At 41.3% G+C, this 144,179-nt stretch overlaps 1 protein-coding gene and 1 long non-coding RNA gene across 2 annotated transcripts; both read left to right on the plus strand.

Annotated features, from left to right (window-relative positions):
• The first annotated feature begins 34,151 nt into the window (after positions 1–34,151).
• SDHAF3 (succinate dehydrogenase complex assembly factor 3) lies at positions 34,152–115,184 on the plus strand. Its single transcript, XM_030550630.1, has 2 exons — positions 34,152–34,485; positions 114,517–115,184. Exons 1-2 carry the CDS (start codon positions 34,303–34,305, stop codon positions 114,718–114,720), a joined length of 387 nt encoding a protein of 128 aa, XP_030406490.1. The 5' UTR covers positions 34,152–34,302; the 3' UTR covers positions 114,721–115,184.
• On the plus strand, positions 41,099–44,143 carry LOC115645667. Its single transcript, XR_003998796.1, has 2 exons — positions 41,099–41,135; positions 42,743–44,143. It is a non-coding gene; the product is annotated as an uncharacterized LOC115645667 (long non-coding RNA).
• Positions 115,185–144,179: the final 28,995 nt, after the last annotated feature.

Genomic DNA, 144,179 nt, shown 5'->3' on the forward strand with positions numbered 1-144,179 from the left:
TATTGAGATGCTCAGGATAGACATGAAGGAGAGCCACTCATGTTAAACATTTAACATTTAATCTTTGCCCAATATCATTTCACAAACCAACGGAGTGTTAAAAAAGAGTGATGGTCACAGATTCCTGCACACCCTTGTTTTTACAATTATGACATGATAACGGTGCTTATTTATCCTACCTAAGCATAAGCATCTACGCAAATTTACAACGTATACTTAAATTCATTGTCTGCAAAACAACCTTTACACACCACAGATGAAAACACTTCAGGCTTATTTGAATAGAAAATAAAAGGGATTGCATTATTCTACTCCTTTGCAAATTGGAAAAAAAGAGGCATAAACCCCTTCAAAGTTCAGATTTCATTTTCTTCTAATCAAGTTTTGGCAGTTATGTTTACAAAACCTCTATTCTTTGCACAGATCTATAAATATTCCAGATTTTTTTAAAACAAAACCCTTATAGTGAGTTAAAAAGAAAATAATAGGCTGACAAAAATTCAAACTGAAGGTCCCAATTTAGCAAAAAAATGGCAAGAATGAAATTTGAGCAGTCTCTAATAACACTATAACTCTGGCCTAGATCACTTTAAATTGTTAAATTCATCTCCCCAAAGCTATTTCATTTTATATATAACAAAACTGAATATGAAGTGGAGAAGAAATGTGTATAAATCACTTGGATTTATAGAAAATATACCTGAGTAATAAGCCAATATACATAACCTATCTTATAGGCATGTGTCAAGGTTCCTCCCCTACTCTGAACTTTAGGGTACAGATGTGGGGACCTGCATAAACACTTCTAAGCTTAACTATCAGCTTAGATCTTGTTTCTCTGCCACCATCCAGATTCCTCAATCTGGAACATCCCCTTTCCTCCCAAAACTTAGACTCATAGACTCATAGACTGGAAGGGACCTCGAGAGGTCATTGAGTCCAGTCCCCTGCCCTCATGGCAGGACCAAATACTGTCTAGACCATCCCTGATAGACATTTATCTAACCTACTCTTAAATATCTCCAGCGATGGAGATTCCACAACTTCCCTAGGCAATCTATTCCAGTGTTTAACTACCCTGACAGTTAGGAACTTTTTCCTAATGTCCAACCTAAATCTCCCTTGCTGCAGTTTAAGCCCATTGCTTCTTGTTCTATCATTGGAGGCTAAGGTGAACAAGTTTTCTCCCTCCTCCTGATGACACCCTTTTTAGATACCTCCCTGGGTAGCCTTGAGAGACTTTTTCACCAAGTTCCTGGTGAACACTGATCCAACAGCTTGGATCTAACACAAGGAGAATTTAACCATCCTCCTTCCTTTCCCCCACCAATTCCTGGTGAGTCCAGATCCAATCCCCTTGGATCTTAAAACAAGGAAAAATCAATCAAGTTCTTAAAAAGAAAGTTTTTAATTAAAGAAAGAAAGGTAAAAATCATCTCTGTAAAATCAGGATGGAAAATACTTTACAGGGTAATCAGATTCATGTAGCCCAGAGGAACCCCCTCTAGCCTTAGGTTCAAAGTTACAACAAACAGAGGTTAAATCCTCTCAGCAAAAGGGAACATTTACAAGTTGAGAAAACAAAGATAAAACTAACACGTCTTGCTTGGCTGTTACTTACAAGTTTGAAATATGAGAGACTGGTTCAGAAAGATTTGGAGAGCCTGGATTGATGTCTGGTCCATCTTAGTCCCAAGAGTGAACAACCCCCAAAACAAAGAGCACAAACAAAAGACTTCCCCCCACCAAGATTTGAAAGTATCTTGTCCCCTTATTGGTCCTTTGGGTCAGGTGTCAGTCAGGTTTCCTGAGCTTCTTAACCCTTTACAGGTAAAAGGATTTTGGTGTCTCTGGCCATGAGGGATTTTATAGTATTGTACACAGGAGGGCTGTTCCATTCCCTTTATAGTTATGACAGCATGTATACAGATTTATGGTTTGTTTTGCAATTTGGCATTTTTTTCAGCCTTCCATGATTTTGTCATTTTAGTACATTAAAATAAACAGCACAGAAACACAAAATACTTCTTCCACAGCTGTGTTTACTACTTTTTTTTTTCTTCTCAACCAGGCAACCAGTCTGGAGATAAGAGGTTTTCCTGCTGTGCAACACAGTGTAATCAGTTGCACACACAGTACTCACCTGGAGTGTTCCAATGTGCAAGAGTAGATTGAAATTAAAGCATTAGAATGGAAAAGTCAATAGCTTTTCCAGCGAGGCATGTTTGAAACAGCAATAGACTCATTCCCTTTTTAACCATATACATATATAAAAAGGCACTTGTAGTATTTGCTCACAGTGTAAGTCTCGATTATACAGGAAATAAACAAAAGGGAACTCAATTTTTTTAATCAAAACTTTATTTTAAAGGCTTTCCAAAATATTTCTATATTATCTGTTTTTTACTGGTAAGCATGATCTGACTAGTTATTTTATAGTGTTGTTAATACTTTTTGACATAGATTTGGCATTTGTGAATGTGAAAACCTAATGGACAGAGATCCAATGCAAATTAATTTATTTCACCACAATTCTGAATTTTTGAAAATTTTCAACAAGTCTGTATAAGATGGTCAACCCCCCCCAACCAAACTAAAACATTGCTGAATTCTTTTACAAAATATTTTTGAAAATGTTCATAAACAGTTTTGACCAGCTCTAATATCTACCTTTGAAATGAAATGTACATGTCTATGGCACCGTTTCTACCCCAGGAAAAATAGTAGACCTGGTGTAGAGAAAAATACTCTCTCATCTTAGATCAATAATGCTGCTTTCTACTCTTCATCCATTAGTGACAGGCAATAACATTTTCTAAAGCACCTATATGACTTAGGAATTTAAGTGCCATTTTCAAAAGTGTCTTTGGTACTAGGGAGCCTAAGTCACATTTGTGACAGATATGGTGATTTCCTGCAATATCCTGGACATATTTTATTGAATTACATTAACCTTATTCAATTAAATTTATGTATCACTGTGGGCCAGGGATTGGTTGTAATTCCGTGGGGGAGGGTGACCATAGCTCTCCAGGAAATAAGAACAGTGGCGGGTGGTTAGGCAAATTCACTCAGGTTGTAATACCTCCAGCGAGCTACCTCCACTGAGGGAAAGATTCACATATGCTGGTTCAGACTGGATTTTCCAGGGACCAACAGACAAAGAAAAGATTTCTGGTTAAATAGGTTGAGTTTAAATTGACCCCGGGCCTTCTTTCTAATCCAACAACTGGATTGGACCTTCAATAGGGCCCGCATCCTTCCTGGAAGGGTTGGAAGGACTTGGCCCAGTCTGGGGCCTTGTTCTGAGCTAACAGCTGTTATGAACTGGTGATCACAGGAAAACCCCTGGGTGGGATTTGAAAGTCTGCTCACTGGACAGAGCTCTTGTTGGAATGGGGGTGATCTCTGCTAAGCTTATTAGCATGCATGTAGGTTCCTTTTATTATTTTTACTATGTTTTCTCTGTAATGCATTTACCTTAAGAATAAATGTGCTTGCTTATAAAGAACTGCTGGTAAGTTAACTTGGCAATTACACAGTTAAATTTCTGAGGAGAAATGTAAAGAAGGCCTGCTTAGGCAGCTTGATTTGTAGGCTTATTTTTCAGGTTTTTGTTATGTTATGTGACTCCCTCTGTTATAACAGGTTAATGTAATGATGTTTGTATGCTGCTTATGCACATTTATGGTTTTGGATGCAATCTTGTTGGCATTGCCATATTTTATAGGGCTAAACAATAGCCCTTCTCTACAGAACTTTTACGCCATAGAGGTTATATATATAAGGACACTGTGTCCAGCAACGATGGCTGTCTGCCATAGAGGCAGCCCGTGAACCCATCACTTTGCGTGGATTTCGAGAATCAACATTGTCAGCATCACTTACCTGCAAACCATCCAGGAGAATCCTGAGCATGTGCGAGCCGTACCATTTGCTCCATCTCAGCCAGGTTCCTGCTGTGAACTCCATCTTGAGGCAGTGGAAGGTCCGGACCCCAGTAGCCGCTATAGGGACTAGGTTCCCGGTCAGCTGTCTGCTGTCCACTTGCCAGTCACCACCATCACTCGGCAAGGATAAAAAGGACTCTAATTAGGGATAGCCATAGTTTGCTAAGGGTTATTTGGGAGCCGGGCTTCAGGCCCAACTGGTTCCAACCACTGTGCTGTTTTGCTCTGTTCATTGTTTCTCCCCCTAAACTGTGTTCACTTTCCCCAAATAAATAATACTTTGTTTGCACCTTAGGCTTGGGTTAAGTGTTACTTACCTATGGAATGGGGTGGGGTCTGAGGGATTTTATTTTCCCAGGTGATAGTTACTGGATGCTGGGGCCAAATCGCAATCTTCTAATTTAGTTTAACTGTTGTCATAAGTTCTCCAGTACAACAGACTTTGCTGGGGAATTCACAATGTAAGCTGAGGGCTGTGCCACCTGGAAATTCCCTGGTCAGGAGGGCGAGAGACATGGGTATCATCTCAAGAGAAGTGATGGCTGAGGAGCTGGGAGCTTAGAGTCAGTGCCCTTGCTGGACCATGAAAGGGAATACAGGTGCAGTTGCCCTGAGCTGTGACACTATTCCATTGACTTTCACTGAACTACATGCTGCTAAGTGCCTAGGGCCCAGATTTTAAAAGGTATTAAGGCATCACTGTGTTCTACATTTCAATACCTAAGTCTTATTTTAAAAAGTGATTTAGGCACTTAGGAACCTTAATCTCATTGTCAATGGAGATTTTGGCCCTTAAGTGCCTTAATCCCTTTTGAAATGAGGTGTATGCTCCTAAATCAATTAGACTTGCAACACTGAGTGCAACAATGCCTAAATACCTTTAAAAATCTGGACCTAAGTCTCTTTTTTGAAAATGGGACTTAGGTTCCTTAGTCAATTAGGCACTTCTGAAAAATTGTCTCATAGGCTGGGATTTTAGGCAAATTTGGGTGTTTAACTCCCTTAGTCTCCTTTGAAGATCCCAGCCATACAATTAAGTTCTGTTTCCCTATAAATTGATCATTTTTGAAAACTGTCACTTGATAAAAGAGTATTGTTTTCTCCCATGTTCAGAAGATATGGTGATTTTGAAAGGCACACAGTAGGACCATAGTGCTTTATAAAAATTTCCAATATTTTTTAGCATGCACATAGAGATACTAGATAAAGGATACAAATTGACATCTTTAGAGGAGGCTCACTAATATATTCCCTTTTCTATCTGCTGTATCTATCTGGTAAATCTCTTAGAGTATCGAGAAGAAACTCAGTGCAAATCCTGAAAATATAGAAAATACTTGAAAGCAGATCGAACAGAAGTTTGACCTCTTTCCAATCCTAGAAAAAGCAAGAGAAAGATAATGATTGCTTCTGAGGAAGGAACCAAGGAAGTTGTATAAGTACATACCAAGACTACTACTCATACCAAGGATACAGGCTAAATAAAGTAACACATTTATAGTGGCACCGGCTGCAGTGTAGGACAGCTACCAAACTTGCTTGTCAAGATGAATGACCCCATTATCTCTCCTGTAACATGGCGTGTCTGTTCGGAATTGTAGCTATACACGATCCACTAGAAGTATAGAGCATCAACATGTCAAGGCAGTTCTGTGTTGTATAAACTTTCAGTTGCATCCAGAAATGAAGAGAGGAGCTTTCTATAACTGTGGGTTATATCTTTTCGTTCTTCAAGGGTCATATAAACAAATTAAAAAAACAGGCCATGTCTTTCCCCCAAAACCATATGGATTAATAGATTAATCCCAGGACAAAAAGCTATGAGGTCCTATATTCTAGCCAATGGTTGGAAGCTGAAATCAGAGAGTTTGAACTAGAAACAAGCTACAAATTTTTAGCAGTGAGAATAATTAATCATTAGGACAACTTACCAAGGAACATGATAAATTCTCTATCACTTGGGGACGTCAAATCAAGACTGGATGTCTTTGTAGGGTGGGATTTTCAGAAGCATCCAACATTAACCCTAATCTGCTCCTGTTGAAGTCAGTGGGGGCTTATTATAGATTTCAGTAGAAGCAAAGTTAGGCCAGTGTTGATCCTTTTTGAAAATCCCACTCATGGATGATTTTCACTAGTTCAACTCCGAGTTGTTAAGCTAGATGCAGGAATCTCTGGGCAAAATTCTTTGGCCTGTATTATGCTGGAGGCAATAGTTCTAGCCTTAAACATATAGGGCACCTGTTACAGCTGCTACATGCATTTCCATCTCTGCTACTGCCTGGCCTTAAAATATTTTGCATTTATCTAGCAATATAATAATTGAGCCTCATTTCCCCATACTAATATGGGGTAATGATGCTGACCTGCTTCATAACTAAAAATGTCTATAAAGTGCTTGTATAAGTGCAGAATATTAAAACCTGAGAGCTGCATTTTTTCTGAGTTACTAACCATTTTCCTTTCCAGTATCTCCTTTGTAACAGCTTCCTGCAAATGTTTATGCACAAGAGTGATTTTATGTTTGGTCCTGGTTCCCCTGAATTCACTTGGACTACTCACGTGCATATGGGTTTGCAGGAATGGGGCCTGTACATTTATAACGCATCTCATCAAAATTCTCTTACAAAACGTCAGATAATGCAGGAATTCCTGCATTGTGGTGTAATCTATAAATGAACACTTGCAATACCAAGATTTTTCCTCAAAGTGGGTCAGCTTTTCTAAGGATTTACAAACACTATTAAGTAGAAAAATAGATATTTGTAGACATAGACTGATCACATCCACAATGCCTATGCATTCCTTTCCTTCAGGATTGTTAACTATTATATCCCTATGAAAGACACTTTCAGTGTTGGTGTCCATAGAGTATAACTGAATGAGGAGTGTTTTCCTTCTCATAGTTTTGAAAGAAAGGTGATAATCTAATTAAATGAGTAATGGGCCTTCAAATTAAATATTGAAAAAGAAACAAAGACGTGATTCTTAAAAATGTGAACAGATTAAAAAGAAACAGCCCACATTCTGTGCCCAAAGATCTCCATGCAGGGAAATTAATGGACAATCTTGAGAAATCCATTGGATACAAAGCTATTTTACTGCCATGTGCCAGTTTCCTTTTTACGTTGTTTCAGCATTTCTGTCATAACAAACATTGCCCAAAACTGTGGCATCCGTCTCTCTTACCATTTTTCGAGTGGTAGTGGAGCACACATTGATCTGATTTCTTTCATTTTTGACATCGTTATGTCATCTCTATCCATTTACTCTGACAGCATTTCATTTTGACATCGATATGTCATCTCAACTGACTTTGCATTGAGAACACCACGAGAGTGTTGTGATGATACTATACTAAGTGTAGTTTGAATAAATAGGGTCCTATCATGACTGCAGAAAAAAAAATTATATCAGAAGTGATTGTTGTGCGTGCTCAGTAACAGAGTTTCAAACTCAAATATTTCAGCTATTTCAAAGCCTTTTCTTTAAAAAATGATGAAAAGACTTTATACTACATGCTATGGGCAACATTTAGTCCAAGTGTAAGCAGGTGCAACTCCAGTAAAGTTTATATTCCTGTTACATTAAAAAAAGATGTTAAAACAATGTTGTTTATATTGCAAAATCAAGCACTTGGTAGTTAAGAAATGCCAGAATTTAGAATGCCATGCAACCTTAATTCTTCGGCCTTGTGTATATGCATTATGATAAAGTCTTTAATTACATGCTCACATAATATATTGTTTTAGAGGATCCTTGCCTCATTCAGTTCAGAGGATGGAAGGTGCTCAGGGAATTAGATTGTTCAATATTTTTTATCATCATCATTACATTAGTGGTCCCTAACTTATTTACTGCACATCACGCAGTGAACACTTCAGTCTTTATTTCATAGTCTCTTCTAGGACTCTCATGCTGGGTACATCCAAACTTAGGTTAAAATGTTCATTATCAGTTATTATTTTAGCAGGCTGCCAATATTTTGTTGCTGCTCCAAGTAACAGAAAGGAAACGATGATTTTCAGAAATTTGTATCTCAGTCAAACCTGAACTGAACACCTTGGGAAAAAGAAAAGGCACTTCTCTGGCCCCAGGGCTTTGTCCCAATTGACTTGCAAAGGCATGGTACAAAGAATGGAATTGTTCGTACTACTCACTAAAGGTCAAAATAATCTTTTATAATGAAAAGTATTAGGCAGCCTAAATCTAAGGATTTCTGCCAGGTCCTTCCATAATAATTGCCACAGAATTCTTTCCTCCAAAAAACAATAGACCTATTTCTGATCTCACTTTAGATCAAAGCAAATCAGGTGTAACTTAAGTTTTTACTAGGGCAAATCAGTTATAATTTACTGGAATCAAAGAATTTATAGTTAGTGTGAGATTAAATTCATCCTCTATGAGAGGAAGCATGGCCCAGTGCATAAGGGTACTGGAGTGAGACTTACAAAATGTGGCTTCTATTCATGACCCTTCTGCTGATTTTCTGAATGGCCTTAGACAGAGCACTTTACCTCTTTGTGCCTATCTCTCTTCTTCTACCACTTGTTTATTTAGACTGTAAGCTCTTCAAGGTAGGGAAACTCTCTTATTAAGTGTTTGTACAAGGTCTCTCTGAAGGGGCCCTGATATCAATTTAGGGCTCTATGCACTACTGCAATACAAACAATAATATATGGCTCTCTCAGCTCTAAATTATGTTTTTGCTTCTTCATAACTTAGGGTACGTCCACACTACCCGCCGGATCGGCTAGTAGCGATCGATCTATTGGAGATCGATTTATCGTGTCTTGTCTAGATGCGATAAATCGATCCCCGAATGCACTCCCCGTCGACTCCAGAACTCCACCAGGGTGAGAGGCGGAAGCGGAGTCAATGGGGGTGCCGCGGCCCTTGATCCTGCGCTCTGAGGAAGGGATGTAAGTCAATCTAACATATGATATGTCGACTTCAGCTATGCTATTCTCATAGCTGAAGCTGTGCATCTTAGATTTTGATTCCCCCTCCCTCCCACCCCAGCGTAGACCAGGCCTTAGTGATGATGTTACTAATTATACTATTTTGGACATAAAATGTTCATGAATTATTAAGTTTAGAAAAATTACCTTTATAGAATTAAGCTTGGTATCAGCATTAACATATGCTACCAATCATTTTTGGCTTTTTTGTCTGAAGATAACAATACACGCTATGCTGTATACATCAATACAGGGGGTCAGATGAGATGCCCTCTTGAGGGCCCTTCCAGCTCTACAGTTCTCCAATTCTATATAGATATGGATTTTTTTTTCTTCTGCTTGGGCAAAAATTGCTCTCTTTTATTATTTTTATATACTTCTATAGCTGTACATGGTGCTTTTCTGTCAAATAGAAACATGGGGGTGGATTTTGTTCTCGCTTACACAGATGTAAACAGTATAATATACTAGAGTAGTGTCATTGCAGTTAATGTGTGACTAGAAGCAAAATAAAAGTCCATTCCATGAGGAGTTTGCAATCAATTAAATCCAGGACAATACAACATGACAATAGGCCATTGTGGACAGGGACATGGGACTGAGGCAGGGAAGGAAGACAGTAGGATAATTAAGATCTTGGGGAGCATGGCTCTCCAATGAAAAATATATAATATATGTTGCTTATTTAATATCTATTGATTAGGTACTTTCAACCTGAAAAATGACTTGCGACTGAATCCCACTTGCCTTATTCATATGAATAGTCCCAGTGAAGTTGGGAGTGCAGGGGGCTGAGACTGTTTTTGTCTAAATAACACAACAGTGTACTTTATATGTCTAGGACAGCAGATAATGGCAGGTGAGTATTTATGACACAGATATGTCATGGTACGAGGGACTTGGGTCTGATTCCTGTGGTTTGGCTTGGAGATTGGAGTTGGCTTCAGATGCTCTCCTGTTGCTGGCAAGGAGGGGAGGGTTACATATTGAGTTATTATCCACAACATATACTGCACTGTTGATGATTGCTGTGTGAGCTTTCTATTGGCAGGGAAGTGTGGTAATAAAACAGTGGGTGAGATTCTGGGCTGCAACTCTTGCAGGCCCAGGAAAAGGGACAGCTTTAAGCCACCTTTGCACTTTTCTGATCCTAGGCTCTTCCAGGGGGTTAGGACCACCCCCCCACCATAATTAAGACAACCTAAGGGAAGCTATGACAGACTCTGCTGCTGTGTGGGCCCCAGATGCTTGGAATATCTCTGCAGTGCTGTGTGCTATGGCCCCCTCCCCAATAACTCCACCCACCCACAGAGCCAGCTACCCCTCCCCGCCATGTCCCATACACCCAGGCTTTTAAGGGGATCCAGAAAGCAGCCATATAGTGTCTCCAGGGTGCCTGCACACAAGGAATTCTTCACTGGCCAGAAAAAGGCATTTTAGAGCCTTTTAATCTGCTTCGGCCCTTTTACCCAGTGCAAAGGGGACACACAGAGAGAGAGGGTGAAGGTCTGACCCAGTGTCCCTATCTGGGTCCTCATGGTGCCTGCACATCTAGGGTAGCCATTGTGCATTGGTTATCCCACCTAAAGGGTAGAATATTTTTTATACTGTACATGACCTCATTTCAGCCAGATTCGAACTAGTAGGAGTTGAAATAGAATTTGTTGAGGTAAAATGCTCCTGATAAGTCAAAGAGCACTGCCTTTTTCAGATACTTTGGCCCCAACAGAGGTGTGTGGGGCACATTCAATGGAAAACCTATCTGTGGCCTATTCCAGAGCCAACTGAAGTCAACAGAAAGATTCCCATACACTTCAGCAGGCTTTGCAGCAGGCCCTTGGAGCATAAATCATCTTGTAAAGGGCTACTTGAAACTGAGACAAAGGGCAACATTCTCTACTGGCCCAATTAATGCAGCCCAGCTGAAGTCAATGGCTTTGCACCAGTTTACATAAGTAAAGCATTTAGGCCAATGTGTCATTTCTGAGACTCATCAAATGAGAAGATTTCACTCTCACTTTGTATTGCTTTTATTTTCAAACTCAAGCTCCATGTTCAGAATTTCCATTTCAGAAAATGAACTATAGTTCAGAGCAAAGATTTTTTTTAAAAATATCAAACCTTATTAAAATAACTAGTTAAGTTTTTAAAAAGCTGTTTTCAAAAAAAGCTTAAAATGAAGTTTCTTGAGTTTCTGTTGATCAAAACCCTTCAGTTTCTTGCAAAGTTTAAATCTGGGATTACTGCCAAGTGTTTGCTTCTCTATTGCTACCATATTTTGACCTCAAATGGAACTCTCTAACTACATTACAAATATTATTATATCATGCAAATTAGGAAATGTTTAACATAAAGCCTGAGATAAAATAGTTGCCACTGCTACTTTCCGCTATTTTATGAAGTGGGAAAGCTGTAAAGTATTTTAAGTACTCAATCCTGTCACTTAAAATGTTGAAGAATAAATTACTCTGCAGAGGAGTGTCTCACAGAAGTTTGCAGAGCCATGATACAGATCTTTGTCTTCTTCCCTTGTCACTTTCAGTGATAGTTCTTTAACAGTGCTTTCTGTCCCAGTAAGAGTTATGTTTACTATATATCGTAGGTACCATATTACATTAATCCAAGGGTATTCTGGCCAGTTAGTCTCACATTCCTTAAACTTAATTTTCATCGTTTTTATAATAAAGATCTTAATTTTTAACATATACTTTGTTGGAGGGGGAAAAAATCACAGAACAATTAACAGTATTGTTTACAAGACTGGGTTCTTCATTCGCAGCCAGATGAATATGATTAATATGCTGTTGGTGTGGAACAAGAGTGACACCTAGTGTTCAGTTAGAGTGCTCTTAGGAGTGTTGTCACTACTAATATATGTCATATGTGACATGTAGTTACCAGATTTTCTGTTCTTGTGCAGGGGCAGCTGATGGTACGATAAGCTAAACACGAAGAACATAAACTGTTGTTTTAATAAGATTTGCATTATATGGAGAAATTAGCTGGCAATCTGATAGAAATGATAAAACAAATCAAGTATTTTACAATTGTACTGTTATTACTATTTGAATATAAAAATAATGGGCTAGCTCCTCAGCTGGTGAAACTGGTGTATCACCATTGAATTCAATGGCATTTTTAGTTATATTTTAAAACTATAGAGATAGTGGAGCTATGCTGATTTATAACATCTGTGGATCTGGCCAAAGAAAAACTAAAAGCAGAGGCAGGAAGTGCACAATAAATCAAGCATCTACTCTTCTCTTTAAAAAGAGATATACACAAATAAAGGCTTCCAACATTTAAAATAATAGTCATCACTTGTGTGCCACATTGCTAACGCTATTTGCCAGTTTTCTATTAGAATAATACAAACTCTGTAAACTTCATGCGAAATATTGCACACAATCCCAAAGAGATACATGGTATTCCAACAAAGGCTTTACAATGTAATTCATATACCCTGGTCTTTACAAATCAGTAAAATAGGCAATCAAAACAAGTATGTTTCGGAATATGTGGAAGGTAAGTAAATTTCACACCAGCTAAGTTCAAAAAGTATCATTTTGAAGTGCCCTGCCTTTCATCAACTCTACTCCTATAATTTTTAGTTCTGCTGCTTCACCAAGATGATGCAGTGCTGCAGAACCAGCACTATAGAAAATCATCATATTCTCCTTCTAAAAATGCTAGATTGTACCAATTTACTGCGTGAGTGGCACTGGCTTGGAAATGTAACACAGCTAGTGCCAGCATATCATCCAGAGGAGGAATACTGAGCTTCGAAAGAAGGTTCTGACTCAAGGCCCATGAAAGCAAATCAATCCAGAGTTAAGTGCAACGAAGGCCTTGACTCGTTTCACTAGACTGGACCCAGATCGGGATTACCTGGGGTTCCCAGTTGAAAGGCCCCCAGCAGCAGAACGTCTGTTGAGGCAGCAGAAAATAGCCTGCAGGCAGTGAGTACTGCTCAAAGAATGGCCAGTACTGGGCAGGGAGAGTATAGCCTGGGGAATGATTCAAATGTATAGATTAAGAGTTAAGGCCCTGATTCAGCAAACAACTTGAGCATGTACTTAACTTCAAGCAGGTGCTAGTCCCATTGACTTCAGTGGGACTTAGCATGGTGCTTAATGTTAAGCATGTACTTAAGTGTTTTACTAAATTGGGGTCTTACCATGCAACAGAGCAGCTGAAATCCCCAGTACAATTTTGAATGTATTTTTTGACTTACCTTTGCTACAATGATGTGCTCACTGGACAGCAGGAGGAGGAGGCTGGAGAACAGAATAAAAGGGGATGAGGGAACTACCTCTCATGTCACAGCCTTACTACCCAGCAATGAGATTTTCACAAGGCAGTAGCAAAAAGAAGAGGAGGAAGAGAGAACGGAGAGAAGGGAGGAGAAAAGGCACAAAGTGGGAAAGGAACAGAAAAATCAGAAAGGCAGAGCAGCACTTGTTATGCTAGCAGTGATATTTATTTGTTGTAGTAATAAAACAGAAATCTATGATGACAATGGTCAGATGTTTGAAATACCACAGAAAACTCTAGGAAACCTTATGCAATATATAGGACTTCAGTCTCCTGGTGTGCACTCCAGGCTTAGAATTTGTCTTCAGGTCTTCCTTGCGGTAATCCTAGCAACTGGAAAATTGTGAACTGAATTCCCCCTTCAAATGCCATCAGAATGTAGCATTTGAGCCCTGACTTGCAGCATTCAGGATGCAGGACAAAACAGGCATGCATGTATGTGTTAAGCTGCTTGTTTGAATATGACATCCTGGCTTTCAGTTTCGAAGGGGTAGATTGTATATTGAAAAAAATCAAGATCAGGAAAACATTTTCCATTTTTTCTGATACATGTGAGTTCTTTTAAAAGAAATGTCATGAGATGTGAACTTTCATGTTAAACACAGTGACCTCTAATAACAAAAAAAGAATAAATCAGATGTAGATTTCCAGGCTGCTCTCCCAAGTTACTAAATTACTCCCAAGTCACTAATAGAGATCAGTCTAGATCAGCTGATAAACTGGGCATAAGCAAACAATATGTGTTTTATCATGGCTAAATGAAAATGTATAAATCTAGGAACAAAGAATGTCGGCCATACCTACAAGATGGTGGAATCAGTAGGAAGCAGTGACTTTGAAAACAGATTTGTGAGTGGGGTGGATAATCAGCTGAAAATGAGCTCCCAGTGCGACACTGGCCAAAGGGCTAATGCAATCCCTGGATGTCTAAGCAGGAGTGTCTCGAATAGGAGGAGAAAGATTACTTCATCTCTGTATTTGGCACTGGTGTGACTGCTGCTGGAATATTGTGTCAGGTAGTTCTGATGTGCACAATTCAAAATGATGTTGAACAGCTGGAGAGGATTCTGGGAGGAGCCACGATAATGATTATAAGATTAGAAACCCTGTTTTATAGTGACAGACTCAGGAGCTCAGACTATTTAGCTGAACAGAGAGGATAAGGGATGACTTGACTACAGTGTATAAGTAGCTACATGAGGAACATATATTTAATAATGGGCTCTTTGGTGTAGCAGAGAAAGTTTTAGCATGGTCCAATGACTAGAAGTTGAAGCTAGACAAATTCAGACTAGAAAATAAGTTGTAAATCGGCAACGGTGAGGATAATTAACCATTGGAGCAATTTACCAAGGGTTGTGGTTGATTCTCCCTCACTGACCACTTTTAAATCAAGATTGGATGTTTTTCTAAAAGATCTGCTCTAGGAATTATTTTGGGGAAGTTCTAAGTTCTGTGTTATGCAGGCAGTCAGACTAGATGATAACAATGGTGCCTTCTGTCCTTGGAATCTATTAATCTATACTGTGAGAATCAGAAACCATTTAGACTCTCTTTTAGAATTCTTTGTTCTATTTTTATTTAAATTCCCTTCAGAGTCAGTTACATGCATTTTTTGTATATATAAAAAACGTTTGTTAAGAAAGATAATAAGGGGGTTTTCTTTTAACCAAACAAAAAAAAATCTCTTGAACAGTAAGAAGACAGTTGATTGTAACCACCAGTATCCCACTGAAAAACATAGGCTTGCTTAGGCTATTTGTCTAAAGGGACATTGTGTTGTCAGACTGGAACCTACTTTTAGGATATATAAATACAAGTTTTAATATTTTCATACTGAAATTTTCAATGGAAACAGGGGATTTTTCTTTCCTACTAATAAACCTCTCCCTATAAGGTTTGCAGCTCAAACATTACAGCAGGGGTGGGCAAACTATGTCCCATGGGACCGTCTTGCCTGGCCCCCAAGCTCCTGGACCGGGAGGCTAGCCCCTGACTCCTTCCCCATTGTTCCCCCTCGCCTGCAGCCTCAGCTCGCTCACTCTGCCACCAGCACAACACTCTGGGCAGAGGGTCTGTGAGCTCCTGGGGCAGCGCAGCTGCAGAGCCCGGCCTGACCCAGTGCTCTGTGCTGTGTGGTGGCAGCGGAGGCAGAGGCAGCGGCAGCATGGCCTGGCTCCAGGCAGTGCGATAAAGGGGCAGGGAGTGGTGGGGGTTGGATAGCCGGGCCCGACTCCCTCCCCTAACTGGCCCTCCACACAATTTACGAAACCCAATGCGGCCTCAGGCCAAAAAGTTTGCCTACCGCTGCATTACAGCCTTGCACTTGTGCATAAGAGCCAGAGAGTGAAACTGACTAGAAATTAATTACATACAACTGAAACTAATTTGTCCATTTTCCCTGTACAAATTGAGAGACGTGTGAAAACACAAACAAGCAGCTAAATGGTGTAAAATAAATCAGGTCTTTGCAATGATATAAGGTGTTATTAGTGAAAGAGTTCAGAACATTGGTTTTTAAAAAATATATATGGGACAAAGTCCTTAGCTGTGCCATAGATCTGCTCCTAAGGAGGCTGTTAAGCCACTTTGTGCTGCCTCGATCTTTTGAGCAGTTGGGGCAGTTCTGCTTCTTTCTGGAATAATCATTTAAATTCAGATACCCATCCATGGTGACCATCTAATCCAAAGAAATCAGACTGCATACGTCTCAAGTGAGGTACTTTCTTATGTGTAGCATGTCCTCTTATAGGCATGTTTTGGCCTAGACCAACTTCACCCATAGCAAAGTAAACAATGTTTGATGTGTCAGAAGCTCGTGTGTTAGTTGCCTGATTTTCAGTAATCCGGTCTGCTTACAGCGTGTGTGTATAATGATGCACCGACTTTGCATATCCACCACTGTGTATGTATATGTGAATTAGGGACTTCTGCACACACATGGCTAGATAGACTATAATGGCCTAAATGTTCACCAGCTATTTTGGGTGCCTCAACTTGAGACATCTGAAAAGGCTCTGATTTTCAGGGACACTTTGGTATACTTCTGAGCTGTGTCTTGCCATCTGAAAATCAGGCTCCATTAAGATGTCTTAAGTTGGCACTCAAAACACTGGTCACTTTGGATAATTGAGGGCTTATAATATATAACTATCACAGACATTATCAACCAAACCCATCAAACTGCAAATTTCTTGTCTAACCCTAGGACTGCAAGAGGTCATTCATGTTAATCTGCCAAATGAGAAACTCTTCTCTTCATCCTGAGGGACGTCCAAAAGATGGACATGTAGGCTATCTGGGTTGGAGAGACGAGCAAAGAGCTGGAAGTGAGGATGGTCTGAGTTCTAAATCTGGCTCTGCCCCTTACTTGCTACAGGGTCTTGGGCAAGTCATTTCATCACAGTCTCAATTTTCCCACTGGTAAAATGCTGGTTCAGTACTTACCTATCGCACAAGGGTGTTGTAAGTATTAATCGTTAGTGGCTGTACAACCTTGGGAACATGCAACACTCTACATATGCTAATTATTATAACGAGCTTAGAGTCTTCCTCCTCCTTACATGTTTTCCCTTTGTGGGCATGGTCAGCCTCCCTCCTCTGATCATGGAATGTACCACACTGGCTGAGACGTACCTTTCCATCACCATGGGTCAAAACAGTCATAATGTTAAGGGTTTTTTTTTTAACCCGAACACTACAGCCAGCCAGTGCTGACACAGGTATCCCTCCTTCTCTCCCCTCTCTCATTTTAGAGACTAAACAAAGACAAGATTAAGATGCGTTTAAAGTCTTCTCAGATCTACAAGCATTCTCTTATTAGATGGTGTTCAAACTATTTCTGAATGTTTCAGCATATCTTTACTTTTCTTTGATTCTTCTGAGGTTATATGGGTGGTTACTGGCAGAACTATACAAATACAGTGTTCACAGCTCAGCAATCCTTGGATCCAGATTTGGAGTTCAATGTGGGTGGCATGTGAGTAAATGCCAATAAGGAGGCTACGACAGGGTTGTTCCTTACAGAAACTAAATGACTCAGTACAGAGCCTTTGCAAGCTGCAATTTAAGGGCCAGAAGTATTTTTTTGTAACTACTCAAATGCAAGTAGCAAAGCTTAAATTTTGCAGTGATGTTATTTATATGTTTATGTACATTTTTAATCTTGTCCGAAGGCATCTTTCTGCTAGCCAGTGTCAAGAGACAATCAATGTCCTACAGCACTATTGCTGCTAAGGACATTTGCAACTCTCTGTGCTGCTGGAACATAATTCAGTTCATTTTAGGTTAAGACTTGAAACCTCAATAAATGTATGTTCCCTCTGAGACATCTAAATAATCTATATATAGATTTCCTTAGCACACCCTGTACTTTTCACTGGTTTCGTGGATAATTTATCTCATGATGAGAAAACATTGCCCAAACTACTTTTCAGAAAATCCATCATATAGATATATTGCAGACTAATACAAATCTGTGCAAACCATAGAGGAAACAGGGTCTAGTGGACAAAGCATGGGTTTGAGAGTCAGGAATGATGGCAATATAATCCCAACTCGGCCACTGACTCAATGTGTGGGTGGGTTTGGGGGATATCACAACCTCCCAGATTCTCTATCTGTAAAATGGTAATGCTAGCACTTTCTAAGGTGTTTTGAAGTCTAGTTGGATTAAATTTGTACAGTGTTTTGAAATGCAAAGCAATATGTAAGTGGAAAGTATGTGTAACTATATTTACATCATAAGACACGCAAACACACAATAGCCAGGTGGGAATCTGGAACAATATCAATGACAGCAAGAAAATAGACTTTCAATTTATGCAAATACTAAGTATTTTATCCATATGTGTGATCTCATCCACATAATGAATATATATATAAAATTAAAATTGGTGATATATATATAAATTGCAACTGATGGTTACCTATGGAGAACATCCCTTGCTGGGCTCTGCTGTTTGTCACCCAGGGTACGTCTACACTATAGCTGAGCATGCCATCTTTTTAATGCTTCTGTAGGGTCCCTCTGTCTGGACTAACTTTGAACATGTCTATGTTTATCCTCAGATTGAAGTTCTTCTGTCTGCACTATGTTTCTTTGCAGAAGATTCCACAGTCTTTGATATTTTCATAAATGTATTTAATCAGTCCATTCGCTATGGAAAACTCACTTGTTATCAGTTTTCTAAATCTTAGTTTGGTCCAACACTAGGAGGATGGAACAGCTGTACAATCATCATTATCTTCTTATCAGTACAATCATCATTCTTTCTTATATCCGATGTGACTTGTGTACTGTGATAATTTTGTTGTATTTCTGAGCTGGGTCTTGATGTGTTTCTAGTAAGCAATAGATCTGAAATATTTCAAAACTGATCCTTGGTATTGTTCAGTAGGTGAGCTTGGGGTGATGCATGCTATATGTTTCAAGAGGTTCAGAACCTTAGATTTCCCCAAGATCTATAACAAAATAATTATAAGAAACTGAAATTGTTATAAACATTCATTTTAGGGTTGCTGAATCTTAGCAATCCCTTAACCAAACATTCCCAATTTGCACCATGATCTGCACCACAATTCCTGTTGTGGAATACAGTTTCAAGACAATTGCCTTATGAATGTGCATTATTCCAGCAATTTGCATATTAAAAGCAGCTTCTTACTGGGGGAAGCAGGGAAAGGGCTCCATCTGAGGAACTCTTGGATCAAATGACTCTACATTTACACAACCAATTCTACTCCTGTTCCTGTTCAGATATAGAAATTTTCAAAACAACCAGGGTACGCCTGTGGACTTTACAGCTGATAAGGTTAAGATTAGTGTAGTGTTTAACTATAATGGTGCAATTACCCCGGTATGATACACTTTGCTTAGATATGCCCTGAAGGCCCAATTTTCATTGATTTTCCAACATGTGAATTAGGTGTTTCATCCAGTCATTAATATAAAATAGATATTTTCCACTTTTGTTCAATGATCAACATTTTTATTTAAAATAGGAGAATATATGTTACCAGAACACATTATTCATAGCCTCTTAAAAGCAGAATTTCCTCAAAGTGAGCATTCTAACTTCAAGAGGTCACTGTCCAGAATACTTTCTACAGTGTTATAGCGAAATGTAATAATTTTCTATATATTAATTTGATTCCCTGTAAAACTGGCATGTTATTTCCATAAAGTCTCAACATATTGCTGTGTCAAATATGATAACAGTAAACCATCACTTAATATTTCACTGTAAACTGAAAGGTAAAAAGCAAATGCCTTTCACAAATTAACTGGGAGTTTGTAGTTAGTAATCTTGCTTTTTCCAATTCTGAAAACTAGTTTTATGTGGCACATAGAAAATATCTTCTATTTGCCATATCAGGGGTTCAAGTCTATGAGCCACAGAGCTAATTAACTATGTAACTATAATTAATATTAAAATCCATATTTCAAACATGTCATCTTCTCAGTGATGAGAGACACAGCACTTCTTTTAGATTATTATTAGCCCTGCCTTCAGATGTTTTTTGAAATGCAGCCATGGCATTGTAATCTCCAATTTGGCCAAGGAACTTTCAGTATTTATATGCAGAACTATACTTTTCCATGTGGTGCCAGATTTTAATCTGGAACACTGACACCTGGTGTCATACAAAGAATCCACAAACGGAACATATTTAGAAGAAAATCCCTGTCAAGGCATCAAAAAACAAATTTGCAGATCAAATGAACAGAGAGTGAATAAACAGCCACTCTGATGCCCTCAGGCTGTAATCTAGTACTGATTTTTCCAACTAAGGAATGCCATAAACAGAATAGAGTGGTTACAGTACTGCACATTGTTTCATGTTGGGTTTATATTTGTCCTATGATTGCAACCTCTGAAATTGGTTTGAGAGAGGAGACTCATATCCAACAGTCTAGGGAAAAGCAAAGTATTTTAATAGACAGCCAATAGGTTAAACTTCCCTGGACAAGTAGGGTGCAATCAGAGAGCATCTAAGGGGATAGCAATGTAGTTTACTGGTAGAATATTGTTTATGACAAAAGATGAGTGCCAGAAGATTATGTATATTTTGTTTTACCAATAGAAAATTATTTGGATTCTTTAAATGCCAACTCATTTTAAAAACAAAGCCTTGTATCTGAAATCCCCAAACTGTGATGAAATGGATCCACATCTGAACTTTGTGGCTTTGTGCGGAATCAAAATGATGAACACCCTCAAAGTATGGAAAAGTTCAAATTTCAATTAAACTTTTGCAGTTCAGGCTCCAGCTGTGTTTTAAAGTCTGCAGCATGTTTTGGCTTGTTTTTCACAATTACATCTCCCACTACCAAAACATTGAACACCTGCATTGTTCCTACGGTGGTTGGGTATAGTAGAGTGTATACCGGTGTAAACTGTCACAACATTTAACAAAGCTCATGCTTCATTACTTTCATGTGTTTTTTCTCATCCCTATGTCTTGGCATGTTGCAAAAGTAGAGGAATTATAACTGACTTGTGACTAGACAATTTGGAAAAAAAGATATGTTCTTCTCAACGCCTTTGCCACGAGTACTGCTGCCAAAACTGAAGCAGCCACATAGAGTGCTGAGGAAACTTAAAAAACTTACTTAGGGGGAGACAGGCAAACAAAACAATGCTGTAGTGTATTTACTTAGAGCTGCAAGATCACCAGGGAAACCACATAGCTTGAACTTATATGCTTCTCATATAAAACATATTTAACTAAAACAGGAGATGGGACTACAAGCTTACATCTAAATTCATTTCAATACATGTTCATTGTGTTCAGATTCCCTTTGGGTTAATGTAAAGTTGATCTGAAAGCTTTAAAGCAATGTAAAGCAATCAGTTTTTTCCCTAGGGCCTTGGGGGCCCTATCCTGTGAGATTTGGAGTGCCCTTAATTCCCATTAGTCAGTGGAAGCTGCAGATTCTCAGCAGCTCCAGAAAGTGCTCCGTTCTTCACAGGCTTGGGCCATAAACAATGCTACTGTTTTACAGTCATATACATTTGTTCTACTTACCTGGCAACTTTTTATAATCTTAATTAATTTGATGTAGTGATCTTCCCCTTTCTATCGCTTTCCCTCTCCCTTGGAATCATCCATGTAATAATTTTTGAGATACTGTTGTGACCCTTTATGTGGTACTTTAAATCACTTATAGAAGTATCTTGGTTTATTTTTTATTTTCTGAATGGCTTGCTAACTACAGTAATAAAACAAAGCTCTTCAAATGAATATTGCACACAGTTCAAATATATTTTAATAATTTAAAATATGTCTCTTCATATTGTACATGAAGGTATATACGTTAACAGAACATGAATTATGTTTAGGATTATTTTCCAGCATATTGTAGATTTTTTCCATTATATTAATATATATATATTAACTTCCTAAAAGGATAGTATGTATTGCAGAGTAAAAAGGTGCATTAATATCTTTACAAAAAGGATAATTAAGGAAAGAAAAATAGAGTAATTCTAAATATTTAATTTTTAGGCTGTATTTAAATTTTCAAAAGTAGATTCATATAGTCAATGCTGCCTTGATCTCCATTTAGTTACATATTTACACTGAATATTGAAAAAATATGATTTAGAACAGAGGTGGCCAAAGTACGGCCCACAGGACCGTCCTTCCTGGCCCTTGAGCTCCTGGATGAGGAGGCTAGCCCTGGACCCTCCCCAGCTGTCCCCCTTCCCCGCAGCCTCAGCTTGCCATGCTGCCAGCGCTTTGAGTGGTGGGGCTGTGAGCTCCTGCTGGGCAACCTGGTGGCGTGGCTGGCTCTGGCTGGGCGGCACAGCTGCCAGGCATGGTAAGAGGGTGAGGGGCGGGGAAGGTTGGAAAAGTGGCAGAGAGTCCTCGGGGGCAGTCAGGGGACAGGGAGCAGGGGGCGGTTGGATAGGCATGGGAGTCCTGGGGGGGCCTGTGAGGGGGTAGGGGTACGGATGGGGTCGGGGCAGTCAGGGGACAGGGAGAAGTGGGGTTGGATAGGGGCTAGGATTCCAGGGGGGTGGTTGGGGCAGGGGTCCCAGGAGGGAGAGGTCAGGGGACTAGAAGTAGGAGGGCTTGGATAGGTTGGGAGTTCTGGGGGGGGGCAATCGGGGCAGGAAGTGGGAGGGAGTGGATAGGGGGCTGGGGCCAGGCTGTTTGGGGAGGCACAGCCTTCCCTACCCTGCCCTCCATACAGTTTCAGAACCCCGATGTGGCCCTCAGGCCAAAGAGTTTTAGAAGCAAAGACGTGTATACCATATAGGCAGAGCTGGAGTTAAGGTTGTCTGATCCTTCCCATTGTATGACTCTGTTTTCAGTTGTTTATAACTTGCCAAACTTCAAATGTTCAGATTGAAATTTTCTATTCTGGGTGTTAGCCCTAGGCAGAATTCTTCTGAAAAATTTAATCTAAGATAGATCAGCCGCTTCTGAGAAGAAAAATACAGTTTTTGCACGTTAACAAATTATTTGGAGTGGGAACTTGAAATCTGGTGGGGAATGGAGGGCTGCCCTGGTTCCAGGGATGTGCCTTGCATTGTTTCAGTGAAACTAAGCTTAAATTCAGCTGAATTATAAGTGTTTGAGAAACCTCAGTTTGCACATGTTCATTAGAGTTTCACAGCTAAATTCTTTGGGCCTGCTTGAACCCAGGGCTACAGGCGGTGAGCAGGATTTACACTGCAGTTGATCCTCCTAGTCCTAGCAGTTGGGAGGACATATATCTCCAGTATATTTATCAGGAGATCAATATACGCTTCAGAGGAATGATACAAAAAATTCTGCATAGGTAGTTATGGGATAACCTGAACTCAGTGAAAGTTTCCTCATCATCCCCCAGAAGCCATCACCAGATAGATGATGAAGTTGGCTTAAGTTCAGAAGCACAAAGCTTTGTATCTGTTCCAAAAGCCTTTTCTTCCCCAATATTTACTGTAACTCTAAATATTCTTTTATCCACATAAATGTCTACATGTGTACATCTATCCATCTACATGAGTATAAAATACATCATTTATTATGGTTTGCTCCTTGTTCACAGTGTCCTGAATTAATACCATCTCTATGTGCCCTGTGTTCTATGGCTCTAGTTATTTTATTCCTATGCTTTTTCAGTTTTCATGCCATTTGGGTTTAAGGATGTCGACGCCATTCTGATATTTCCAACTGACATTTACAATTTACATTTACAAAATGACATTTACACCACACAATTCGTAACAGGCCCCAAAACAGCAGGGTCAGGTAGAGCCCAGTACACCACAACCGTGGCTCACTGTTAAAGTGCTCTTTTAAAATCTTTGAGTCATATAACTCTGTGCTGAGCTCTTGGGTCTGGCTGGTCAAACTCAGCAGACAGACACTCCAAGTTTTCACCCTTTGTATCACAAATATGCAGGACACAACAGGCAGCTATAACCATTGGGATATTTTTCACACTGAGATCAAATCTGGTGAATAAACAACTTTAGTGCCTTTTCCATCTACCAAAAGCACATACAACTGTTATTCTGAACCTGCAGAGCCTGTAGTTGAATCTTTCCTTGGCGCTGTTGAGGTGGTTGGTGCATGGCTTCATGAGCCAGGGAAGCAAGGGGAAGGGTGGATTCCCCAGGATCATTACTGGCATTTCAACATTACCAATGGTAATTTGCCAGTTGAGAAAGAAGGTCCCTGCTTGTAGCTTTTTGAACAGTCCTGTGTGAGCATCATGCACCTTCCCTGACCAGCCAACAGAGATGTCAGTTAAGTGTCCCCAATGATCCACCAGCACTTGCATAACCACAAAAAAGTAGCCCTTTCTGTTGATGTATTCTGTGGCAAGGTGCTCTGGGGCCAACATAGTGATGTATGTGCCATCTATCGCACCTCCGCAGTTCGGAAACCCCATAGCTGCAAAGCCCTTTACTACGTCCTGCACATTGCTGAAAGTCATAGTCTTGCGTAGCAGGAGATTATTAATGACCCTGAACACTTGCATGACAGTGGCCTCCACAATGGATTTTCCAACTCCAGACTGATTGATAGCAATCCAATGTTGCACATTTCTAGCATGATTGCCACTCGGCAGGGCCTGCTCCAGGCCCCAGCGTGCCATGCGTGTGCTTGAGGCGGCATGCCACGGGGGGGGGCTCTGCCGGTTGCCGGGAGGGCGGCAGGTGGCTCCGGTGGACCTCCTGCAGGCGTGCCTGCGGAGGGTCCGCTGGTCCTGTGGCTCCGGTGCCGCTGTGCTTGGGGCGGCGAAATGGCTAGAGCCAGCCCTGCCACTCGCCATGGGCAATGAGTGAAACTTCCTCTTGGGGAGGCTACTCCCTCCCCCACCTCTTCTGCCGAGGCCCTGTCCCCACTTGCTGCTCTCAGCCTCCCTCTCCTGTGGCCTCAGCCCCATCCCTATTCCACTCCTTCTGCCTCCATCCCTACCCCTGGCTCCACCCCATTCGTCCCCTTCCCCCATGGCCATGCCCCATTCTTCCCATGGCCTTGTCCACTCTGTCTCTTCCCCCTCAGCCCTGCCCTCATTCCTCCTCCACTCTTCCTCTTCTCCCGAGGCCTTGCCCCCAGCTCACTCCTTCCACCTCCACTCCTGCAGCCCTGAGATCTAAAAAGCTCTGTGGCCCCACCACAGCCCAAAGGCTATGATGGGGAGTGAGAGCTCCTTAAGCCCTGGGGCCATGGTGGAGGGAAATTTTTCAGGGGCCTCCAAATCTGCTATTGCCCCTCCCGGACGGTGCAAGGTTTGGGGAGATGTAGATTCCCCTAGCCTCCAGTATGTGCTGCCCATGCCACTTACTTCTTCACTGTCAATGCAGCTCCAAGTTTGGTGTCCCTGGGCTGGAAGGTTGGGATGATCTCGGCACACAGATTCAGGAAGGTGGTCTTGTACATCCAAAAGTTCTGCAGCCACTGCTCATCATCCCAAACCTATATGATGATACGATCCCAGTGCTCATTTCTTGGGCCCAGAAGTGGCGCTCCACTGTCTGCAGCTGCTCCGTGAATGCCACCAACAATCGTGAATTCCTAGTAAAGAGGATAAAAGTATTGCCTAGAGTTTTCCTTCAAAAAGTGGCAAGAACTTAGGTCCTAATTCTGCAGTGATCTCCATGAAGGCAGATCCTCTCCAAAATACCCTGATTCTGCAGGGTAACGATTTTGGTTTCAGCTTCAGATGGCAAAATACATTCTAATTGTTCAAATTAGTCCTAAATGTAGAATGAGTCCCATTTGGTGTTTTGAAAAACAAAATATGCAAAACATAAAGAATGACCAATATTTGTTTAACACCTCCTATGAGTCTGTGTATTAAAACAGATGGGGAAATAATATAATGCAGCCACTGGGCCGGACTGTGCTTTGGTGAGTTCTGTGCATGAATCCCTCTGTGTCCATGCAGAAGGATTTAACTGCCTCTGCAACATTATATCCCTGTCCTTCAGATTGTGGAGAGCCCTCATTTGCTTTGTGATCTGTAAACTGGCAGAGGGTGAGAAAAGGCTGTTGGGTGGTCATGTGTCATCCTTCCACTGACCTCATGGAGAATCTACTGAAAAGCTGATAGATCCTAATGGAGTGCTCTCTGTGACGTGAAATGCCACAGGGAGATGGGAGAATCCAGGCATGGCATTCACTCTAGGGAACCAGAAAGAGAAGAAATAGGGGGCTCAAGGGCCAACACGGAAGCACCTGACATCTGTGCAGGTGGCTGTGATGTGTGCTAGTACTGTGCTTATTCTGTAAGGTCAGAAGAGACAACCTTCTTCTCTCAGACAGAATTCCTAGGAAACGCCTCTGAGTTTTCTCACTCTACACAAAGCAGACACAAACTGAAGCAAAAAGTTGTAGATTAAGTTTAAAAAAGTTTTCACTGACAGGCTGATATAACTTTAAGTTAATCAGTAGTTGAACAACAAAGCATATGTCCAGCAGAGGGATCACATAGGCCACTACAGAAAAAAATAAGATATTAAGAACCATACATGCTGTATTGATAACAAATACTGTAAGTCCACAAAGCAAGTTGCCTGGTCATTATCGCAAAAATGTCATGGAAGACTTAAATAAGCTTCTCAAACCAATGCAGCTTCACTAACTTCAGTGGGGTTGCATGAGTATAGGATAGGGCAGAAATTGGCTTCTTGAGTTCATCCTTTTTTCTAATTTGGAGGTTGTTAATGAGACACTGACAAGGAACTCAGGCTCAATTTATTTATTTACTTTAGTTGCTACAAGAATATAAATTAATAATAATTTCATAAATTCAAACCCCATTACTAACAGAAATGTCAAAAAAAATTAAAAATTCAGTGAACACAGTTGCTTCTATAATTTAAACCCTCTCCAGTGTTCATATTATGCGTAAGAATCAGAAAACAATAGACTAGAAACCGACTATATGGAAAAGTGAAAGTGACTAGGGCACAGATCCTCAAAGGTATTGGGCTCCTAATTTCCATTGATTTAAATGGAGGTTAGGAATATAAATACCTTTGAGGATTTGGGCCTAGCCCTTTTTCATTGTCCAAAAGAAATGTTGAGAAATTAAATGAGCATCATAAATGGCTATAAGTGAATTATATTCATATAATCCTTTCTAGAATAATGTAAATTATTATATATTACTTGTAACTTGACTATATGCTTTTCCTACATTTCTTACCAACCTGGGCTTGATCCAAGATTTATTGGCGGGCCCATCAGGCCTGTAGAAATATATCCTTGGATTTTACGAGTCAGTTACTTGGTTGGTTACAAGAAGGTTAATAATATTTCATCATTAGGCAGGCCTTTTGTCACAGCTGCTATTGCTTGATTTTCAGTTTCTTTTTTCAAACTATCCATGACTGGTGACTGTTGAAGATTTTTCCATGTGGGTGGGTTAGATGTGACAAAAAGTCTTTGAGAGCTAAAGAGTTAAATGAGATTTCAGTCCGCCCAACCCTCCATTCACCCCAAGCTAACAATGTAAATAAACCAAGTTTAAAGTTATAAATTCCAGTTGTAGTAAGTCAGCTCCTGTGTTCAAATCTGCTTAAAAGCAGAGGGAACAATAACTATGACTTTACGATGTTCCAGGAACTTAGGCCCAGATTCTCAAAGGTATTTAGCAAGCATGGGAGTTCTGCTCCTTCCCACTATAAGATGCCATGAAAACATTGCAGTCCATCCTCTTTTAAACACCATTAATTAATGATTCATTGTACATATACTTTAAAGTGATGTTTATTATTTAACTTCTTGATATTTTTTAATCTCATCCCATGATTTCTATGTAGGTGATATAATCATACTTTGCAAAAAAAACTGCACAATCTCAAGCCCTGATTCAGGAAAACATTCCTATTCAGGACAGCACTTCAGCATATTTGTTAAATTAAGTATCCCATTGAAGTAACTGAAGTCGGTTGCATTTAAGCATGTGTTTAAGTGTTTTCTTGAACTGGGACTGCAGGTAGGTTTCTCTTACGGTACAATGGTCTCACATTGCACTAAATCTCAGATTACAATATAAAACTTTTTTTTGGATATTATAGGTAATACAAATATATACCAACAATGCCTTAACCAGTTACATACCTAATATATTAACCCCTTGTTGTCTGCCAGACTATGCCCAAGATTTAGTAGCATATTTCAAGAGAACGTTTATTCAAATAAACAGAAATTTTATACCTATCAGGTATATTGAGTAACACTGGAGGATCATATTTCTTGGATTCAATCAGTCTTGGTACATTCCTAGCTTTACTAACCTGCTAACCAGTTCTGTATAGAACTTTTATGTAGTGCAGCATACCACTGACCAGTTAGTTCTCCAGTCATGTGAATTTATTCTTTGTGAGCACTAACAACTGCTTTTATTTGAGAGAAAGTAAGCAGATAAATTATTTGACTGTTCAGTGAGCAGAATTGGGTACCAAGAAAATCACTGGGCATCACAAAGCCTGTGTTAAGTTCCCAGGCTTCCTATACAATGAATGGAGGAAGATATATACCTAAACATAGAATTCACAAAAGTCAGCATGTTAAGCAGGGAGCCACCTAAACTAGCCAGTCGGAGATACCAACGGAGGGGTATGCTAAGGTCCGCCCTGCTCAGGGAGTTCAGCACCTAAATCCAGGCTGCAGGGAGGCACCTATCCCTATTTGGGATTCTCATTTGTGAACTGTCCTGGACTAGGCATCTAACGTGTTTCTTGTGGTGAGGAGGAGGACCTGATGTGCTGGGGTCCCACTCGTTCCATCAGCCTGGGTTTCCTCACCCTGACCTAGCTGTGCCAGGTCCTGAAGCCTTCTCTAGTACACACACACAGGTAAGGCCACACTCATCTGCAGATAGACATCACAGGGAGTACCCTCACCACTGGGCTATGGGATATTCTGATGTAGGTCTCCCTCAATCTCTCCTGTTAAAGTTGTTTCACTTTGGATAACTAAGTAAATATTACTGGGCCACAGAGAAAGTGAAAATGATGCTATAGCCTGGTGGATAGAGTAGGGCACTCACTGTGGAAGGGGTAGACCCAGGATCCAGTCTGCCTACTCTAAAGACTCTTTAATTATTTATCCAAAGGAGAACAGCTTCAACAGCAGAAACTGAGGGAGCCCTTCATCAGAAAATCACACAGTGCAATGATGAAGGCACTCACCAAGGGATGGCAGATCCCTGTTCCAATCCCTTCTCCTCATCAGGTGAAGAGGGTACTTACAAATGGGTGGTCTCACATTGTGGGTGAGCACACTAACCACTGCATTAAAGTTATGAGGGAGCTCCCTCCTTCTCTCCCTTCAGGCTGTTTTGTGTAGCACTGGGTGGCCTCTGAGTACACTTAGTGGATTTGGCCCTGCATATGAGTTAAGCAGACAAATATCTTCCCTCCCCGCCCCAGGTTCATGAACTGTACTGGAGCTTAGATCTTGAGTGAGGCTGCAGGACACATGCATGGAGGCAGAAACATAAGCATCTAGGGAACTTTTACTGCAGCTACAGGGTTAAGCAGCAGCCACGTGGAGGTTTTGTAAATACCAGTGGTACCTAAATCTGGAAGTCAGGAGCCTAAGTAGTTTTGTGGAATCAAGCCCAATGTGCCCACATGCAGAATTCCAAATTTCCACAGGGTGGTAGCTTTTTTTGCTAACAGTCACTTTATGTATTTAGACATTAATGAATATTTTCTAATTTCTGTTCTACATAACTTCTCCCACAGTTCATAATTTAGATAATTATGCTGTCTGAGTTATACAGACTTCCCACATAGAAAACAATGTTGGTTACTATGGCAAGGTAACTAAGACCAAGCAGCTATGCATATACAAAGACCTAAGGGTAGGGGGATTTAATGCATGGTGGTGACATTACACCATGTAACGCTATATTTTATTATGTTAGTTAAATTCAACTTCATGTTTTGAAATTATTTGGCTATTTTCATTGTTACTAATTAATTTGGTGGGTACAGCTGAAACAAATGAGTGTTGCTATTTGAAACCCTCACTCCCCAACCACATACAAACACACTTACCTCTTCCTTCCTTGATGGGCCACACACAACTCTACCTCCCCACAGAGACATTTTATATAGAGCATTTTCATCTCAGCCTTGCAAAAATTTACTTCTTTGCTTGCCTGGGGAAAGCGCTCTTTGGGCAGGCAAATAAAATATTTTTTCATTACCCGGGTAAGGATGGAGGAACAAATAACCACAGCACTGTAGACACAGCAGGGCACTGTCTGGCAGTGACCTGGGGAGAGGGTTAGTGTCCACATGTCTGCTAGGCACTTCACAGAACATGCATTAAAAAGGCAGGTTCAAGCTTTGAACTGCTGAGGATCTGTATGATACATTTATCAGGAGTGAGGATATCACACATGCCAGGGAAACATGTCTTCACTCAGGAAAAAAAAGTATAGTTTTTAACTCATGTTAAGCAAAACAGTGTTCAAATCCTAGATTGTCTTCAGTGAAAAAAATGTGGTTTTTACATATAGTTATTAAGGTTAAGATTTTGTCACGGTTAGTTTTAATTTTTGTTTATTGCCTGCAACCTGTCTGTGACTTTTACTAAAAGTAACGAAGTGGGGGAGTGTGGTAGGCAGGCCGCTGGGGGCAACTGACAGCTCCAGCCCCTGTGGCCATGGGAGCTGAAACTAAAGTAGTCACGGAGATTTGTTAAATATGTGACCTCCGTGACTAAATTCGATCCTTAGTTGGCATATACATAAGGCACTTGTAGTTTTAAACAGTGTTAGCTGGCCCTATAGTCTAACTGAACCAGTAACAGATTAAAACTACAACTGTCTACAGGTACTTCTACACTGTACACTCCTTGTGGCAGTGTGCAGCAGAGGGTATACCAGCATGGGTATAAATAGCAGTGTAGATGGTGAGGAAAAGCTTAGGTGAGAAGAGTAAGGACATAGCTGAACTCTGTGGGTATGCACCTCATTCGCCAAGCAATTCCTTCCCCCAGTGTACTGCTGTCTCCCTGCTGCAGTGAAAGGCTTCAGTATCAGGGAAAGACTAGGGGGGAGGCAGCAGGAAAAGACTCCTGCAGTATGGAGCTGCCAGAGCCTTTCACGAATAGGTGTAGCTGCGCACTGCAGTGTGGACACAGCCTGCTTTTCACTTCAGTGAGTAGCTACACCCTGCACCTCGCTGCCAGGGGTGAGCAGTACAGACATAGCCTAGATGGGTTAGTTAGCAAGGGTTAGCTTCACACTAGTTTAAATGCACTATTTTCACCCAATGAAGACAAGCTTTTGACAAAGCCCAGTGTAGGAAAGGCCTGTTATCTGCAGGTGGAAATCTGAAGGCCAGGGTCGCACCTGGACTAGCAGGTTTGGAAAGAGCTAGTGGCATGGGCGGTGGTTGGAGCCCTCCTTAGGGGAGGCTAGCATTTGGCTCTACCTCTTCTGTTCCCTTCTCCTCCCCTAGTCGGAGCCCTGAGACCCCTTGCTGCTGCCCCGTGCCAGTGCCGAGTACCCTCTTCCCAGAGGAGTCCCGAGCACCTGCCTCTCAGCCAGAGGATCCGCACTAGCTGGAAGCCCGAACGCTACCCCCCCTCAGCTGGAGGAGTCCTGGGCTAGCTGAAGCCCTGAGCTTCCCCGCTGTGATCCGGAGGTGCTCAGGCCAGCCACAGCCGTCCTGCACCTCCCCTCCACTAAACCCAAGATACTGCAGGGAAAAACCTCTCAGCAGGCTGCCCTTGGAGTCTACACAGCTCCTCCCATCACACCTCCCTGGGATCTTTCCCTCTCCAACTGGCTGCTCAGCACCTTCTTCCCCTGACAACCGTTTCTTTCTACCCTCCCCTTCCACACTTTGGAAGCTCCTCAAAGTCACACCATCACAAACTCAACACAAAATTCTCAGGTCTCCCCTTACTGTCATAGTGAAAATCGTAACAAAAGGAAAACAGATAGGAGGCCAGCCTGCTGCCTGTCCACTTTTCTCTCTTCCTCGCCCCTTGACCAGCTGCCACCCTGTTTGCTTTGGCGATTGTCCCAATGCCTGTGGCCAGAGTATTTCCCTTTGCGAGTCTGAAACGTGCCCTGACATGCAGGTCTGGAAGCTGGGCCCAGCGGTGGAAGATGATGTAGAGGCTTTTGCTAGGGCAGGCAGGCAGGGGTGTCCTTGATGGCTAATTGTCTCTCTGGAGGTGAAAATCAACACTGTGAGGTGTCAACAGAAGTCGCCCTGGAAGGAGCAGGTGAGGAATGTGCTGGCCAGGAAAGGCATTTCTTTCTCCCCATTCAAAAGTTGTTATGCTCCCCGTTCTTTTTAGGTGACAAATCTGAGGAACTGTCCCAGATTGAGGTGTCATTAGAGGAGGTTTTGGAACAAACTGATAAAATAATAAGTCACTGGGACCAGATGGTACTCACCCAAGAGTTCTGAAGGAACTCAAACGTGAAATTGCAGAACTACAAACTGTAGTCTGTAACCTATCATTTAAATCAGCGTCTGTACCAAATGACTGGAGGATAGCTAATGTGACGCTCTTTTTTAAACGGGCTATAGAGGTGATCCCAGCAATTATAGGCCAGTAAACCTCACTTCAGTACGGTTGAAACTATAGTCAAGAACAAAATTGTCAGACACATAGATGAACCTGATTTGTTGGGGAAGAGTCAATAAGGTTTTTGTAAAGGGAAACCATGCTTCACTAATCTACTAAAATTCTCTGAGGGAGTCAACAAGCATGTGGACAAGAGGGATCTAGTGTACTTAGATTTTCAGAAAGGCTTTGACAAGGTCCCTCACCAAAGGCTCTTAAACAAAGTAAGCTGTCACGGGATAAGAGGGAAGGTCCTCTCATGGATTGGCAACTGGTTAAAAGATGGGGAAAAAGGGGTAGGAAGAATAGTCAGTTCTCAGAATGGAGAGAGGTGAATAGCTGTGTCCCTCAGGGGTCCGTACTGGACCCAGTCCTATTCAACATATTCATAAATGATCTGGAAAAAGGGGTAAACAGTGAGGTGGCAAAATTTGCAGAGGATATAAAATTACTAAAGATAGTTAACTCCCAACCAGACTGTGAAGAGCTACAAAAGCCTCCCACAAAACTGGGTGACTGGGCAATATAATAGCAGATGAAATTCAATGCTGATAAATGCAAAGTAATGCATATTGGAAAGCATAATCCCAATGATACATATAAAATGATAGGGTCTAAATTAGCTGTTAGCACTCAAGAAAGAGATCTTGGAGTCACTGTGGAACAGTTTTGTGAAAACATCCACTTAATGTGCAGTGGCAGTCAAAAAAGCAAACAGAATGTTGGGAATCATTAAGAAAGGGATAGATGATGAGATAGAAAATATCATATTGCCTCTGTAAATCCATGATATGCCCACATCTTGAATACTGCATGCAGATGTGGTTGCCTCATCTCAGAAAGATATATTGGAATTGGAAAAGGTTCAGAAAAGGGCAACAAAAATGATTAGGGGTACGGAATGGCTTCTGTACGAGGAGAGATTAGTAAGACTGGGACTTTTCATTTTGGAGAAGAGACAACTAAGAGGGTATATGATGGAGGTCTAGAAAATCATGACTGATGTGGAGAAAGTAAATAAGGAAGTGTTATTTATTCCTTCTCCTAAGACTATGGGTCACCAAATTAAATTAATAGGCAGCAGGTTTAAAACACATAAAAGGAAGTATTTTTTCTAACAATGCACTGTCTGTGGAACTCTGCCAGAGGATGTTGTGAAGGCCAAGCCCATAACAGTGTTCAAAAAAAAGCACTAGATACATTCATGGAGGATAGGTGCACCAATGGCTATTAGCTGGTGGGCAGGGATGGTGTCCCTTGCTTCTGTTTGCCAGAAGCTAGGAATGAGCAACAGGGGTGGATCACTTGATGATTGCCTGTTCTGTTCATTCCCTCTGCGGCACCTGGCACTGGCCACTGTTGGAAGACAGGACACTGGGCTAGATAGACCTTTGGTCTGACCTTGTAGGGCCAGTCTTATGTTATGTTCTTCCTGGGTCCATCAGTAATCTCCCTGCATACAGAATAATAAAGCAAGAACTCTCCCCCAACCAGGAGTACAGGGGAAGCAGAGCCTCCTTTAGTCTATTATACCCGCAACCCATGGCTGGTGGATTCATACCTATGTCTCCAGAGGCTCAGCCCACCCCGCGGAGAGGAAGTGGTTGCAGTCCCAGCCAGGGAGCCTCCACGCGTGGGCATGGGGGCGCCTGAGCGCGCTGGGCCGGGGACTCCTACTGCCCCAAGGAGCGCCTCGCCCTGGCTACTCAGCAGGGGTGGCGCGTGGGGGCGAGCGAGCCCCTCAGCTAGGCCGGGCCGGCCGGCGGGGAGCCGCTCGCTGATCCGCCCCCCGGCCTGGCGGAGGAGCCCGACGCGCCGCGTCCCGCCCCCGGTGCTACCGCCTCAACCCTCCGGCATAGGAGCGTTTCTCTCCGCGCTCCACTGCCCACCCGGGGAGCTTCTCCGGGGCCTGCGGCTGCCCTGGCACCGCCCGCTGCACTGACCGGCTCGCCCTGCTGCTGAGCGCAGCCCGGCCGGCACCCCAGGCGGCAGCAGCGCAGCCCGCCGGAGCCCCAGCCATGCCGAGCCCTGCAGCGCTGCACGTGTCCCGTGTGCGGGCTCTGTACCGGCGGATCCTGCTGCTGCACCGGGCGCTGCCCGTGGCGCTGAAGGCGCTGGGCGATGAGTACGTGAAGGAGGAGTTCCGGAGGCACCGCTCGGTTGGGCCTGCTGATGCCCAGCGCTTCCTGCGGGAATGGGAGGCAAGTGCCCTAGGACCAGCCTCCCCCGTCTGCTGGGAGGGCTGCGGGCCATCTAGTTCCTCCCTCACCTCGGTCTTGCCTTAAGGCCCTGCCTCAGCTGCACTGATCAGCTCACAGCCTGGGGCTAACACAGGGGACGGGGGCAGGGGGAGTCGGGAGATCTGGGCTCTGCCCGAGTTATGTGTGGCTGACCTGGCCTGGGCGTCTGTAGGCCCAATAGTTTCAAAAGTAGTTGCTGAGTACCTGCAGGGTGCTTTGAGCAGGGGATTGGACTGGATGACTTCCTGAGGTCTCCTCCAACCCTAATATTTTATGCAGCTCCCAATGATTTCATTGTAGAAAACTTAGAGCTTAATTTTTCTCTGCCTCAGGCCTTCCTTGTATAGTGTGGAAGCTGTGATGTTGACACACCTCTGCAAAGTACCCTGAGACCTGCAGATTTTTTAAAATAAAGCTAGATAAGTGTAATCTATTTATTATTATTCTATACTAACCTCCAACAACCTCAGCACAAGATTAAGGGATACCCATAATAATAGGCTTCTCTCTGCGCAGGATTCTCATTGCATGGCACCAGTCTAGTAGAACTCTTATAGCTCTTAAGGTTTATGACTGGGGTGGGGTATGTAGGTCTCTGGGTATCCTTATGCATTCATAAGCTCAAAGTGACCATAGGAGCAGAGTTTCCTGATATTGGTATGTGTAGTGGTCTGTCACAATTATTCTTAGTCCTGTGCAGGTCTGCCACAAAACCCATAGTACCTTTGAGGCATTCTTCTGATCCTGCATTGGCAGAGGTAGGATCTCTTGATGCGTTGGAGTGTTTTTTGTGTTAAGGCTGATGGTCATGCACCAGGAGTCTGTTTTTCCCAGGATAGGAAGTCTTGACAGTGATGATCCAGCACCTCTTGTGAGGATTTCACAAAGCAGATAACATGCTCTAGAACCCCTCCATAACTTAGTTCCAGCTGTGTAAATGAGGGAAGGCTGAGTATCAGGGTGATAAAAGCTGCTCTTTGGACTCAGATGAGCAAGAAGACTAATTCTATGCCAGATAATCTCAACAGTAGAGGGACACACCAATGTCTGTACAGGAGAGGAGCCCAACTTTCTCCAGTTTTTCTAGAAGCTGATTTTAACAAATGCATTTTAGTTGAAACTGGTCCAAAAATTTACAGAGTCCCCAGTTGAGGTACATAGGTCAGGATGCTCTTGCATCCTATTTTGGATCAGCAACTGAAGGAGGTGTAGCAGACCCTTCATGTAACTGTCCAAGCCTGGAAGACAGCCAAGGAAAAAAATATTTTCTTTTTGAGGCTGATCCCAGCTATCAAACTTTCTGGAGTGACTCAATAGCAAAAGTACGAACCTCAGGGCAGAGTGTTAAGAACCAGCACCAATCCCCGAAATTGGTCATGAGTTCTATACTTAGATTTCACCAGCCAATTATCAAGTATAAACTCTGAGGTACTACAAGTGCCTTAACATAGAGTCACAGACAGTCCCCTTGGGTACTCTATCAGTCTTGCCACCCAGATAAACCTACCTTTGTGCTAGATGGTACCTTACATCAAGAGTCTCAGCAATATTCAGGTTACTTGTAGTCCAAAAGGACCAGTCACTTACCTCTGGTCAATTGCACGTTAGAGCTTACAGCAAAGACAATGCTTGTAGCCAATCCTGAACTATCTAAAGATTTATTAAATAGGAAAAGGAAACAGAGTTATTTAGAAGGTTAAAGCAGGTAAACATATATACAGAAATAAGCTACAATCTTAAATTTCAAAAGGTAATAGTAGATTCTCTAATAAGCAAGCTCCGTATGTCCTTTAGGGCTAATCTAGGTTAAAATGCAGGGGATCCCTGGTTTATGCCTAGGAACCTGGCCACCAGGGTCCAAGCAGCAATGAAAAACAGGTCCTTCTTGTTACAGGTTTTTATTCCTGCCCCTTCTGCTCTGAGCTGCGAACTCATCTGATGGGAGGAATTCACTTGCATGATTCATCTTTATAGGGATGGCGGAGATCAATCAGCAAAGTCTTTTGTCCTCTTTAATGTTCCGTAATAGTTTGTTTGGAGTTAATGGGTCTTCCCTGCTGGGCAGGAAAAAACACCTTCTGTGGGAGACCGGTATTTCACACTAGTTAATGTCCCTCTCCTGTCTAATGATTTACACAGTTACCGAGCCTTACAATACAAGCGCTCAAATAGTATCGTATAATATGGGATACATGTTATAAGTGAGCATGCATGCAGCAACTCACAAGCATTCAATAAAATCTAACACATTCTTATAATTCTGATATCTGTTATAACAATACTAATACACAGGTGAGCCTGACTGATTCCAGTTATGGATTTGTCAGTGTTCAGGTGAGGCATGGTGACCTTGGCATGAGCTGGTACCTGGTCTCTCAGCATCACACTGACTATAGCTCTCGCCCTCCTTATGAGAGTTTTGTGGAATCAGCGATGGCTAGAGGGAAGACCATTTATATTGCTCCTGAGTATATTTGGAAGAAGGGTTTACAAGATCAGAACACTATCGCAGTCTGAGTCAATCAGTGATATATTCTCACTAGTGGTCGGAGAGGAGGGAGTGGTGGATTAGGCCTTCATCTGAAGAGGGACACTGTTCTCTTTGCCTTTCACTGGAAGAAAAAGCTACTGGTCTTCTGCTCATAGCATCAAGAAAAGACCATGTTAGCTAACGATATTTTCTCCACCAGCTGGGGAAGGATGCTGCTGTATATCTTTTCAACAACCTACCTCTGGTAGCAAAGGACCTCTTAAAGCTTATGAGACACAAAAGTTTAATTATCCTAATAGTCCCATATTGGTTCAATCAGGTTCAGAATCTGGCTTCAGTAGTCATTCAGAACTAGTACTTCTCTATCAACCTGGGAGCCATCTCTCTGACATCTTGTTCTTTTTAGGTTAAAGATCTTCAGGTATGGTATCTCTGAGCAGGTGATTTGGTCCTCCTGGCATTTCAGAAGCCATCTACAAAAAGGAGCTACAACTCTAAGTGGATAATTAAGAGTCCTCTCCAAGGTGGTGTTGGAGTTTCCACAGTAGTGAGTCTGTCCTCTTGCCAATGCTCTTTTCATGCTAGAGGAGGCCCTGCATCATGAGTTTGGTGTAAAAGGGTCTTGGAATAGACCGAAACATTTAGAAAGTCCACTTACCTTCTTATTTCTTTTGTCACCAGTTCAGTGGGCATGGCTGTTACTACAGGACTATATCTGAATGAATATCTGTTTGCATTTCACATTGCTAGCACCTGGCTGACCTGAAATTAGAAAGATATGTCAATGTTCATGCAATTCAGGTGAACACTGACCATAACCGACCTTCGTGGATGTTTCCATCAGACATGCATAAAGCAGCTACATGGTTTTCTCGCTGCATGTTGACAAAGCATTATTGCATAGGCTCATCCTCCAGGAGGAAGTCCTGTTTTGGATCCTGTGTTCTACAATGCATTTCCAAGGTGGAGAAGGCTAAACTCTTCCATCTGCAGAGGTTTTTGTTTTATGTCAAGATATCCCAAATTTTCATTTGTCTCACTTGTGTGGGTTTTTCTTTCTGATAACATTCAAGTCTGCTGAAAGAAATAATTATGTCTAATTATTTGATTTATAAGAGGTCACTTGCTGCTCTTTATACTGTTTAATGCTGTACATAATAATAGAAGATCTTAGTTAATGCTTTTGTCACTAACTTTGTTATTGCCACTTGTTTTAATTTCTCTCTCTCTTTGGACATTTTTCAATCTTTCTTTCCTGAGTGAGAGTCTTGCACAGATGCTCTCATTAGACAGGGAAAAATATTAATGTATAATTCTCCTTCTCTGAAAAGATCCTCTTTCATGATTCTCGTTCACCTGCCTGGTTCCTCTAAGAGTCTTTTAACTTTGAACTTTTTTTAAAGACAGCTTTCTCTTACACCTTGTTTCTCATTTTTTGTCTGAGGTGCATTTTTTTTATTTGTAATCTCACATTGATCGTCTTGAATGGTTTTTTCTTTCTCTTACCTTCATGTGCTGCTCAGTATAAGAACTGAATAATTAGAAGGCAGCACTTTTAGAGTCAGCAGTAGAGGCGTGGAATAGGTAACGGGGCCTCACTTGCATTCTTTATTTCACTACCGCTAACCTTAGGGGTCGAAAACCTTGAGAGTAAGAACAGTTCTATCAGCTTTTCACTAAGGAGTCACAGCTTGGATGTGAGAATCCTGCAAGATATCCTTTTCAGAATAAAAAGTAAATAATTTTCCAATTTTCATTTCCCCACACCAACTGATAGAGCTTGGGTTTTATTTGGTAGTGAATTCTATAATTAAAGCTGTAAAACAGTTTCCTCTCATAGCTACCTGTAGCTTACAACTTTGGGATTTAAATTTTCCATAGCTGGTTCTTCTCCAAAAGTTACTTGGAATTATTATTATTTTTTTTTTACAAAATCCCTTTTAGTCCTATTGGAGTTGTGAGAAAGTGGTAAAAATAGTTTTTCAGCAAAAAACCTGAATTTCAAAACCTGAAATTTCAGATGATCTTTAATGAGCATTAATGATTTTGCAAGGCATGTGGGTGGGAGCTGGAAATTGGTTTAGATTTAATAGTGTCTGTTTGAAAATGGCATAATGCACACTTCAAGAGGGATGTGTTATATGGACAGCTTGAAAAGATGCCAAGGTAGATTCAGGCTTTGCCAGACTGTTCATGTGGATCCTTTTACCTATATCTCAGTCTTCTTATTTCCCCCCAAAATTGTGTCAATCTGAAGGTGTGATTACTAAAAATCTCATATTCATTTCACAGGGCTAAGGGACTTTTTGCACCTCAGAATGCGTTAAGACTCCCAGAGCCTTGGAAACATGAAATAGATAATTGGGGAACAAGTCCCAAAGCATTTCTTCATCATTCTCTTCCCTTGCTGGGAAACAGGTTCTCAGGCTAGTGTTTAGCTCCTTTTATTTCAGTGGGATATAGGTCGTCAGTCTATCCCTTGGCTGGAGGGAATAGCCCATTCAATACTAACTTCATGGAGGCTCTAGATTAGTTCTTGAACATCTTGCAATAGTGCATCTATGGAGTGCATGCACAGGCACACTTAAAGAAGTGTGCATTAGCGGTACTAGCGTACTGCTTATTACAAGAAACACAGCTGTGCTTTCAGAAATTCTGCATGCACCCAGATGTTTTTCTTTCTTTAAAAAGCATCTAGAGGCATTTTTAAAACAACTAACAAAATCATCCAAAGCATAGGACTTGATGGTCATGGTGGACTTCAGATACCCAGACATCTGGGGAAAATAATACAGCAGGGCGCAGATTATCTAGCAAGTTCTTGGAATGTATTTGAGACAATTTTTTTTATTTCAGAAACTGGAGAAAGCTACTAAGGGAGAGGCTGTACTAGATCTGATTTTTAACAAATAGGAACTGGTTGAGAATTTGAAAATGGAAGGCAGCTTCAATGACAGTGATCATGAAATGATGGCGTTCGTGATTCTAAGAAAAGGTTGGAAGGACAACAGCACAATAAAGATAATGGATTTCAAGAAGGCAGATTTTATCAAACTCAGGGGGTTGGTAGGTAAGATCCCATGGGATGCAAATCTAAGGGGAAAAACAGTTCAAGAAAGCTGGCAGTTTTTTAGAGAGACATTATTAAGAGCAAACCAGCCCATTGCATAGGAAAGAAAGGAAGTATGGCAAGAGACCACCCACTTTCAATGATCAGAAATGCAATAAAGAATCCTACTAAAAGTGGAAACTAGGTCAAATTACAAAGGATTAATATAAACAAATAAAACAAATACATAGGGACAAAATTAGAAAAGCCAAGGCACAAAATGAGTTTAAACTAGCTAGAGACATAAGGGTAACAAGAAAACATTCTACAAGTTAGAAGCCAGAGGAAGACCAAGGACAGGATAGGCCAATTATTCAATGAGGAGTGGGGGAACAATAACAGAAAAGGGTAAATGGCAGATGTATTAAATTACTTTTTTGTTTCAGTTTTCACCAGAAAGTTTAGTAGCAACTGAACATCTAATATAGTGAATGCCAGTGAAAATGAGTTAGGATCAGAGGCTAAAATAGGGAAAGAACAAGTTAAAAATTACTTAAACAAGTTAGATGTCTCCAGCAGGGCTTTGGAGTGGAGCCCGGAGCTGGAACGTGGAGCAGTGGAGCTGCAGGTTTTTGCCTGGAGCTGGAGTGGAGCCAGAGCACAGAAAATCTTGACTGCTCCAGTTTTTTTTCAAATTTTCAATCCAAAATGAATTATATTTAGCAAGAAAGCCCTAAAAGTGCCAAAAAGTTTCAGATTGTATAACCATTGATATTAACATCTACTTTACCACTTTACGTAATATGTCATAGTTATTCTCACTTCAGCCAAAATCAAGTTTAATGTACAGATACAAAATTACAAAGTTTTTTGGAGATATGTTTTATTAAAGAATCAGATAATTATCAGACATCCAGCAACACTGCAGACTTCTCCTACCCTTGTGCCAAGGTTAGGCTAATACGTACTCACGTAGATTAGTTAGATAAATTAGTATGTGTTGATACTTCTTTTGTAAGAGTTGATCAACGAGTGTGACGTAAGACACAACATTTAAGATATCACAAACAGGTACATTGCAAAAAAAAATGTTTTTGTTTATTGATATATTAAGATATCACAAGAGATAGTAACCACTTAAGCTTATTTCTCTCACAGGCTCCCGTTACCGGTACATTTGTTCATTTGTACATGCTCCCGTATCACTCTGGCTGATTTACTTTGTATGTCATCTGTTCAATGATCTTTTGGTAGCGTTATTTGTAATTTTAAATTTACTGAAAAAGTTGGGTGCAGCAGGCATATAAATATACAGTAAACATTTTTGCATAAATTAGGAATGATTTTTGTGATATATCCAGAGTGACTGGAAAACCAACACAACTTTGGGGGTGAATCCTTAGGTCATTTTAAGAAAAAATTCTTCCTAAGGGAGCTACAGTCCCTTCAAGGAGATGATGAAAAGTTAATTTCTGATTAATATCTCAAAAATGCTTTATATAAAATAATGAAATTATGTCTGTGTCTTAGCGTTAGTATGTGCTAACATATTACATTATACAAAATCATTTAAACCATAGGCATCCCGAACTGGCGGTTGGTCATTTTTATTTCCTATTTCAAGAAAGGCTTGTCGTCGACTGCCACTGGCTACTAGCAGTAATATTATGTTCCATAATAAGTTAATACTTTTTGGTTATTATTTATTATTAGGTTTAAAATTTATGGTTCCAAAGTTGAAAAATAAATAATAAATAAAATTGTTTGTATCACTCTAAGCAGATTAAAATTTTGAAACAATTTTCTTGGAAAGGGTTAATTATACAAAATAAATTAAGAGTACCATTTTAATATATGTTTTAGCATTAAATCATATTCTAGGGTCATATCTGTTAAATAGTCGAAGATTTAAAAAATATTAAATAAAATTTGCCCAATCCCCCCAGTACACAACGCCTTTAGTTTAAATAATTTTATTTGAATGATGTTGTATGATAGAACATTAGAAATAAACTTTAATGGGAAAGCAGATTCAAATTGCAAGCACAGTCCTTTTAGTAAAGAGCAAATTTTCAGAAATATGTTTTTCCTTCATCAGGCTGGAAATATTATACAAGATAGAACCTGTTATTTGCTCTATCATTTATAATCTATTCAGGACGATGAAGCAAAAACATATTTCCGAAAATTTGCTCTCTTTATTAAAAGGACTGTGCTTGCAATTTGAATCTGCTTTCCCGTTAATGTTTATTTTCAACCTTGTAACATGTAGCTTTGTTACTGCCCAACAATTAATGTTGTAGAACAGCAATAGCACGTACTAACGCTGCAGCACATACCAAGTTAATTGATATATTTATATTAAAGTGTTTTTGAGATATTAATTAAAAACTTGGAAAATATTTCAAATATTTACTGCAAAATTTCATAAAAAACCTAATTTGCAATTTATAAAATAAAGTTTATATTAATTATGTATATTAAAATACTTCATTAAAACTGCAAAAAACATGTTAAAAATATTAACATATACTTTAATAATAATTTTGTGTAAAAAGAAATGCGATCATTTTTGTAGAGAAAATCCAAAACAAATTCGATATACCTTAAGTGGTTAAGATATCACAAGCAGGTACATTATAAAAAAATGTAATGCTTTTGTTCATTGCTTTTCCAAGATCATAACAAGAAACATTTGGATGCGGTAGTAGCACAAGAAGATTTGGCCATGGCTTCAACAAAAAAAGTCAAATCTGCCCCCCATGATTGATAGCTGATTTATGGAAAAGGATCTCAACAACGTCTTTACTTTTGAATTTGAAAAGCCCAAATTTGGGCATTGGGACAGGAAAGAAGAAATCAGCAATGTGCAAGGTGGAAAAGGAAGTGAATGGTGAGCTCAAACCATGTATCTTCAAGACAAGTGAAGCAAGTGCCATGAAAAGTTTCAATCTTTGGCAGCATGTGAAACGTAACCATCCTGAAAACTATGCGGCTCTGGTTACAAAAAAAGGATCAGGAAGATGAGGCAAAACAGAAAGCTGATGCAGCTAAACAATGTTCATCTGGCTCTTTGAGAAAAGATCTTTTGCAGAGCTTCATCTGAAAAGAAACCCAAAATTGAGCAAACAAAACATGACTCATATTTGAAGTCCTCAAAGGTTACAGTCACCATGGATGCCAATACTTTCTGTGAAGGGCTGATTGAAATGGTTTGCTTGAGTTCAACACCGCTCACTACCTTCAGGCTAAAGAACAAAGGATTCCAAAAAATTGCAGGTGAAATGGGTCGGCAGCTTGGTGTTTTGATGGGCATGATGCAGTTTGTCATTTAGTTGTCGGCACATCTGAGTCTGGTTGCGAAGAGCTCAAGAAAGCTTTGGAGCAAAAATTGTGCTACCTGAAAATGGATGTGGCAACCCATGGAAACAGACATTTCCTTGCAATCAATCCTCAGCACTATGAAGACGGAAAAGATAAAGCTGTGGTAAAAACCTTGGACATAATCAACACTGAAGGGCATCACAATTCTTTGTACGTGAAAAGTCAAGTAAAAGCTATTTTAGAAAAAATTGGGATCAGTGAAATGCAAGTGCTGAGCATCTGCATTAACAATGCAGAAGACATGACCTGTGTCTTCAAAATTTTTTCAGCGAGGACAATGAAACCATTTCTACCTCTGAGAATAGGGATGTGGACAGAACTTAAGGTATTTTGCCTGATGAAGGAACTAAAGGAATGGATGAAGTCGAACTCAACATGGATGCTGCTGCGCAATGAGTTAATGACCCTAGCCTCATACTTCCAACATGGCTTCATAAGGATGACTCAAAGTCCAACTGATGATGTGTGGTATTCACACTCTTCAGTTGGCAATCTGTAATGGACTGAACAAAGAACATGTGAAGAAATTTCTAGGAAAAATTCGACAAGTCATTGTCAAACTACGAACTCCAAGGATTCAAGCTACATGGGGTAACTCAATCATTGGATTCTGTGACTCGCTGAGGTTCAATATTTGCGATGATTGATCGGCTTCTCATTTTTCAATCTTACTGTGAACAAGTGGCTGCTGCTGGAACAAGAGAACTCAAGTTAACAAAAGCTGAATGGGATGAAGTGAAGAACCTGCGAGACCTCTTGACAAAGCTGAATCAAACAACCGTGAATTTTCAAGCTGTTGATGTAACCCTGGGAGTTTTAATGAAGGAATGGTGAAAACTGTCAAAATTCTTGCAAGAAAATGGTGGACAAATTGTGGAAGGAATTCTATCCTCCAGAAACGTGAAGAGAAGCTTTTTGAGAATATTCATTTCCTTGCTGGAGTTTATGTTGATCCATGGTATCGGATTCTTCTTACCTTAAGGGAAATACCAAAGGCAAAGGAAGGGCTCCTTGATATTGTTCGACGACTCAAAAAACAAAATCTGTTGCTGCATTTGAATTTGGCGAAAGGTTGAAGAAAACAAAACACAAGAAAAGGAGTCATCAACAATAGAATTTGCTGTTTCGGAAAGTTCACATCCTTCAGAAATAGCAGGCTGTTCTCAAACTTCTGTCTCCACTGTGAACTGTTCAAGCATCCATCCCTGAGAAGTCTTCAACCATCACGGGGAACTGGAGATAATTCAAGCATCAATTCTTCAGAAGATGACTTTGAAAAGGAATTGGATAAACAGGAAAGACACCGGCGAGTTTCTGCGATTTATATTTGTAATGAAACATTATTTGAGAGAAACTTTTGAGAAGATTGTGAGGCAATGGAGTCTATTTGTAGGCTAAAAGTTAAGTCTGGTTTTGAGGCCATTTACAGCTACCCACACCGCATTCAGGCTGCCTGTAGAATTGCTTTGAGCATGCCAACAACTCAAGCTAGTGTAGAGTTACTGTTTTCGGCTTTAAAGTTAATTTCAAATAGTTTGCGGCAGGCTATGAAAGGCAACTTGATTGCTGCAATAATTTGTTACAGAATGAATTATGAACAATTCTAGTTTGTATCATTGTTGATGACATTTAAATTGTTTTAAAAGTCTGAATAAAAATAATGTTTTTTCAAAATTACAGCATACACTTTTTTATTTAGTTAAAAATTAATTTGAGTCAGAGCGCGGAGCGGAGTTGGAGCAGAGCTGGAGCAGTCACTATTGGTAACGTAGCAATTCAAAAATTTGATTGCTCCAAATTCCTGGTCTTCAGGTCACCAGGGCCTGATGAAATACATCCTGGAATGCTCAAGGAGTTGACTGAAGAGGTATCTGGGCCATTAGCGAGTATCTTCAAAAAGTCATGGAAGACAGGAGAGATTCCAGAGGACTGGAAAAGGGCAAATATAGCGCCAATCTATAAAAAGAAAAACAAGGACAACCTGGGAAATTAGACCAGTCAGCTTAGCTTCAGTAGTATCCAGAAAGCTAGTGGAGCAAATAATTACACAATCAGTTTGCAAACACCTAAAATATAATGTGACAAGTAACTGTCTGCATGGATTTTTCAAGAAAAATTATGTCAAACTAAATGAATAGCTTTCTTTGACAGGGTGGCATGCCTTGTGGATGGAGGAAGAGAGGCAGATGAGGTATATCTTGACTCTAGTAAGGTTTTTGATACTGTTTTGCATGACCTTCTCATAAACAAACTCGGGAAATACTGCCTAGATGGAGCTACTATAAGGTGGGTGCATAACTGGTTGGAAAGCCATTCCCAGAATAGTTTTCAGTGGCTCACAGTCAAGCTGGAAGGGCATATTGAGTGGGTTCTCGCAGGGATCAGTTCTGGGCCCAATTCTATTCAATATCTTCATCAATGATTTAGATAATGGCACAGAGAGTACACTTATAAAGTTTGTGGGCAATATCCAGCTAGGAGGGGTTACAAGTGCTTTGGAGGATAGGATTAAAAATCAAAATTTTCTGGAAAACTGGAGAAATGGTCTGAAGAAAACAGGACAAAAGTCAATAAGAACAAAATGCAAAGTACTCTACTTAGGAAGGAAGAAATAGTTGCACACATACAGAATGAGAATGACTGCTTAGGGTGGACTACTGCAGAAAGGGATCTGGAGGTCATAGTGCATCACAAGCTAAATGTGAGTCAACAGTGTAATATTGTTGCAAAAAAAGCCAACATCATTCTGGCATGTATTAGAAGGAGTGTTATAAGCAAGACACTAAAAGTAAATCTTCCTCTCTACTCCACACTGATTAGACCTCAGATGGAGTATTGTGTACGTTCCGGGCGCCACATTTCAGGAAGGATGTGTACAAATTAGAGCAAGTCCAGGGAAGAGCAACAAAAATGACTAAAGGTTTAGAAAACATGACCTCTAAGGGAAGATTGAAAAAAATTGGGCTTGTTTCATTTGGAGAAAAGACTGAGGGGGGACATACCAGTTTTCAAGGACATAAAAGGTTGTTAGAAGAAGGAGGGGGAAAATGTTCTCTTTAACCTCTGAGTATAGGGCAAGAAGCAATAGGCTTAAATTGCAGCAACGGCGGTTTAGGTTGGACATTGGGAAAAACTTCTTACTGTCAGGGTGGTTAAGCACTGGAATAAATTGTTCAGGGAGGTTGTGGAATCTCCATCATTGCTGTTTTTTAAGAGCAAGTTAGACAAACACCTGTCAGGAATGGTATAGATAATTCTTAGTCCTGCTGTGAATGCAGGGGACTGGACTAGATGACCTCTTGAGGAACTTTTCAGGCTTATGATTCTATGATTCTATTAAATGCTAAATAGTGTGTCAAATCAACTTTGAGGTTTCACAATTAAAATAATGTAACAGTTAAGTTTCTTATAGCAACATTAACTTGGAATGTTGCACATGTGAAGTATTTTTATTCCTGGACAGGCTTTTTCCTCACTCACTGCACCATACAAGATGCATATTGCAATGTGGTTCGATATATTGTGTTAGTGGAGAGAGAGAATGTGTGATCTTATAATTAAATATTGTATCTTAATGTAAACACATGAGAACTGAGCTGTTGCAAATATGATGTTAACTTCATCATTTCCTGACTCTGAGTATCTAATTATACAACCTTAATGTTTTCAGCATTTTTTTGTTTGTTTCTTTGTTTTTTAATGGATTTTCCTGGATTTAAAAAAAAATCCTTAATCTGGTGCTATTTGACTTTGTGGTTGAAACTCTTGTTAACTCCAAGAGAAGGCTTGGCCTTGCACCACTGAAGTCAATAGGAGTTTCAACACTGATTTCATTTGTAGGAGGATCGTGCCCACTGTGTGTCGTGCCTTACTGAATAGGTATACTGGGCTGATGATAATTGGGACTGTGGTTGTGTTGTGCCTTCTTGTTATCCAACCTTCCTTCTGGATACTTACTAATGGTTAAAATAGCCTTAGCACTTTTTGACCAAAACTTACCATTGTTCCAAACAATTTTATTGGTCTCACTTTATTATTTACATAAAACAGCAGATTCAGGAAGGTGAGTGCATCAGTTGTTTATGTCAAGGAAATCAATCCGCATCATTTAAGTTCTCCATATTTCTCTATTTTGTGACCATCTTTTGTATCCTAGTATTTTAGGATTTTAGTGTCTGGACAGATATCATTAGATATGAACCCAGATCTCAATGCGGAACTTGAACCTATGATGTAGTTCACAGGCAAGGATTCTGCCATCTTAAATACATTTGCAGAATATAAAAAGATAAGCAAAAGATTAAACGCAGATTTCAAGACTAATTTTAAAGAGAAATGGGATCAAGTTTGAGATACGTCTTAATAGACGAACATAGAATAACCCTTGAGTTACTGTAATATTGCTGTATTTAAGGTCCTATTTCATTTGCAGTATTGCAGAAATTGCAGATTCTGCAATATTAGGCTTCCACCACAGTTTTATTTTAAATCAGCTTACCTTGCACAGTCCACAATTTGCATACGTTTTGAGTTTTGCAACACACACTTTTTTGCTCATTAGTACATTAAATGAGCTTGGAGAGTTTGGGGATTCATCTGCAGTTCTACAGCATTTTCCGGAGTTAGCAGAGACAGCAAAGCGATCACTATTGATCTTACCTAATCCTGTGGATGCTGAGTGTGCAACATCTTGATACAGACAAGTGTTCACAAAGCAAAGACAGGACATGAAGGAGACCACTGTAGCAGGGTGTGCTGCACTAACATTCAATCTCTGTAAAATTTAAATGGCTAAAGTGACTGAATTTCTGTAGTAGTTCTGTTAAGAATTTGTCTTCTGAATTTTATATTGTACCAGTCACTTTTTAAAAAATGAATAAGAATATAAGAACTGTCATACTGAATCAGACCAAAGATCCATCTAGCCCAGTATCCTGTCTTCCAACAGTGGCCAATGCCAGGTGCCCCAGAGGGAATGAACAGAACAGGTAATCATCAAGTGATCCATTCCCTGTTGCCAATTCCCAGCTTCTGGCAAACAGAGGCTAGGGACACCATCCCTGCCCATCTTGGCTAATAACCATTGACGGACTTATCCTCTATGAATATATCTAGTTCTTTTTTGAACCTTATAATATAATATAATTGCACCAAATTGTCTGGTTATCTTAAAAAAATAAAATAAAATTAGCAGGCATAATTGTGATGGATTCACAGGTCTCATGCTCTGGAACAGCCTTTGGGAGAACTCCTTTCATTGTGTCAACCTTCCTTGAGTATTGCACATGCTTTCTGGGGTAAGCCCCTTGGCTTCACCGCCTCTTGGGACCAAACCTCGCAGGCTTCAGCACCTCTGCATCACCTTACGAGCTCCCCTCAGCGAGTCCACTCAAATTGGACATCTGGGGAAGGCTTGCACACTCAGAGGGCAATGCAGCCTGACTTTATTAAACTGGAGTGACTCATAGACAGCATTGTAAATGCAGATGGGTTTATTAGATAAAGTCATTCTGTTAGCATAAAGAATGGAGAAGCTACAGCAAAGTCAATCTGGGTCTGTTTGGGACCCTCATCTTTCGTGCGCTCTCTCTCTTTGACCTTGCATGAGTCCCAATCCTGAAGCGAGAGCAGCCTACACTATATCTCACCCCAAAGCCGTCCTCTGTCTTTTGTTCTGATTCCTGGGAAAAACAGGTCACCTGGCTACTCACCTCAATTCTTTGTTCTCTGGCTGGTTGCAGCTGGCTGGCTTCTTGCAGAGGGAGGGTCCCAGGGTCATGAATTGCTGGGTTACAAAATGTGTGGGACATTGTATGGGCCCAGGCAGCTAGGTGGCAGTCACACCTGGTCCTCTGGGTCTCTGCAAAGATTAAAGCACCTTTTCCTACCACCTAGTTAAACATGCAGTACATAGGGGAAACTGAGGCACACAAAGTATTCATACAAAATATTAAGAAAAATTCCCACTTTGTGGTGTTAACATAATAAATGAGTGTTTATATCATTCCTGCAAATTTTTCTTAAGCAAATAGGTGTACTGTGGCTTTTCCAAATTACAGCTATTAATAAAGGTCCATTATTACTTTTCTATGATTTTCCATGTCTTGTCCGCAACTCAGCAGCAATTATTTGAAGAACATCCCACTATGCAGGTAGGGTCTTAACTATACTATAATTTTTTACTAAAAAGAGACAAAGAAGGGTCACTTGAATTTGCTTAGTACAGGAATTTAGGAAACTTGTTAAAAAAATAAATCCCTAAACTCTTAAAAAGATGTAAGTGGCTAATGAAATATTTTTACAGGAAATCTAATTTGACTTGTTTGAACTTACAGAATAGAAAAATGAACTGATTTTTGAATGCTGTTGCATGAAAAAAGGCCTCTAAGAATTAGATTAATAGAAACAGTCTGTACGTAAATGTTAACTTTATAAAAATAATTAGTAGTATAATGTCATGTTGTACCTATTTATTTCTTATAGCGGTAGGCTCAGATTAATGATTTGTATCTTGAAACCCATGGGGAAGTATTAATACTAGAAGGAGATACTTCTAAAGAAAACAAGCTTTGTTAGTCAGGAACTATAACTCTTCAAGTGGATTCAAATGAAACATATCAATTATTAATATACATTGCTTTCTATTTTCTAAATATTTAATATTTTAATTAAAATAATTGGTGCTTATTAACAAGAGGCAGCTGGTATAATTAGATGGATAATGATTATTGCCTGGGAATGTTATTAATGTTGACAGAGCTGATAAGTAATTTAGCTCAATCTCTAAATTGTACAATAATTGATGATTATGTATTGCTTAAAACAAATAATAAGCTAATATTAGTTACCGAATTGGTTGGGTTACAAATTATGGGTTAGTGTTGTTACAGCAGAAAATTCAGCTGAATCTTTTTTTATTCACTTCTAAGACATTTGAATTGTCCTCCTCCAATCCTTAAGGCTGCCATGTTATGAGGACCAGTCTTCTTGCTAAGAAGGCTTAGGCTGTCTTGGAGCTACAGAGAATCACTGAAGAGTGACAAGAGAGTCCATCTTCCTAACAGGCTAAATAAATTGCCTCTGTACCAGTTTCTAGGTATTATTGGCCCTGGAGCATGGAATTCTGACAGCCTTTCTATGAGCTGTTACATGGACTGAAATTGATTCAGAGTTGTGCTTTACCATAGTGTGCTTGGTTCATTGAAAAAGGGAGATGCTTGTATTACTCTCTAGTAACACATAAAGGCATTTCAGGAGCTGTGGAAAACATAATTCCAACTATACGTATAAAGTGATGGGGTCTAAATTAGCTGTCAAGAAAGAGGTCTTGGAGTCATTGTAGAAAGTTCTCTGAAAACATCCACTCAGTGTGCAGCGGCAGTCAAAAAAGCAGATTGTTGGGAATCATTAGGAAAGGGATAGGTAATAAGTCAGAAGATATCATTGCCTCTATATAAATCCATGGTACACCCACATCTTGAATACTGCGTGCAGGTGTGGTTGCCTCATCTAAAAAAAAAAAATATATATATATATATTGGAAATGAAAAAGGTACAGAAAAGGGCAACAAAAATGATTACGAGTATGGAACAGCTTTTGTATGAGGAGAGATTAATAAGACTGGGACTTTTCAGCTTGGAAAAGAGACAGCAAAGGGGGGATGTGATGGAGGTCTATACAGTCATGACTGGTGTGGAGAAAGTAAATGAGGACGTGTGTTATGAGAAGGAGTAAATAACAAGAACTAGGGTTCACCAAATGAAATTAATAAGCATAGGGTTGCCAGGCATCCAATTATCAACTGGAACAACCAGTTGAAAAGGGACCGTGGCGGCTCTGGTCAGCACTGCTGACCAGGCCGTTAAAAGTCCAGTTGGCCGCTTGCAGCAGGGTAGGAAGGGTGCCTGCCTAGCTCTGCACGGCTCCTGGAAAGCTGCTGGCATCTCCCTTCAGCTCCTAGGCATAGAGGTAGCCACAGGGGCTTCTGTGTGCTGCCCCTCCCCGAGCATCACCTCTGCAGCTCCCATTGGCTGCAAGCAGGGGCAGCACACATAGACCTGCCTGGCCGTGCTTCCACCTAGGAGCTGGAGGGAGATGCCGGCAGCTTCCGGGAGCTGCCTGAGGTAAGCACCGCCCAGAGCCCGCATCCCTCACTCCCTCCTGCACCCCAACCCCCTGCCCGAGCCCTGAGCCCCCCCCCGAACTCTTTGGCTCCAGCTCAGAGTCAGAGTCAACATCCCAAACCCCACATGCCCATGCCCACCCCAGAGCCTGCCCCAGCTGAAGCACCCCTCCCCCACACCCCAACCCCCTGCCCCAGCCCGGAGCCGCCTCCTGCACCTTGAACCTCTCATTTCTGGCCCCATTCCGGAGCCCACACCCCCAAATAGAGAGTTGGCAACCCTAAATAGGCAGCAGGTTTAAAACAAACAAAAGGAAGTCAACACACAGTCAAGATGTGGAACTCTTTGCCAGAGGAAGTTGTGAAGGCCAAGACTATAACAGGGTAAAAGAAAGAACTAGATAAATTTATGGAGGATAGGTCCATCAGTGGCTATTAGCAAGGATGGGCAGGGAAGCAAAACGATACTCTGAAGTATCTCTAACTTCTGTTTGCCAGAAGCTGGGAATGGCAACAGGGAATGGATCACTTGATGATTATGTGTTCAGTTCATTTCCTCTGAAGCACCTGTCATTGGCTACTGTCAGAAGACAGGATACTGGGCTAGATAGACCATTGGTCTGACTAAGTATGGCTGTTCTTATGTTCTGGAGGGGCTGGTCATTTAGACCGAGGACCTCTAGGATTATTAATTATTCTGTTTAGTTTTTCTCACTAATGTTGTCATGGAAAGATAAAAGCTCTGATAAATCAATGTTATTTAATCAGATTAATTTCCAAACTGTTGATATGACTCTAAGTGTTGGGCTTATTTACTTGTTTTTACATCCTGGATGACTGCAGGATGTGGTTTTAGGGATCTTATAATATTTTACAGAACATACATTAAATGCTGCTATTCACACACATGGTTTGATGTTCTGCAGGGTCTGCCTTTAATAATGGCCTTATATGATCGTGATGTGACTCCCATTAACTTCAGTGAGTGTTGGATTGGGCACTATTTGAAGCAACATGTGAAAGGCCCCATCCAGCTTCCTCCCTATCAATGACTGGGTCTCCTACTTTCACATAACCACAACATCATTTCCTGCTTCTGAACTCCTTGGGCTTGTGTGATTCTCCCTACACCACTTTTACTTGTTCTTAAGGTCTTTGCTCACCCACAAATGGACTGAGATGTTGAGAGGTGAAACCGAAAAACAATTTTTCAGGGGATGGTTGAGGAATTGCATTTAGGGGACTGAGCTTCTGCTATTATCTGTGAATACTGGAATCAACCTGGGCTATGAATGGAAAATTTGGGGTGCCTGTTTGATTGTCCCTCAGTAACTGTATTGGATATATAAGCCTAAGGATATGTCTTCACTCCCGGCTGGATCGGCAGGCAGCGATTTATCGCGTCTACTCTAGATGCCATAAATCGATCCCCAAGTGCTCTCCCATGGACTCCTGTACTCCAGCTCAGCAAGAGGTGCAGGCAGAGTTGATGGGGGAGCGGCAGCAGTTGACTCATGGTAGTGAAGACACTGTGGTAAGTCGATCTAAGTATGTTGACTTCAGCTACGTTATTCAAGTAGCTGAAGTTGCGTAATTTAGATTGTTTCCCTCCCCCCGCAGTATAGACCAGGCCTAAGACTGCTGCTACCTTTCTATATTCTGCTGTAAGTGGCAATGAAGTACATTGCATAGATGATCTGCTCTTTGTCTAACAGTGTAATAGATCTTTGAAAGTTAAATATGATTTTGAGGCATTTGTCATTTCAGATTTTAATAAAAATTGTGACATAAGGAGTACAATTTAATTGACATAGTGCAGCATTGCCAGATACAGTAACATTGGTTTTTAATGACCTTTTGATTATGTAGATCAAAAACTATTAAAAGTAAATTCCTATTGCTGCTGATAACCTTAACTCTAACTTAGAGTGTTCAATGGGCATTTGGTTGGAAGGATCACACTGGAAACTGTTTCTTTAGTTTTCTTTGATATTTCTCAAAGTCAGGAAAGACTTTCTCACTCCTTTGAGTGCCTCTAGTTGTGGCTGATGAGTGAGAGCTTGTGAGAGTCAGACAGGACCACAGATAGAAAATCAGGATCCTGTTCTGACTGTCAGGCTAGATGTGTGTGGTGTGGATGCAGTGACTTGCCTTAATCTGCTTGTTCTGCTTTGGCATTAAATGCTAAGTCTTATTCACTCTCTATGCAAGGCGAAGATTTTGTTTTTTCTGCATCTTTGGTTTGGGAAGTTTCCATAAAATAGCATTAAGGTGTAGTGATCATTTGGACAGAATAGGGGTAGGCAAACTTTTTGGCACAAGGGCCACATCTGGGTATGGATATTGTGTGGTGGGCCATCAATGTTCATGAAATTGGGAGTTGGAGTGCAGGAGGGGGTGAGGGCTCCGGCTGGGAGGTGTGGGCTCTGGGTTGGGGCCAGAAATGAGGAGTTCAGGGTACGGGAGGGGGCTCTGGACTGGGGCGGAGGTTTGGGTGCAGGGGGTGGGACTGAGGGGTTGGAGGGTAGGAGGGGGATGAGGGCTGGGGCAAGGGATTGGGGCTCAGGAGGGGGTCAGAGGGTGCAGGCTCCAGGCAGCTCAAGCAGCTCCCGGAAGCAGCAGAATGTCCCTCCTCTGGTTTCTACGTGGAGGCGTGGCCAGGCGACTCTGTGTGCTGCCCCATCCGCAGGCTCCGTCCCTGCAGCTCCCATTGGCCCCATTTGCTGGCCAATGGGAGCTGTGAGGGAGGCGTTTGGGTGGGAGCAGCTTGCAGATCTCCCTGGCAGCCCTTAGGCATAGGAGCCAGAAGGGGGACATGCTACTGCTTCCACGAGCCACGTGGACAACCCCCTGACCCTGCTCCCCGGCAGGAACTTGAGGGCTGGATTAAAATGTCTGAAGGGCCAGATGTGGCCCCCGGGCCGTAGTTTGATCACTCCTGGGATAGAACAATCAAAATGAAGGTTCCCCAGACAGATTCATAAAACAGGATTCAACTGTAATATAGCCTTAAAATTTCATGGCCCCATTCTCATTCTGCTGGTGCTGCCTCCAAATCTAGAAAAACACAAGCAGGGTTAGGGCCCTTAGTCAAGAATCCTTACCATATAGTGGAGTCTTTTCTTGCAGAGAGAGTTGGAATGACCTGTGAGTATACCCAGTAGATGAGTGGGGAGGGGGAGGGGGTACATATCTGTCCTGGGAAGAAGCATTTGGTACCTTTCCTTTGGCAAGTGACGTCATTCTCTTTTAGATTAGTCTGCCCACTACTGAGGTCAGTAATTTTGTGTTTTTCTTTGTTCACATGGATATGGTATAATGTTTATTAGCTTCTTTTGTTAACTCTGTTATATGTAAATACAGCACCATTTCCCCCCCCATTCCAATAATGGTGTGGTCTTGAGTTAATGGAAAATGAAATTTAAAAGAGGATGTGAGATGTGCATTTGGTACAGGCCTTTGCTGCATTTTCCAAGTTCAAAATGGCAGGGGAATACTATCATTATTTTTAACACTGCTGCCATATTGCTATACCAATTATTCTTTTTGTTGTTAGTATATGAATTTTAAAGCTTACCCTGTAGTTGTACCTGGGTGATCTTATGTCTAAATATTTAATGCTTTCAGTAACAACAGCTTGGATTTTTATACCAGGGAAAGTATCAAGAGTTATACTATTACTAGCACATTATTTAAAAAATTGTAGTTTAAGTACAGAATTATGTCCTGGAACCCATTTATTCATCTTTGGATGATCCCTACTTCTCTCATAAATACAGTTTAGTAATAGCCAACACATGATTAGGTCTCTTAAAAGAAAATTATAGTGAACACATTTATTATAATCAGCATTAGAAAGAATATGAAGTTATCTTTTAAAAGATAATTTAGGTTTCCACCTAGTGGTGGTAGGGTATTCTGTCCAACAGAAATGAGACAAACTGGAAAAACATTATCTCAGCTACATATAACCTATTTATCTTGTTATGGGACTTGTAGATTTAAAACTTAACAATTCAGAAGATTGTGAACACAAATTATGTGCACAACTGTACATGACCTTGGACTTTGAGGTTTTTGTAACTTGGGGTCATAATGATTAGAACCTGCTGTTATCATGGGAGTACATTCAGGTTTCTGAAGAACTTCTGAATGTATCAGAACCTTATCTCCTGATCTGTTGCAAATTTGCTAATATTTCTGTTTTTCCAGGGCTCTTGGATTATGCTTTAAAAACAAGTCTAACTGGATATAAAAATAGAGTGAAGATCAAAATCTGTAAAGCCCATCTTTGTTTTTATGTGTACAAGTAAACATATTTTGTTAAGTTTCCAACTTTAGCACTCCTTACTTATTTGGGCAAAACGGACTTTATTAGGCAATCCCTTGAGTAAGAACTGCTGAATATAGCTTTAAAGAAGTTAAAGAGGAAAAGTTGCCAGATGTTGTCTTTTCCATTTTGTTATTCTTCTACTACCAGTTTTATTATTTGTTTCACAGTAGTGCCTAGAAACCCTAACCAAATTAGGGCGCTATTGGGTTGAGGATCTATACAAACACATAGTCAAAGACAATAACTGCTCAAAAGAGCTTGCAGTCTTAGCTTACAACAAAATGTAACAAGTGAGTGAAACAGACTGGGGAAAGGTAAGATGGAGTAACAGAAAAACAAAGTCATTTTTTCATAGAGCTGCTGTATGCATGATTTTGCAGATAGGGAGATAAATAAGGAGATTTTTGCCAGTAATCTCTGCTTGCCACCTGCCTAGCTATTATCAGCTCGAAATGATCTATAAGCATTGCAGTAAAAGTGAATTCAAAAATAAAAAAGTAGAAAAAACTAGCATAGCCTCTTAAAATTAGTAGCTTTCCACAACAGCTGTAGATAAATAGCATGTTCTGGAATAACTGCAGTCAAGTATCTAGTGCTGTATTTGTGTATACATTAAGCATGTCCACCTCAGTGAAAGCCTGTATAAGACTGAGGATACCACAAAAAAGTTATTTTTTATGACCTAATATTGTGGATGTATTTCATATTGAATCTGGAACTCTTCTTAAATAGTAACTCTTTCCATAGATGCATAGATTCCAAAGCCAGAGGGACTACTGTGATCATCTAGTCTGGCCTCCTATGTAATACAGGCCATAGAATGTCCCCGAAATAATCCCTAGACCATCTTTTTTGGAAAAATATCCAATCTTGATTTAAACATGTCTGAGATGGAGAATCCACCATGACCTTTGGTAAATTGTTCCAATTGTTAATTACCCTAACTGTTTAAAAATGTATGTCTTATTTCCAGTTCATTTCTTGCTTCAACTTCCAGCCATTGGATCATGTTATAACTTTCTCTGCTAGACTGAAGAGCCCATTCTTAAATATTTGTTCCCCAGGTAGATATTTATAGACTGTAGTATTAAACTTAACAAAAAGAAGGTAAATCAACTGAGCTTTTTGAGTCTATCACTATAAGGCATGCTTTCTAGTCCTTTAATCATTCTCATGGTTCATCTCAGAACCCTCTTCCATTTATCAACATCCTTCTTCAGTGGTGGGCTCCGGAATTGGAAACAGTATTCCAGGAGCAGTTGCTATATATTGAGGTAAAATAACCTCTATATGTATACTCAAGATTCCCCTGTTTATACATCCCAGGACTGTATTAGCTCTTTTGGCCACAGCATCACAAAAGGAGCTCAGTTGATTATCCCTCACGCCACTAAATCTTTTCCTAGTCACTGCTTCTCAGGATAGAGTCCCCCATCTTGTAAGTATGGCCTACATTCTTTGTTCCTAGATGCATACACTTACAGTTAGCTGTATTAAAATGCACACGGTTTACCAAGCAATCCATATTGCTCTGAATCAGTGACCTGTCGTCTTCATTATTTATCACCCCCACAATTTTTGCCATCTGCAGACTTATCAGTGATGATTTTATGTTTTCTTCCAGGTTATTGATATAAATGTAGAAACAGCATAGAGGCAAGAAACAATCCCTATCGGACCTTAATAGAAACACACCTGCTTGATGACAATTCTCCATTTACAGTTACATTTTGAGACCTATCATTTAGCCAGTGACTAATCCACTTAATGTGTGCCATGTTAGGGTTTTAATCAAAATGTCAAGCAGGACCAAGGCAAATGCCTTCCTAAACTCTAAAGTGTATTATGTCAACAATATTACCTTTTATCAACCAAACTTGTAATCTCAAAAAAAAAAGATATCGTTAGTTTTCTTAAACCCATGTTGATTTGCATTAATTACATTATCCTTCTTTAATTCTTTATTAATCAAGTCCCTTTACAGCTGTTCCATTATCTTGCCCAGTATCAGCATCAGGCTGACAGGCCTGGACTAGCTTGGTCATCCCACTTATCCTTTGTTAAAACTGTCACATTAGCTTCCTTCCAATCTTTTGGAACGTTCTCAGTGCTCCAAGGCTTATTAAAAATCAACATTAATGGTCCTGAGAGCCCCTCAGCTGGCTCCTTTAAAACTCTTGGATGCAAGTTTTCTGGACCTGCCATTTAAAAATGTCTGACTTCAGTCGCTTCTGTTTAACATCCTCCAGATTTACTAGTGGAATGGAAAGAGTGTTATCACCATAAATAAGACTATATCATCTGTTTTCCCCCCAAATTCAGAACAGAAATATTTACTGAGAACTTTTTTCTTTTCTGAATTATTATGGATAATTTTACCCTTTTCCATCCAGTAATAGACCAATACCATTGTTGGGATTTTTTTTTTTTGTTTCCAACATATTTAAAAAACTCCTTTTTGTCCTTAACTCTGCTGACCATAGATTTCTCCTTGTATCCCTTTGCTTCCTTCATCGATTTACACAGTTCCTAACTTCTGATTTGTATTTATATCAGTTTCCCCTTTCTTCCATTTGTTATATATTACCTATTTATTTTGTATAGTTGCCTTCACTTTCCCTCTTTAAACCAGGTCATTTTTTTAAACCGGTACCACCTACTTCCTCAATTACAAGATTGTGGCTTTTGGGGCATCTAGTAAGGTGTTCTTAAATGATTCCCAAGTATTATTCACATTTTTTAAATTAAGTTCTTCCTCCTAGTGGATTTAGCTAATGATTTTGTTTTACTTTGTGAAATTGGCCCTATTAAAGCAGCAGGTGTGTGTGTACACTGGTCTGTAAATGTGATCAAGACATGATCACTGGTACCTAAGCTATTAATTTTTAGTTCTTTGATCAGTTCCTTTTTATCTGTTAGGATAAGATCTAATAAAGAATCCCCCAGTGTTGGCTGCAACATCTTTTGTGTTTAGAAACTCCAAGGATGTTTAAATACTGGCAGCATGAGACTTCCAGCGTATACCATTCACATCGAAGTCCTCATGATCATGCAACTTTTGTTCCTATACATCATATATAAATGTGAAAGGAGGTGGTCATCTTGTTCCCCAGTGTGATTTGGTGGTCTGTTGCAGACACCAACTAATGTTGTGCTTTGTCTGTTAGTACATCGATCCATAAGCATTCAGGATCATTTATTCTAAGTTATCAGTGACTTGGAAACAGGTAATGACATTTTTGACATGGAGGGTAATCACCCTCCCCTTTTGTGCACTCGATCCTTCTGAAATAGATTATAACCACTGATTTTAACATTCCATTCATGCAAATCATCCCACCAGTTTCAGTAACACCAACTGAAGGGAATTTATGCTGATAAATGAGCAATTCCAATTTTTATTCTCAACATCTGAATTTTGTGCTGAATGCCTGTATCTTCTCTCTTTTTACCCTCCTTTTTTGCTGTTAGTTTTTACTCTCTCCTGACTACTCTAGCTAGCCTCTTCCCAAGGAGGTTCTACTGAGATGGAGGCCATCCAAACTGTAGAGTCCGCTCCCCTCATAGAAGGAGTGGGGGCAATGTTCCACAAACCAAAACCCTCTACCCTACACCACTTAACTAGTCAATGCTTTAATTCCAGGATTCTCTGCCTTGTGTCTTTCTTTGCTCATGGGACTAGAAGGATCTCAAAAAAAAATTGCTTGAATTTCTTTTTTCAGCATGCTTCTGAATTCCCTGAAGTCATCTACTATCTACGAAATATCCCGCGACTTAGTGTTATTAATGCCAGTATGAACTATCACCAATGGATCCTTGTGCATCAACTTCAAAAGCCTATCCAATCTGACATCTCATGTCTTGGCCCTGGGAAGGCAGCAGACTGTCCTGTTGTCTGCCTCTCCCATGCAGAATGTTCTTTTGATTCATCTGAGCGTTTGATTCTCCAGGAATAATTGTCTGTCCTCCTTGGACGATAGGAGAACTTTCTGCAGGCAGCCTTGATTTTCTTACATGTTGGACTGATCTGCCATCCATGTGTGTCTAGTACATCTCTCCATTCCCTTGGACCTGCAGGATCATGAGAGGTATATCTTCCAAAGTTTCCACATTGATGACCTGGTATTGATTTGAAACTTCTATCTATGTGGAATTCCTCCCAGTCCTCTTTGGTGGCTACAGCCTGCCTATCCTTATATGTCTGCAGCCATGTCAAGTGCTGCCATGACCTTTTTCCTCTGGTGGTTACAAATGGCCAAGCCTCTTTTCTGACTTCCTCCCTGTCTGATTCCTTGATGGCCAGCTCAAGTGTTCCTTGAGCCTAGGATATTGGTATTTCCCAAGCCTGGCTGTCTCAGAACTCCTCAGCTTCTCTGATTCTCAGTAATGTCTTTCTTTGGCCCTCCAATCCAAGATGTTTTTTCTGGCTGGAGCATCATGAGGAATTGCCTGCACAAATGTCAATATGCAGGTTTCAAAATTGCTTTCCTTTTTTAAGGCTATGCTTTGTAATTGCATGTGTGAGCGTATACTTCTGCACTTTTGTCTCATTGGCTTGCTTGCATGAAGTCAACTGCAGGATCAGGGCCTAAGGTAGAGTTTACTGTGATATTGGATTTTGTCAAATCAAGTATGCATGTATGTGAGACGTAAAGTTTTGTCTTTGTAACCTTGTGTTTGGATTATAGAGGATCTTCATTTTGCTTGAAAATACTTTTGTATTGCTGAAGGTTTTCACCACTTGAAGCTGGGCTGTATGAATGTACATACAGTAATAGCTCCTATAATCGATTTCTTGCAGTTTACACTGTAACCTAATACTTGGAGTACATTGAGCGGCTTGTTGTTTGTACTGAAATCTTTTTCCTGTGCTTGGGAGCTACTAATTTCGAATTGTATTTTAATTGGCAATTACTTGGAAAATCAAGCTCTTGATAATTATAGTGCACAACAAAGTACATTGTTTATCTTTCTGATTTTTTTAAGGTCATATCCTTTAATTTCTTTTATATTAGATTTGTTGGGTTTTGATGACTCATTAAAATGATTTGTACATTTTCTTTAGTTGCAGCGATCTATAGTACAAGTGAAAGTTGAAGCTGCGGCAGGTTGATAGCTTAGCGTAACAGGAATGTATCCTGTTGTTTTCTTTACATTAAGAAATGAAGCCATTCCACAGACTCAAAAAGCCAGATCATAGGTCATCCATCCACCTCCCTTATCTAGCCAGCACAAAGCACTGGAAAGTGGCCCATAAGGGGCAGCTGCAGATTTCCTTGATATAGAGGTATCCCTAGGTGGCATAAAGCTAGTGCAGCCAAGTCTCTATTACTTCTTTCCCTTCCTCCTCCCGCTAGTTACTCCATTCCTGACATTGTAATTCCTAAGGCCATAGAATCATAGACTTTAAGGTCAGAAGGGACCATTATGATTGTCTAGTCTGACCTCCTGCACAACGGAGGCTACAGACTCTCACCCACCCACCCCTGTAATCAACCCCTAACCTATGTCTGAGCTATTGAAGTCCTCAAAACATGGTTTAAAGACTTCAAGGTGCAGAGAATCCTCCAGCAAGTGACCCGTGCCCCATGCTGTGGAGGAAGGTGAAAAATCCCCGGGGCCTCTGCCAGTCTGCCCTGGAGGAAAATTCTTTTCCGACCCCATATTTGGCGATCAGCTAACCCTGAGCATGTGGGCAAGACTCACCAGCCAGACCCCCAGGAAGGAATTATCTGTAGTAACTCAGATCCCACCCCATCCAACATCCCATCACAGGCCATTGGGCATATTTACTGCTGATAGTCAAAGATCAATTAATTGCAAAAAATTAGGTTATCCGATCATACCATCCCCTCCATAAACTTATCAAGCTTAGTCTTGAAGCCAGATATGTCTTTTGCCACCACTGCTCCCCTTGGAAGGCTGTTCCAGAACTTCACTCCTCTGATGTTTAGAAACCTTCGTCTAATTTCAAGTCTAAACTTCCTGATGGCCAGTTTATATCCCAAGTTTATATCCATTTGTTCTTGTGTCCATATTAGTACTGATCTTAAATAATACCTCTCCCTCCCCGGTATTTATCCTTCTGGTATATTCATAGAGAGCAATCATATCTCCCCTCAGCCTTCTTTTGGCCAACCCATTATATCTTGTACAGGTCAGTGTAGGCTATAGCACATTACCAATTCAGTTTGTCTGAATCTGGACCTGAACAGACCATCTCTGAGGATGAATGTGCAGTTTAATTCTCCAAGCCATTCAGTCCCTAACCTCAGCAGAGAAGCTATTGGCAAAGTGCTGAGTTGTGATGATGGTTTTGTGAAGTGAATACCAGCCCATAATGAACTGAATTCACCTGTTTGTGTTTTGGAGATCAGTGAACATCTTAATCTGATATCTGTTGTCACTCCAAAACTTCTTGTTGTAAAACATACGGAACTGTGAATTCACATAGTGCTTTACAGAGTTGGATATAATCATATATAGGGGGAGGGATAGCTCAGTGGTTTGAGGGTTGTAAGTTCAGTCCTTGAGGGGGGCCAGTTAGGCAAGGCAGGTGCCACCATTTAGGCGATCTAGGCGGTCGCCTAGGGCGCTGGCATTTCGGGGGCACCATTTTCTTCAGCAGTGACCACGGTGGCCAGATCTTTGGCTGCCCTGGTCACCGTCGGCATTTAGGCAGAGGGAGCTGGGGCAGAGGAGCGCGGGGAGGGCCACCTGCAGCAAGTAAGGGGGGGAGGCACGCAGGGGAACTCCCCGCCCCAGCTCACCCCTGCCCTGCCTCCTCCCCGAGCACGCTATTGCTGCTTCACTTCTCCCACCTCCCAGGCTTGCAGCGCCTAAGCTGATTGGCATCGCAAGCCTGGGAGGCGGGAGAAATGAAGTGGCCATGGTGTGCTCGGGGTGCTTGTGTGCAGAGCAGGGGTGCCCTGGGGCAGGGGGGGTGCCCCAAGGCGGAGAGGGGGAGCTGCCACGGAGGAGGGGCGCCTCAGGGCGGGGGTGCGGAAGGGGAGGAGGGCGCAAGGTAGAAGTTTCGCTTAGGGCGCGAAACATCGTTGCACCGGCCCTGCACTTAGGGATCTGGAACAAAATCAGTACTTGGTCCTGCTAGTGAAGAAAGGGGGCTGGACTCAATGACCTTTCAGGGTCCCTTCCAGTTTTATGAGATAGGTATATGTAATCTGTCATACTGTTAAAAATAACTCCATATCCTATGACCAGTCTTCCAAATGATTAATTCTCCCTTTAGATAAAAACATTTAAAAGTTTAAAGCTTTAATAGGTATTCTGGCAGTTGTCTGTTTTTATGCATTATCTTCAGTTTTTGTTTACATAAGTGCCATTTCTGAAGTTTCCACATGATGGCAGCAAATATTTACATTTAAAAAACTTCTTCCTAGACTGGAAGAACTCAGGAATTTTCATGCTTTAAATTTAATGTAATCAGATCGCTTGCACTGTAAACTCTTTCCAAATATCAAACGCTAATCTTATGCTTAGAATTGTAAATATATAGTATGGGTCCATCCCTCAGTCCTCCAGTTCTGGCCTGTTTGTTTTTATTCTGCCCTTTTGGTTGGATACATACCTCTTGCTTTTTTAATTATTCTGATTTTCTTGTCTTTGGATGACATTTTCTTTTAAATTTTTTACGAGAGATTCTGGAACATGCAAAATTTATTGAAAAAAATATTTTAAATTGAATGTATAGATTAATTTTATGTTATTCTCCATTGTGTTTGTTCTCTAATATGTTTGAAGACCTTACATGTCTCTGTATCTTATTTCTATATTACACCCAAATAATCTATGTTTTAAAAATGTCAAAGCTGCAAATTTCAGCACTCAAAAGTCTGGAACTGCTAGAATTAAGGTTGCCAGTGCAATCTTAATTCACACATCCCTTGCCCCCAGGCACATGCATTATGGTCTTTCAATACATGATCACTTACTACTTTTCCACAGGGCCACCCGCCTTATTCAGTGAATAAGGTAGTTATTCAGTATTTCTTTTTATCTTCCTCATTCATCCAAACTAGAGCTGGGTAAATAACTGATTGTTAGAAGTTCTGAAAAACAGAAAAAAAAATCTATTTGGGTATGAATGGCAATGAATAGTCATTGGGCCAGAGAAAGCATGAGAGTGACTCTAGCTTGGTGGTTAGGGAAGTCACCTTTGATGTGGGAGATGCAAATTCAAGTCCCTGCTACAGTAACTGTTTCATTATTTATACACAGGAGAGATTGTGAGAGGCCCACCCTGGAATATCCTATTCTTCTGTAGTGATGGAGACCTAAATTCATATTCTGTCTCCACATCATGCAGAGTGTGGAATTGAATCTGGGGTTATATCCAGACTACCGGCTGTATCGGTGGGTAATGATCGATTTATCGGGGATCGATATAGCGCGTCTTGTCTAGATGCGCTATATCGATCCCTGAACGCACTCCCCGTTGACTCTGGAACTCCACCAGAGTGAGTGGCGCTAGCGGAGTTGACGGGGGAGTCGCGGCCGTCGATCCCGCTCCATGAGGACGGGAGGTAAGTCAGAATAAGATATGTCGACTTCAGCTATAGTATTCCCCTCTAGTGTAGACCAGGCCTGGGTCTCCCACATCCTGGGGAGAGCCCTAGGTGCTGGGTTAAAAGTTATAAAGGGAAGACTGCCACGGCTGCTATCTCCTATTCCTGTTTTGTGAATGGCATAAATCCCAGAAAGATTATTTTTGGGTTGAAATTATTTGGCAAATTCATGTCAAATTTGTGAATAATTTGGGGTCAACTAAAGCTTCATTTTTTGGTGAAAAATATTGCTCAACTCCAGAACTTGCCCTGAATATAAAATTGTCAGTCTCCTCCTGCATGTCCCTAGGGTGCTCTCACCAGAGTATGTGATCACTTCACAAACATTAATGAATTTATCTTCACATCACACCTGTAGGGTGGTATTATCATATTTCACAGCTGGAGGATTGAGCCACAGAGAGATTAAGGTCAGAATTTTCAAAAGCGCTCACTAATTTTGTGACACTTAGGGTTTTCTGAGTACTTTGCATTTTTATAGCATTCTTACATTCAGAGCACAGCTCCAATCAAATTAATTTGCATTTGTGAGTGCTCTGGACTTCAGCAAATTTGATCCAGAAAATGGGGAACGCACAATTAACGACCAGCTGTGAAAATATTGGTTCGAAAGACTTGCCTGGCATCATATAGAAACTCTGGCAGAGGCAGGGATAGAATCAAATTATTTCGGGTGGCATTCAGCTGCATGAACCACAAGACCATCCTTTTTCTTCCTGCGGTTTCCTGCCTATTCTCTCCATATTTTCCAACTTCTGCAACAAATGAGGCAGGACCCTGTGGAGAACAGCCTCAGTCGCTACACAATTGTGCGCATTCCCAGCACAGGTTCATCCTGACCTGTCACTGAATGAGGCAGGCCTCTGGTGGTCAAAACAGTATGTGATCATGTAATTACTACAACATAATTGCTTATGCAGCCTTAATTCTGGCATTTCCTAATTTTTGGCTGATTGATTTTTTAACATAGCATATTTTTAATGCAATTTCTTAGCTTTTATATAAAAAATCCAAATTGAAAAAAACAGAAATTCTATCAAGATATTGACCCCCAGCTTTGGTCATCAGCTGGGTCTAAGACTTCAGAACCACAGCAGAAACCTCTGCCATTAATGGAGTAATTGGTAGCAGTAGTAGACTGCTATCCTTCGTGTGGACAAGTAACTATAATGAGGGGATGAGACACACTCTTTGCCAGCAGATGATGGAGAGACTGAGGACTTCTGGATTCAATTCCAGGTTCTGTAGAGGGATGGGCCACAGTGGTTATACACCCTTCTGCTGCTGGTCTTACCCTACCCCCCTCTGCCTCTGCTCATGCCCACACACGTTGGCTCCTCCCTTCCCTCTACTTATATCCACTCACAACCTGGCCCCTGTCCTTCTCCTCCTTGGCTATTATCCATCTCCTGGCTCCAGGCTCCCTGCCCGTTTGCCCACCACCACCTTCCAATCACCTTCAACATCTGTTCCTCCCTCTCTAGCCTCTCTGCATCTCAGTCACGTTCCTTCCGTCTTTTCCTCCTTGCTGTTTGGGTATACAGAAGGGACATTGAGAACACGAGGGAGGCAGTTCTCAGTTCTGTTGCTTGACATTGGTCTCTGGCAGCTGGGATGAGCAACTGCAGAGAAAGTCCTGCATGCTCAGTGGACACAGAATTTATCTGCTAAACTTTAGCAAGCCTCTACTGAGCATGAGTGAACTGAGATCTTTGGAGGCATGTAACTTGGCCTATTTTGGGTAGTTTTTCACCAGGACAGCCAAAGGTCCATCTGTGACACCACTGCAACCCTCACCTCACCCCCTTGACAAATATCAAGTTCCTGCTCCAAAACATGGAAGTGCTCCAAAACTTCATAATGAAACAGTTATATATATGGACAAAATAACAATTTTTTCCAATTTCAGTTTCAGAAATGGCAACACCCAGCATGAAAAATTTCAGCCCAAATGGTTAAAGTTCAACAAAGTTATAAGCAACGCCGAAACAGGGTCTTATAATGGGAAGTGTATGGTAACCTTAACCATAGATGTCATTGCTATCTCCCCTTATAATTATGTTCCAGTTTCTCTAGAATTATTAGTTCACTCTGTGTGTGTTTGTGTGTGCACATCTATACAAAACCTTTTTACTTCATTTAGAATAGTTAAGCCGTGCAATTTAAATTCTTAATTTGTTTCACAATTCTTATTTTAATTTACACCTGTTTGAAGATTACAGCAAAATACCATAGCTGTTCTCTGTTCCTCTTAGATTGATAGATTTGTAGAAATTCACTTTGGCACATGTTGATAAGCTTCCTAATATGATTACAGTAAAACAAAAGAGTTTCTGTAAGAGAGCCATTCCTTTGAAGTGTTAGATTCAACAAAGCATATAATATCATGTCTTTAGTACCTGGCAAAAATGGTATCTAAGATAGATATATTTTCTGCAGTTCTATTATTGATACACAATTCTGTATGCTTTTTTTATTCTTTTCATGACTCTACTGTTGGTACGAGCATCCTGGTTCCTATCTGGAAATACAGTACCATCATTGTCACTATGAGGAAAATATATTAATAGTATAGTTCTCCTTAAGAAAAATAGGGCTGTTCCAGGAACTGGTGAGAGGGGTGGAAAGTGCTTTGTGAACAATGTAATTTATCATGAATGTCAGTTTTGCTTACCAACTGACAGCAGATGGCAGTCCCGAGCAGGGAGACCAGCATACCTAGGAATGACTAGAATGGAAGACAATGTTTGTGATGTCTTGTTCCTTAGAAGCCTTCATGACAATAATCTTGGTATTTTCATTCGTCTCTTTAGAGTATGTAAATTATACTACAAGCAATTAAATATTTATTGGTTATTTTCTAAGCACTATCTCTCAGTAGAAAATATTGTAAAAACTGTTCTGAAGAATTTTTGTACTGTTGCAGTGAAAACAGATCGATTAATAAGCCGGTAAATAAAACTAGCTTTCTGATGCTGCAGAGTCATTGAATTTTGGAATTAGCTGAGTTGAGTAGCTGTTTTCGTTGACTGGAAACTAAAGTAGAAATATCTCAGAGCTCAAGAAGCTTTGTTATGAGATTGATCTATATTATACATTAGGGTTCACTGAAGGGATTAGGGGTCTTCACTGGGAACTGAAAAAACTCACTCATTATCATAGTTTTCAAAGTGCCTAACTGGTTTTGGAATGCAGGTCCCCGTGACTTTCAATGGGACTTCTTCTTCGAAATCACTTAGGCTCTTTGGAAAATAATACCTAGTCTCTAATATATGTGTAATTACATATGTCGAGAAAAAGAATGGAATTGCCAGACAATAAAAATGGGCCATGATATTTTAGTCCCTAATAAGAATTTTCTATTATTTATGTATTTACTGTTTATTTTGGAAAGAACTTAATGTGGCTAACTGTCTTTGGTTATGAATGATGGCATGTCCTCATATCTGAACTGTAAGTAACATGCATGTATATCGGAAGCAGACTCCTATTTTTTAGTGGTTGAGGGTTTCATACACTCATGGCATGGATAAACCTTGTGTTGGCCAGCATAGAAGCCTGCATTGGAGTACTAGTGGCTCTAATAAGCTGCAATTGGTGAGGACAAACTGTTGTTGTTGCAGCCTATAGGCTGGAATATCAGCCTTCCCTTGCTCAGCCCCAGGTTATGGGGATGGATTTCATCTCCCTAACCCCTCCTTGCTCCACCAGTACAGAGCCGTTCTGCTAAATGTAAAAGGCTTTCCAGTTTAGTTAAAAATTGATTTAAGGTGTATGTATTTAAGGTAGTATTCTACAGTGCTGTATTGGATAGTGGACGAGGGATCATTGTAAGGATCTTTTTATTTTCTATTGTACTTCAAGAATGTGCTAGATTCACTTATGTTGGTGCAGGGAAACAGATAAGGACAATGGGGTCCCACTTCAACCCTGGGGGATTCACTGTGGAGGAGAGCAGGCAGTGTCTTTATCACTGCACTCCCCCGGGGTTTCCACCAGAGGAGGGCAGCTTTAAATTGTGGCTGGGATTCAATAGAGGCTTTGTCAGCTTAAGACTGTCTGAGGATATACTGAATCAGTGCAGCTGTTGCCACCTTAGCCAAACCTTGGCCCAGTCAATACTCCTGCTGGTTGTAGCAAGCTGCTGTGTGCCCTGTGGGCCTTTTGGAAGAGCAGTGTTTGCAAGGTGCTTTGCTCCTCTTTAATGCCCCAGATCAGAGTATTTTTAAAGATACGGTGTTTTTTTTAAAAAATGGTTAAGTGCATTTCCCTCCTCATCTAAATCAAAGGGACTGAAAAGATGGTTTCTTAAAAAAAAAAAAAAAAAAAAGAAATCATTTTGGGGCTTGAGGAGAAAGTGGAAACAAGCAGTTAAAATAAAAGATCGACATTCAATAGTGTAAGTGCTTCTATCGTATGTTTTGGATTTTATTGTATGTCTCCTGTATTCAGATGGATAGCTATTACATTTAACCTAATCTGTTTTTTTAATGGGGAATTTTGGAACACACATTCATATTTCTGAAATATTGGATGATCAACGCATTAAGCAGTAGAGGTCAGCTGTATATTAAAAAGTCCTGCATTTGAAAATATGATTTCAACACTGAAATGCTAAAACCATCTGCTTTTTTCATTAGTATGAAAGTTAAAAGAATGAACTGGTACAAAGACACTTTGTAAAATCCTTTTCTGGCTGTTACATATGGTAAAATGGGTTTTGGATAAATAGCAGAAAAACAAATCTGAGAAACCTGTTTCTTAAATTGATACTTTACAAATGGTGTCCCATAGTCTATTTATGTAAAGGAGAACGTGAGGACCAGAAACAGTTTTATAATATGCATTTATTCACATTAGTCAGCTTTTGTAGTGAGATTTTTTTTTCTTCCAAGAACACCTTGTTTTATTCCCACTAAGTTTCAGAAACAAGACTTCTGACTTTGATTTCCATTGTAACATGCTGAATCCTTCCTTTTTAAAATACTCTCTGTAATCTTTCCTAGTATGAGCTATTAATTCATTGACTGCAGTTTTCCTGATACTGATGTGCAATGTGTTAATTGTCCCCAAGATTCATTTGATGTCTATTCCTTTGTCTTATGCATATTAAATAATAAGACCTCATCCAAAGCCCATTGAAATTGATAGAAAGACTGACAGTGACTTCAGTGGGCTTTGGCTCAGTCCCATATTGCAATAATGCTCTGTTTAGAGGTCAGTGAGGTCCACATTGTGCCAGGTGAGGTCTGAACATATGATAAATTCCAGACCTTGTCTCAAAGCCACAGACACTTACTGCAGTAACTGGCAAGGTCATGTAGCCACAATCAAAATTATGGCCTGATTTTGCTCTGTTTACTCTGGTGGAATTACTCATGATTCATAACGCTGTAACTTTTATATTGAAAGGTGTCCGGGTAAGAGACTGTGCCAGTGCTAAGGGAAGTGGGGTGAGAGGAGTAAAATAGCATGTAGCAAGCCAGGTGGCTGGCTGTGTTACGGAACAGCTCCTGGAGGGCACTGCATTTCGTCTGAGCAATCCTGGGTTTAATATGAAGAAGGCTAAACTGTGAAAGTTGAGGTTTAGTCAATGTGTGTTGGGCAAAATATTCCATTTACTGGGCAATATGCACCCAGCTCCAGTGCTGGCTGAAATCACCTTTTCCATCAGAACCGTGGAATGATGAAATAAATGCAGTCTGGTTTCTTGTGTTTGTTTTTTTCTGCACTATATCAGGCTTTCAAACTATTGTTTTTTAATTAAGACCATGGCTTTTTCTGATACTTTTTGCAATTGCACTATGGATTCACAAACAGCAAAACTTTTATTATAGCCTTTTTAGTATCAGTAGTTTGAAAATTGCAGCCAAATATTAAAAACAAATATTTGAACAAATGTTCAAAATAATCTGTTCTTCTTATGCTCCTCTTCCTTGTTTATTTTCCTTTGCCGGGCAGAAATGAAATCTTATGTGCTGAAAACAAAAACTGCGTCTGTCCTAGTATTTGTTTGCTTTATTCCATACACAACAATTTTATTTAGTGGCTTTTGTACAAACAATTTGTAAGTGTCACTTAAAACATAGGTAGGGAAACCAGAAAAAGAAAATAAGTAACAAATAAACAAAATTATTACATTTTTGTAAGTGTGCAGAATAGAACAATAATGAAAAGACATACCAGTCTATTCCAGATTTCTAGCAAAGACTAACTAAAATATAAAAAGACAAAACAGTTAGGAAAGTTGAATTTAAGGAATGAATATATATATTCTGAAATAAGTGAAGATCAAAGTAACAATCAGACAAGTTTGAGGAAGGATACATCTAATTTGAAATACATTGGATTTTAGAAAGAGAAGTGCTGGGGGAATGAGATAAAATATAGGGAAACAAAAGCCATGTCTAGTTAAATTCTTACTCATATTATAGAGAGACTGTTGAATATGGACATAATTCTGAAGGTGATAGAATCATATCAATATATGCAAGCAGAAGTTATAAATTCTCCCAGTAAGATTTCTTCATTTAGCTCAGAACACAGTTCAAGGCAAGTGATGGCTGGCAGTATCCCTCAGATTTATATTTTCTATCAACCAGCATTATCAGCGCTAAGTGAGCATGTGAAAACCGTGTTTAGTGTTGTGTCCTGCATTAGGATATGTAGAGAGACAAAGATATGTTCTCTTTAAAAGAAGGTATAATGTGCCTCTTCAGTTATTTTACTGAAATATACCTTAATAATATAAAAGAGACCATAAAGTATGAAGATGGACCAACTCAAATGGAAAACTATTCAGCTAAGAGAATGGAGACAAATTCAGTTTTCCAGTACTTCCTAACTGGAAAACTGAGAAGTTTGAAGAATGTGAACTAAACTTTTATTCTTGTGTACATCCTGCTTTTTCACTCAGTCTTCTAAAACACCATTAAATATTCCAAAAGACAGATCACTGGTGATTCTGGTAGTCCATAACTAGCCTCAAAGAAATTGGTATCTGGATTTAGTAAACATATTAGTGTATTGACTGATTCCAATAAAATCTACTCATCCCAAGAGAGAATGAAATACTTGTCTTTGCACTGAAATATTGTTAAAGCTCAAGTAGTTATGTGAATGAAACATTTGCCTCAGAAAGGTAACCATTGCAGAGAATATTGAATTTTCTACAGCCAGGGCTATCCTTGGGCCTCAGCGCTGGCACTCTTAGAGTTCAGTTGTCAGCACTGAGTACCATTTTATTGTCAGATGGACAAAATCTAATCTCTTCCCATTATGTTATCAAATTCTCATAAGCTGTCAAATTTTATATAGTTGTCTCCAAATCAGGAAAGTGTCCTCTTTGGAACCTGAATGCAGTTCTGAAAGCTTTAATGGATCTCTCTTCTGAACTTCTTTCTTTGGTGTCACTCTATTTCCAGCCTATTAAAGCAGTAGTCCTCACAGCCATTGCCTTAGCAAAAAAAAGGTTTCAAAGCTGGACAGTCTATTCAGTGAAGAGCAATTCTGAGTATTCCACAGAGACCCAGTCATATTGAGAACTTAGACTCAATTAATTCCTTAAAGGAGAATATAGTTTTCTAGAGGGTAAAAGAAATCTTACTGTCTTTCTAACCAAACTCTATCTGTGTCAGGAAAGACTGTGTGGTGCATTCTTGATATGAGAAGAACTATAAAGCTGTTCTTCAGCTGAACAAAGGATTTTAGGCAGTATAGCTTGCATTTGTTATTGTGCATTCTGGAGGTAAAAGGGGGGAAATCTTCATTATTGCCTGGTTTCTCTATCCATTAGATACACTTATATAAACCTATTCAGTTTCCTATAAAGAGGCACATTCATCTAGGGCTTGTAGAAGTCCTCTGCATTAATAGAGAAAATGTGCAAAGTTTCCTTTCAGTCCATTGTATACCCTCTCCTCACAAAACACTATTGGCTAAATTTAGACTAAATTCTGGTGGCAGTCTTCAACAGATAATCATCTGGCAGAGGTGAGACTGAGGGTGTGAAGGTCTACAATCTCCATTCTATCAGGGAGACTTTTAAGTTAGCACAGCTTGAAAAGTGATGCTGCCTGGGAAGGGGATGTGACCAGGGCAAAGAGGAAGTATCCTGATTTTCACGTCTCCAAGTGGTGATGGCTGTGGAGGGAAACTGTGGAGCCCCAACTAGAAATTAGAGCTGTCCCCATCTGATGGAAACACCAAAGAAGGTCAGACAGAATGATCATCACCTGCTTGCTTTCGCTTGGGGTGAACACCAATAAGTGGGTTTGCTGTCACAGGGATTGTGATTTATAGCTTCTGTCACCAGTCTGGCTGAGCATGATTTTGTAAATTAGAATGGGCAAGTTTCATTGCATGCAAACTTCAGTTCAAGGTGCTCTGGGATGTACTTGGCATAAAGTAGATTGTTCTTAAAATAGAAGGTATTTTCCTCTCTTTCACTCATTCCTTTCCTTGTGGTATTCAGCTATTATACATTCCATATATAATAGCTTTGTTGATATGCAGCAAGGTAGGCAGAAGAAAATTTGGCATACTTTTTTATTTTTTCTCTAAAATGGCTGCCAACCATGTTCTATATTATTTGTTTTAATAAAGTATAATATAGAATTTTGGGGGCAAAATTCACTTTATGCACATAAGCAAGTGCTTGTATTCTTGAGATTATTTACTCAAATTACTTTTTTCTGTATCAGTCTCAGTTGATGTTACAGTTTAATGTGTATACCCCAAATTAAAAAACATAGTAAGAGAACCAAAAAAGAACCACCATCGCTAAACAACAATAAACAACAAAGTAAAAGAAGCAGTGAGAGGCAAAAAGGCATTATTTAAAAAGTGGAAGTTAAATCCTAGTAACAAAAATATAAAGGAGCATAAACACTGGCAAATGAAATGTAAAAATAATTAGGAAGGCCAAAAAAGAATTTGAGGAACAGTTAGCTAAAGACTCAAAAAGTAATAGCAATTTTTTTTAAGCACATCAGAAACAGGAAGCCTGATAAACAACCAGTGGGGCCACTGGATGATCGAGGTGCTTAAGGAGCACTCAAGGACAATAAGGCCATTGCAGATAAACTAAATGATTCTTTGCATTGGTCTTCATGGCTGAGGATGTGAGGGAGATTCCCAAACCTGAGCCATTCTTTTTAGGTGACAGATCTGAGGAACTGTCCCAGATTGAGGTATCATTAGAGGAGGTTTTGGAACAAATTGTTAAATTAAACAGCAGTAAGTCACCAGGACCAGATGATATTCACCTAAGAGTTCTGAAGGAGCTAAAATGTGAAATTGCAGAACTACTAACTATAGTCTATAACCTATTATTTAAATCAGCTTCTGTACCAGATGACTTGGAGGATAGCTAATGTGATGCCCATTTTTTAAAAGGGCTCCAGAGGTGATCCCGGTAATTACAGGCCTGTAAGCCTGTCTTCAGTACTGGGCAAACTGGTTGAAACTATAATAAAGAACAATATCGTCACACATATAGATGAACATAATTTGTTGAGGAAGAGAACATGGTTTTAGTAAAGGGAAATCATGCCTCACCAATCTACTAGTATTCTTTGAGAGGTTCAACAAGCATGTGGATCTAGGGGATCCAGTGGATATAGTGTACTTAGATTTTCAGAAAGCCTTTGACAAGGTCCCTCCCCAAAGGCTCTTACACAAAGTAAGCTGCCACGGGATAAGAAGAAGGTGCTCTCATGGATTGGTAACTGGTTAAAAGATAAGAAACAAAGGGTAGGTATAAATTATCAGTTTTCAGAGTGGAGAGAGTTAAATAGTGGTGTCCCCTAGGGGTCTGTACTGGGACCACTCCTGTTCAACATATTCATAAATGATGTGGAAAAAGGGGTAAACAATGAGATGGCAAAATTTACAGATGATACAAAATTACTAAAGATAGTTAAGACCCAGACAGACTGCAAAGAGCTACAAAAGGATCTCTCAAAACTGGGTGATTGGGCAAAAAAATGGCAGATGAAATTGAATGTTAATAAATGCAAAGTAATGCACATTAGAAAGTATGATCCCAACTATACATAAAAAATGATGGGGTCTAAATTAGCTGTTACCACTCAAGAAAGAGATTGTGGAGTCATTGTGGATAGTTCTCTGAAAACATCCACTCGATGTGTAGCAGCAGTCAAAAAAATGAACACAATGCTGGGAATAATTAATAGATAATAGGAGAGTAAATATCACGTTGCCTCTATATAAATCCATGGTACGCCCACATCTTGAATACTGTGGTTGCCCCATCTCAAAAAAGATATATTGGAATTGGAAAAGGTTCAGAAAAGGGAAATAAAAATGATTAGGGGTTTGGAACGGCTTCCGTATGAGGAGAGATTAATAAGACTGGGACTTTTCAGCTTGGAAAAGAGATGTCTAAGGGGGATATGATAGAGGTCTATAAAATCATGACTGGTATAGAGCAGTGGTTCTCAAAGTGGGTCTGCTACTTGTTCAGGGAAAGCCCCTAGTGGGCTGGACCGGTTTGTTTACCTGCTGCACCCGCAGGTTTGGCTGATCGCGGCTCCCACTGGCCGCGGTTTGCCACTCCAGGCCAATGGGGGCTGTGGGAAGCGGCGCGGGCTGAGGGATGTGCTGGCCTCCCTTTCTGCAGCCCCCATTGGCCTGGAGCAGCGAACTGCGGCCAGTGGGAGCCGCGATCGGCCAAACCTGTGGACGTGGCAGGTAAACAAACTGGCCCGGCCTGCCAGGGGTTTTCACTGAAAAAGCGGTGGACCGGCTTTGAGAACCACTGGTATAGAGAAAGTAGATAAGGAAGTGTTGTTTACTACTTCTCATAACACAAGAACAAGGGGTCACCAAATGAAAGTAATAGGCTGCAGGTTTAAAACAGATGAAGTATTTCTTCACACAATGCACAGTCAACCTGTAAAACTCCTTGCCAGAGGATGTTGTGAAGGCCAAGACCATAACAGGGTTCAAAAAAGAACTAGATAAATTCATGGAGGAGGTACGTCAAAGGCTATTAGCCAGGATGGGCAGGAATGTTGTCCCTAGCCTCTGTTTGCCAGAAGCTGGGAAAGAGTGATAGGGGTTGGATCACTTGACGATTACCTGTTCTGTTCATTCCCTCTGAGGCACCTGGCACTGGCCACTGTTGGAAGACAGGATACTGGGCTAGATGATCCTCGGTCTGACCAAGTAGGGCCATTTTTATGTTCCTTATGTTCTTATCAACTTACTGAATTTGAGATGTTAGCTATTGTAACATTCCCCAGGGTACAATCTGGACTACTGAACAACTGTCCTCTCAACTGTCGAACCTGAGGTGTCTTTTACTTGCTTTGTTGTGAGAACAATCACTCCTGGCCTGTTTACATCCAGCCTCTAGCATGCAAAATCACTCCCAGCTGAAATACGAGTGCTTCTAGCCAGCTACTCCTGAACTGTATTACAGAGTGACACCAGCGAATTCCCAATCCCAGAGTTGTCCCCAAAAATGTTTGTCTTGTACTGCCCAGCTCTTTCCTTCTGTGCAGTACAAGCTCATAGAAAGTCCGTAATTTCATTAATGGTAAATGAAGCATGAAAGTCAGAATTGGTTACAAAGAAACAAAAGGTAAAATGCAAACTAATACCTAACTTATCAAGCTAAGTGAATCCAAAGCAAAGATTTCTCTCACCGTATGATTACAGCAGTCTGGCTGGATCTTTCACTCAGGACCCCACCCCTAGTTCACTGATGCTGCTTTTATCTTTCAAACGTTGATGCTGTGAGTAGAAATGAGGGGAGAGAGGTGATTTGTGTCCTTTGTTCACCCTTCTTATAGCATTTCTCTTTGAAAATTATCTGTAGCTGGGGTTCAGGCGATAGCAAGTCTGATTGCCAAGATGTAAGTTTCTTGCTCACACTCCTCTTCCTGCCAAAGAGTAGCTGCTTACCCAGCTGATTGTCCAGTTGATTTTGTTGATACCTGGCTGAGCTGTCCATTTGCCTTTAGTCTCTGAGGGTATGGTTACATTTGGAATTTCAAAGCGCTGCCCCGGCAGCGCTGCGGGAGCGCTGCCGGGGCAGCGCTTTGAAGTGTGAGTGTAGTCGGAGCGGCAGCGCTGGGAGAGAGCTCTCCCAGCGCTGCATGTAAACCACATCCTTTACGGGTGTAGCGTGCAGCGCTGGGAGCCGCGCTGTATCTTGCAGCGCTCGGGGGTGTTTTTTCACCCCCCTGAGCGTGAAAGTTGCAGCGCTGTAAAGTGTGAGTGTAACCATGGCCTGAGGAACTGGTTTGGGCTGCTTCCTCAGATTTGGAATATGCCTTAGGAACATCATACAGTAGAATCTTACAACTTTGCATACAGTGTTGCCATGTGTGTTTTACCAGGACAATAATGATCAGTGAATTATGAGTTTTCAAATGGTACCTAACAAAGCATACTTTTTGTACAAGATTTATCATAGTTTTATATATATGGTGAACATAAGGGCACAGTCTGTCATACCTTTACCAAAGTTAATTTTATAATTTAGGTTTAGTGGCTCTATACATTTGTCTTCAGCGCTTGCCCAGTATTGTGGTTTTCAAACAGTTCCACCTCTGCAGTGTTCACTCATATATTTCATCTTCAGCAAGGTTAACTGCATGTTAACCATGCCAGTACCAGGAAAAACACCATCCACCTAGTAGGATCTCAGCATAAGTATTCCAAAGAGTTTACATGTTTTACTGCCATGTTCTTACAGCGAACTCTTTCTAGTAGATTTCCAATTTCATTTAATTATCCTAAACTATAGGAGTCCATTCTATTGGTGTCCAGTTTGCAAATTAATTCCAATTGGACACCATTAAATTAGGCTTGAATAAAGACTTGGAGTGGATGGGTCATTACACAAAGTAAAAAGTATTTCCTCATGCTAATAAATTTAAGTTTCTAAGATGCCACAAGTACTCCCCGTTCTTATAGCTATGTATGTAAACCTCCTATGCCAAGACCATAAAATGATGCCACTGAACATACGAAGAGCAGAGGTGGTTATCGGAGACATTTATGTGTAATAATCAATGCTGGTTTCTATTGATACTTCATTATACAAGCCCAGTGTGTTCTCCAAACATTGATACTGTTGGCTAAGGATTTCCTTACGTATTTAGAAAAAAAATAAATAATCAATCCAAAACTAAACTTAAGAATTTAAGAGTTGACACAAGGCATCAAAGAGAAAAGGGAAGGCTGGTAGCAAAACAGAGCCTAATTAAGATTGCTTGAGAAACCTTAATGACACATACCTGTAAATTATTTTCTTCTTAAAGCTTTCCCTTAACTTAACATTTCTTAGCTTTTCTGTTTATTTTTTACCCCTTAACATTCTTTCTTCTTCAAGTGCTTGCGCATACCCATTCTATACTAGGTGTAGGCACGCTGTGTGCACTGTTGCCAGAGATTTTTCCCTTAGTGGCATCCATTGGGCTGACTCTAGCATCCCCTGGAGCCACGCACATATGTGCTGGTATAAGGGGCACCACCAGCCCTGCACCCTCTCAGTTCCTTCTTACCGTACATGACATTTGCTGGAATGACATTTTCTTGCTCTGGTAAAAGATTCTTCCCAATAGTTCTGAACTCTTTCTTCATTCATAGTGTTAATAGTTTAGTGTATATAGTTTTTATAAGTAGTGGTAGCATATATAGTTAGTGTATATTGGTCCTATCATCAAGGGACTTTTCACCCCAGGGGCCACACATGCTCCAGTTCCTGGGCTTCAAGCTTTGTACCTCCTGTGGCAAAACTATGCCTGTGAGTAACCCGCACTGCAATTGCTTAATGTGCTTGGGGAAAGGTCACATAAAGGACAAATGATAGATCTGTTGGGACTTCAGACCCTGCACTAAGAAGGACCAGAACATCTGGCTAAAGGCTATCCTCATGGAAGCCACCCTCAGACCTGTCTCAGAGCTGAGCCTCTATGATTTGGTGCCAAGTAATTTGGCCCGCTTCCAAACCATGGCAGATCTGATATCCAAGGTCATGGCCCACCCAATCACAACAGCTTGGGTGTGTCTCAAGCTATTGGTTCACAGGTCAGCTTGTATTTACCTGGTTTGATATGCAAGACTGTGCCACAGATCCCTCCAGATGTGGCTAGCATCAGTATACTCCCTGAGCAGACAGCACTGGGACTCTGTGCTTACGGTCCCTCCCCTGGTCCTCACCTCCCTGGGTTGATGGAAAGAACCAAGATTGGTAATGATGGGAGTTCTTTTTGTTAACCCACAACCATTGGTGTCTTTTGTCTCAGATGCATCAGACCTAGGATGGGGAACCCACCTCAACAACCTCAGGACTCAGGGCCTCTGGTCCTGGAAAGAATTCTCCTTGCACACAAATGTCAGGGAGCTGCAAGTGGTAAATCTAGCATGCCAAGTGTTCCTTCGCCACGTCTTAGGCAAGGTGGTGCAAGTTCTGACATACCATGGCCATGTTCTATATCAACGAGCAAGCAAAGGCTCAGTCCTCTGCCCTGTGTCATGAGGTTGTCAGTCTAAGGGACTTCTGTGCAAGACACTCCATTCATCTCAAGGTGTCTCATCTCCCGGGAGCTGAGAACATATTGGCGGATCACCTCAGCAGGTCCTTCTGTAACCATGAGTGGTCTCTTCACTCGGAGATCGTCAGTGTCATCTTCCAAAAGTGGGGGCCTCCCCAGGTGGAATTGTTCGCCATCAGGCAGAACAGAGTTCACTGTGTGGGCACAGCCCAGGCTCCCTCTCTGATGTTTTTCTGCTCTTGTGGGCAGACTGCATACTGTACATCTTTCCCCTGATCTCCTTGGTTCACAAGGGTGTCTGAAAATCAAATGGGACAAGGCAAGAATTATCCTGATAGCACCAGTGTGGCCATACCAACGTTGGTTTGGCATGCTTCTAGACCTCTTGATGGCAGCTCCATTCTCATTCCCGCTCCACCGGGACTTGATTTCACAAGACCACGGCCAGTTGCTTCACCTGAACCTCATCTCCCTGCATGGACATGACATGGCTGAACCCTGAAGAACAGACTTGCTCGGAACAGGTTCGATACGTCTTGCTAGGTAGTAGAAAGCCTTCCACCATTGCTACCTACTTGGCCAAGTGGAAATGTTTCACTTGTTGGGTCTCTGAACAGGATCTTTTTCCATCTCGATCTTCTCTTCAGTCTATCTTGGACTATTGGATCTGACACTCTGGTCTGTTAAGGTTCATTTAGCAGTCATCAGCCTTCCACACCCCAGTGAATGGCAGATCTGTGTTCTCTTATGAAATGACGGTCCAATTTCTCAAGGGATTGGAAAGGCTATCCTCAGGTTCATGAACCAATTCCCCCATGGGAATTAAACCTGAGCCTGGCAAGGCTTATGGGCCCCCGTTTTGACCCATTAGCATCATGTTCCCTACTACTTCTCTCCTGGAAGGTCGCCTTCCTGGGGCGATCACCTCAGCCGGAAGGATCTCTGAGATCAAGGCCCTTATGTCAGAACCACCTTACATAGTTTTCTTCAAGGATGACGTCCAACTGCGCCCTCATCTGGCCTTTCTGCCAAAGGTGGTGTCATAATTCCACAACAACCAGGTCGTTTTTCTACCTGTCTTCTTCCCAAAACCCCACAAAAGCTCTGAGAAATGATGGTTTCATATGCTGGACATTAGGTGGGCCCTTGCCTTTTATATTGAGAGGACTAAGCCCTTCTGTAAATCCATGTAACTCTTTGTAGCAATAGCAGAAAGGATGAGAGGGCTGCTGGTGTCAAGCCAAATAATCTTGTCCTGGATAACTGCCTGTATTCAGGCTTGCTGTGAGCAGGTGAACGTCCCACCTCCAGCCATCGTGAGCACTCATTCCCCAAGAGCTCAGGTTTTGTCAGCAGTGGTCTTCACACAGGTACCAAACCAGGACATCCACAGAGCCGCAACCTGGTCGTCGTTCATACCTTCGTGTCCCACTATGCCATCCCCCAACAGGCCTAAGATGATGCTGGTTTTGGGAGAGCAGTGTTACAGTCAGCATGTCCATAAATTCTGAGCTCACCTCCTGGGGTTCTGCTTGTGAGTCACCTACAATGGAATGGACATGAACAAGCACTCGAAGAAGAAAAAAATGGTTATTATGCTTTTGTAACTGCTGTTCTTCGAGATGTTGTTCATGTCCATTCCATGACCCACCTTCCTACCCCTCTGTCGGAGTTACCAGCAAGAAGGAACTGAGATGGTGTGGGACTGATGGCTCCCCTTATACCAGTGCATATGTGCGTTCCTCCAGAGGGCAATGGAGCCAGCCCAACAGATACCACTAAAGGAAAAATCTCCAGCAACAGTGCACGCAGCAAACACACACCTATCCTGGAATGGACATGATCAACACATCTCAAAGAACAATACTTATGAAAGGTTAGTAACTTTTCTCAAGATTTTTTCCTCAAGTTATTCAAATATAGTAACAACTTTAATGCCAATTTTAGAAATATTTTTGCTTCACCATATATGCAAAATAGATGAGAGTTTTATGGAGACAATTAGGATTTTTGTTGGTACAATGTAGAGAATTACAAAACTGTATGCATTTTTAGGCAAAATAAACATGTCTGAGCAATTATTCTGGCTTTTTTTCCCCATCTATTTTGGGCTCATAAGGCAAAGCATACATAATATTAGAAAAAAATGCTTGTATTGTAGCAGAAGTAGAAAAGAAAGAACAGGAGCACATTTAGGTGCATTTGTCGTTCTAGCAGGATTTATTTTATGGAGTTAACAGCAACAGGTTTTTCAAAGAAACAGATTTGACACTTTGTATTTGATCTCTGCTAGGAGCTTAAAGGTGGATTAAAGAGGATTTAAAGGTGTCTTTTCAAAGTGCTTTGAAACAAGTCAGTCCTACATTAAAACACTTTTTAGTATTGAATTTCCTAAATGTCAGAGGGACATTCAGCATATAATATGAATTCTGATTTTACCTAATTTTCTCTCTCTATTTGGGTCCTTAAAATCTTGCTTCTGTGACAATGCAGCATGTACTAGCTATAATGCGACAGATACCCTGGAGTCCTGGTGCGTGGATGGGTGGGTGGGTGAGTGAATGGATGGATGGATGGATGCAGATTCATAGTGTAGATTCAGACTTTAAGGTCAGAAAGAACCATCATGATCATATTGTTTGACCTCCTGCACATTGCAGGCCAAAGAACCTCACCCACCCACTCTTGTAATATACTAAACTAGAGGTTAGGATCTATGGCATAGTCTTGAAGATTTCTTTAAAATAAAAATAATAAATTGTTTTAAAGTCTTTAAAACATTTCAAAAATACTTGATAAAATAAACAATCTGTAGGAAGGCTCTGTGGTAGCTATGACATTAATCATAACTAGATTTTGCAGAATTCAACCTTTTAAAATATATAATTTCAACAGATAATATAAATGTTTATTTTTAAATTTTGTGTTTTTTAAACAATTTTAATTTTTGCAGTTGTGCAAAATTATGGGTTTTAAGCATTTTTATTTTTATCCATATTAAATATTCATAGTTGTAGGAAATTATGCAGGGGTCCGACAACATATATTTAATGACAGTGGACAGTGATTCAAAAAGTTAAAGCTTTAATGGTTAAAACACAAATTGTCAACATCACATGCCAAAATATATAAAATACATATCTTAAATCAAACTGTAATCTTCAGGGAGCATTTTTTCTTACTTTGCATTTCTGGAAATTTCAGTTATCGATGGAAATACTTTTTCATCGGTATGTGTGAGTATTATGAAATCAACTTTTAATGACTTTTATCAATTTAAAAAACTAATCCTTCCAAGCCTAATCATAAAATGCTAAAGTATCAAAGCAGAGAAGGAGCTGTTGTTACTTTGAGAGACCTAAAATTAAAAGAGAGAAATTTACTATAAATGGTCGGAATGCCCTTCTTACCATGCAATTTGGGGCATGGTAAGAATTTCACTTGTAATTTTGTATTGCTCTGGAACTTGAGATTTGAAATCAGAAGTTAAATAGTCTCCAGTTCAGAGACTAAAGACTTTAACCCCGCAATTCTACCTTAAAAGAAGAAAGGTTAGGCCAGAAATAAGAGCAGGGAAATGGGAAAGTTTGGATGGAAAAAACCCTCTCTTTTTTTCTTCATGTGCTGGTCCCAATGGATATTCACTGTGGATGCACATGTGCTCCACGTGCCTGGGACTAGAAATTCTTTAATAGCAATATCTGTTGCTCTGTACCTCCATGCTACATTTCCTTGTGCTGCGAAATCAAGGCATAAATGGCAATGCAGGCCGACTTCCTATCCCTGCACCATCAATCCCAACACTGAAGACACCAGCCAGCTCTTCTTTGGATAAACCAAGATATGTCCTTCTACAGGATCTGGTGATCTACTGGGCTCTGGAGTCCCCAATCCATCTATCCATGAAACTGCTGTTACCATGGGAAAACAAAACTCCATCCATCCACTACTTCCTGATCCCCAGCCCCAGCAGAGCTATGATATTGAGGCACTCTTCCCAACCCATCTCCAGCCGTGCACCTTCATGCAGATGATGCTGACAGCCCCACTTCTTGAGTCTGAGGAATCTTTGGAGGAAGAACAAGAGTTGCTACCACTGGTCTGATAAAGGCCTCCTCACAATAGCCTACTATAGTTAGGTCTTTCGGGGCTTCATGGAAGACCCACCCATTGAGGGATCACTGGTACTCATTGTATGATCCACCTACACCTACAACCTAAGGTGGCCACATTGGAGCACACTGAGCTGTTACCATTGGGCTCTGGAGTTCGAATATTACAGATACTGACCTCACCTTCCAACATTTAGAAAAGAAGCACTGGCAGAATATCAGGAGGCACAGTCGAAGCAACCAGAACATCCAGTATGGTCAGAACCACCTACAGCTTCATCCTCATCCCCAGATGAGATGGTACTGCCTCTCCACCTGACAATTACAGGCAATAGTAAGCGCTGCTCAGGAGGATAGCTGACACTCTCCAGAGTCCATTAGAGGATGTGTAGGATCCAACACACAAGCTGTTCCACTCAATGATTCCCACCAAAGTAGCCTTACCCATGAATGAAGCCATCTTAGACCCGGCTAAAGACATTTGGCAGACCCCAGGCAACTACGTTACTACTCCAAAGAGAGCTTAAAAAAAAAAGTTATTTTGTTCTCCCTAAGGGAACAGACAGAATACTTATTTTCCCACCTCAGCCCAATTCATTGATAGTTCAGAAGGCTACTGAATGTGGAAGACTCCATCATACAAAAGCCACCCCCTCAGAAAAAGAGGCTTAATGGCTGGGCCTACTGGGACAAAAGAACTGCTTTTCAGCCAGCCCCCTCCTCGGGATTGTGAACTACCAAGCCTTTATGTTGAAGTATGACTTTCTCCATTACTATAGGCTGATAGAGCCGGCTGACAGATTAGCTTCAGGGAGTAAGCTTTAATTTCAGGCCATATTTGATGAGGGAAGCTAGTGGCCAGGTTGTTATTACAGGAACCACTTGATGCAGCAGACATGGCATCATGCTCACTAGCAACCTTTGTGGTCATGAGACAAACCTCCTGGTTACAGACATCTGGGTTGCCTAAGGAGGTTCAAGCAACAATAGAGGACCTCCTCTTCAAAGGGAGCGCTCTCTTCAGCAGAAGATGTACAAGGCACTCCGTTCATTGAAAGATTCTTGCACTGACCTTTGCACATTGGATTTACCTCACCTATGTAGAGAAAATTCTTGAGATCACAACCAATACCAACCACCGCCACATCTGTTTTACCACCCAGGTTCGTGTAAGCTACCAAGAAAGTGGCAAAGACTGCAAAAACGCAGAAATAGGGCTTCACCATTTTCCCTCCAGACTCAGAAGCCTTCTAAAATGGTATTTTAATTAGAGCTGTCACCAGTTGTTGTTTATTTCTTCCCCATTCAACAATTGCCTAGCCTGTTTCCTCCCACTGATCTTTACCTCGGACAGATGAGTACTGGACATTATTTCCACTGACTACCTTCAAGTTGCAGTCCACCCCACCTTCCAAACCCCTTTCCCTGTTCCTCTTCAGGGATCTCTTTCATGTGAGGATTCTCAAATAGGAACTGGACTTCTTGATCCAGCTAGAAGCCACAGAGCTTATATCTCTTGAACGCAGAGGGAGCAGTTTTTTCTCCAGGTATTTTCTAGTTCCAAAGAAGATGGGTTGGAGGCCAATCCTGGACCTCAGAGAGTTGAATGTTTTCATCTGTCATACAAGATTCAGGATGGTTACACGGTCTGCCATAACTCCTTAGCTGAAGGAACGTGACTGGTTCGGAGCTCTTGATCTGAAAGATGCATATTTCCATATTGATATATATCCAACCCACAGGACATTTCTGCATTTTATGGTGGGCATGAACCACTTTCAGTACAAAATACTCCCCTTGGGGCTATCAGCTACCCCAAGGGTATTCATGAAAGTTATGGCAGGGGTAGTAGCCCATTTCCACAAAATACCATATTTCCTGTGCTCAGTGATTGGCTTCCAAAGGATCGACCACAACCAAGAAGTACACATAATATTGACCACCCTACTAGTCCTGTGCCAGTCCTTGGGACTTCATGTAAATCCAGGAAGGTCCACTTTAATATCTATGTGAACTATAGAGTTTATCGGAGCAACTCTGTACTCAGTTATGGCCAAAGCATACTTACCACAAGACAGGTTCCTAGCCCTCAGGGACCTCAGTGCTCAAATCCTTCTCATGCCTCACATGAGTTTGTTGCTGTTGATGCGCATGGCAGTATGCACCTATGTGACCTCAGTCACCAGATTACACCGGTGAAGTCCTCAAACCTGGTTTTAAAATCAGTCTCTACCCTGAACGAGGACTCCTTAAAGAAGAAGGCCTTGCACTTGCTTCCAATTTGAATGCTTCTCACCTGGTGGGAAGAGAGAAATGATGTATGTATGGAGATCCCCTTCACTCCTTTTCCTACCTCAAAGATACTCATTACTGATATGCCTCTCCTGGGTAGGGGAGCACACCTGAACAACCACATAGCCCACACTCCCTGCAGGAGTCCACACCTCTTATTATTCAGCTAGAGCTACAGGCTGTCTGCAGATACTTCCTATCCAGTTCAGATCAGGTCAGACAACATGACCACTGTTTATTATATAAACAAGCAGGAAGGAACGAGGTTCGTACCACCATGCAGGAAAGTGGTACAACTGTGGAACTGGTGCATCCAGCACATTACCCCCTCCACAGTACATCTTCAGGAACTCATTAATTCTCTGGCAGACATTTCAGAAATGACCATGAATGTGAGCTCCGCTCTTCAGTGGTCCAACAAATTTTCCAACAATGGGGATACCTGTCTTGGGATCTCTTTGCACCCAAAGAAAACAAGAAATTCCAAGCTTATTGCTTTCACAACAGCAGGTGTCTGAACTCAAGAGGGGATGCCTTCCTAGTCCTAGTAATTTAATGTATTTCTTCCCTCTCATACCTCGTGTTCTCTGGTGAAAGTAATTTTAATAGCATATTGGTGGATCCATCATGACCCACCAGCACATGCATTCACCTACAATCATTTTGCCCATGACTCTCTCTGAATGAGGACAGAACTGACCATCCCAACCTGTCTTTCTTCCAGCTCACAGACTAGTTTTTCATTGGGCAACAGACTTAGAGTGAACCTGCTCATATAGGATGCAATCCATCTTGCTTAATAGAAAACCTTCCATACTTGTTATGCTGCTATGTGGAACATTTTCCCCTTTGTTTCCAGAAACCTCACCTTTCTGTGGAACCATCAAAACATCCCTATATCCCTGACTACCTCTCCCTAAACACATCAAGACTTTCAGTCAATTCGATGACAGTGCATCCAGAGGCTATCATCGCATTTCACCACCCTGTAGAGAGCTACTCAGTTTTTACTCATCCTATGACAGTCCAATTCCGTAAAAGCATTGTTAGCACTTTCCCTCTAGTAAATCGATCGACAGCTCCCTGGGATCTGAATTTAGAGTTGACAGTGCTGATGCAGCCATCCTTTGACCCTTTGGATTCATATGTATCAATGAAGGTGGCCTTTTTGACAGCATTTGCTTCAGCTAGGAGGGGAGAATGAGCCTCAGGGCAGACCTGCCTTATATCATCTTTCACAGAAACAAGATGTCACTCTGACTACATTCTAAGTTTGTTCCTAAGATTCCATCAGACTTCCATCTGAATCAAACAATTCATCTACCTATATTTTATGCAAAGCCCCATAACACTAGAGTCACAGGAAATTGTACTTTCTAGATATACAAAGGGCCCTGGTTTTCCACTTGGATCGAACAAAGCTATTTCAGAAATCTCCTTGACTGTTCATTTCATTTGCCAGAAGATTGAAGGACGAGGCCATCTCTTCTCCAAGACTCTCAAAGTGGATCTTTGGCTGCATTCTCCCTCTGCATCCACCTTTTGGAAACTCTTCCTCTGCATAGTATCAGGGCTCACTTAAATAGGGTACAGGCTGCCCCAGTAGCACCCCTCTTTCTCAAATTTTCAGGGCAGCTACTTGGAGCTCAGTCCATACATTCACCGGACACTATGCCCTGACTCAATTCTTGACAGATTCTGGTGCCATTTACTTCCTATGTACGGTCCTCCTAAATTAGCAACTGCTTGGGAATCACTCACAGTGAATACCCATAGGGACCAGCTCTCAAAGGAGAAAAGAAGGTTACTTACCTTATAGTAACTGGAGTGCTTTGAGATGTGTGGTTCTTCTAGGCATTCACAACCTGCCCTCCTTCCCTTTTGCTTCAGATCTTCAGGTGATTTGTGAGGGCCAAGACTATACCAGGGTTCAACAAATAACTAGATAAATTCATGGAGAATAGGTCCATCAGTGACTATTAGCCAGGATGGGCAGGGATGGTGTCCTTAGCCTCTGTTTGCCAGAAGCTGGGAATGGGTGACAAGGGATGGATCACTTGATGATTACCTGTTCTGTTCATTCCCTCTGGGGCACCTGGCATTGGCCACTGTCAGAAGGCAGGATACTGGGCTAGATGGACCTGGCCATTCTTATGATGTGTGATATTGTTGGAACTGAAGGGGCAGTCAGTCTGCATCATCACCTGTTCCCTCGGCTCACAGCATGAGGAAGCATAGTGCACAGATGTGGACCAATACACAGTGCTATTGAAGAATGTATGTGTACCCTCAGTGAATATACATAGGGACCAGACATCTTGAAGGTAAGTAGCCTTCCAACATTTTTTTGGTTTTCCTATAATTAATTTGTAGGATTTAACGCAAATGAGCCTCCTTTACCAATAATCATTTAAATTATTACTTCACTTGGCTTTCCTGTTACATGGTCCTTCCAAAGAGTTATTGGACACACGGTGGACATAAAACAATCTGCAGTTTGGTATATTAACCAATTTTATTGAGGTTATTCAGAGAATTAATCTATATATTTCTTTTCACAGCGATATCACACAGAAGCACGTAATGAGGGAATTTTAATGACAATTTTTTTTTCAGTCTTTGGAGCCATTGACTGCACATGCATGGCTGTTTTTGGAGGCTGAGATTTTCAAAGGGACTCTACTGAGTGCCAAATTCTGTCTGGAACTTTTGAAAATTCCAGCCATGTTGCCCAATGCCAATGACTCATCATACTTAAAAAGCACATGGTACCATATATAAGTTTTCTTTCTATTGAAGTCCTAATGAAATTTCCAGGATTAGCTCCAGGGGAGGAATGTCTAAAGATTCACATGCAATTTTGCTGAAATAATGACCCACAAGGGGCTGAAATCCCTATGGATAGTTGGACTGCCACAGTTGGTCTGTACTGGACTGTATTGGGGACCAGGATAGAACTGGCCAAAGTAGTGCAGAGAACTGCAGGACAGAATCATGTACAGTATTTTCTGTTACCAGTTTGTTTTCCAAATTGACCACTGAAGAAGCCAATTTTATTCTATTGAAGTAGAAAATACGAAATTTATTCAGATAAATGAGTTTGTTTTTTTTCAATTGGTGCTTTGTGCTGTGCATATCAGTTTTTCAGACTAGCAAGTTTCTGGATGATTTATGAAATATTACCTAAATTTGATATAAAATTATTCTTTTAACAGATTATTCTCAAACATCTTGTATTTATATTAGGCCAGTAACAGCAGCAGTTGTTGTCTGTGTGTAGAAAAAATTCTGTATTCTCTCACAGGAATTTCAGTGTTTAGATTTTCATTGCTACATTAATTTCTAGTATATCTGAGTTTTTGGCTACAGTCATCCTACATGACCAGTAAAAGAACACCAGTATTAAGTCATTTTTGCAAATATTTATGCTTGAAGAGCTTCATTTGGTATAAATTAAGTATATGACTGTGCACTGAAACATGGTGCATGCTCTTTGAAGTGCCATGAGCTGGGATGTGTAATCTTTCATGCATTCTTGTTTAGTGTCTGCAGATCTGGAAGCTAATGTGGTTGTCTTGGAAACAGGGTTTTCCCCTGCAAATATCTACATGTTCTAGCATATACTATTTCTGATGTTTTTACATTGGCTTCCAGGAAAGCCTGGAAGTAGTAGGCTTGAACTTCCCAAGAAAAAAATTGATAAATTTAAGGTGAATGTCCTTCAGCTAGAGAACTTTGTATAGAGCAGTGTAAGAGATGTTTCTATTTTGTGCTTTAATTATGTGCTGCTGATTTAGATTGGCATAAGCCCTATAATTTATTACATCAAATGTCTGAATGAGATCACAATTGCAATTAACTAGCAGCGATCAATGTTAGGAAAATCCCAGGATATAATTTGCTTGAGTTATATTTTTTAGTATAAAAGTGAAAAAATATAATACAATCTGTTAAGCCTTTTTTCTTATGCTTAATTGATGGTGTGGTTAAAAATGTTGTTCCTCATTCTATTCTAGTTGTAGGCAAGTGGTAAAACTTTGTATTCTGCCTGTGTGTGTGGCATTACATTTGCCAGACAAAATAACAAGTGTAGGCAAAATGCATTGGACAGATTGTTTAGTTGGCAAGAAAGTTGCCAAATAAAGCATAGAAAATCAAAACAAAACAAAAACAGAGTCATCTTTGGAACTGATTTTTCTTCTGAGAATTTATTAGAATGTGTATGAATATTTCTCAACAAAGCATTTATTTCCTTTCTATAACTTCTTTGGTTACTGTCTATTCTTCTAGAGCTAGATATACTTTATCATCATATAGAAGATTATAAAATAGGTTTATCATCCTGTTTATATATTAGAGCTCCAAAAAGAACAATTTTCTTTGCTTGTTTTGAATTTTGTAATTAGATTCATTAAGGTTTTTTATATTATCCCTCTGTAAGTAAATATTTTTCTCTCAGTACCACTTTAAAAGCCTCCCAGACCACGCTGACAGATAGTTGGAGAAGTATTTTTTTCTTAAAAGAAGATAGTGTCTTTTAAGGCTAGATTGACACCTTGGTATGTCCAAGCAGAGGAAAGTAAGAACCACTCTTGAGCCGCTACATGGACTACTCAGACATGTTCTTTCCTCACCCCATTCTCTTCCTTCTGTTCATTCCTCCACTTACTGTACAACATTACATTTCAGATGGAAATCTCTTTCTACTGTACTAAAGCAACTGCTTTCCTTCTCCTCCTCCTCACCACTTCCGTGTGCAGAGTTGGTGACTTTTATAGCTTTCTTCCAAAACTCATGGTAGTATGTCTGTCTATTGTGCATATTGATCTCTTGAAGACAGGAGTGGGCAAACTTTTTGGCCTGAGGGCCACACTGGGGAATAGAAATTGTAGGGTGGGCCATGAATGCTTACAAAATTGGGGTTGGGGTGAGAGCTCTGGCTGGCGGTATGGACTCTGGGGTGGGGCTGGGGATGAGAGGTTTGGGGTTCAGGAGGGTACTTTATGCTGGGATCAAGGGGTTTGGAGAGCAGGAGGAGAATCAGGGCTGGGGCAGGGGGTTGGGGCATGGGGAGGGGCTCAGGGGTGCAGGCTCCGAGTGGCGCTTACCTCAAGCGGCTCCTGGAAGCAGTGGCATGTCCCTTCTCCAGTTTCTGTGCATGATGCGGCCCCCGACCCTTGGAATGGGGCTATGCGGCTGCTTCTGGGAGCCGTGTGATGTGGCCCCGACCCGGCACCCCATGGGCCATAGTTTTCCCACCCCTGTTCTAAGGTCTGCTAATATCTGGTTTGTCTTTGGCTTCCCCCTTGGTCATCTTCCGTTCAAGATCATTGCAAGGGCCATCTTACCAATATAACTCACAGGTCTCTACTGGACTTGTCCATACCAACGTATGGAATTTAGCTTCCCTCAACTTGTCTTCAATTGGGACAACCCACATTAGGCCCCTCCCATACTCTTTTTTTTCTTCCTGTCCTGGAAAGCCCAAATATTTGACCATCGCAACATCTTTGTTTCTGTTTTGGAGAGTAAACTGATATTTTTTCTTGTAGCTGGCTAAGTCTGTTCCATACACTGCGGGAGCGGGGGTCAAGTTACAGTTTTGTACACTCTGCTTTTTAACTTAATTGGCATCTTTTTATCACAGAGAAGTGGGCCCAGCTCCCGCCATTTGCACCAGGTAGCTTCAGTACAAAGTCAGGCATCACTCAGAAGGGCGCCATAGATAGCAACTGCTGACCCTAGGTATTTAATTTCTTTTGCTGTTCTCTGCCTGTAATATCCTTTGTGGTGGGTCCTTCTCCCTCAGTTATTATAGCCTCAGTCTTAGCAACATTCATTCTAAGTCTCGCCTGCTCAAAACTGTTGCCATTTTTCAAAGTTGGTTTGCAGAGTCTCACAATCTTCTGCACATATCACTAAGTTATCAGTGAACAGCATATTTGAAGGCCGGATCCCTTTGTATAATTTTACTTATCACATCCAAGACAATCGCAAACAAAAAGGGGTTCAACACTGACCCCTGGTACAGGCCGGTGTTTACTGGAAATTCTTTGCTGTAGCCTCATTGATTTTGACTATAAATAGTAACTCCATCATACATATTCTGGATAAGACTAATGTATCCTTATGGTGCACCACTCAGTCGTAAGTTCCACCAAACTAATTCTTGTTACATGATCATAGGTGTTCTCAAGTCCACAAAGATCATGCCCAGTTTCAGTCTTTTTTCTGAACTTCTCCAAAAGGATTCGTAGGACAGATGTAGCATCAATTGTACTACTTCCTGGCATAAATCCATACTGACTCTTCCAAATTGCAACTGTTCTATGCAGACATTTTTCAATTATCTTCTCCCATAGTTTCATAGCATGTCAATTGCTTTCTTCTTTCTCATACTTATTTTTCGAATAGACTTTGCTTCCCTACTTTTTCACTAAAATTGGGGAACAAGTTCTAAATTTAAGGCCTGATCCAAACCCCATTATCATTAGCAAAGAGGCCCTTTAAAGATTGTGGGTTATTATGAGACCAAGGCTTTTAGTGACCTGGAATTTAGCTCTTAATTATTAAAATCACCATGTCTAGTCATAAATAAGAAAATAAGAATGGCCGTACTGGGTCAGACCAAAGGTCCATCTAGCCCAGTATCCTGTTTACCGACATTGGCCAATGCCAGGTGCTCCAGAGGGAGTGAACCTAACAGGTAATGATCAAGTGATCTCTCTCCTGCCATCCATCTCCACCCTCTGACAAACAGTGGCTAGGGACACCATTCCTTACCCACTGTGGCTAATAGCCATTAATGGAGTTAACCTCCATGAATTGAGCTAGTTCTCTTTTAAATGCTGTTATAGTCCTAGCCTTCACAACCTCCTCAGGTAAGGAGTTCCACAAGTTGACTGTGCACTGTGTGAAGAACTTCCTTTTATTTGTTTTAAACCTGCTACCTATTAATTTCATTTGGTGACCCCTAGTTCTTGTATTATGGGAATAAGTAAATAACTTTTCCTTATCCACTTTCTCCACATCACTCACAATTATATATATCTCTATCATATCCCCCCTTAGTCTCCTCTTTTCCAAGCTGAAAAGTCCTAGCCTCTTTAATCTCTCCTCATATGGGACCGTCTCCAAACCCCTAATCATTTTAGTTGCCCTTCTCTGAACCTTTTCTAGTATCTTTTATGAGATGAGGCGACCACATCTGTATGCAGTATTCAAGATGTGGGCGTACCATGGATTTATATAAGGGCAATAATATGTTCTCTGTCTTATTCTCTATCCCTTTTTAATGTTTCCTAACACCCTGTTTGCTTTTTTAACCGCCTCTGCACACTGCGTGGACAACTTCAGACAATTATCCACGATGACTCCAAGATCTTTTTCCTGATTCGTTGTAGCTAGATTAGCCCCCATCATATTGTATGTATAGTTGGGGTTATTTTTTCCAATATGCATTACTTTACATTTATCCACATTACATTTCATTTGTCATTTTGTTGCCCAATCACTTAGTTTTATGAGATCTTTTTGAAGTTCTTCACAGTCTGCTTTGGTCTTAACTAACAGTGAATATTAACAAAGTTATGTTACTACTAAAACATTGAGATCAAAAGCATTCAAGACATATATATTCTACATCAAAACAACACACTTAAGAACAGATTAATTATCCATAATTTATAATATTCCTACCTCTGTTATGTTTTATTGCTGTTATACCATATTACTGACTTAACAGCATTGCTCTGCACCTTGCTTAACAGTGAGGACACACACTTTCCAGCTTTATCCCAATCTAAGATGTCTCATGTAAAAAATCATGTCCAATTTGAAAGTCCTTTATGACAGAACTGCTGACTCAGCCCTCTGTCACGCCAGCTCCCATTAAGGAAATTAAATTGGAGCTGGCCTAATTGGTGAATGGGAGATAGCTGGCCATCCAATTAGCCTGGGTCTATATAAAAGACTGGGAAGAAGAAAGCCAGAGGAGGGGGGGAGTGAAGGAGTGGAAGCAGAGCGATAGTTTTCCCCTCCTGGGTGCAGACACTAGAACCCAAGCTGTGTATGGTGAAAAGGTGGTGGGAGCAAAACCTGTAAATAAACGACACCCATGGTAACTGAACCCCAGGGTCTCCAAATGACTTTGTCAGCACAGCAGGGGTAGGAGCCAAGAGGGCCCTGCAGCGACCCTGCTACATCCTTAAACAAACTAAAAACAAAATTATTGAATCTGTGATTGAGCTGTTTCACATTCCTCTAAATAAAGGTCATTCCTTCCTCTTATCATTAGCAAATTATGTTCAAATAAAGCAGCCCACTTACTATCTTCCTGATCTAATAATACTTCTCCATGCTCATTACTAAATACTGCATGATTATATTCATCAGCTCCATTGTAACTGAACAGTCTTTCATTCTCTTCTCCCAAATTACAAAAAAACAAAACAGGAAATAAATAAATAAATGAAACATGACTTATGTATATGTAATTGTAATTCACATTAATCACCACAAAGTCTTGACCCCTCTCCTTTTTCGTTGCAAAATATCTTTTCCTGAATCTCAAACAAAATCATGATAATAGCCAAATATTACTTCACTTATTGAGCTTTTTGTTTTCTTACAAATTGGAATTTAGGAGTCTTGGAAGTTTTCTGATTGTTTCTGTATTTACACAACACACAGATTTCATCCTGGAAAATCTCCAAAATTACCAATTTACATTTTAATTATGGATTATTACATAGTTTCTTGTACTCGTAGGCTAAAACATCACATAATTTAAGGTCTTCTAAGTATAAAGAGAAATGGCAACTGCATTTTTCCTTCCATTTTTTCATGGTCTGACCTGGATAAAATCTTACTTACCAGAGTCACCAAAAAAAGGACACGCAAACTCTAGGGGTGAAATCTTGGAGCCACTGAAGTTAATGAGAGCTTTGCCATTGACTTCAGTGGGGACCAGGATTTCCCTTAGGTCTGCAGAAGGCTCCACAAAAGCTCTTCATCCATCAAGGGGGCTGAAAATAGTGCAGCACTGACTCAGGTAACATGACACACACTGCTTTGAAAACCCTCCTACTTGGTATAGTTTGGTGCAGAAGGAATATGCAAAGGATTGAATTTTTGTCTACTGAGAAGTGATTTTTTTTATCTGCTTTTCCCCTCCCCCCTTTCAGGGTTGAAAGTTCGTTTGGAGCACAGGGGGGAGCAGAAGTGGTGTGATGGGGTGGTATGGTGCCACCTCTTGGCCATTCTGGGGAACAGCTCACGAGGTTGATGCCTCTTCCTGCAGGTTGCACATCGCCTCTCCCTCTGGGTCTGCAGCCCCTCTCTCGCTCCAGGAGGTGCTGCAACCTTTTCATGACTCAGCCGTCCAGCCAGGTCACTCTATGCATTTCCACCTTCTGGGGTACCAAAGTCTTCCATCAGTAGTCTTAGGCAGTCTTCCCATTCACTGCCTTTTACTGCCACTCCCTCAGTGGCTGGCAGGGGAAGTCAGCCCCACCTTCTACTCTGGGTTCCAGCTCAGGGACCCACTAACCAGCAGTCAAGGTCTGGTCCATTCTAGACTTACTGCCTTTCTCTGAGCCCTCTCCTATCTTCCCAGCCTTCCGCCTCTCTGGGTTTGCCAGCCAAACTGCACCTTCCTTCTCCCAGGGAGTGACTGCAGACTTTCCAGGCAGTCCCTCTTTACTGTCAATTTCCTGCCTTTATAAATCCGGCCCAGCTTCTTCCTCCTCAGCTGGGCTCTCTCTCTGTCAGGGGTTTACTTAGACACCTGATTCCTCTCAGCTGTGGCCTGTTGGTTTAATTAGCCCCCTTCTTTTGTGTTTTTTAATCCTTCCAGGACAAGTGTGGGGTGAACACCCCATCACAGGTGGCTTTACACCATCTTTTTACCCACCAGTCCTGAGGGCAGCTGAGGAGCTGGTTTGCCCCCTCAGTACAAGTGAGAGTGGCTTTTTTCTTCTGCAGCCATATGATATCACTTTCAGTGTTCTACTTTAGTCATGTTTAGTGTGTCCAGGAAAAGAAACACGTGACTTGGCCCAAAGGATGAAGATGTTGTTTCATCAGTTTTGTCATTTTCTTCGTTTGTAATCTAATCCATTTGGAATAGATAAATATGTTATGATTTTCCTTTTCTGGATTAGCAAAACTAATCTTAGGAATTTTGCTTTTAAAAGAATCATACAACAATTTGCTGACAAATCATACAGGTATATAACTGAATTGTCTCTATTCTCAGTCTCTTTTGTCTTCTACATCTAAGTTCATGGATGTTTGTTTGTTTTTGTTTTTTCTCCTACATAGTGAACCCAAATCCTCTGGGACTTTACTCAGTGATGAGCCAAACCCTATCTTTTCATCTCCATAAATTCCAGGCCCAGAAGGAACCATTGTGATTATCTAGTCTGACCTCCTGTATAACACAGGCTATAGAAATTCCCCCAAATAAATCCTAGAACATATCTTCTAGAAAAATAAACTGATCTTGATTTAAAACTTTTAAGTTATAGAGAATCCACCACAACTCTTGTAAATTAAAAAATTATGCCTTATTTCCACTCTGAATTTGTCTAGTCTCCACTTCCAACCATTGGATCATGTTATATCTTTTTCTGCAAATTGAAGAGCCCGTTATTATGTATTTGTTCCCATGTAGGTACTTTATAGAACGTAATCAAGTCACTCCTTAATCTTCTCTTTGATCAACTAAATAGGTGCATAAGGAGGAGATCATCCTGTTCCTTAGTGTGATTTGTTGGTCTATAGCAAATACCAACTAATACCCCATCTTGTATTTTATCTGTTAGGACAGTGTTTCCCAAACTTGGGATGCCGCTTGTGTAGGGAAAGCCTCTGGCGGGTCGGGCTGGTTTGTTTACCTGCCGCATCTGCAGGTCCAGCCGATCGTGGCTCCCACTGGCCGCGGTTTCCTGCTCCAGGCCAATGGGAACTGCTGGAAGCAGCGCAGGCCGAGGGACGTTGATCCATTCAAGATAATTTTCTTCTGAGTTATCAGTGACATGGAAACAGGTAGTGGCATTTTGGACAGTATATGCCTCTCCTTTTGTGCACTCAATCCTTCTTAGGTGGGATGTAATTTTAACATTCCAGTCATTCAAATCATCCCACCAGGTTTCAGAAATACCAACTAGATCAAATTAATGCTCATATATGAGCAATTAAAATTCCTCTTCTTTGTTACCCAGGCTCGAAGCATTGGTATATGGGCAATTTAAGTATTTCTTCTCTGCATGTCCTTTAGTTCCTTGATTAATTTTGTTCTGAATATCTCCATTTCGTGCTGGGTGCTCATATCTTCCCTCTTTTTACCCTCCCCTTTTGCTATCAATTTAATCCCCTCCTGACTATTCTAGTCAGCCGGTCCCTGAGAAGATTGGTCCCCCTTCTACAGAGATGGAGACTCTACAAAATATACTGCCTCCTGTGTCCATAGAAGGTAGACTAATGTTCCACAAAACCAAAACCCTACACCACATACGTAGCCAGTTATTCATGTGCAGAATCTTCTGCCTTCTGTCTTCTTTTGCTCATGGAACAGGAAGGAGCTCAGAAAAGATTTCTAGTATATTCTTCTTTAGTATGCTTTTGAGTTGCCTGAAGTCATCTACTATCTGTGAGTTATCCTGTGACACAATGTCATTAGTGCTGATATGAACTATCACCAAAGGATCCTTGCCCATTGACTTCAGAAGTCTTCCCATATCTTAGAGTGGCATCTCATGTTTTGTCTCCAGGAAGGGAGCCTGTTGTCTGCTTGTCTCTTGAAGAATGTTCTTTTGATTCTTCTGAGTGTCAAGTCTCCAGCAAGGATAGTCTATCTTGAATGATTGGAAATCTCTTTGTGGGCAAGTTTAATTTTCCTACAGCTACCATCCGCATGTGTGTCCTATGCATTTCTCTGTTCCCTTGGATATGATGTATCATCAGAGGTATCTTCCATAGTTTCTACATAGAGGACCTGTTATCTATTTGAAACTTCTAGCTGTATGTAATTCCTCCTGATTGTCTTCTCTATGGGGGACACAAACTCCCCAGTTTCATCTGTCTCCCACAGTGTAGAGTGCCCCCATGTCCTCTTGCCTGGTTATGAGCCACCAGACTTCTTCTCTGACTTCTTCTATGTCCAGTTCCTTGGTAGCCAGATGCATTTTTCCTTGAACCTTGGGTACTGGTATTTTCACAAAACTTGCTGTCTAGGAACTCCTCAGTTTCTCTGATTCTCAGTAATGTCTCAGGTTGCCCCTCCAATCCAAGAATCTTTCCTTCCAGGACAGCCACCAACTTGCACTTCGTGAACGTGAAATCACCTCTGTTTTCAGAGAGGAAAGAGAACGTGGCACATCCGTTGCAGGTCACCTCCACTGTTCCATCACTGGCCGTCTTGTTGTCACATGTAGTACTGAACCTGGAATGAAAGCCTCTCTCATTCATGTTTTCTTTTAACCTTTCATTTCTGAAGAACAACAAAAATGAGGATACTGAACTCTCTCCAAGTAGAAGAGACAGTTAACTCCATTCTCCCAAGCAAAAATGGTCTCTTATGTGTGCTTTTGAATTTATTTCTGTCATCAGCATAACATAACAGCATTCACTGAACTAGGTGGCAGTCTGTACATTGCAGTTCAAAGGAGATATTTTTTCTTTCTGCACTTTGGAGCCAGCAAGACTGATACTTTCTTCCTTTGTCATGATATTTTAGAACTTTGAATATCATGCATTCAATTGCCTTTTTATAATTTATGAATTCCATGGGTGTTAATGATTCAAAGATATGAAGAAAACTGTATGAACCTCATTATTACTTGACTAGCCCATTCATTTTATCTCTGTAGTTATCACTTACTGTAAATACTGTCTTGCCCTTTTTGTAGAAAAGGCTTAAAGAAGATTTGCTTTTTTAAATTAACATAATAGATGGGATTTTTTAAGGCGCCTTAGTGATGTAAGATGCAAGTGTCATTGAGATTTTTTTAAAATGGGACTTTTGCCTAAGCCACTTTATTTAGGCTCTTTTTGAGAAGTCCACCCACTAAACCTAAAAAGTATTCGTTAGTGTGTGTTATTTCACTTGCTGGTGGCTTAAATGTTGTTTTATTGGGGAAGCAATTCTAAATTGCTCTTAGTATTTTGCTTCACAGAGTGGTAACATGTAGAATTAACTAGGGTCCTGATTTAGCACAGTTTTTGAGATTGGTGTTTTTTGATGGCAGTACATTTAGCATGTAAACTCTTTGGGGAAGAGACTTTGGGCTTGATCCCTGCCCCTTCTTGTGCTCTTTGTATGGATAGAGTGATACGCAAGGAACAGAAAGCTGCTTTAGCAGTTCTCCTTGCATAGCGAAATACCCAGGTGGTATAAAATTGCTGCATTTTGAGCCAATAAGGAGTCATTCAAGCCAGTGCTAGTTAGAGCAGTCCTAAGGCTGTTCTAATATGCACCAGGAACCAAACTAGCGCTGACTGACCCTGTCCCCACCTTGCCTTGGACAGGAAGACGGAAAGACACCTACGTGCCTTCCTTTCCTCCTCAAGTGCACTCAGCATGGCTGTGAAGCACCTGCAGACCTAGCCACTTGTCTTCAGTTTTGTCCATTTTGCAGAGCGCCTGCTACAAACTATTAGTAATAAACTGGGCAGAATAATCCTTGCCAGTATGTATTGCTATGTAAGGTATTGTGATGTACTGAGGAGTTTTTCTATAGTTGGAAGTTACCAAGAAAACCCCCAAAAAACATTGTGGCAGAAGAGAGGTAAATGACTGATATGGTAGTGAAAAACAAAACAATTCATTAATTAAATTGATTGCAATTCTCGTTTCAAGGACAATGACACATTGGTAGGTATTCACAGAAAGGTGATCTATATCTAGAATATTTTACTACATGAAAACTAAGACATACTGCAGGCACTTCATTCTTGATGCTTTTGTTACCTGCATATAAAGGATTGTATTCATCTCATGGGGACATAGAGAAGATGCATATTTATTTGAAGATTAGCTTGTTTTCCCATTATGGCTTTTGACTTACTATTGGAGTTTGTGTAAACCTTGCATGTCAAAATCTGTATGCAATGAACAAAATGTCACTTGATATTGTAAGCAGAACCTTAAATTTACAGTTTTCCAAGTCAGCAAATGATATAATACATTTTCTAGATGTTTGCAAATTACGTAAAGAATAAATATGAATTTCAAACAGCAACATCATTGAATTCAGTAAGTATTCAAATCAAGTTTGGGTGGTGGCACCACAAAATCAGATCCAGTGTATTTGTTCTTTTAGATTCTACTTTTGTAAATATGCTTTTGTGTTGATGCATCATTGCCTTTAGGTACAATAAGGTGAGACTTTTTCATTTTCTGGTACATGCAAAAGAAAAGGATGACATGTCTTTAAGCTCTTATTTTCAAGTCTCTGTTTCATATCAGTTTGTGATGTATGCAGGAACTATTGAAGTTTTCTGAGACATCCAAAGCATTTTCACCTAGAGACAAATTCTGATGAACACACCTACCCTCACAGAGGCAGATGTCTCCAGGCAAAGGGGAATCAGTGGTGATATGCATCTAGATGGCAATTAATAGGTGCCACCCTTGGAATGTCATGGAGCAGAAAACTGTCACACAGAAGAGGTGAAAGGCAAGGGATGGGTATGCCCAGGGGACATGTATTCAAATCCCTAACTCTTGTCCCTCTTTGAGTGGGGATGTGGGAGCTAGGGAAACTGCTGTATCCTCAGATCTGCAGTAGCAATCACAGATGAATTGCCTTACTTGCAATGCCGCTATATATGCTGCGGATTTAATCTTATCTGAGTTTCTAAAGGCCATTCAGAATTAGATCAAGTAGGTCAAATTTGCAAATTTGCTTATCTGAGTTTCTAAAAGGCCATTCAGAATTAGATCAAGTAGGTCAAATTTGCAAAAGGGAGAGAAAGAATAAGGATGGAAAGGAGATAATTAATAGTTTGGTAGGAATAGAAAAAATATTGAAGGAAGGATCAACTAAAGCCCTGGGGTGGGCTAAGTTAGAAAAAGTATGTTTCTCATTAGTAGAACGAAAAGATAGTGATAAAGAAAAACAGGTAGAGATTGGGGATAAAGGGAAAGGAAAGAGGAATCAATCTAGTGCACTTAGGAAGTATGCTGCAAAGAAAGCGAAATATAAGTTTTATCAGATATTATATAATAAAGATAGAAGAAGGTTGGCACGAGTTATCATGGGGGAACTGGATAAGGTAAAGTGTGGGATCCCCATGGAGGAGATAGAAAGATATTATGTAGGGATTTTGGGGGAAATTGGACACGGAAGCATAGCAGGGTGGCCTTCATCCACAGAGAGGACGGATAATGATTTATTACTGAGTATGATCTCTGTGGATGAAGTCAGGAATGTTTTAAGGGAAATTAAAAAAGGTAGTGCTGCTGGCCCAGATAAAATTAAAGTACGTGATCTATGGGATATTTTTAACTTAGGCTCACCACCATGTGGGGGAAGGTATTCCTGCCCCTTTGGAATCTAGCCTCATAAGGAATAGCATAGCTTCTGAGCTATGTTCTCATTAGCATCAGTGCCTTGCAAATTGTGATGTCTGAATGCCAGAATGTAAAGAAAATGGATATAATTCATTATCATGGCCAACATTTCATTTGCACACTTCATGGTGTATATGATGGTCTACTTTAGTAGACAGAAAACCCACACAGTCTGTAAAATGACTTTAGATTCATTTACTATATATTGGATTCCTTTTAGGGTTCTTCTTTATTTTTCAATTTCTGTCCTAGAGATACGTTGCATAAATGCCAGGAGCTTTACATTGCTTGTTTTCAGTATTGTTACTGAGCAAGATTATACAGCTGTTGCTGTTTGGTATTCTAAGGAGGACTGCACAACAAGAAGTTGATTTTTTTTTCTTCTAGATCTACCACTTAAAAATCAATACTAGTTGGATTGTTCTTGTGTATAATTTTGCAACTACAGTGAAACTAAATAATTTGTGTAACATGTCAGTGATTTATTAGACTACTAAAGGCTTCGGAATTCAAATTTGGCCATCTAACTTTACAAGAATTTGTACAGACTGTAGAACTGAAGACTAGCTAATCTATCATATATGTTGTTAATAACATTGGAATTTCACTTATCTATATACAATCCCATCCACAAACCTAGGGCCAGTTCCTGCCTAATGGAACTCCAGTGAAATCAGTGGAATTACAGTAGGAATTAATTTGATCTCTTGAGTATAAATCATAGTAAAACTGACAATGTCCTGAACACACTTCTGATTTAAGAAGGGGAAAAGTGAAGTGAGGAAGAAAACACAATGTTGTGAAAGAAAGATGGAGGTAAAGTTTTTAAACACTGAGTTATAGCTCCTTTTAATGTTAATAGAAATCGTGGACCAAAGTCCCTGGACTAAAAATGTGGAGCATCTGCCTTAACTTAGATTTGCTTGTTTAATCGTTTTGTTCAAAGATTTAGTTATTTGTGCATTAAACTTCAGAGCCATGGGATAAATTTATATAGAATCTGATCCAAAGGCTATTGAGTTGAATAGGTTTTGAATTAGATACATATACCATATATGTGGACGTGCTATATGTGATGAATTACATGTATAGAAATACATTTATCATCTGCCTATGAATACATCATAGACTGATAGGTCAGAAGGGACCAATATGATCATCTAGTCTGACCTCCTGCACAAGGCAGGCCACAGAACCCCACCCATCCAATTTTATAACAACTCCTATCCCAGGACTGAGTTATTGAAATCCTCAAAATTGGTTTGAAGACCTCAAGCTGCAGAGAAACCACCAGCAAGCGACCCGTGCCCCATGCTGCAGGGGAAGGCGAAAAACCTCCAGGGCCCCTGCCGATCCGCCCTGGAGGAAAATTCCTTCCCGACCCCAAATATGGCGATCAGCTAAACCCTGAGCATGTGGGCAAGAGTCACCAGCCAGCACCCAAGAAGGAATTCTCTGCAGTAACTCAGTTCCCATCCCATCCATCATCTCCCCGCAGACCATTGAGCAGACCTATCTGGTGGTAATCCAAGATCAATTGCCCAAATTAACTATCCTATCATAACATCCCCTCCATATACTTATCAAGCTTTGTCTTAAAGCCAGGAAAGTCTTTTGCCCCTACTACTTCCCTCGGAAGGCTATTCCAGAACTTCACTCCCCTAATGGTTAGAAACCTTTGTCTAATTTCAAGTCTAAACTTCCTAATATCCAGTTTATACCCATTCGTCCTCGTGCCTACATTAGTACTAAACTTAAATAATTCCTCTCCCTCCCTAACGTTAACCCCCCTGATATATTTATATAGAGCAAGCATATCCCCCCGCAGCCTTCTTTTGGCCAGGCTAAACAAGCCAAGCTCTTTGAGTCTCTTTTCATAAGGCAGTTTTTCCATTCCTCGGATCATCCTTGTAGCCCGTCTCTGAACCTGTTCCAGTTTGAATTCATCCTTCTTGAACATGGGACACCAGAACTGCACACAGTATTCCAGATGGGGTCTCATCAACGCCTTATATAACGGTACTAACACCTCCTTATCCTTGCAGGAAATACCCCGCCTGATGCATCCCAAAATCGCATTTGCTTTTTTAACAGCCGTATCACATTGGCGACTCATAGTCATCCTGCTATCAACCAGTACCCCAAGGTCCTTCTCCTCCTCCGTCGCTTCCAACTGATGCACCCCCAACGTATCTCCAAAATTCTTATTATTAATTCCTAAATGCATGACCTTGCACTTTTCACTATTGTATTTCATCCTATTTCTATTACTCCAGTTTACAAGGTGGTTCAGATCTTCCTGAATAGTATCCCTGTCCTTCTCCGTGTTAGCAATACCCCCCAGCTTTGTGTCATCCGCAAACTTTATTAGCACATTCCCGCTCTTTGTGCCAAGGTCAATAATAAAAAGGTTAAATAAGATCGGTCCCAAAACGAATCCTTGAGGGACTCCACTAGTGACCTCTTTCCAGCCTGACAGTTCACCTTTCAATACGACCCTCTGGAGTCTCCCCTTTAACCAGTTCCTTATCCACCTTACAACTTTCATATTCATTCCCATCTTTTCCAATTTAACTAACAGTTCCCCGTGCGGAACCGTGCCGAACGCCTTACTGAAATCTAGGTAAATTATATCTACCGCATTTCCTTTATCTAAGTAATCCGTCACCTTCTCAAAAAAGGAGATCAGATTGGTTTGACACGATCTACCTTTAGTAAATCCGTGTTGCAATTCGTCCCAATTACCATTGACCTCTATGTCCTTAACTACTTTCTCCCTTAAAATTTTTTCCAAGACCTTACATACTACAGACGTCAAGCTAACAGGCCTATAATTACCCGGATCACTTTTATTCCCTTTCTTAAAAATAGGAACTACATTAGCAATCCTCCAGTCATACGGCACAACCCCCGAGTTTATCGATTGCTTAAAAATTCTCGCTAAAGGGCTCGCAATTTCACGCGCCAGTTCCTTTAATATCCTCGGATGGAGATTGTCCGGGCCCTCCGACTTCGTCCCATCGAGCTGTTCAAGTACGGCCTCTATCTCAGTTGCGGTAATATCCACTTCCATATCCACATTCCCGTTTATCATCCCTCCATCATCACAAGGTTCCTCACTAGTCTTATTAAAAACTGAGGCAAAGTACTTGTTTAGATGTTGGGCCATGCCTAGGTTATCCTTAACCTCCATTCCATCCTCAGTGTATAGCGGCCCCACTTCTTCTTTCTTTGTTTTCTTCTTATTTATGTGGCTGTAGAACCTTTTACTATTGGTTTTGATTCCCTTTGCAAGGTCCAGTTCAATGCGGCTTTTAGCCTTCCTCACTTTATCCCTACATGTTCTGACCTCACCAAGGTAGCTTTCCTTACTGATCCTGCCTTTCTTCCACTCCCTGTAAGCTTTCTGCTTTTGTCTAATCCCCTCCCTGAGTTGCTTGCTCATACAGTTTGGCCTACAACTCCTGCCTATAGTTTTTTCCCCTTTCTCGGGATGCAGGCTTCCGACAGTCTCCGCAGCTGCGACTTAAAGTAATTCCAGGCCTCCTCCGCTTTTAAATCCACTAATTCCTCCGTCCAATCCACTTCCCTAACTAATTTCCTTAACTCTTTAAAATTAGCTCTCGAGAAGTCAAAAACCCTAATCCCAGATCTACATTTGTTTATCCTTCCATCTAGTTTGAACTGAATCAGCTCATGATCACTCGAACCAAGGTTGTCCCCTACCACCATTTCTTCTACGAGGTCCTCACTGCTCACCAACACCAAATCTAAAATGGCATCCCCTCTCGTAGGTACTTCAACTACTTGATGAAGAAATCCATCCGCTATCACATCCAGAAAAATCTGACCCCTATTATTCTTGGAAGTACTCGTCCTCCAGTTTATATCCGGGAAGTTGAAGTCCCCCATAATCACACATTTCCCCTTTGTGTTTACTTCATTAAAGACAGTAAAGAGGTCTCTATCCATATCCCAATCAGATCCCGGCGGTCTGTAGCACACCCCAAGCACTATCTCAGGGGAAGCTCTAGTTGCTTTTTTACCCAGTGTGATTTTTGCCCAGACAGACTCTGTCTTATCCATTCCATCGCTTCTTATTTCGCTACAGTTAATTTCATCATTGATGTACAAGGCTACTCCACCACCTTTGCCTTTCTTCCTGTCTTTTCTAAACAGCACATAGCCTTCAATACCCGTGCTCCAGTCATGAGTACTATTCCACCAGGTTTCGGTTATCCCTATAATATCCGGTTTCACTTCCTGCACCAGTAACTCCAGTTCCTCCATCTTGTTGCCTAGGCTCCTCGCATTAGTGTACAGACCTTTTAATTTTCGGCGTTTGGCATCAGTGACATTCTTTCCCCCGTCCTGCAGAGACCTTCTACCACCAGCATCACCCGTTACTCTGGTTTCTACTCCACTATTCCTCCTTGGATCAAATCTTGGGACCGCAAGGGTATCCCCTCTCACTTTATTTACTTCCCTCTCCAGGCTATATTCCGGTGTGGAGATCTCCCGAACATCTCCCAACCATCTCCCCCAACTTCCTAGTTTAAAGCTCTCTTGATGAGGTCGGCGAGCCTCCATCCTAGAATTCTATTTCCCTCCTTGCTTAGATGAAGTCCATCCTGAGCGAACAGTCGTCTACCCGTAAACGCTTCCCAGTGACATACATCCCAAAGCCCTCCTTATAACACCACTCCCTGAGCCATCTGTTGATCGCCATAATCTTGTCACTCCTTCATCGCCCCGCTCTAGGAACCTGCAGAATCCCACTGAAGATCACCTGAGCCTCGATGTCTTTGAGCCTCTTCCCCAGACTGGCAAAGTCCTCCTTGATACAGTCCAGTGAGTAACTAGCTGTATCATTCGTTCCCACATGAAGGATAATCAACGGATTCTTTCCCGCTCCCGCTAAGATCGTATTCAGCCTCAGGTCCACATCCTGTATCTTAGCCCCTGGCAGACAGCACACCCTTCTGTTCTCCCGATCAGGTCTAGTTACAGGCCTGTCTACTCTTCTCAGTAAAGAGTCTCCAATCACGTAGACTTGCCTTTTCCTGGCGACAGTGCGATTCTGCGGTCTATCCCCCACAGCAGCTGGCCGCAATTCCTCTCGATTTGTATTCGCCCTTACAATCTTCCTAGGGCTCGTACTAGGTGTCGCCTCCATCGACTCCTCCCCTCCTTCTGCAGGACTAGCTGCTCGCCTCTTCTTCCTCGCCCTTTCTCCTTCAGCAGCCTGCTGTGCTCCATCTTCATTTCCCAACTCAGCAAACCTGTTCCTGAGTTCTATTTCTCCATCGCTGGCCCGTCTTTTCCTCTGCCTGGTTCTCCTAGTCACATGCTTCCACTTTCCACTTTCCTCACCCAGCAGCCCCTCCTCAGAGTCCTTTGGTCCTGCTTCTATCCGCTCGTCTGAGCTTGTCCCCTGTGCCTCATCATGTCTGTGTTCCATCATCCGCTCAAATCCCCTTCTAAACTCAGCCAGAGTTTCCACTTGCATCTCCAGTCCCCTTACCTTTTCCTCCAGCAGCTCTATCAGGCGGCACTTCATGCAGATGAAACTCCTTTCAGGTGCTCCCTCTAGGACCATGTACATGCCACAGCTACCGCATCCGGTCATCCTCAGTGTGACTGCACCTGCTACCTCCGCCTCCATCGTAGCGCTCCAACTCTGTGCCTGGCAATCCACGCCTCACACCGCACTGCAGGCCACCAACAAGCGCTGGGCTGCTGGCAGACCCCTGCCTCTTCCCCAGTCTGCCTTCCTGGTTCCTCTGCCTTGGTCTCCCCTGCAACCTCATTTAGCCACTAATTCATTTCCCCAGGATATATTCTTAATTACAATTGTAATGGTGACTTTTGTAATGAGAATACTTAAGCGCTAGTAACTGGACTGATATCACCAACTCTGTTCACATAAACCACTGAACAATTCAAAATGGGAATATATCTCTATTCCCCCTCATCTAGTCCTCCCCATGATTAATCCTTTACAAAAAATGTTGCCTAGTCAGAACAGTTATTCAATAAAATTCAATTAAAACAATATTTTAATCTATGCAAAATGTAGTCTCTTTACTAATTCCAACTGTTGTAATCAGAGTTAAACTTCAGGATTTATAGAAGATGTTAGTGTTGCTTGTGGCTTCATTTTATGCTTCATTTCTAACTTTTAGAGTTTTATTGTTCCCAGGTCTTCTTAAGAAAAGTAAATAATTAGGCTCCAATCCCACAAAACACTGAAGCCTGTGTTTAAGTATTTGAATAGTTCCATTGATTTCAATCAGTGAGCATCCTAGGCAGGTCAAAATGCTCAAATCCTGTAGTGATCTCCCTCAAATCTCACCCTAGATCTGGTCTGTCTTAAAAAATAAATCTACCCTTCAAAACATTTTGCTTCCCTTTTCACCCACCTCCCCCACACTTCAGAACTGACATCCAGTCTGGTTGCATGAAACTGAGGTTTCCCAGCCTGCTCACAGTATCATTTTCTTCTCAGCTTCAGCAAAAGCCTTTGTGCTGAGCAGCACCAAGAAGTGTGTATATATAGGAGGTAACAGCTGGGAATCTTCTGGCTCAAAACTGCAGCTGTCAGAATCAGCAAGAAGAGGCCACTGAGTAGGTGGAAGGCTTGTTGAGATGTTCTAAGCCCAGCAGTGTTACAGCTGTATTCTGCTGCTGCAATTCCATTGCCTAATTACCTGGAACAAATTTACAGAACCTTAGGCTGTCTGGCCAAACCAGGAATCTTGACAGTCAGCAAGTTATAGTTGCCAGAGGCTTTTCAAAAGAGGGGGGAAAGTAAGTTTTAATTCTTGTCCCCCTTCCATTTTAATCCCATGCCACTTTAAATTCTCACTATCTCTTATAAAAGCTAAATTGGGGGGCATTTTAAGTAGCTCTTCTTTTAATATTGAGGAATACACAGTGAGAATTGTACATATTCATTGGCCTGTGCTCTACTGTTGAAAAGCTGGAATGGGATTGAGGAAGTGGTTTGTAATATGAGAAAAGCAAAGGGGCAGGGCCGGTGCTTCCATTTAGGCAGCCTAGGCAATCGCCTAGGGCCCCAGGATTATTGGGGGGCTGCAGGCGGCTTCGGTGGACCTGCCGCAGTCATGTCTGCAGAGGGTCCCCTGGTCCCGCGGCTCCATTGGAGTTGCCGCAGGCATTCCTGCAGACGGTCCGCTGCTCCCGCGACTCCGGTGGACCTCCCACAGGCACGACTGTGGCAGCTCCACTGGAGCTGCGGACCAGCGGACCCTCTCCGCAGGCATGACTGCGGCAGGTCCACTAGAGCCATGGGACCAGCGCACGGGGTGGCGAAATGGCCGTGCACCTGGGGCGCTAAAAACACTAGCGCCGGTCCTGCAAAGGGGTCTTGAACAAACTTAAGTAAATATTCAAAACAATATGGAAATGTTTATCCCTTTCCTTGCTGTTTTCCCTTATCTTCCTACTAGCAATTATTAGAAAAGATGGTTGCCATATTAGTGCACAGAGCGTATGAATCCCCATTAAGGATTCTGCCACCCTTGTTTCCTCTTAGCATATGTACAACGTGCCTGAGGTGGCATGTGAGCAGGACTCATCACTGACTTTGGTCCACTGGTTGGATCATTAGCTTCCCTGGCCCAGGCCATGTATTGACAGGGAGTGCAACATGAACACTGATCTATGCTCCTCTCCCCCCCCCCCGCCCCCGCTTATGGTACACAGTACCTTATACTTTGAATAGTCCCACTGAAACCAGTAGGGCTGTCCAAAGAGTAAGGTACTACACACCAAAGGCAAGTGTGGCAGAATGTGGGCCCTTAACCTGTAAAGGCTAGTTTAAACAAAATTTTGGGACTATTTTCACCACTGTTACTCATGTTGGTTAGTACCTTACTACGTATTGTGGTTAGATGTTGATAGATGTTTGGCTGCATGTGTGTGTTTCCTCTGCGTACCACCCCAGCCCTGCGCAGACAGCTGGCACGGCAGACCTCAAGCGAACCGCCCAATGACCACAAGATCCATTAAGGGACATAGGCACCCAGCCAGGTTTATTGTTGACGAAGCTCAGTACTAGTATCCCACAGACTCTGCCAGACCACTAATACATGTATACCCGTAACAATGGACCAGCTCAGTGAACAGCGGGACTTTCCATTCCTCTGTAGGCCAGACAAAGATACTCCCTCTGAGACACATCTTTATGCCCCAGTACAAACAAGTCAGTACTGCCCCTTGACGTGGCTAGTTATTACTAGGACTGTCAAGAGATTAAAAAAGTAATGTCGATTAATCACATGATTAAAAAATTAATCTTAATTAATTGTGCAATTAATCGTACTGTTAATAGGATATGATTTATTTAAATATTTTCAATGTTTCTACATTTTCAAATATATTGATTTCAATTACAACACAGAATACAAAGTATACAGTGCTCACTTAATATTTTTTACAAATATTTGCACAGTAAAAAAAAATAGTATTTTTCAATTCACCTAATACAAGTACTGGAGTACAATCTTTTTACCATGAAAGTTGAACGTACAAATGTAGAATTATGTACAAAACCCAACTGCATTCAAAAATAAAACAATGTAAAACTTAAGTGCCGACAAGTCCACTCAGTCCTACTTCAGCAGGAGATAATGCTGCCTGCTTTTTGTTTACAATGCAACCTGAAAGTGAGAACAGGTGTTCACATGGCATTGTTATAGCCGGCGTCACAAATACTTATGGGCCAGAAGCATGCCCTTCATGCTTCAACCACCATTCCAGAGGACATGCATCCATGCTGATGATGGATTCTGCTTGATAACTGTGCAAAAGCAGAGCTGACCAATGCATGTTCATTTCACCATCTGAGTCAGATGCCACCAGCAGAAGGTTGATTTTCCTTTTTGATGGTTCGGGTTCTGTAGTTTCCGCATTGGAATGTTGCTCTTTTAAGACTTCTGAAAGCATGCTCCATATCCTGTCTCTTTCAGATTTTGGATGACACTTCAGATTCTTAAACCTTGGGTCAAGTGCTGTAGATATTTTAGAAATCTCACACTGGTACCTTCTTTGCATTTTGTCAAATTTGCTGTGAAAGTGTTCTTAAAAGGAACATGTGCTAAGTCATCATCCGAGACTGCTATAACAAAATGTATAGCAGAATGCAGGTAAAACGGAACAGGAGACATAGAATTCTCCTCCAAGGATTTCAGTCACAAATGTACCAGTAATTATTTTTTTAAATGAGCATCATCAGCATGGAAGCATGTCCTGTGGAATGGTGGCCAAAGCATGAATGGGCATATGAATGTTTAGCATATCTAGCATGTAAATACCTTGCAATGCTAGCTACAATTGTGCCATGCGAACACCTGGTCTCACTTTTCAGGTGACATTGTAAATAAGAAGCAGGCAGCAGTATCTCCCGTAAATGTAAACAGACTTGTCTGTCTTAGCAATTAGTTGAACAAGAAGTAGGACTGAGTGGACTTGTAGGCTCTAAAGTTTTACATTGTTTAGGTTTTGAATGCAGTTAGTAACAAAAAATATCTATATTTATGAGTTACACTTTCACAATAAAGAGATTGCACTACAGTACTTATATGAGGTGAATTGAAAAATATGATTTCTTTTGTTTATCATTTTTACAATGCAAATATTTTAAATAGAAATAATATAAAAATGAGCACTGTATACTTCATATTCTGTGTTGTAATAACAATCAATATATTTGAAAATGTAGACCATCCAAAATATTTAATACATTTCAATTAGTATTATATTAACAGTGCAATTAATTAATTTTTTAAATCACAATTATTTTGAGTTAATCACATGAGTTAACTGTGATTAATCAACAGCCCTAAAAATACTATTTTATTTTTTTACAGTGCAAATACTTCTAATCAAAAAATAAATATGAAGTGAGCACACTTTGTATTCTGTGTTGTAATTGAAATCAATAGATTTGAAAATGTAGAAGACATCTAAAAATATTTCAATACATGGTATTCTATTATTATTTAACAGTGCAATTAATCACTTGAGAGCCCTAGTTAGTACCCATCACCTGGTACATGTTGGTTTGATCAAAACATTATTACGTACTGTTATCCTGGCCGTATCTTTTAGGAGGGATCAGTGTGTTCCTGTTATCCTTGGGGAATGTTTTTGTACCATCCTTGATACGGGAATGTTTTGGGACCACTTGATATCGGGATGTGTTTACGTGACTATTCTGTGACTAGCACTTCTTAGGAATGTGTATTTTTGCAATGTCAGCCCTGTTTTTGCGAGATTCTGCCTCATACCAGGCCTCTACTACAAGGGCTTATGTCTCAAGCTCTCTTCCTATTGCATTCCCCCGCTTTTTGTCTTTTTATGGGGAGAATATTTACCCATTGCTTTGTAAATGCATAATGCATGGACGGAAGCTGACCTAGTGGGCTAAACACTATTGTGGCACCTTATTTTTCCATTCACACATATATGCCCCATCTGTCCCTTCATTTGCACATTCCCTTGTATGACTGATGGACAGATTTTAATTTTTAATTGTTTTTAGTTCCTTATAGTGGACGTGGGAATGTTAGGCCCAGGACCATGACTGAGGTGCTTTGATAAGGTGCTATGAGTGACATAAGGAGGCCTTTATACTTAGTTGATGAGATGGGCTTTGGTCAGGATTATAATAATACGCATGTATGTATATGTTTGTACCTTAAACATTTTTTATAGGACACACTTGGTTCAACACACCTTACAGAGTATTCAAGTATACAGATGTTCAACAGCCCTTACAAACTGCACAAGTACAAACATTTGCTTTTAAAACATTAATAAGCATTTGATTATTCCTTATAATTATTATTTATTACTATGGCAGTGTTGCTAGCTAGCTGGGGTTTTTTTTAACCTAGTGTTGTAATTTGGCTTGTTTGCGTTGATGTTGCATGTAATAACACATTTCCATTAGTGCAGCTACTGTTATGGCATGTATTTTCATTAATTTGTATTATACCGAGTGTTTGGACTATTGGGTGGAGAGTAACATCCTTCAGGATTGCCCACCAAGGTATTTTTACCTTTTTTGCACACTTTTATCAGTGTGGTTAGATGTTTGCTTGTGTGTGTGAGCATGCGCGTGTGTGTGTGCGTGGTGTTTCCTCTGTGTGCCGCCCTAGCCCTCTGCAGACAGCTCGCACGGCAGCCCTCTAAAAATAAATACTTTGCTTCAAAGATTAACGATTGAATGTCAGTAATGCAAACGTTAATAATGATAAATTGGTAAAAATCATAAGAAATACAGTGCTATAGCTAAATATGCCCTACTTTTAGCAATGCAGTTTTAAAAAGCAGCAGCAGCTAAGAATTGTCCTAAGCATATGCTGAAAAGGAGCATTTATTGTAACCTAGACTGTTAGTGTTGGAATGCAACATTTAGCCAGTAGCATACTTTTAAAGTTAAACATGTTATGAATGATTAGGATAGAAAAAATCATAAACATTCTACTTCGGCAAAGGAAATGATATGTCAACATTCTTCATTGCACCTACTAATATAATTCCATTGTGACTTAGAAAGATGCAGTGTCAGCTTATGGATTTAATACATTTTGTAATAGTTAAAATGGTGTTGAAAAATTGGAGATGGTATAGAGGAGAGCCACAAAAATGATCCAAGGGCTGGAGAAGATGCCATATAATGAGAGATTTAAAAGATTAATCTTTTAGCTTATCAAAAAGAAAATTGGAGAAGTGGCTTGATGACAGTGTATAAATACTTTCAGGGGGAGAAAATACTGGATACTAAAGGCTCCTGCTCAGTCTAGTGGAGAACAGCAAAACATAAGACTGGAAGGGACCTCCTGGTTCGTTGATTCCAGTCCCCTGCTTTTGCAGGCAATTGTGTACCAAGAACTCATGGCTCAAAGTTAAACCTGGACAAAATTCAAATGAGCTGGTATAAATGCAGAATTCTCTGTAACTTGAAGTCTTTAAACCATGATTTGAGGACTTCAGTTACTCAGCCAGAGATTAGGGGTCTATTACAGGAGAGGGTGAGTGAGATTCTGTGGCCTGCAATGTGCAGGAGGTCAACCTAGATGATCCTGATGGTTCCTGCTGACCTTTAGCTCTATGAGAACCATTCCACCCTATCAGGGCCTTTCACACAGTCATTGTCAATTCATAATATGGTATTTCCTTTTGTTAGTTTTCTGATCTCTTTCTGAATGCCACAGGATTCTCTTTTTGAAAACTTGCTTTGTTTATAAGTTTTCACTTTCATAGCTTGTGATGCTTACAGAATTATTGTAATGCATATGGGAACTGATCAAAAACCTCACTGAAGTCAATGGAAAAACTCATTAGATGGTTGGGGGGGATGATAACCAATATCAGCATGAGACCAACTGAAAATCTTGTATGCATTTTAAAAATTTGTACATATGCTTCGAGTGCTGGAGAGGTGCATTTAAAAAGTGCATTATAGATAAGCACCTCCAGGTGAGGAAGACACATCAGCCCCAATGCAGGAAAACATTCTTGTTCAGTAAAACACCTAAACATGTCTTGGGTCAATAGGGCTCAGGCCTAGTCTTAAGCACTTTTCCAGATTGGGGTGAGAGACAGAGTATTCCAAATTAGGTAGGGTTTTATGGATCAAAATCTGATTTTACCAGGAAGCATGTGACTAGCCAATAGTTAGCTCAGGCTTTGGAGCACAGAATATTGTCAACATGCTACCAAGCAATCAGAGATCAATGTTATAGATTAGCAGTTGAGTTATTCAGTAATTTTCAAGGCTAGCCCCATGAGCGTATTGCAGTATTCTAGTGTGTATTTGCAGGGAAGTAGTATCAGTCCAATCACCAGGGGTGGCTCTAGGCATTTTGCTGCCCCAAGCACGGCAGGCAGGCTGCCTTTGGTGGCTTGCCTGCGGAGGGTCCCCTGGTCCCGCGGCTTTGGCCTACCTCCCGCAGGCAAGCTGTGGGACCAGAGGACCCTTCGCAGGCAAACTGCTGAAGGCAGCCTGCCTGCCGCCCTCGTGGCGACCGGCAGAGTGCCCCCAGTGGCTTGCTGCCGCAAGCACATGCTTGGCGTGCTGGTGCCTGGAGCCGCCCCTGCCAATCACAGCAATGTGCAAAGTGAATTCTGTTGATACTTTTCCTCAATAAAGTCTATAAAAACATAGCATCTAAAATTAAATATACTATTGGACAGTGGAGATGCATGACTAGACAAAACATGCAAATAAAGTGGTAGAGAGCTGATGCAGATTTTTTTTTAAGCAGAAGTGTAAAATTATCAAAAGATGTTGGAATTTTGATATATATTTTAATAGGTTTTCATTCTTAGGGAAGATACCCATTTCATCATTTTGTTTTGCAAGTGATCCAGAGAAGGATGCATGGTAAAAGGACTGTACACTTTGTACATATTAGCAGAGTCAATCAACATAAATCTTGCTTTTGTCATCTCTTTGACTTTCCCCCTCCCTTTCTGTACTAGATCTATGCAGAAATGCTGCGGCAGCAAGCTAACGAAGACAGGCAAAACTCACGAATAAAGACTTGCTTTGGAACCCCCCTCACAGAGGAGAAACTTAATGACTTCCATAATGAACAGATTGGACAGCTGCTGGAATTGATGCAAGAAGCCACTAAATCTAATAAGCAATTTAATATTTCTGATGATTCTGAATACAAGAACTAGATTGTTAAATGCACTTAAAAAGCATTTTATAGAGCTTCCTTTTTCAATTTGAGTAGAACACTATAATGAAGAATAATGAAAGCTGATGTGGTAAATTGTGTGTTTTAACCTGATGTATCTGTTTCCTTATGCAGTGATGTTAGAATTACTTTATGGTCCCAGGTTATGTAAACAATAACAAACACTTGTACTTTGCATTTTAGAAAATGTGCTTTATTTTAAGAATTTGGTAATTGTCATGTTTTCAAATGGAAAGTTTTATGCTAGAATTGGATTTAAGCACCTGGTAGGTCTTGATTTCAAGCCAAGTCATTATTTGTATATCATCCACTTCTTCCTCTAATAATGGAAAGGATGCAATCAACAGTAATTTTCTGATGGGGATTCAGCAACTACTGTACAAAGAAGGAATGTGTGCTACTGATTTAGGTTTATTGCATAGAAGTAAACCATGTTTACAAGGATGTGTTGTTCTTTCATTTGAATACTAGTTTTCTTCATAAATTTTATTGTGGAATTTTCCTTTAAACAAAATACATTTTTTATTCTAAAATTCACCCTGCTTAAAACCACAGTCTTATGAGCAAAATAATCTGTTTTTCAGTTAGATCCCTAGAATCTGTCAAAGTATAATTCCCTTCCTTATCCCTGAAATCCTGCTATTTTACAGATAAATTGTCTTATTAATTCAGCAATAAAATAATTCTTTAGTAGAAATGCATACACTGAGTCATTGTTATACAATTAAAATATAAAGAAGCTTAAAGGCTCAGTATCATCCTGTATTCTGCTTTTATACAGAATCCAATAACAGGAACAACTCCCCTTTCATACTATTTTATAAGTATTAGAAATAGATTGAACAAGCTTTAATGGAAACAAAGCGCTGCATTCTGCAATACAGTGTGTGCCTATTGTAATGCTCAGATCATTGTGATGTATGATGTACAGAATTTTGTAAAAAAAAATGCCTCCCATCTCTTCAAAATGCACAACCTACCTGCTCAAAGGCAATTTTCTCTTCAGTATTTTAAACCTATATTTATAATTACTGCTCATGTTGTTCTACTTTTGGATCTTCCACTGACTGCTGCCTGAGTGTTCAAGATAACAATTTCTTTCCTGTTTAGGGACAGCAGCTTTGACAAGGAATTACATTTACAGATATCTCTAGCTGTAGCAAAATGCTGTGTTAGCCTAAGTTACTGTTCTGGGAGCTAATTCTGAGAGGTTTAGGGAGTAACCTGTATCTCCCAGCTCCTGAAACCCTCAATAGGAGTTACAGGCTGTTTATCACCATTCAAGGATCAATCCTTAGATTGTGTACAAGGTGTGCTTTTGATTGCTGTGCAGCATGTCCCGGCAGCATGTGCCTCTGCTGCTCTTGGTACCACCCAAAGGCCCAGCTAGTATCAGGACCTCATGTTATTATGTAAACATATAAGAGGACATGGTCCATTCAAAAAAACTTAGATTTTTTTAAATCAAACTCCAGTTCAGACCTTTGAATATAGTTCCTAAACTTATCAAATTTAAATTGGATTTACAGTAAATGTGGTAAATTTCTGTAATAAGTTTACTTCAAGTTTTAAGAGGGAACAGTGTGTGCTTTCATGGGAAAGCCTCTTTAAATAACCTCATTTGTAAAACCTTGTTTTTATAGTTTCAAGCCAAGTCAGCACCCAACATTGTATATTTTTGCCTCTAGAACATTAATATTCAAATGTAAAAAACTTATTCTCAGACTAATTAAATGCAGCTTCCTTTGTCAGTACATAAAATGAAACCAAACTGACTCTTAAATAGCTAGTAGAGTAGGTCTTTAGTCATATGAAAATATTTGGTGGCGGAGTTAGTTACATGTCTCAGACAAAGTGGGTAATAAGAGTGATTTGGTATGTAAATATCTATATTAAAATATTTAAATGGACAATGGACCTAAAACTTACGGTAAATTGAGGATAAGATTAATCTGTATTTAAAAAAACAAAAAACCACCTCCTTTTTAAAAAAAACATGCAAGGCCTCAAGTTTAATTTTGTCCCTGAAGTTCAATATTTTCAATGCAGAGTTTTTATTATCAGCTGGTAAGTAAAAATCTCAACACATTATAAGCTTGATAAGACTATTAGTCATAACAAACAAGTTTTGCTCCAAACCTACTAACACTGCAGGTGCTTAACTTCCCATACATGAATAGTCCTACTGAGTCCTTAAAAAACAATTAGCTACAGATCCAGCAAGGAACAGGTGATGAAATGCTTTGGTTTGTAATACAATGAAAGAAAGATAAAGGACAGTGGGAATCTGCTGCAGCCCACCAGCACTGAAGACGAGTGAGAAGGGTGTTAAGAAATGCATCTATCGGGTTCCTTGGAAGTACAGGATACTCTACTGATGGAGGATTTTAAACTACCTTGTGTTAGGTAACAAATATGGCCAAACGTCCATCCAAAAGTCTTCAAAATTTTGTAGCAAGCAGGTAATGATCTAAAATGTTAAGTCTCTATTAGAGGAAAAGCAATATTGGAGCTACTATTATTGAGAGGACCAGAGTATATGGGAATCTTGGGAACTACCTCAGGCTACTTGAATTCTGCACAATAAAGACTGGACTCAGAGAGCATACAGTGCCCAGATATTAGATTTCACACTGCAGATTTTGAAAGATTAAGAAATCTGGTGAGTAACATCCAACTGAGGAAGTATTAAAATCCCCTAGTGTAGAAGGAGGTTGGGGAGTCCAAAAAGATGCATAATTAGAGCACAAGCTACCCTTTCACTGGAGCAAAGGAGGGGGAAAAAGACAACAAACAGCAGAAAATGTGGCTTTATGAGGAACTGATCAAAGGTCTGATTAAGTGTGTGGAGTTAATCGCTAGAAATGGAAAACAGAGAGGTAAACACAAATACAGTCTATAAATGCATGGCCTCTTTCCTGGGCCCCCCAGGGGCAGTCCTACTGTGGCTCCTCACCTCAGTTTCCCTCATGGGTCCCCACTAACACCATATCAGCTTAGCATTTAGTCCATTAACAAGACTAGTTTATAACAAAAGTCCCCATATATAATCCAATTCCACCCCCGCCCCCCAGTACATGTAGTCTGTAAAACCCAGCTCACTGTACCCCACTGTCTTCTCCCATACCCCTGTCCCTCTGCCAGCCTTTCCTTGTGGAGTTCTCCCCTTTCTTACTTGTGGGATCTCCCACCACCTCTGTGCTAGAAGCATTCTTGCCAGAGGAGCAGCTTTCACTCCCCCAGCTCTCTCACAGCTCCTCAGGGTCCAGCTCTCCAGCAAGGAAACCAGCAGGTAAACCCCTTTTACTGCTCCCCCTTCAGCCCTGTCTGGCTCATGGCTCCAGTTTAAACTACATCTAGATAGATAAGTACCCAGGGAACAGGGGAAAAGATACAATAAAAGCAAATAAGACCTGCAATTAACAACTCACCTGTAACTAGATTTTTTTGATTAGCTCATCTTGATGCACAACACAGCAGTACATAACCCAGCTTCCTTGAAAGTTACTTAACCCTTAGTGACTTTTCCTAATTGAGTGCTACCCTTTTATTGAAATTTCCCGCCAACGTGCATTTTGCGGGGGGGGGGGGGGAAGAGAGATTGACTCTTTAAATTTGCTATAAAGAAGCTGCTGCTCTCCTAGAAGCAGCCATTTTAACTGAATGTATTTGGGTGTGTCTCTCTTTTCTAGCTGATAAGTACTTTCAATTCCTGGTACATTTTTCCCTTCTTATTTTTGTGTAAATATATTCCTGTGCTTTTTCAGGAGGCTCCATGAGTATGCTTTTGGGAAATTTCCCCAATTTATTTAGTAATATAAGCATGCTGAGTAACAGTACATATCATTTCTGGCTATTAGCAGCACAAATCAAATTTAGAACAGTCCTTTTGTCTTTTTATAACTAAGGGAACTATTTAGAGGGAGTCAGTCAACTTTAATGCAACATGAAGACAATAGATTAAAATACTTATGTTCAGTATTATTAAACATGGAACTCTTGAGAGCAAAGACTATATATTTGTGCCTTGTACAGGGCTGGTACTTCAATACAAATCATTATTCGTTAAGTAGTTAGTCTTCTAAGCATTGTACAGGAATGTTATTTGTTATTATAGTACTGGCCTGAACCAAAACTTTGTTTCTAAGCACCCCTAAACTTTGGGGAAGTTAATGAACTTAATGGCTTGGCTCTTATCAATATAAAATACATGTTGGATGTGAACAAGTATTCAGTTATATTTGAACAGGATGCAGTTCCCATGGATTCTTGCATCAATAGCATTGGGCTCTTGTACCATTTTTAAACAAAGCCTGTAAGGTCATCTGTTTAAAAGACAACATTATGTATTCTATCATTATTATTTGTATTACAGCAGTGCCCAGAAGCTCCAGATAGATTGGGGACCCATTGGGCTAGGTGCTGACAATCCCTGCTCTGCAGAGTTTACAATCTAGATTAAATCAAGATGCAGAAAGGGTGTGTAAACAAACAGAGGCAGGGAGTCGTATAGGGAGGTTGATGGTAGCAGTAACATGGTGTAGGTAATTTAAAAATGCATAAATAAACCATAGAATAATAACCATAACTCCTGATGGCTACTTGGCTAGTTGTTATCAGTAGGACCGGCGCTAGGGGTTTTAGCGCGCTAGGCGCACGGCAATTTCACCGCCCCGCGCCCTGGTCCCCACCAATAATCCTGGCGAACTAGACGATTGTCTAGGCCGCCTAAATGGAAGCGCCGGCCCTGACTATCAGTTGGCAATTTACTATAGGCATCATGGTAGAAATGGTTGTGAAAGAAGAATGAAAAGGAAGCCCGAGTAGTGGAACTTTTGGGTGAGGTGGGACAAGAAAGGCTGTACAGGATAAGGCTATAGGCACCCAGATGGGAGAAAGGACATGGATGAGAGTTTTAACACTGTGGACAGAGAAAAGGCATGATCTTGGAAACAATGAGAGGAAGAAACACGATTTTGATATGGCCTGGTTATGTGGGAATATAGTGAGAGTTCCATCAGAATAATGGCCAGAATAGGTTATAGGTCAGTGACTGAAGATGATGATGGTGGACTTATTATTGGCAGGAAAAGGGAAGACTTGAGGGTAAACTGAGGGGTTCAGTTTTTGCTATATTTAAGCTAACAGAAAGAGATCCTCAAACATGTCAGAAAGACTGGCTGAGATGTGGGATTGGATGCAGGGTAAAGGGTGGAGCAGTCACAGAGTGAGATGGCCCTTTAAGAACTGGGGTTTAGTTGCACCTGTGACAAACCCCACTCACCTCCCCAGGTGGAAATAAGCAATCATTTGAGGAGGAGTCAGGTGACTAAGGGCTGGGCCTGCTGAAAGACAGAAGGGCAAACCTAACAGCAGAGAAGAACTGACTCTAGCTAGAGAGGTCTGGGAGCTAAGCAGAAAGGGGCTTTAGGCATCAGTTCTCTACAAAGAGTAAGAGGAAGTGGGGAAGGCTGGTAATAGGGCCTAGAAAGGCAAAATGGGGAAGGTTGAGGCTATGTGGAGCAGGCAGTACAATTCTTTAGGGTCCCAGAGCTAGGAATCCACAGAAGGCTGTGGGTTCCCCCTGTACTGCCACCTCCCAAGGTGAAGCGGTGACCCCTTATAATAAGGGGAAAAGTAAGACACTGAAAAGAGCCTAGGAGGGAAAGAGTGGAGCCCAGGAGCAGGGCCAAATGTGTGGGTGAATAGGAAAGACCTTTGGGAAGGGAGGGCTGTGCCCAGCCTAAAAGTGGGGCTGAAGACTATTTGGGTTTTGTGTTTGTTTGCACCTTGGAAGGCATTGGACTTGTGTCTTAGAGAGAGGTCCAAATCACCTCAGTGACCTGACCATGCTGAGGGCTGAGAGAACCAATGTGTGTGAGGGGGAAACTGAGGCAGCAACAAGCCTGGAGCCAGACTATGTAGGTGTATGCTGTTACAGTGTGCAAGCATATAGATCATCTAGAAAGAGGGTATAGATGGAAAGGTGTGTCAAAGACAGAGTTCTGACAGGAAGTGGGGTTTGGGAGGTAGAGAACTGATCAAACAAGACAGTGAATGAACAATCAGAAAAGTATCTGAACTGGTAAGAGAAAACTGACAACTACGCTTCTGCTTCGGGCATTGAGAAAGACTTGAAAATTGTGTTAGGAAGATGTCTTAAGTTCTGTGCCACTGAAGCCAGAATTCATCTTGACTTTTGTCTCTTTCATAATTATAAAATCTGTCACCTCTGTACACTATCAATATCATATCTTTTCACTGATTATTTTAAATTTACATAGTCCAGGGTATGTCATTATGCCATTTGTGAATGGAAGCACAAATCAGCTGGCTCTAATTCACATTCATAATAATCAATTTCACAAGCAATTGCTGCCTGTAGCAATTGCTTAAAACCTGAAAATATATGCTGTAATTGAATGTTCTAGCAGAATGTATATAGCAAAACATACCTTTTCCCTAGTTTAGGCAACAGATAAAAGCATAATAGTTAAGTATAATAATTTGGAGGCATTTCAATTGCTTTTATGGTATAATTGCCAAATACAATAATACAAACCTAAGAAAAGCTAAAACATTAGAATGTGAGTTCTTTACATCTTGGATAAAAATAATTCAGGGGTTTTACATCAAAAACAATGATTTTATTTGCATATACTTATATTTATCTGTTTAGAAAACACTTTAGAAAATAATTATTTACTTCAAACCTTTCTTGTTTTTCCTTTGCAAACAAGTTGCTTTCTAAAACTCCCTTTCATGATTAAACCCATAGTCAATATAATTATGTATACTTCTGAGTAATTCCCTTGTTCTACATCAATGGTGTATAGCTGCACATTTAGTGAGGCTGTCAGAGGCAGAATAACAGATCAAGGTTCTCATCTAATGAAATGACAGATCCCTCAGAGATGTGACAAACTCTCCCACTCAGTGTGCTCAAAATACAATTTTAGCAGGTAAGTAAAGTCTAAATGTCTTCATACTGAAAAGTAACTAACATCTGTTGTGATCAGTGGGCTGTTTTGTGGACCCTTCCAGTGGTAATATACATTAAGGACTGGGTTCTGTTAAAATTTACTGTCTTTTCATGCCACAGTGCTAGATTCGTAGTGTTGGCTTCTAGAATAAGCTGCTAAAAAAGCTTTGTTTTTATGTACATTATATGGAAGAGCTATTAAATTTTGCAAAAGAAATAATGAGTGCAGTACTAGATGGAAAACAGTACAAATTAGAAATGGTCATTTTTTTTTCATTTAAACATTTTTTGATTAAAGATGACTTTTTGACTAAAATTTTTGTGAATGTTTTTTCTTCATGCTTCCTTTCCCTTTTTTCCTTTCTCTCCTTACAGCTGGAAAAAAATGAGGAAAGGGGGAGGGAATGAATATTTTTTTTCATTGTGACACTGAAAAATGTTGAGCATTTGTCCACATGGATCCAACTGTAGGTGTGTGCAGCCCAGATGTGTGAACTTGGAATCTTTCAGTCAGCAGTGCCTCGTCCTGGGGCTGTGCAGGAGCCCTGCATGCCTTCATGCCCCCCTTTCCTGAGGGCATAAAGGATGTAGCAACCCCAACTTCCACTCAGTTCCTTCTTACTGCCTGTGGCAGTGAGACAGAGCTACAGTGTCCAGCTGCTTCCCTGTAGATTTTTTAGGGCTCTTCTATACTGCCCCAAAGTTCAGATTATGGGGCTGAAAATAGTGTGCACCAAAGTGCACAAACAGGAATCTTTTAGTTTGCACCCGCTGTGTCCACACAGGGAAGTTACAGCACAGTATTTTGATGTGTGCTACTGTTCACACCCCTGTAGACTGAACTGAATTAGATAGTTTTGGGATAGTTAATTTGTTAGTGTTTCTGTTTGTGTAGCTATAAATAGAGGTGGTTGGAAATTTTCCAGTGGTACTTAGTTTCATTGGAAAATACTGGTTCATCAGAAATGGCTGGTTTTCTAGCAGGCTGCTGGCAATCATGAGTTCTGGGATCCACAGTTCCAGGGCAGCCTGCCATGAAGATTGTCCCAGGCCAGGGACCCCAAGACTACCAGACTCTCTGCTGCAGAGCATGAAGCCTACCAGCCCTGATAATCCTGGCCAGTCACCTCAGCTGAGAATGGTGCATTCTTCATCAAATCAACCTGATAGCTCTTCATTTGTTAGGGCAGGGAAAAATTTGATGGATTACCTCAGCAGGAAAGGCTCTAAATAACTTGGGAAGGGAAGTAAATAACTTTCTAGGTCAAGTATTCCAGAGATGTGGGGCTGGGGTTCCCTCTGTAAACTATTTGCTACCAATATTAACAAGAGGTGTTCCATATTTTGGTCCCTGGGAGTAGTGAATCCAGATGTACTCTAGTGGATATGTTTCTGATTCATGGGGGGAAAAGCTGCTATATGTCTTCTCCCCTTGCCCTTATTCCACTAACTCCTAGCATTGTCAGGAAGATTAGTCAGGATAAGGTCTGGGTAATAACAATATCTCCAGCCTGGGCACATCAGTTTTGGTTCTGATTCATTTATCAATCTGCCCACTTCTTCCACTTCAAATCTTCCAGACAACATTTCACAGATCCAAGGTCTGGTGCTTCATCCAAACCCAATGTTTCTACATCTGAGAATGTGGCAATCAGCTGATTAATCTTTGTTGACAGAAGCTGTTCGGCAGCAGTTGGATTCAAAGCGAAATGCCTCTAAAGGACTGACACACAAAACTAAATGGAAGCACTTCAACTCTTAGAGCCTTCTGTCTCAAGTTTTTTTGGACTACTTATTGTCTGTAACATACTTAATCAGTTCTACTAGAGTGCATTTGGTTGCTCTCTCTTGTGTATCATCTGTAGGTGAAGGGTCATTTGTTCCCCACTCTGTTGTATCCAGATTTCAAAGGGATAATTCATATATTTCCATCAGTTAAAACCTTTCCTACCAGTGAGTTGACTGCAATGCTCCTGTCCTTAATGGTCCATCCTTTTGAACCTGTCAGGGCCGGTGCAAGGATATATTGCGCCCTAGGCAAAACTTCCACCTTGTGCCCCACACCCCCTTCTTCCCCTCCCCTGGAGCATCGCTTATTATAAGCTTTCAAAAATGAATATTGCATAACGTGGCATTGTTCATTAGAATTAATACAAGGGGGTCAGAAGAAATGATCACAACTGGCCTGGGGGAGCCTAAGAGCAAGAAGGAGGCTGAGAATGCCTCCAGCTCACAGGGTCTCTAAATGTTTCCAGGTTCTGAGTACTTCGCTCTCTGGGGGGACCCTGGGGCAAGGAGGGCAGAGCCGGGGTCTCCCAGGGAGCAGGTGAGGATCTCCCTGGGGATCAGGGCTAGCTCCCCACATTGGCACAGTGCCACTGGGGGGTGTCAGTGTTTGGAAGCGGCACCTGCGCCAGCCCTTTCCCCTCCCCAGGTGCAGCGCATTGGAGGGCGAAGCTCGCCTGAGCTCAGGACCGAGTCCTGCCTTCCTCAATGGTTCCGTTCCTCGGCCGTGTTTGTCGCCGCACCCAGCCAGTTCTTTCCTCCTTGCTCCACCACTGACCATCCTGTATGGCGTCCTTCGCTGCGGGGGGAGGGTTTGTTATGGAGGCTTCGCTCTCTGCCCTGCCCCGCTCAGCTGACTCCCATGATGCCGGACACCACTTTTTGGTGTCCCCAAATCTTGGTGCCCTATGCGGCCACCTAGTTCGCCTAGTGGTTACACCAGCCCTGGAACCTGTTAATTATATCCTTTCTATCAAAACAGCATTTTTAGTGGCTATCACAGGGGTTGGCAACCTCTGGCATGCAGCTCACCAGGGTAAGCACCCTGGAGGGCTGGGGCAGTTTGCTTACCTGCTGCGTCAGCAGGTTCGGCCAATCGCGGCTCCTACTGGCCGCGCTTTGCCATCCCAAGCCAATGGGGGTGATGGGAAGCCACAGCCAGCACGTCTCTCAGCCCGTAGCACTTCCCGCCACCCCCATTAGCCTGGGATGGTGAACTGTGGCCAGTGGGAGCCGTGATCCTCCGAACCTGCCAATGCAGCAGGTAAACAAACTGGCCCGGCCCGCCAGGGTGCTTACCTTGCTGAGCCGTGTGCCAGAGGTTGCCGACCCCAGGGCTATCATTTCAACTTGCAGAGTGAGATACAGGTTTTGATGGCGGGCCCTCCATAACTGTATTCCGTAAGGACAGAGTTACTCTTGGGCTGCACCGGAAATTTTGAGTTTTTTTTATTTTAATTTAAATTAATTCATATATTTCCCAGAGTATTTTTCTGCTCCCAAGCTTCAAGGCTCTCCAATGGACACTCAGCTTCATAAACCTGAAGTTCTTAGAGCCCTGCTCTTTTACCTTTCTAGGCCAAAACTTTTCCGAAAAGTCTCCCAAGCTTGTATTAGCTGGTGAAAAATCCAAGGGAAAGGCTCTTGAAGTAGGTTTCAGATTCTATTAAGGTGTCTAATGTATTGAACAAACCACTCTGCCCCTCTCAAGTGAAGGCATACTCTTCTAGGACTCAGGCAACATCTGTACCTTGTTCTAGGTGAATCGCTGTTTCTGAGATATGTAGGGCAGCCACTTTGAGTTCTGCTCAGACATTTACCAATCACTACTCCATTCTAGATCAGATGCCCTATTTGGGAAGGATGTCTTACAGTTATTTAGATAGGACTCCTATCACTCACCTCCTTGAGACAATCACCTACAGTGGGATCCATGTGGGAAAAATGTTCCAAGAAGAGAGACAGGATCCTTACCCTATAGTAACTGAAGTTCAAGATGCCTTTGTCCACACAGCTCCCACAACCCATCCTCCTTCCCCGTGGATATGGAGGGGAGCTACCCCTTTACATCTGGACGTCTGTATGAACGAAGGAACTGAGTGCTGGGTTGGGGTGGCTAAGGCCATTTGTGCAGCTCCAATGGATGCTGCTGGTTAAAAGATTCCAGGCATGCACACATGGGTTACACACATCTATGGTGAGATCTGTGGGGACGAATGCATCTCCAACTCCAGAGACTGTAAGGAAAGTAACCTCTTTTTCATTGAATTTGAAGTCCAAAAAGTTCAGCAAAAAATTTAAAACAAAGGTTAGGACCTGTCTTGATTTTTTTTCACAGAAAATGTAAAACATTTTTCACCAACTGTATTATCAATTATTTGAACATTTTCAAATTGAAGTTCCACTGTGGTGTTGCTTGGGTGTTTTCATATATAGGTTTTTCTTGGTCGGAAAGTGAAAAAATCTCTACAATTAAACGTATCCATCCAGAGTAGGAGTGCAGAGTGAGGGCAGCCGGCTTCCGCAGTGTTACTGAGCATACTCAGTACAAATCTTGGGGAGGCACATGACGCAGAATGCCCCCCCCATGCGTCACCTCTGTATCCATCTACAGTAGTTAAAAGAAGGCATTATGGGCTCGATCCAAAAACCGCTGGAGTTGATGGAAAAGATTCCATTGAGTTCAGTGGGCTTTTAGATGTGCAGTTTCAAGTCTTTGTCATTGCGACTGAATATGGCTATTTTATACGGTTAAATTGGCACTTTTTTTTTTCTCCTCAGCGGAGCTTAATTTTATTTGAATGTTTCTGTCACCATCACAAGTGTCATGTGAAAAGCCATTTATAAAATCATATGCAGGTGTGCACTGTTCTAGTATGCAGGTGTGCACTGAAACTATTATTGGAGAACCTATAATTCAGCTGCTAAGCAACTGAGAATTACAGTTTAATTTCCTAGCCTTGAATAGTTCAAGTTGCTGGTGAATGTCAGGCATTTCAAGAAGCCCATTGAAATGCAGAGGATGTGGAGGAGATACCCGCATCAGAGCTATTCTTTTCAGGTGACAAATTTGAAATACTGTCCCATGATGTGTCAAACGAAGAGGTTTTGGAACAAACTGATAAATTAAACAGTTATAAGTCACCCAAACCAGATGGTATTCACCCAAGAGTTCTGAAGGAACTCAAATATGAAATTGCAGAACTACTAATGAGGTGTGGAGCATGCTGTCAGAAGTCTTAAAAGAGCAACACTCTGATGCGGAAACTACAGAACTCGAACTACCAAAAAAGAAAATCAACTTTCTGCTGCTGGCATCTGACTCAGATGATGAGAATGCACGTGTCAGTCCGCACTGCTTTGGATGGTTACCAAGCAGAGCCCGTTATCAGCATGGATGTATGTCCTCTGGAATGCTGGTTGAAGCATGAAGGGACGTATAAATCTTTACTGCATCTGTCACATAAATATCTTGCAACACTGGCTACAACAGTGCCATGCGAACACCTGTTTTCGCTTTCAGGTGACATTGTAAACAAGAAATGGGTAGCATTATCTCCTGCAAATGTTAACAAACTTGTTTGTCTGAGCAATTGGCTGAACAAGAAGTAGGACTGAGTGGACTTGTAGGCTCTAAAGTTTTACATTGTTTTGGTTTTGAGTGCAGTTATGTAACAAAAAATCTACATTTGTAAGTTGCACTTTCACAGTAAAAAGATTAAATTACAGTACTTGTATTAGGTGACTTGAAAAATACTATTTTTTTTTACAGTGCAAATATTTGTAATAAAAATAAATATAAAGTGAGCACTGTACACTTTAAATTCTGTTGTAAGTAAAATCAACTTTTTTGAAAATGTAGAAAATTTTTAAATAAATGGTATTTTATTACTGTTTAACAGTGTGATTTAATCGCGATTAATTTTTTTAACTACGCAATTTAAATTTTTTAACCGTTGGACAGTCCTACTCATAATACAAAAACCAGGGGTCACCCAATGAAATTAATAGATAGAAGGTTTAATACAAACAAGAGGAATTACATTTTTTAACACAATGCACAATTAATCTGTGCAACTCATTTCCCCAGGATGTTGTGATGACCAGAAGTATAACTGGGTTCAAAGAAGAACTAGATAAGTTCATGGAGGATGGCTCCACCGTTTCTGGCCAACGGGAGCTGCAGGGGTGGCGCCTGCAGGCAGAGGCAGCATGCAGAGCCCCCTAGCCACGTTTCCACCTAAGAACAGCACTGACAGGTTGTCACTTACAGGGAGCTGCCTGAGGTGAGTGCCTCCCGGATCCAGCATCCCGAACCCCCTCCTGCAGCCAAACTCTCCCTAGAGCCCGTGCCTCACACCCCCTCCTGTGGCCCAGCCCTGCACCCCTTCCCGCATTCCAAATCCCTCATGGCCGTTCCTCTGCCTTGGAGCAGCAGGGGACATGTCACCACTTCCAGGAAGCCATGTGGAGCCAGATAGGGAGGCTGCTGTCCTCATACCAACTGGACTATAAATCAGACTTTCTATGAAGATTAGAAATGCTGGTTTATAGAGCTATCCAGTTGGCACAGACCTGGATAAACACAACTTTTACTGTTATTTATTTTTGTGTATTAGTTGATGATTTACCACAGTGAATTTCCACTTCTGCAATTCGGAAATTAGCAAATTTCACAAAATGACCTTCGTTGTTCAGCATTTTTCAGCTTGTTATGGAAATGCTGTAAAACACAGAAACAAGTCTGTGTTCTTATCTGTAATGATTTTAAGGTATGGTCAATTGGAAAACTCAATTTGAAACATACAACTCCTGGCAAAGGTGAGTCTTCTCTTTCATATCTTTTGAGATGTTGACCTTAACAAAATGAACTGAAATCTCCAAGTGCTGTTAAGAAAGCTAACTACTCCATTTACTGGCTTTCAACAGGCTAAGAGCCCTGTTTTGACTGGTGAAATAGCAAAATTTTAGCTTGTTACTAAGTGGTTTCTTTGAAAGAATATTTTAGCATATAAAATGAAATGGACCAAATTGACCTGCTGTGTAACTCCACTGGAGTTACATCAAAGGCCAGACTTTATTTGGTTTACACTGGTGGAGCTGAGACACAAAGTCCACAGTGCAGAAAGCCCATCTAGGAAGAGTTTGCAGTGACAGAAAGTAACCACAATCTGCCCTTTGCTGGGGCCTGTCCAATGAAAAGGGTGCTGCTAACTGGGAAGGGGTTGTGGCCAGGCTGGGTGATGCAATAATTCAGCAGGGCCCTCCAGCAACCTCGCCAACAGGCAGGGCCGGCTCCAGGCGTTTGCCGACCCAAGCAGCCAAAATAAAAAAAAAAAAAAAAGGTGCCATTGCGATCTGCGGCAATTCAGCGGGAGGTCCTTCGCTCCCAGCAGGACTGAGGGACCCTCCACCGAATTGCTGCCGAATCCCTGAAAGTGCGCCCCACTCCCGAGGTGCCGTCCCAAGCACCTGCTGGTGCCTGGAGCCGTCCCTGCCAACAGGCCTCCTATTAAGCCCTGGCTGTAAACCAATTCAGCTTCCCACATCCCATATTCTCCTACTGGAGAAGCCATCCATTGTGGTAAGTCACCCAGCTTAGCTGCAGCAAGGGCACCTTCAGCGGCTCTTTGTTTGGATATGGCCTAATGTGTTTAAATGAATCTATCAAAACCTTGGGGAAATAACCTGCTGTGCTTTTCTTTGTTTTAAACATGTTTATTGTTTTTGTTCTATTATGTGCTTATATTTCATATAAAACATACATAAATACATACACAAGATGGAAATAGCGCATAAATAATGCAGTTCAATGTTCAGTTTTTGCAAAACCTGAATCCATAAAGGTCATGCAGGGCAGTGATTATTAAAGTAACAAAATAGATAAATAAATGTGAACATAGTCTAGGGACTTATATAGACTACACTGCAAAGGTATGCAATAGCTTCATGTCTGACCAGACATCCTTGTATTTTTTCCAGGCATTTCTGAGGCATTTTTTCCCATTAATGCATCAGTAGAGAGCTAACTCAGCCAGTCTGTGAATGAGGAAGGAGTTGTTGATTTCTATTTTCTCAAAATAACTTGTTTGGCCACTAGAATAATTATTGGAATCCATTTCTTAATGATAAATGGTAAGTCCAACTTATCTAGCACCTCTAAAATACACTAGCTTAGAGAAGGGAAAAGAGTTTTAAAAAAAAGGTTTTTGAGAGTATAGTATTCCAGAATACATCAATATCCCACTTTTCAAAGTCCCACAGAGAGTTTGTTTACAAGTTTTCTTTTGTGCATAAAATTGAAATTTTATTATACCACATTTGTAGTTACAAGATGCCAGGTGGTTCAAGAATGGCTCAGACCTGATTGTGACAAAATACCTGTAGTTGCCGTCAGCAGTAGGGTCATACCTGACCTTTCTAATGTAAGCAGGATCTGAATTAATGCTTTCCTGACAGTTAGCTGGGAGAGGAAGAGACTTTGGGCGTGTTTATGTAAATGTGGTTAGCTCCTGCTCTGTTTATATATTCATCAGATACAGCAGTGTCAAAGTAATCAACTTTGGCTGGTGTTGGGTACAAATGACCTTAGTACTGAATGCAGGGGTCATGAAGTATGGTTACCAATGTTGTAATTATTGTAGGAATACAGGAAAGCAGGACTGTGCTTACCCTGTCCCAAATGAGGGTGCCACCCTCAGTTGAAAGAACCTCATTAAGCTAGAAACTCGAATGTCAGAACCCTGTAAAAGTAAGAGGAGTGGGGACAGGTATCCCCAGCCATGAGACTGCACACCCTCAAGGGTCCTCCCTAGACTGGTTTAACCTGTTCCTCTCCACTGTTCAAAGAATAGAGCTAAATAGGCTTCATTAGGACCCTCTTTGTTATGTTCAATGCCCAATAAGAGCTGAAATCACTTATGGTAGGACTGTGTTTCTGTCCTGCCTGTTAAGAGCTAAAAATCACCGAGAGCTGAAATCACTTGAGATAAGGCAATGTTTCTGTCCAGTCTGCAAAGAGCTGAAAATTACTAAGAGACTGATGTGCAGAGGTCATAGAGCGAGGCAGGTGGTAGCAGAAGCTGACTGTCAGTCAGCTGGTGCATGAACAGGTGTGATGAGTGGCCAGCAGGGCAACTGATGTAGAGGCTCAGTGAGAATGGTGAGCAGGTGGCCAGTAGGGTGGCAGCGGAGATGTGTGTTGAGCAGTCAGCAGGGTGGCTGGTGTAGAGGTGCAGCAGAGAGATGAGCAGGCAGGTGGCCAGTGGAAGCAATGAGCGGGCAGCTGGCAGGAGCGGCCAGTGAGTGGCTAGCAGACAGGGGCTGTGAATGAGTGCCTGAGCAGTGAAGTGAGTAAGGTACCTCTTTACCCCACCCAGGGGAGGAGGTGAACTCTCCAGATGCACCCCTGAACTCTGGGTCTGCACTGACCAGGAACAGCACCTGTGAGTGGGGTGCAGAGAAGGGTTGGGCACGTGAAAGGGGCTTTTGGGTTGCTGGACTTAACCTGAGGAGAAAAGGACACTGTCTATCCTACTTGGGAGTGGGTCTTTTACTCATGGTTTGTTTATGCACCCTGTTTGCGGTGTTTTCCCAAATTAATACCCAGTTACTTTCCTTTTATTAAAAGTTTCTTTTCTACACTCAGACTCTGTGCTTGCGAGAGGGGAAGTATTGCCTCTCAGAGGCACCATGGCATGGTGCTTAAGTTTCCCAGGTTACTGGATGGGGGCTTGAGCTGGTTCTGTGTGGATCAATGGAAAGGACCCCTTAGGTACTGAATTCAGCCCTGGTTGTTACTGCCTCCATCTGGCAGAAGGGTTACTCTCTCATGAACAGTTCCACTGATTTAATAGGGTCACTGAAGCTATTCACATAAATAAGGGTTAGTGGACCTATTAGCATATGTAAGGGATGCTGGATCTCATTCAAAGCATTGTGAGAATGGGAAAAGATATGTTGAAGCATATTGAGGTATTTCCATTTGTTAAAGTCTATATGAAAAACAAGGACAAATGAAGGGAGGTGTATTGTAGATTCAAAGACACCTTTTAGAGATGTGGCAAGAAATGTGGAGGGAGATAGGCAGGTGAGCTCAAAGGTTCTGCCAAGTGAGAGTGAAGAAATTGATACAGGAGACTAAGTATGCATTTGTTCAAGGTCTATAAAGTGGATAGAGTTGCATCCACAGAGCATTGGAGTGCCTTCTCTGATTATATAGTCTCTTAGGTAGCTAGGGTGCTAACCTTCTGGGTTTGAGACTGTCAGGGCTTGTTGTACAGGTATTTTTCAAGTTAAGCATTAAAGACTTATCTGGACGAATTCCTGAAAAAAATATTGCTATTTTCCCAGCAGATAACTCTGCAGATGGAAGCCATGAAATTTCACCCTTAAACATTTTTAGAGATTTTCATGAAAAACATTTAAAAAAAATCTCATTTCTCCATGTGACAGTGTACATAGCTGAGCTGATGACTTTGCACACCTCTGTGCAAGCATGCCATGCCATGAATAGGCTTTAGGGATGCTAAGCAAAGAAAGTACCTGCTTGCTGCATATACTATGTCTGGGCTTTATTGTAATGGTGCATGTCCAGAGTGAGCCACACTTCTGCATGTGCCATTTCATCTACAGGTACCCAGATATTCTGGGCACTAAAACATTTCCACAAAGTTAGTGTTTCTGGGAGTGACAGCTCAGCAACAAGTGCAGGATGTTGCTTCAGGGGGTAAGTAGAGGTACTTAGAATAAACTGTACAGACTGTCTATTGGTTACAATGTGCTTACAGTTTAGACGTACACCAGATCTTCAGGGGATGACCTGACCACTTATTGTATCTAGCAGAATTCCATGAGTTTTGTCATGATGCTTTTGGTATTCAGGCTCTTTTTATTATAATGGACCTAGAAGATTAGGCTACCAAATGTTTTGTTGCTGTTGTTATCGTAGTGCTATGGAGGAGCCCTAGTCATGGACCAGGACCACGTTGTGCTAGGCACTGCACAAACACAGAACAAAAAGTGGGTCCCTGCCCCAAATTGCTTACAATCAAACTATAAGAGGAGACAACAGGTGGATACAGACAAGAGAGAACAAGAAAACAATGAGATGATATTGATTAGCATGATAAACAGTGGTCTTGGCCCATCAGCAGCCTAACTGATGTCAAGTTTTTTTTGTAGGCATCGCAACAAAGGAAAGTTTTAAGGTGGGGTTTGAGGGAGTTTTGTGGATGTTTATTGGGAGCTTCTCCCAAGCAGGAGGGGCAGTTACTGTTCTACATCATTCTTGCAGTACAATGGGTGATCAAACTGCGGCCCATCAGGGTAATCCACTGGCAGGCTGCTAGACTGTTCGTTTACATTGACTGTCCGCAGGCACGGCCACCCGCAGCTCCCCGTGGCTGCGGTTTGCCATTCCTGGCCAATGGGAGCTGCAGGAGGCGGCGGCGGCAGCTAGCATGTCCATGCAGCCCGCACCGCGGGAACAGCGAACCATGGCCACTGGGAGCTGTGGGCAGCTGTGCTTGCGGATGGTCAATATAAACAAATGGTCTCACGGCCTGCCAGCGGATTACCCGGATGGGCCACAGGTTGCCCACCACTGTAGTCTGTGTTAACTTAAGGATGGTCAGTCAACACCAACCTAAAAAAATGTTATGGAATTGTCAATATCACCATTATTTCAAATGTGATAGAACAGGACTTGTCACAGTTTTTGGATACAGTTTTGGACATCTTGCTCCTCCTATCTGATATATGTCAGAAATGACATGTTTGATGGGGTGGGGGGTTGGGAGGATGTGGATAAAGCAGAACCAGCAACAATTGCTCTTGGAGCAACCCCTCCTTGTTGGCTGATCTACGACTGGAAGGTAGAATGATGTTTTATTTCCTGAGGGTTAATCAAAAACAAAATGGTGGGAAATGAAAATAAGAGATGAACCTTAGAGGATATTGAGTTTCTAATTCTTAATCTGATTTTGTGGTTTATAATATGAGGAGATGATAAAGTTAGAGTTTTAGCCTTGTTGCAGAGGATTCTGGTGTCTTGAGTTTACTAAAACAGGTCCAGATTGGGGTGTTTAATCCACAACCCAAGATGGAGAAGATGCAGATGGGTTTGTCTGCTGCCCTCAGACAAAATTCTTCCTGAGAGCTCCTTGGAAGTGTCCATTGCAATGGTGGAAATTCTGTTGCCCCTTCAAAAGGGTCAGAAGCCGGTTGTCTGCTGCAGAAACAGAGGTGCTGTTATGTCCTGCCCCCTTCCTGCTTCCTTTTGGATAGCAAGCATCCAAGGAAAGAAGATGGTAAGGGAAGCAACATTTTTAAGTGCTGTATGGCCCCTCTATATCTGTACAAGTCTGGGCACAATCCAAGCCCTTAACTTCTTTGTTATACTTGCTGTTATATAGCTGGATCTAGTCATTAAATGCAACTTTGGTTCTTGTCTTTATATAGAAATACACCCAGTTAATATGTAGGTAAATAAACTAGTCTTCCCTCTGCTGTTATGTCAAAGGCAAACCATTTTCTATGAAGTGTTTCATTTGAGAAAAAGGAAATATAAACTTTTCTAAAGCACTTGTTTACTTCATTGAATCTAATCTGACCCTTTCATACCTAGTTCTCAAAACACTTTTGAATAAAATGAAGCCGCCGCTGCTGTTTCTGAGGATGCTTTTGGCTGAATTATAATTTTGGCTATTTGGGGATGAGGAGAAAGAAAAGCCTAGGGCACTAAAGGAGTTATTTGTTCTCATCTCTCTGTATGCCACCAACCTTTTCACATATAGTGATGTGCTGAAGTGCAGGGTTGTTGTTTTTTTCTTTTCCCCTATTTAAGCTTGCCAATGCTCTTCGAATAACAGACGTGTCTGTGTACTGTACAAATATGATCAAAGAGCCGACTGGTTTGCTGAAGCCTGGTAAGTACGCTAATGGTTCACATAAGACTCACAGGTCGGAGCTTTCATTCACTTAATGAGACAAATGGGTCTTTAAAAGTGTGACTTGTGGGGTCAAAAGGTGATGACAACTTTGCTAACTTTTCCCTCCCCGGAATTGTGCTAAAGTTTTGTGCTGTGGCCTGAACTTTTGATATAAGCAACTTCATTCTCATCCCAGCTCATCATGTTAGTTATTCCCTTCACACTGGATGTATCTTACGATTCATCTGAGTCACCAACTGCAATTTGCACTTGTTGCACAGAACTCTCAAACCATCAGTTTGTCTGTTCATGATATTTTGCCCTTCATGATGCATCTTTTTATTACCATAGGAACTACTTCAAGTTTAAATATAGTGGCTAATTTTTTCAAGTCAAAGAATAATTAGGAACAACAATATTACAGGTTCTTAAGACAAATAGGTATGAAAACCTGAGACATTAGAAATCTAAAAATGCCTGATAGATATACTTAGGCTGCTAAAAAAATTAATGAGATTATCGTTTGATGTAAAATGCAATACCTGTCCAGGACATACTTGTAGCTTTATATACACATCAGAAGACTCCATCTGAGAGCTATAATCACTGTGATGATTTTAATTATCACTGCAACATGCTGTACAGAATACACTTTCATTAAAGCAAATGAATTACCAGTTAGTTAGTTAAAGTGTAGTAATTTGTAAAGGTTTTTACTTCGCTTTCTGCCTTAAGAAACTTGGGTACATCTTGTAAGATGGAATATGGGTGCTACTGTGGTAGCTGTTTCCAACTGGTGTTTTAAATCAGATACTATGATTAATAGCACATTCTACACCATTGTTCTTCAGTTTGGCTGTTTCATAAATACCAGGTGTATTCCTTAGCAGTGATTAAAAGCAAAACCACATTGTTTCGTGTCTTTCATTTTATAGTAGCGCCCTCCCTTAAACAGAAATTTAGTTGGGCAGTTTGGGGTCTCAAAACATGCTGTGTTCTGAGGGATAAAGACATCCTTTGCCCAGGTCACAGGGCTGATCTGATACTGTTTACAGTAATCTTGGGCTGTACAAATCCTGGAGGCTGCTGTATCTCTGCCTTATGAAGGCTGCATTGGCCATCCAAATCGTGCTCTTGCCACTCCTGCATAGCAAACTAACAGAATCTCTCTGTTTAGAGCCTCTTATACCCACAGAGAGTATAAGGGGATCGCAGGATTTCCCACTACAACTGCTGTCAAATTCACCCACTGTGCCATGTTGCATTACACTGCAAGAATATCATCCCTCCTTTTGAAAGGTTCTTAGTCACTGAGCTATGCTTGATTGCTGCCATGGAAGTGGTGGATTAGCTGAGTTTGCACTACTGCTATACTGAAATCTCATTCTCTTCTAGCAAAAGAAACACAGTAACTATAAAGTTACCAGTAATACCTACCAACCCCTTTCCAAGGCAATTGCCCTCAGAAATGATCTTCACTGTTAAGGAATCAAGAAAAAAAGACCACTTCTTAAAAGGAACATAAACTTCAATAATTTAGTCTTATTTTGTGAAGAGCATCCTCAACTCCTGGGAATTGAAAGTGTTCAGTACTTCACAGGATCAGGCCTTCAATCTGGCAACAAGTAGTTTTCTATGGAGTCTAAGTGAATATCTCATGTAGAAAATATTGTATTAAATAAGACTGGAAGTACAGCCAACAAAATAAAAATCACATTTTAGAACCCCCTGGCAAACAATAAGCACAATAGAAAAACCATGTAACATTTTCAAAGAAATTATATCAATTTTAAATTTAAAAATGGGTGGGTCTCGTGTGTGTGTGTGGCTCAAATTTGAATTGATAAGTGATACGTTCTAATGAGATACACTTAATCCACCCTCCTTGAATCTCCCTGACCTTGGAAACTGCTCAGTTATTGTGGAATTGTGTACGATGAAATGAAAAGCTCTTCCCTACATCAATCCGTTCTCATCAGTAGTTCTAAGATGGGAAAGTGTTGTCTATTTCAGAAGTGCTTTTAAGGGAAGTGTTGTCTAATTCTGCTGGGCTATCTAAGTATTAAGTCCCACTCTAGAGTTACATTTTCATTTTTTATTCTTTTATACAACAGCTCTTAGCTGCTTGTTTCTCATGACCCTTTCATTCAGTCTTCTGTTTTAGTTTTCTCTTTATTTATTGAGTTTTTAAAATGTTTCAGCTTTTATTCACAGCCTCTTCTCGTGAGTTTTTCCTTCACAGTATTATATAGTCATCAGTATTTCACTTACTCAAATGAAATCTTCATTCTTAAGTAATTTCTCCACACAGTCCAAGTCGAAGTCTAATCTCAAAAAGATCTCCTGAGACGTGGCCTTGCGTACAGTGTGAATGGTACAACATTCACTTCAAATCTACACCTTGAATCCCCAGAATCCTCTTTTTTGGCTGAAAGGCGGTATGTAAATTGTTACACAACCGGGGTGAAAGTAACTTACAGGACTTACCAGTACTGCCGGAGTCCTGAGGGAGGAGTGGCCTCATCCGGAAGAGGCGTGGCCTCTCAAGATTTAAAGGCCCTGAGGAACCAGCTGTGGCTGGGAGACCTAGAACCTCTAAATCAACCAGGGGCTCCCAGCTGCAGAGGTGGCTGGGAGCCCTCAGGAGCAAATTAAAGGTCCCGGGGCTCTGGCCGTCAGGGGGAACCCCGAGCTTTGCGGGGCTGGGGCAGGGATTTAAAGGGCCCAGAGCTCCTGCCACTGAGGTAAGCCCGGAGCCCTTTAAATCCTGGCCCCAGCCCGGCCGCCAGAGCTGTGGCCGGGATTCAAAGGGCTCTGGGCTGCCGCAGCCGCGGGGAGCTTTGAGCCCTTTAAATCCCCGCCCCAGCCCAGCCCCTGGAGCCGCGGCCGGGATTTAAAGGGCTCAGGGCTGCCCGCAGCCGCTGGCAGCCCAGAGCCCTTTCAATCCCCACCTTGGAAGTCGATGCAGTCCAGCACGGCGTACTGGCTCTTGCCGATACACCGGACTGGACCGGACCGGCTTACTTTCACCTCTGACTGTATGTATGTGTATGAATGTGTCAAAAACAATGCAGCTACAGCCTGCCACCGACCAGCAGTGACCCCAGCAACCGGCCCTTGTGGGCTGCTGCCTGCAGAGAGCCAGCAGGTGCCGCTGGGCTGAGTCTGCCAAGGAGTAAGTAACCAAGGCAAAAACCACAGCCAGCCACCCAGGGAGGGAGCCAGGGGCAAGGGAGGGGAAGTCAGGGGTGAATGAAGGACAACTGGAATAGCCTTCATGAAATATACAAGAGATTTAGAGAAAGTTTGGCAATTTCAGCCTCTGCACTCTGCAGTAGGACAAAACAAAAAGAGATCTGAGATTGCACCCAATGTCCTAAGGACATTTCAGGTGTTTAAATCAATATGTAAAGAGGATGAATTGGAATGAAAACTACTATTTCTTTCAAAGGAGGCACAATAATGTCCCTGAATATTCAGTTTTCCCCTCCAATCCCTTTGTGGTTTTGTCTATGGGGGCTATTTGCTTTCCCTGTGAATCTTTAGTTGCTTTAGCAAAATTGCTTTGCCCAAAATAAACCTAATCATCATGGCACCTCTTTCCACCGTGTTCTCCATGTTTTTTGTGTTCTTTTTTTTAAACAGTAACATTTCAAAGAGGATCTGCAAGCAGTTTGGACATCACAACCATGATCCTCTGCTAAGAAGGGCATGGGATAGATTTGAACTTGGAAATGGTTCCTGATTTTGATTGTGTTTAGGAGATCCCCTCATCCCAGGGGCAGAAAAGAACTGCCCCTGCCATGGTCACACACGCCCAGCAACAACTGGGAGTGAAATTAACAAGGATGCCAGAAATGTTTCCTAACTCTACGCACTGAACTGCACAGGGAACAGCTGAGTTTAAACTGTTCTTTTGCAGGCAGCAGCAGCAGCAGGCATCTCAGCCAATGTCCCTACTGCAAGCTAAAGCCTAGAGGAGAACCCCTGCTGGGGTTGGTTGGGAAGGAATGCAGAGCCTTGTCTGCAGCCTGGCTGGAGGAGGGGGAGGTAGGAGCCAAGAAACCAATGTAACAGTGAGTTTTCCCTTTCCACCTGTTTTTATTAGCTCTGGATTTAAGCTGTGCAGCCAAATGCTTGTATTTGTTGTCAAGTATCAGAGGGTAGCCGTGTTAGTCTGGATCTGTAAAAGCAGCAAAGAATCCTGTGGCACCTTATAGACTAACAGACGTTTTGGAGCATGAGCTTTCGTGGGTGAATACCCACTTCCTCAGATGCATGCATGTATTCACCCACGAAAGCTCATGCTCCAAAACGTCTGTTAGTCTATAAGGTGCCACAGGATTCTTTGCTGTATTTGTTGTGTATATTAGTATTGGAGAGATCCCCTCATCCCAGGGGCAGAAAAGAACTGCCCCTGCCATGGTCAAACACACCCTCCCCTCGACCCCCTCCCCCTAGCTACTGTGAGTGAAATTAACAAGGATGCCAGAAACCTAGCCCTAGGGGCTGAACCATCAGGGAACAGCTGAGTTTAAACTATTTTTATGCAGGGAGAATGCTTCTCTCTCCCTCCCTCAGTCAGTCTCCTTTTCTTACTGGTCCTCCGTACCGGTCCGTACCAGCTTACTTTCACCTCTGTACACAACATTCACTAGCACAGACCACAGCCACCTAAGAGTCAGGAAATATTTGTGACTCGTGTTGTGAGAAACAGCGTAGCCATGATTATGATCTTGATGCTGATATAACAAACTGTGCTCTCCTACTGCCCAGGCATTAGATACCATGGTGTTCAGTGGGCACTAAAATTTAGATCTACAGCACCAAAAGTGAAGCCTTTTACTCCTTTAGCAGTGAGAATTTTGTAGACTTTTGGTCACAAGCATTAGGCCAGCGTGTCACACAATCCTCCTGCTTAATAAGCTTACCAAGTCCCTGAAGTCCACACAGGAGTGTGACTCTCAGCTGAGCGTACCCTTATTAGGGCCCTACCAAACTCACGGTCCACTTTGGTCAATTTCACTGTCATAGGATTTTAAAATATTGTAAATGTAATGATTTCAGCTGTTTAGATCTGAAATTTCATGGTGGTGTAATTGTATAGATCCTGACCCAAAAAGTTGTTTGAGGGGTGGGGTTTGGCCAGGTTGCAAGTTTATTGTAGGGGGAGTTGCAGTACTGCTACTCTTACTTCTGCACTGCTGCTGGCGGCGGTGCTGCCTTCAGAGCTGGGTAGCTGGAGAGCAATGGCTGCTGGCAGGGAGTCCAGCTATGAAGGCTGAGCCACCGCCAGCAGCATCACAGAAGTAAGGATGGCACGGTACGGTATTGCCACCCTTACTTCTGCGCTGCTGCCTTCAGAGCTAAGCCCTAAGTCAGTAGCTGCCACTCTCTGGCCACCCAGCTCGGAAGGCAGCCGTGCAGAAGTAAGAGTGGCATGGTATGGTATTGCCACCCGTACTTCTGTGCTGCTGCTGATGGGGTGTTGCCTTCAGAGCTTGGCATCTGGCCAATAGCTACTGCTCTCCTGCTGCCTAGTTCTGAAGGCAGCACAAAAATAAGGGTGGCAATACTGCAATCCCCCTAAAACAACCTTGTGATCCTCTGGCAACTCCCTTTTGGACCCCCAATTTGAGAGACACTGGTCTCCCCCATGAAATCAGTATAGTATAGGGTAAGAGCACACAGAAGACCAGATTTCACAGTGGGAGTCCAGATTTCACGGATGTGAATTTGGTAGGACCCTAACCATTATGTTTAAAAAAAAAAAAAAATTGACAGATGTATAGACACCACAGTGATTCCAAGTTCTATCCCCTGTTAACTTTCAGCACCAAAAACAAAGACTTCTAATACTTGAGCTGAAATAACTTCTTTAGCTACTACTAGTAATTGGTTCCTTATCCTCTTTTCATCCACTGGGGAGAAACAATCATATAAACAAAGACCTTTGGGTGATCACAGTGATAACTTGCTGCTAGGGATGATTGATGATTTTCTTTCCAAACTGTTTTTGAACACAAAATTGAATTATCTACCCAATGAATTTTTTCATGAAGTGTCTGCTTTCCAGGGAAAAATTTGATTTTTTTTAATTGAAAAAAACAAATATTCAAATATTTCAACCAAAACTGCAAATGTTTTGATTAAATTATCCTGTCATGGTGCCTCATGGAAGTTGTAGTCTTGAACAACTCTGGCTGAATCTTTCTGAGAGCTTCCACTGCTCTTGCACACACTGCTAAAATGGTCCAACAAGCTGGCTTCCTGGCAATGCTGTCCTGGTGCGGGGCACACCTCTTTTACCCTCTCATAATGTCTCCCACAGTAAATGCCTCATTATGGGTATGGAACCCTGGGCAGCTGCTCGCCTTTACTGTTGTCTCACTGCATGTACCTCTTGGGGTGTTGTGCCTCCTACAGCTTTCATTATTTCTCTTGAGGCTTCCGCTGTACACCTTTCTAATGTGAGATTGCCTTCCTAGAGCAGCTGCTCCCTCAGGTGGTGATCCCAAGTGCTGCAGACTATCCTGTCCTGAATCAGAGAATCTGTCAAGTCCCAAAAATTGCATGTAGCAGCTAGTATGCTTAAGGCAGTAACAAAGGGCTCTATCCCCTCCCCTTTGGATTGGTCTCTAGAGAGAAACCTGTGTCATTGCACAGTTTTTGTTCTGTGTCAGGGAAAAATAGCTCTCCAGGGCTCCTAGGATGTTGTAATGCTTGAGGCAGTGGTGACCTTCGGAGTGCTGCAGCCATCTTGGCCATGTTCCCCAGTAAAGTTAAAATAATAGTTTCATTTCCCAGCTGTTGTCATCCTGCTGCATGGCCAAGTCTGTGTACAGCTCAAACTCCTTCCACTAGACCCATCTGTGGCTAGGTTTGTGTCTGAAAAATCCAAGAGTCTGGGGGACTTCAAGTTTCATGGCTCACTGCCAGACATGGTACTTTATGGACACGTCATTCAGATGCTGCCACCATGTTTCATTCGGAAAGAGTAAAACTGAATGCAGGTTAAGTTGAACAAGTGGAAGTTCATTAAATCCTGTGAACTTCTTTGGCCATCAGGCTGAGTTGTTTCAAGCCAAACTCATTGTATTCTCTGTTTTCCTGGTGCCCTGTCAATAGCAGTCCCTCCAGGAAACGTGGGCCTCTGACTCCGGTTCCACTGATCATGATCCACTCCATTTCTTTTATATCATATTTTAATAGTGATTTTATTTTTTGTTAAGGAATGGGGGAATCATCTAGAAGTAAACAAATGAGCCTTATGAGGTGTGACCTCACATAAGGTTCAGCCCAGGGTTAGTCCAAATTAACCAGACGGTAAATCAATTACCAAAGCATGTATTCAGTTTTCATTTTAACTAATGAAGCTGTATGTAGAAAACAATAGAGATCATGTGAGTCAAACAATACAATCTGCCGAGTAACCTCTAGAGCTTGTCTAGCTTTGTCTTCTCTTCCTTGCTTCTTGCATGATTGAGCACATGTGAGTTGGAAGTCACTCTAGTCAGGCCTCGGAAAATCAATGATTTAGGTTAAAAGCGAAATCAATGATTTAGGTTAAAGCTAGTTGTTATAACATGACATGAATAGATACAAAAATTATGAAGTCAGGTGTGACACTTGGGGCTTGCTTCTGCTCTAAATGAAGTCAGTGGAAGTTTTGCCATTGACTTCAACGAGATTGAATGTGGGCTTATTTGTATATAAGTACCCAGAATGCTTTTCCAGCAGATAACTGTTTTCATAACAGTACCATAATCTGATGTCCACTGGTATCCATGTATGGTAATTCCTTTGCTGGGGCCAAGAAATTCAGTTTTCTTTTCATTCGTCTATGTGGGGATGAGAATTGCCCCTGTGGAAGAAGTAAGGTCAGACCCACAAACTCCAAGGCTCCCTTGCGTCCACAGGGAGAAAAGGGACATCTGCATGGAAGTCTAGTGTCTCTGTATTGGCTCTAGAATCCCTGCTGCTCTAACCGTGCTCTCTGACAGTATAGGTCTATTGGAATTGCATTGCCAAGAACCCTTCAGTGCCTGCTTATGGGAAGTCCCTTTGGCTAGATTAGCTTTCCTCTTTGATCTCTGCTAGGAACTGAATCTCCCCCCGTCCTTTTGGCCACCTTGCCTCCTCCCCATTCATGGATGCCCAGACCCAGAGAGCTCTCAGTGAGAGAATGAGGGAGCACTACCAGAGCTATCTGATCCCTTCTGCCTATTTCTCTGGGGAGAGGAGCTGAACTGCACACACTTATTTTTATTATTAACATTTATTCATCTCACAGTAGTACCTAGACACTTCAGTCTGCTCAGTGCCCTATTGTGCTAGGCAAATACAAAGATGGTCCCTATCCCAAAGGGTAAGCTCTCTCTGCATGCAGTTTTTAAGTAGATGACCTGCCCCTGAGCTCCCAGTGGGAAGCCAGCTGATAGCTTTGAGTGAGTTTACTTGTGTGTCTATTCTGCAGTTCTTGGAATACCTGGCAAAAGGGATTGTGAAAAGGAAGGTTTTCTTCACATCTAACCTCTGTATTTGAGTGAGGCTATGAAATTACTCATTGAAACATTATGCAGCTCAGATGCTCTATTCAGATTTTAATTACCTGTGGATGCCTATTTCATATTCCTATTATTGGTGGACACAATGCATGTTACTGCCTCTCCATAGTCATTTACATATTATAAGGGTCAAAGTGTTTCCTGCTTGTGGTTTTAAAGTCCCATTGCACCATTTTATGCCTGATCTATCATTTATTCCAGGCCTGTATTTTAAAATGCAGGCTCTCAATACAAAATGTATTTTTATATGAACTACTGTGGCAATATCCAAACAACTTTTTAAAATAAAAAGTTGAATAACCAGCTCCCCATGTGTGACAAAAGAATAATTGGTTAGTAATGTCAGAACTGATGTCTGCTTTCTAAAATGTTTAACATCTGCATATCAGAAATATATGGTATTGAGATTGGTATTGAGAAAAATATAACTGGATTCAAAAAACAATTAGATAAATTCATGGAGGATAGGTTCATCAATGACTATTAGACAAGATGGTCAGGGGTGCAACCCCCTAACATAGAATATTAGGTTTGAACAAGACCTCCGGAGGTCATCTAGTCCAATCCCCTGCTCAAGGCAGGACCAACACCAACTAAATCATCCCAGCCAAGGCTTTGTCAAGCCGAGCCTTAAAAACCTCTAGAGATGGAGATTCCACCACCTCTCTAGGTAACCCATTCCAGTGCTTCCCCACCCTATTAGTGAAATAGTGTTTCCTAATATCCAACCTAGAGCTCCCCCACTGCAACTTGAGACCATTGCTCCTTGTTCTGTCAAATGCCACCACTGAGAAAAGTCAAGTTCCATCCTTTTTGGAACCCCCCTTCTCTGATAGAAGGCTGCTATCAAATGCCCCCTCACTCTTCTCCTCTGCAGACTAAGCAATCCCAGTTCCCTCAGCCTCGTAAATCATGTGCTCCAGCCCCCTAATCATTTTTATTGCCCTTCGCTGGACTCCTTCCAATTTGTCCACATCCCTTCTGTAGTGTGTGTGGAGGGGAACGACCAAAACTGGACACAATACTCCAGATGTGGCCTCACCAGTGCCGAATAGAGGGGAATAATCACATTCCTCGATCTGCTGGCAATGTTCCTACTAATACAGCCTGATATGCTGTTGCCCTTCTTGGCAACAAGGACACACTGCTGACACATATCCAGCTTCTGGTCCAC

The sequence above is a fragment of the Gopherus evgoodei genome, chromosome 2, assembly GCF_007399415.2.
Source record: "Gopherus evgoodei ecotype Sinaloan lineage chromosome 2, rGopEvg1_v1.p, whole genome shotgun sequence".
NCBI lineage: Eukaryota > Metazoa > Chordata > Testudines > Testudinidae > Gopherus > Gopherus evgoodei.

Coding starts and splice junctions, on each gene's coding strand:
- SDHAF3 (XM_030550630.1), top strand. CDS start 34,303: ATGCCGAGCCCTGCAGCGCTGCACGTGTCCCGTGTGCGGGCTCTGTAC. Junction 34,486..114,516: donor GCTTCCTGCGGGAATGGGAG/GCAAGTGCCCTA, acceptor TTTCTGTACTAG/ATCTATGCAGAAATGCTGCG.